This window comes from Musca autumnalis, unplaced genomic scaffold, assembly GCF_047663935.1.
Source record: "Musca autumnalis isolate F117 unplaced genomic scaffold, ASM4766393v1 scaffold_3, whole genome shotgun sequence".
Lineage (NCBI taxonomy): Eukaryota > Metazoa > Arthropoda > Insecta > Diptera > Muscidae > Musca > Musca autumnalis.
In genome coordinates this window covers 261,619,987-261,764,165 of record NW_027411866.1, presented here as the reverse complement: position 1 = coordinate 261,764,165, position 144,179 = coordinate 261,619,987, and the positions used below count along the sequence as shown (strand labels likewise).

General features: G+C 33.7%; 2 protein-coding genes across 13 annotated transcripts; both read left to right on the top strand.

The window, feature by feature from the left end:
• Window positions 1-23,085: 23,085 nt before the first annotated feature.
• Tpst (tyrosylprotein sulfotransferase) lies at window positions 23,086-141,710 on the top strand. Of its 12 annotated transcripts, none has more exons than XM_073978361.1 (10): window positions 23,090-23,572; window positions 57,501-57,807; window positions 61,542-61,766; window positions 74,383-75,221; window positions 78,459-78,589; window positions 116,442-116,682; window positions 116,753-116,932; window positions 130,301-130,437; window positions 133,032-133,230; window positions 138,671-141,710. In XM_073978361.1, exons 4-10 carry the CDS (start codon window positions 75,045-75,047, stop codon window positions 139,175-139,177), a joined length of 1,572 nt encoding a protein of 523 aa, XP_073834462.1. In that variant the 5' UTR covers window positions 23,090-23,572; window positions 57,501-57,807; window positions 61,542-61,766; window positions 74,383-75,044; the 3' UTR covers window positions 139,178-141,710. The 12 variants fall into 12 exon arrangements, with proteins under 12 accessions (XP_073834473.1, XP_073834462.1, XP_073834471.1 ...); XM_073978370.1 differs by having other exon boundaries at window positions 133,032-133,192; window positions 138,671-139,038; XM_073978366.1 differs by lacking the exon at window positions 23,090-23,572 and having other exon boundaries at window positions 57,669-57,807; window positions 74,383-74,454; window positions 75,158-75,221.
• LOC141399488 (uncharacterized) lies at window positions 57,503-57,625 on the top strand. The gene has a single exon (XM_073978373.1). The coding sequence runs from the start codon at window positions 57,503-57,505 to the stop codon at window positions 57,623-57,625; it is 123 nt and encodes a 40-aa protein (XP_073834474.1).
• Window positions 141,711-144,179: the final 2,469 nt, after the last annotated feature.

Here is a 144,179-nt window from a genome sequence, read left to right as displayed (position 1 = left end):
AGGTAAATAAAGCATTGTAGAAACGTATTTGGCACAAATCGTACTGGGGAATAAAACAACGTCTACACGGAGATTAGTTAAATCTAATTCCGTAACAATATGTTAAATAAATACTTCATAGTCTAATTAATAAAAATAACTTCAATAAAAAATTAGTTTTTATGCGATTTTAGGCTAGATTAGGCCTACTTTGAAGTGTGTGCGTTTGTGACATTAGGTTTTAGTTACCGACTATAGACAATAAATAATTTATTTAAGCAACATATTGAAATTAATTGGAATGCAAACAATAACAAAAAACCCTTGATCTTTCAAAAAATTAAGTTTATGTTATAAACACGTAAAAAAGAAATTTTAACTGAATTCCGAATGTTAACAAAATCTTAAAATTATTTAATTTTTAAGAGCAATATGAATCAACATAAAAATTGTGTGTGTAAAAGTGCGTCTTTTGTTATTTAAAATAATATATACGATGAACATAGAACATTTATTTACTAAAATACGATATGCCGACTACAGGAACATGCCATTCTGAAAATTGGGACATGGTGCCGACTACTAGCAAAAAGGCACTATTTTACTAAAATCGCATTTTCTCACATTTTATAAGAAATAATTCATTTTTTTTTTTATTTCATCGAAAAGTAAACAAAATTATGAAGCAAATAAGCTTTAGTTCATGGCAATTGGAAACATTTACTAGAAATGGTGAATGATTGAAGTTAAGGAAATCCTCAAAGTGCCAACTATTGTTGCACTTATCCTATGTATGTTACAAAATATTGCAAACAATAATTTTTTTGGATACAAACAACCAGTCCCAAACATATATATAATTATATTTATATATTTATAAATTTTTCTGCGTTTTAAGCCCATATTGCACTTGATGCTGTTGAGAAAGAATCATAGGCCAAAGCATAGGTTTTCATTTCCCAACATCGGAAAAAATTGGAAATAAATACGGGAAGCTTCTGAGGTTGTCTTTGGGCAGGACCCGGGGGGGTCCACGGGCCTCCCCCGGGCTACGCCGGGGGACACAACAATTCCTGAGCACTAGATTTTCGAAGAATTTCTTTATGTACATGACAAAACAACTGAGTTATAAAGCATTCATTTATACATCGTCATTACTAAAGATGTCAAGAGTTTTAACTGGATCATCACATCTCACCGAAATGTGCATCCATAACCAATAATTTCGAGGAGTTACATATATGACAGACAATTCATCGGTGTCACGCTTAAGTTTTCCATAAGCAATTTTTGATTGTTTGAGATATGCAGTGCTCGACATATCAATGAAAACTTTTTCAGAAAACTAAATATAATAACTTTTGACTAAGTTTATTTACTCCTTAGTCAAATATACCTGTATATTTTTGCATAAAATAAAATTAAATACGAAATACTATTAATTTAAACGAATAGTTATGCTTTATTCAGCATACATACCTAAAAGGCTTCTGCTAAATATCCATTAGTTCAAAGGCCTTGGCAAAACAATGGAAACTTCCATGAGTCTTCTCAAGTATTTATCGTTATTTACCCAACTTTTTCGCATTATCAGAGTTGAATCAGTGGTCCACTCTCTTTCCTATATGTGATTATTTCATGATAAAGGATGACATATGACCGTTGTTTTTGTAAGAAATCCAGAATTCTCTAGTGTCCTTTAAGGTGATATTGGAAAACTTATACAAAAAATTTTAATACTTAACTTTTATGTTGTGGCCTATATAGGACATCATCTCCAAGAAATAATTTTAAAAATAAATAAATGCATAAATTATTATTATTATTTCGTTTATAGAAAGCAATATTCACCTCAAAATTGAGTGGCCGACCCCTGAAACAACTGTGGGCAGGAGTTATTTAAATCCAAAAGTCATATAAAAATGCCAACATGTTTATTTAAATGGCTACTAAATAAACCGTTAAATGTTTTTGAAGCTTAAGATAAGAAAACATTTTGCACGGCGAACAAAAGCAACTTTAAACCAAAAAAATCATTGGTGTCCTAAAAATAGCACATCACATCTTGAGTAAACTTGATATAGGAACATATATCATCATGATCCGTCTGAAAAGAGAAATGTGTTATATTTTCAAATGTATTGTTACGGAATTAGATTTAACTCATCTCCGTGTAGACGTTGTTTTATTCTCCGATACGATTTGTATCAAATAAAACAGGGTTCGTTTTAGATTACATTTCTGCAATGCTTTATTTACTTTATTACACTTATTCGAAACCGACTGTAATTACTAATCACACAGCTTTCCTTCTCTATTAGGCAAGCAGCTTTCTTTAACCGACTTTTCACTTGGATGTGTAAAACACAACTAACTCGCTGTTGCTGAATCCACCTGTATTTATCCAAATCCCTCCTTGTTGCGGAATTCTCCAGAAGACAGATCTGGTAAAATCTCGAATCTGTGCAACAAACACACACTCGCACTAAGCGAACAACAACACTCACATACATGGGCTAAGATCGGTAAGGGGTAGTTTACACTATATGTGAATGTCATATGACATGAAATTTTCCATCGTTATATATTCGCTAATATGTGTAATATTGCAGATTTTCCTTACGCCATTTACTCTGTGCGTCCACACCAACAAAAATGTAATAAAATTACGTTTCCACATTGCCTGCGTGGGTAGATATGGAATGTTTTTATTTCGTGTCATATGACATTTACATATAGTGTAAACTACCCCTAAATGAAAAGAAGTTACTGAATAATTGTTACTGAAAAAGTAAAAAGACACAACTAATAAGGTGTAACGCCAAAAACCGGATCTTCATACCAGTTGTCAAAATGCGTTATTGTGAATAAAATCACATACAAAATGTAAACAAGCAATTCACAATTCAATGAGAATTGAGCCAGTTTACGAGATACTCAATTTTTAAAATGGCAAGAACTATACATTTTTAAACTATTTTTGATCGTAAAAGACAATATGTGGGTAGTATTTGGCCGGATATACACCCTCATATAAAAAAATCAAAAAAATGTTGCAATTTACCCAAAAACAAAATGCAATTGAGTGAACACACAGCATATTGGTTGTAAGAGCGACTCCTACAAAAAAGAGCACACTACAATTTCTCTGTCTATTCTTTTATTTGTCTATGGTTTCCATTTGTCTACGCTCTGTTAATTGTCTGTTAAACACAAGCACCCTCTACCATTTTATGTCTTTGGAGAATGCCAGTCATGCCACCTACCGTAAATAACACACACTAGATTGTCATCAAAGACACATACACACATTTAGCATGTATACACACCATAATTTTGTTTTTTGCAAAACAAACGAATTTTCACAGTACATTTCTTTAGTATATGTGACCGCCACTCGAAAATACGGGGTTTGTCTTTAGTATAGACATAGACTAAATAAACATAGACAAATAATCGCTCTCAATTTTTATTTTCGAATTTTCGAAGATAGACAGATGGCGTTCGGGAGCAGCATTCTCTCATTAAAAAACATTGAGTGAGATTTTTTCAAAGAATTGAGTCATTTTGTGAAATAATGTAGATGGTATTAGTGTATTTTAGATAATTTTATCTTGATTTTGTTACTTCATTTTGAGGGGAAATGCAAAAAAAAAAACTTTTCATAATAAAAAGCAAATGAACTGGAAATTTTAATGTGAATTCGCACTTCAGCACGAATGATACGTGTTAAATGTAAAAAATTGCGTTTTGGTAAATTTTCATCCTGTGTTACAAAATATAAGGAAAAACTTCACAACTTCAAAAATATTAATGACCATTATTATACATATGTATGTTTCCTTTTGTTTTTGGATGGATTTTCAAATGCAAAATAAACACAAACATTAATTACAAGTTAAATCTGAGGACGCCGCCCTAACATTTTAACTTAAAGATAACCCGAAAGCTATAAACCTTTTCGAAGAATTTAAAGTATAACAAAGGGAAGCATGTAATAATTGAGGTAAGACTTTTGATGGATTACATGTAATAAAAATAAATTGTTTTTGATAATTGTTCTGTGGATGATACTTTAGAAGGAGCAGAAAGTAAGAGCTCGAACAAATTCTAAGCTATTGATATTTGAATTACTTTTAACGATTCCGCAACATTTTGAGTTACAATATGGTTTCTAAAGTCATCCACCGGAATGTTAATAGTTGCGATAATTAAGTCGTTTAACTTCTTTTTTAATCGACAAACATCACAATTGTTGGTACTAAACTACTTTCCAAATGTGTGGTAAGAAAAGTGTAATGATTTGAGGATATTATGATATTTTCCCCAAGGTATCGTAACATTGCTTTGAGATGGTAACCCTGTTGGCATAACAAATGTTTTATCTGAGCAAATTGATTCTCCTCTCCTGCCTTATGAGTTAATGAAATAACTCAATTCAAAAACATTTGTGTACAGATCTAACTCAATAGCTTAAGTTTGTAAGTGAGATATCTAAACAATTGGTCTGTCCCAGTACTGTAAGAATCTACTAATTTTTACTCTTTTTCGATATCATAAAGGAAAATTGCTACCGATGTACAAAATAGCTTTTTGCTGGTTCTGGTACATGCATAAAATTACATTGAAAAATGATTTGAAACTAAAAAAAATATTTTTGGAAAAATGTTAAAATTTTCGAGGGTTGGTCAAGGAGTTCGCCATATTCTCATGATTGTGTATGAGCCACATTTTTAGATTAAAAATAAATGGAAACCATGGAAGTAGATTGTTGGTGGAATTATGTATATTAATTTTCTAAACGGTAGTATAAATGAAATGAAATCGCATCATCGAATATTGCAATGAAAAAAGTTTTTAGTATAAAATAGTTTTTAAAACAAACTAATCTATGGTGGCATGAATAAAGGGCATACGAATAAGCTGGACGACATTCATGCTTAAAGCTGGGTACACATTGTCAGTTTTGAATGACAGATTTGTTGTTGCTTGCTATTGTGGCCGTTCATTTTTGTCATTCATCATACAACCACAAACTAATTGCAAATAATTGCAAAAAATCGTCATTCAAAACTGACAATGTGTACTGTACTTAAGTCATCCTAATTAAATCAGTAATTCGACACTGTATGAGTTTGAAACTGACAGTATGTTACTTCAATTTCCGTCGACCTATGACTTTAGCAAAAAGTAATACTCTGATTATTTAGATTTTATTCTAAAAACACGTAAAAAATTGGAAACGACCAGCAAAATCAGACATTCAAACTCATTCCTTTTGAATTTCATAGATTGATGGTCGGCCATTTAGAGTTCTGTAGTGGAATTCTGTAACTAATTTTTCGAGTTACCGACAAATATAGGTAAAATTAAAATGCTTATAATTTCGATAATTAACGAAAATTTTTGGTAAGTTAACAACCAAAATAAAGCTGTTGCTAAATACTACCGATAGCAGCAGTGCTATCAACTTTTATTGATACTTTTCATTTATAATTTTGCGTTTTAATTTTAACGATTTTTGTCGGTAACTCAAAAAATGAGTTACAGAATTCCACTACTGTTCACAACTTTTGACTACAAACATAATACATTTTACATTAATGTGATTTAAGTTTCTTTGTAATTTAAATCACAATAATATTTTTGACATGAATGATTATTTGTTAAATATCTGCCATAAGCATCATCTTTCGTCCTCGGCAGGCAGACCGTCTCTTAACCTCCAGCAATTTCAGGTGGTATGTCATTTACATTTATCAACAACAACACATTTAGATATCCAATTAGCTTGATGAACATGTGAAAATCCTTCAATGTATTCTCACATTCTGCCGTATGGTTTGCTGATCTTTGAAACTTTCCCATTTTATGAATCCTTCTCTGATGACTAGGATTTGAAGCACGACTTCCACTTGTTTTTATGGGTTTAGATTGGATTCGAAATCTCTCTGAACTTTATACCATCTTGGAAAAAAACACTATTCTGAAACATACACAATTCAATTGTTCTTTTGTCATGTTCATTTGGTAATTTCTGTTGTACCAATTTCATGACCGCCAGCGATGGTCACTTGTGTCTGTGTTGAGACAATAGTACTGCATATTTCAATAATAGATTCCAATGAATATAGATTTGGATTTCATTTTGGAGAGCATACTTGTGACATCGCATTCATCCGTTTATGAGATTTGTGTGTATGGAATTTTTGTTAATTTTTCAATGGATTTGCTGCTTCCCACGAATATATTGGAGATTTATGGCCACTGCATTTACTTATTGTCTATTTTCCATCCATCCTCTTACTTTTGTCTTCGCCGAACACCAACAAAAATCAAACTTAAATAACTCAAACACTTGACATAAGGGTATCTTTACACATTAATGGCCCCGGCACATACGGTACGTTGTGCGTCGCGTTACAACAACCACATGAAAACTTTAAGAACAAACTTGGCATCACTTACATTTTTTTCATGTGGTTGTTGTTTCTAACGCGTGACGCAACGCACAACGTACCGTATGTGCCGGGGCCATAAAACTCACTTGAACAGCGTTAAAACCTTTCAAAGATTTATCTGAAGTAGGCGCTTCTCCTACTTTTGGAGTTATTTTACATTCAATTCAAGGCAATTGTGTAGAGAAGTAACTCAATAAGTTCAATTTGCAAATGAGAGTTCAAAACAAGATGGATTTTCAATGCAAAAACATTCACTTTTTGTTTACATTTGAACATGAGGATTTTTTGAGAAAATGAAAAAAACAATTCCTAAAACTTGTCGCTATTTTAATTTATATGCATCCAAAAAATGTATTACAAATTTGTTTATAAAGGAATAAACCAAATAATCAAATCAAACCACTACATATTTTGAAATAAATTTTATACACTTTCCTTGAGAAAAAAAAAAAACATCAACATTTTCGACATACAAAAGCTACTCATCCTCTCAGATATCGAATGAGTGTGAACGGTAAACATTGAGCAACGTTCGTATGCACAGATTTATTTTTGAGTATAGTTGCTGCGTAATATCCATCTGTTGGAAACTTGCCGCATTACACATTAGATGTCTATATATTTATTAGTCTATGGTATAGATTTTGTATATTTTGTTGTTGGAAAATGATAAGTTTCACAGCATTAGGCATTAGTCAACTCATCAACAAATGAAAAATAAAAAATAAAAACTTAAGTTGCGAACATTTTTGCGGTAATTAACGAGGCGGAAATTTTTAATGGAGTGGAGTGCAGTTGGAGTCCATGTCGAAAGCTGAACTAGTGATGGGAAGGCAACATAAAAAACATTTAGGATGATGAAGCAAAATCAGATGCGCTTGGATTAATTGGAGAACGGAGAATGTAAACTCAAATGTGATAGAATTTAATGTAAACTTTTTATACCCTATACCACAATGTGGAAAAGGGTATAATAAGTTTGTTTTCCCAAAAATTCATGTAACGCCGCGAAATATTCGTCGTAGACCCCTCATGTGGTATACCAAACTTCATATCTCGACGAGATAAAGCGATTTAGCGATGTGTGTCCGTCCGTCCGTCCGTCCGTCTGTCCGTCCATTAAAAATTGTAATCAAGCTAGAGGCCGCAATTATGGACCGATTGTCACGAAATTTAGTATGGAGGTCGGGTTTGGACCAGAATAGAACTGATTAGTTTTTGGCGATGATCGTGAAATGTTAAAGGGATGAAATGGACCAAAAACAAAATTTTTGCTCGATTTTGTAGCCGCTCTGTAGGTCGCAATAATAGTCCGATCGGCGCGAAATTTTAAACGTAGTTTTGGTTTGAGATGAAGAAGTAGCGTGCAAGTCAACGGTATGATCGGATAATATTTAGCGGATTAAATTGATCAAAACTTTTGTGTGAAAATTGGTAAAATTTCTAATGCACATCTTATAACAGCTAGCCCGGAAAGCTAGTGCACAGGGATAGTGGTATAGGGTATCACATGGTCGGCCCCGTCCGACTATAGTCTGTTCTTACTTGTTTTAATTTGTGTTTATATATGGCCTGTTCCCGTACTTTATAACGTGGTAAAAGTCATAAAAGTTGTAAAAGTCGTAAACGATTTTCATATAAATTTTGTGTACGGGAACGCAAAATGTGTAAAAGTGGTAAAAATTGTAAAAACTTTTTAGTTCTGGAACAGAGCTATAATTAAGTTCTTTGTATTCTTGTTTTACACAAGTAATAAATGCATTTTATTTATTCTGGGATATTTCGCATCTTTAGATTGATTAAAAACACAATCCGAAAAGTGCCTTTAAATTCAATCCAAAAGACTACATAAAAAGTTGTGATTTGGATCGAAAACGGAGTGCATCCTAGCTATGTGATGTGGAAGCAAAATAGAGTGCATCCTAGCTGCGCGTTCTCTTGTAAAATTCATAAGTGAATTCTTAGGAAAAGATGTACCCCAACGGCAAATGTACTGTACACTTGTACTGATTAAACTGCATCCGCGGATGCAAACTTTTTGCTGGGTATGAATTCACTTATTAATTTTACAAGGGATCGCGCAGCTAGGATGCACTCCATTTTGCTTCCACATTAAAAATTTCCGTTTCGTGAATTACCGCAAAAAATGTTCGCAACTTAAGTTTTTATTTTATAACAAATTCTTAGAAATGAATACACTCCCTCTTATTTTATGATTTCGCCAGCGGCGGGTAGGGATCAACCAACTGTTTTTTTTTTTTTTTTTTTTTTAGATATCTCTACATGGTATAATGATAAAAGGTAGTCGCATCTGTCAAATCCAGGTAAATACAACCCTGTATGACTGTACGGGAGCGTGTCAAATACATAACAACAATAACACTGAATGACATTTCATTACACAAACAAAACTGTTTATTTTTGAAAAGAAGTAAACAATCAAAACAAATCATCATCTTTGTATTTTCGTGCCAGAGATATTAAAGGCGAATTATCAGTCGATTAATCAACATTTTTAATCAAAGAAAACCTCTAAATATTTCCGCTCACACCGAAGTAACAGCGTGAAGGGACATTAATGATTCAACCATCTCGGAATATGAGCAGAAGTCTTCAAAATAAAATATAATTTGATGCAGCCCTCGAGCCCTCGGCGGATACAATTAAGTGCTTCGGATGCTGAAAGTCGAAAGTCTAAAAGGTCTGCAGTTTTAAAGGTTTGAAAATATGCTCCACATTACCCATTTTTTAATGTAATAAGGACAATTTTACTACTTTTTTACAGCAACATACAACTCTAAAACCTAGATTTCGATGACTGTGTTTTCTCGCAAAAACAAGACTTATGAGACGAGTTTAGTTAAAATGTACTATATTCGAAAAAAAGTGTATGAAGAGCATGAGCAGATCTATTCATATTGGATAATTACGCAGTTAAGAACAGTCCTGGACACAAAAACACATAGAGTTCAGAGTCAACATATTAGCTCAATGATAATGGGTAGAATGTACTTTTTATAGAAGTGTCCGAATGGCGTGTCTAAAGATACCGGAGTTGGAGAAGTTTTGAATGGCTGTAGTGCAAAAATTTCTCAAACATAACACTGAGTGATATTTTTACCACAGTTAAATATGCCTGACAGGGGCATCAACCACGACATCCGCTCAAAAAATTGTGGAATATTAATTAGTTCCGTAGTCCTTTTTAAAGTGTTGCTTAACAGTTTTATAAAAATGTTGTGCCTCATCGAAATAATGTGTTTGGACGAAATTCGTTTCAGACAAATTGGAGTTGATTTAGACATGCCCGTCTAGCTCACGGTGCGCACGATAACTCTCGAACGGGTCAAGCGATTTGGTTCAAATGTTGTGTACCGTAATATTTTGCAGAAACTTAGTTTGTGTTTGCGGCCCTAGTTACGACGTACAATTTTTTCGGGGGCAAGTCTATGCTTACTGTGAAATCGGCACAGCTCACAGACACTTTAAATAAATAAGTTTAGTTTAATTGGTTATGTTTCAGGTATTAAAATTCGAATTTATTTATAAAATATTTCATTTCAAAATTGTATGTGTACTAAAATTGAATAAGCAAATTAAAAAAATATATAATATAGAAATGACTTCCAATTGTGAAGTATTGCCTAATAAAAATAACAAATTCATTGATGAAAGAACTAATGTTATGTTCCAATATTGAATGTTTAATTTCAAAAGTCAAATTCATAGCGTATACGTCCAAATAAAATCCACTGTGTTATTAAGTCTAAAGGTACTTGAAGGTGTTAATAAGATCAGTAAAAGTGTTATTTTTTATTTAAAGAATATACTGGTAAAAGCGCAACATTCAAATGAATCAGTATAAAAGGATAATAACGTTTACGAGTATATTTATGCATTTCCACTATATGGGAATAACCATTTTGAATGACAGTATAATATACCCCGCCATATTTTGAAGGGGATCTCCTTCAAGCTGATTAATATCTATCAATCTTCAACTTCGTTTGGAACCTCCAATGGGTATTTTCATCGATGTTCACACTGGCTTCTCCCTGTATCCATTCGGTAGAGTCGTTTTTCACATTGCTAGTATCTCTCAACATTTCAGTATTTCGTGCTAAAATATGAAATATGTACCTCGAGATTTGCAAAGAAAAGATGTGTGTTACGGAATAACTTACCCAAAATGTATTTTCTGAGCCGGTCATTCATACCACCTTTGCTGCGTATAGCATCGAAAAAATTTAAAGACCAATGTTGGTTCTCATCATCATCAATCAAAAGCTCAATGAAATCCACATTTGTTATCAATGTAGCTATACTTAAAATATTAAAAAATCCGCGTTTGTTATTAATTTTTGTGTAACGTGTAAAACTTGGCCATAATAATACAGATAGCATCTTACTTAGTTCCTGTAGAAATGGTAGACACTTCTTCATTGTAATGGAAATCACATTTCTCTTCATTCATCATGTTAATTTCCCTATTGCAAGTATTTGGTATTGATAATAGTGATTCACTTCTTCTTGTGGCCACAAATGGAATTGCGCTCGACAATAAGCGTTTAGAAAAATGTATTATGTCGGAATGCAAAAAGTGGTCTTCGCAAATGAATACTTTTCCATTGAAATTTATTCCACAGGATTTCGACCACGTATCACAAAGTTTTTCACACTTAGGGACAAATGACCCATTTCCGCCACAATTCTTCTTTTTGCACAACACACAAGATCTCATGTTAAAATACAATTGTTTTTTATTCAAAAATTCGAATTCAATTTTTTTATTTTGTATCTGTCGAATATATAAATGTAGGTTTGTATGCGTATGTACAATGTTTACTATGTCAAACTACAATTTGACAATGAACGTACTTCAAATTCAAAATTTGAAAAAAATTTAAATCAGTTGTTAGCATGAAACTACCTTTATTCTTGTACCATGATATCTCTAAAGCAACTGCTTATAAATTGTATCCAACGGAGTGCATTTTTCATAACTCCGTGTGGACTGGTATCGACGGATGTTGTGAAATCATAACTCCACATGCACAATTTCAATTTTTTTGTGCTGGGTTACCATCGTTTGCTGATCTCTAAACAAATATCGAAACTTCAAACAAATATATACCTTGAGCTTACAAATAACAGTACAATTGAGTTCATGTATTGATTGTCAAAAAACTTAGACATGCCTGTGTGACGTAGGCGTCCCGACATCTGCAATATAGGCCTAGGCACATACGGTCCGTTGTAAAGGCATCTGCACATACGGCACGTTGAGTGTCGCGTTACAACAACCACATGAAAACTTCAAGAACAAACTTGCCATTACTTACAATTTTTATGTGGTTTTTTTATGTGCTTGTTTGCCTTCTGTATGTGACTTTATTCACAATAATGCATTTTGACAATTAGTAGTCGTGTTCCTTTACGTGCCAGAGGTTACCAGTTTTTACCACTTTTTACCCGCAAAGTGTTCCCTTACTTTTAAAAGCATACAATTTATATGAGAACAGTTCACCACTTTTACCATTTTCTGCCACAGTTACCACTTTTAAAAGTAAAGGAACAGACCAAGTGTGTACCGTTGTACCTGTATTATTGTGCTATGACAAGAACCATAGACTAATAAATATATAGACATCTAATGTGTAATGCGGCAAGTTTCCAACAGATGGATATTACGCAGCAACTATACTCAAAAATAAATCTGTGCATACGAACGTTGCTCAATGTTTACCGTTCACACTCATTCGATATCTGAGAGGATGAGTAGCTTTTGTATGTCGAAAATGTTGATGTTTTTTTTTTCTCAAGGAAAGTGTATAAAATTTATTTCAAAATATGTAGTGTTTTGATTTGATTATTTGGTTTATTCCTTTATAAACAAATTTGTAATACATTTTTTGGATGCATATAAATTAAAATAGCGACAAGTTTTAGGAATTGTTTTTTTCATTTTCTCAAAAAATCCTCATGTTCAAATGTAAACAAAAAGTGAATGTTTTTGCATTGAAAATCCATCTTGTTTTGAACTCTCATTTGCAAATTGAACTTATTGAGTTACTTCTCTACACAATTGCCTTGAATTGAATGTAAAATAACTCCAAAAGTAGGAGAAGCGCCTACTTCAGATAAATCTTTGAAAGGTTTTAACGCTGTTCAAGTGAGTTTTTTGGCCCCGGCACATACGGTACGTTGTGCGTTGCGTCACGCGTTAGAAACAACAACCACATGAAAAAAATGTAAGTGATGCCAAGTTTGTTCTTAAAGTTTTCATGTGGTTGTTGTAACGCGACGCACAACGTACCGTATGTGCCGGGGCCATTAATGTGTAAAGATACCCTTATGTCAAGTGTTTGAGTTATTTAAGTTTGATTTTTGTTGGTGTTCGGCGAAGACAAAAGTAAGAGGATGGATGGAAAATAGACAATAAGTAAATGCAGTGGCCATAAATCTCCAATATATTCGTGGGAAGCAGCAAATCCATTGAAAAATTAACAAAAATTCCATACACACAAATCTCATAAACGGATGAATGCGATGTCACAAGTATGCTCTCCAAAATGAAATCCAAATCTATATTCATTGGAATCTATTATTGAAATATGCAGTACTATTGTCTCAACACAGACACAAGTGACCATCGCTGGCGGTCATGAAATTGGTACAACAGAAATTACCAAATGAACATGACAAAAGAACAATTGAATTGTGTATGTTTCAGAATAGTGTTTTTTTCCAAGATGGTATAAAGTTCAGAGAGATTTCGAATCCAATCTAAACCCATAAAAACAAGTGGAAGTCGTGCTTCAAATCCTAGTCATCAGAGAAGGATTCATAAAATGGGAAAGTTTCAAAGATCAGCAAACCATACGGCAGAATGTGAGAATACATTGAAGGATTTTCACATGTTCATCAAGCTAATTGGATATCTAAATGTGTTGTTGTTGATAAATGTAAATGACATACCACCTGAAATTGCTGGAGGTTAAGAGACGGTCTGCCTGCCGAGGACGAAAGATGATGCTTATGGCAGATATTTAACAAATAATCATTCATGTCAAAAATATTATTGTGATTTAAATTACAAAGAAACTTAAATCACATTAATGTAAAATGTATTATGTTTGTAGTCAAAAGTTGTGAACAGTAGTGGAATTCTGTAACTCATTTTTTGAGTTACCGACAAAAATCGTTAAAATTAAAACGCAAAATTATAAATGAAAAGTATCAATAAAAGTTGATAGCACTGCTGCTATCGGTAGTATTTAGCAACAGCTTTATTTTGGTTGTTAACTTACCAAAAATTTTCGTTAATTATCGAAATTATAAGCATTTTAATTTTACCTATATTTGTCGGTAACTCGAAAAATTAGTTACAGAATTCCACTACAGAACTCTAAATGGCCGACCATCAATCTATGAAATTCAAAAGGAATGAGTTTGAATGTCTGATTTTGCTGGTCGTTTCCAATTTTTTACGTGTTTTTAGAATAAAATCTAAATAATCAGAGTATTACTTTTTGCTAAAGTCATAGGTCGACGGAAATTGAAGTAACATACTGTCAGTTTCAAACTCATACAGTGTCGAATTACTGATTTAATTAGGATGACTTAAGTACAGTACACATTGTCAGTTTTGAATGACGATTTTTTGCAATTATTTGCAATTATTTTGTGGTTGTATGATGAATGACAAAAATGAACGGCCACAATAGCAAGCAACAACAAATCTGTCATTCAAAACTGACAATGTGTACCCAGCTTTAAGCATGAATGTCGTCCAGCTTATTCGTATGCCCTTTATTCATGCCACCATAGATTAGTTTGTTTTAAAAACTATTTTATACTAAAAACTTTTTTCATTGCAATATTCGATGATGCGATTTCATTTCATTTATACTACCGTTTAGAAAATTAATATACATAATTCCACCAACAATCTACTTCCATGGTTTCCATTTATTTTTAATCTAAAAATGTGGCTCATACACAATCATGAGAATATGGCGAACTCCTTGACCAACCCTCGAAAATTTTAACATTTTTCCAAAAATATTTTTTTTAGTTTCAAATCATTTTTCAATGTAATTTTATGCATGTACCAGAACCAGCAAAAAGCTGCTATTTTGTACATCGGTAGCAATTTTCCTTTATGATATCGAAAAAGAGTAAAAATTAGTAGATTCTTACAGTACTGGGACAGACCAATTGTTTAGATATCTCACTTACAAACTTAAGCTATTGAGTTAGATCTGTACACAAATGTTTTTGAATTGAGTTATTTCATTAACTCATAAGGCAGGAGAGGAGAATCAATTTGCTCAGATAAAACATTTGTTATGCCAACAGGGTTACCATCTCAAAGCAATGTTACGATACCTTGGGGAAAATATCATAATATCCTCAAATCATTACACTTTTCTTACCACACATTTGGAAAGTAGTTTAGTACCAACAATTGTGATGTTTGTCGATTAAAAAAGAAGTTAAACGACTTAATTATCGCAACTATTAACATTCCGGTGGATGACTTTAGAAACCATATTGTAACTCAAAATGTTGCGGAATCGTTAAAAGTAATTCAAATATCAATAGCTTAGAATTTGTTCGAGCTCTTACTTTCTGCTCCTTCTAAAGTATCATCCACAGAACAATTATCAAAAACAATTTATTTTTATTACATGTAATCCATCAAAAGTCTTACCTCAATTATTACATGCTTCCCTTTGTTATACTTTAAATTCTTCGAAAAGGTTTATAGCTTTCGGGTTATCTTTAAGTTAAAATGTTAGGGCGGCGTCCTCAGATTTAACTTGTAATTAATGTTTGTGTTTATTTTGCATTTGAAAATCCATCCAAAAACAAAAGGAAACATACATATGTATAATAATGGTCATTAATATTTTTGAAGTTGTGAAGTTTTTCCTTATATTTTGTAACACAGGATGAAAATTTACCAAAACGCAATTTTTTACATTTAACACGTATCATTCGTGCTGAAGTGCGAATTCACATTAAAATTTCCAGTTCATTTGCTTTTTATTATGAAAAGTTTTTTTTTTGCATTTCCCCTCAAAATGAAGTAACAAAATCAAGATAAAATTATCTAAAATACACTAATACCATCTACATTATTTCACAAAATGACTCAATTCTTTGAAAAAATCTCACTCAATGTTTTTTAATGAGAGAATGCTGCTCCCGAACGCCATCTGTCTATCTTCGAAAATTCGAAAATAAAAATTGAGAGCGATTATTTGTCTATGTTTATTTAGTCTATGATACGGGGTTTGTCTTTAGTATAGATTTTGTATATTTTGTTGTTGGAAAATGATAAGTTTCACAGCATTGGGCATTAGTCAACTCATTAACAAAAATGAACATATTTGTGGCCCTTTCCTGAACCAAAAATTTACTAAAATTTACAAACTAGAGTGATTTCATTGCAAAAATTTCATGAAATTATGCGTTCTTAGATTGAGTTCCCCACTACGACAACTTTACGATTTACGGACGCATAATTTCATACATTTTTAACAATGAAATCACTATAGTGTGGACCGGGACTAATTTGAATCTACAAATTTCAAAGAGATATAGCTCTGTTCCACAACCTTCAAGATTATACTAATAATTTGACTATTTTGTCTAAGTCATAAAGGCAAAATGATTATCGTAGTAAAATTTATAGATTTTAAAGCTTATGTGAAATTTCAATTCTTTACACATTTTTATATGTATGTATGTCCCCAGCAAAAAATTTTGGTAGTTGTGCATGTGGAGTTATGATTTCATTACATCCTTCGATTCAGTCCACACGGAGTTATAAAAAATGCACTCCGTTGTATACATTTTATAAGCATTTGATTAAAGATCCCTACAAACAAGCCAGTTTAATAATCCCTACCCGCCGCTGGCAAAACAAAAAGGAGTGTATAAATTTCTAAGAATTTGTTATAAAATAAAGAAATAAAACTTAAATTTGCGAGCTTTTTGCGGTAATTCACGAGACGGAAATTTTTAATGGAGTGGAGTTGGAGTCCATGTCGAAAGCTGAACTAGTGATGGGAAGGCAACATAAAAAACCTTTAGGATGATGAAGCAAATTCAGATGCCCTTAGATTAAATGGAGAACGGAGGAAATAAGCTCAATTGCGATTGAATCATGGTGGAATACCCAGCAAAAAAATTGGAAGTTGTGCAATTGGAGTTATGATTTCACAACATCTTTCGATGTAGTCCAACAGAGTTATGAAAAATGCACTCCGTTCGATACATTTTATAAGCAGTTGCTTTAGAGATCCTTACAAAACAAAAACAGTTGGTTAATCCTTACCCGTCGCTGCCGACATAATTTCTTCAAAAGAGAAACAAGTGTGAATATATTTCGAAGAATTTGTTAAAAAAAATACAAACTAGAGTTGCGAACATTTTTGTGGTAATTTACGAGAGAAATTTTTAATGGAGTGGAGTTGGAGTCGAAAGCTGAACTAGTGATGGGAAAGCAACATAAAAAACCTTTAGGATGACGAAGCAAAATCTGTTCCGTTTGGATTAAATCATGGCACAATAATACAGGTACAACGGCACAAACAGCTGATTATCAGATTAGTTGTCAAAATGCATTATTGTGAATAAAATTACATACAAAAGGTAAACAAGCAATTCACAGTAATGCGTTATTTTGACGTTTGGTGGTGTAAATGGCCCGATTATTGTTATCGATGTAACACCTTCTTATTCCGCCATGGATTAAATGGAGAAAGGAGGAAGTACACTCAATTGTGATTGAATTTAATGGAAACCTTTTTTAAGTTGTGCTTATATAATAAAGTTCTTTGTATTATTGTTTTACACAAATCATAAATGCATTTTATTTGTTCTGGGATATTTTGCAATGGCTTGCATTTTGCATCTTTAGATTGATTCCCAGCAAAAAGTTTGCATCGATCCAAATCACAGCTTTTGATGTAGTGTTTTGGATTGAATTTAAAGGCACTTTCCGGTTTGCATTTTTAGTCAGTCTAAAGATGCAATAAGAATGCAAGCCATTGCGAAATTTCCCAGAATAAATAAAATGCATTTATTATTTGTGTAAAACAATAATACAAAGATTTTTATTATATAAGCACAACTTAAAAAAAAATTCCATTAAATTCCATCACATTTGAGCTTACTTTCGCCGTTCTCCAATTAATCCAAGCGCATCTGATTTTGCTTCATCATCCTAAAGGTTTTTTATGTTGCCTTCCCATCACTAGTTCAGCTTTCGACATGGACTCCAACTGCACTCCACTAAAAATTTCCGTCTCGTGAACTACCGCAAAAATGTTGTCAACTTACGTTTTTATTTTATAACAAATTTTTGGAAATTTATACACTTCCTCTTATTTTATGATTTCGCCAGTGGCGGGTAGGGATCAACCAACTGTTTTTGTTTTTTGTAGAGATCTCTAAAGCAACTGCTTATGGGTATTTACACGATATGTTTTTTACATATGAGTTGTCATTTCTCCTATACAAAATGTATATGCGAAGTGACAACTCATATGTAAAAAGCATATCGTGTAAAGTACCCATTATAAATTGTATCCAACGGAGTGCATTTTTTAATAACTCCGTGTGGACTGGTATCGAAGGATATTGTGAAATCATAACTCCACATGCACAACTTCCAAAATTTTTTGCTGGGTTACCATCGTTTGCTGATCTCTAAACAAATATCGAAACTTCAAACAAATATTAACCTTGAGCTTACAAATAACAGTACAATTGAGTTCATGTATTGATTGTTTAAAAACTTAAGCCCTCGGCACCTAGGGTCCGTTTAGTGACACGTTGGGACACGCGTTGTCCCAAAACAGTTAAATTATGTTTAACTTTAATGCGTCAACCATATTGTTGTTTTTCAAAAAACTTGGCTTCACTAAAATTTTATTCATGTGGTTGTTGTACGGCAACGCTCAACGCGCTGTATGTGCCAAGCGCTTTAGACATGCCTGTGTGACGTAGGCGTCCCGACATCTGCAATATAGGCCTAGGCACATACGGTCCGTTGTAAAGGCCTCTGCACATACGGCGCGTTGAGTGTCGAGTTACAACAACCACATGAATACTTCAAGAACAAACTTGGCATCACTTACACTTTTTTCATGTGGTTGTTGTAATTAAAGCGTGACGCGACGCACAACGGACCGTATGCACCGGGGCCATAAGTCGCCTCACGCGTCGAATACAAGAACCATGGTGGAATAAGAAGGTGTTACATCAAATCATATCAAACATCAAAATTGTTCACAATAACGCATTGCTGTGAATTGCTTGTTTACCTTCTGTATGTGACTTTATTCACAATAATGCATTTTGACAATTAGTGTGATAGCCAGCTGTTTTTTCCCGTTGTACCTGTATTATTTCCATGTCAAGAACCACATAAAAATGTGTAAGTGATGCCAAGTTTGTTCTTGAAGTTTTCATGTTGTTGTTGTTGTAACGCGGCGCTACACGGACCGTATGTATGTATTTGGCCCTTAAAGCTAAAAACAGATACAACGTTTGATTAAAGTTTTGCGTTGGGCGTCGAGAAAAAAACAACAACAACAACAGGGCGACGACGATACCAAAGTCCAGCGTTTATCTGTTTGTCGGCATATATTTCAAATGAATTTGAATTTTTCGGCATCATGCCCAACAGTGCAAAAACGGCCAAAACGACACAAAACTTTACCCAAACGTTGTATCTGTTTACAGCTTAACAGTAGCAAAATTATGACTGAAAATCATCGAATTCTTTTTGTTTTATGATCACATACATATTTTGTTATTGTTCATGTTCTTTTGTTTTCGACACATTTCAACTAATATCTCACTTATTTTTACAAAATGTCGAAAATTTATTACAAGACAAGTTGCCTTAAAATACAACCCTGATTGTGACGTAAAGTCTATTTTGAACGACAATTCTTCAACCTGTCAAAATGTTTGTTTACGTTTTCATACAATTTATTCACAATAACAAAAAATTAACAAATTGAAATAACCACCTGCTAGTTTCACGCACCTTATTTTCATTAGCTTTGTTCCAGAACTAAAAAGTTTTTACCATTTTACCACTTTATACATTTCACCCCAAACCGTTCCCGTACACAAAAAAGTTGTAAAATGTTCACTTCTCTTTAAACAAACATGGCGCTGAATGGCGCTTTGTTTAAAAATCTTTCACAAAACAAATTTGGCCGATTAAAAAATAATAACATGGTTGCCGGCGTCTGATTGGCTGATACGCCGACTGTGACATTTGTACCACTTTTTTACGTTTTTTTTATTTTTCCGTTCCTGAGCATAGCTAATATGGTCCAAACTCTTGCTGGACCTGGGGCTCAATTCTGTTTCTATGAAAATCCAGAATCCAGTGGCTGGTTTCTTGTTCTATGAAAATTTGAAACGAAAAATATTTCCTTTATAATTTGTTTCATTTGACATTTTTTTCCTTTATAAAAGTTTTCATCTCACATTTTCATAGAAACACAATTGAGCCCCTGTTTGGTTGGTTTACGTGGTGGCATATGCTCTGTTCCAGAACCTCCAAGAAGCTACTATTTTTTACTACGATAACAATTTTTTCCTTTATGTTATCGAAAAAAAAATAATTAAAAATAGTAGATTCTTGCAGTACGTGAACTATGGTCTGTTCACTTTATAGCCTCAATTATGCAATGTTCATACCAGCATTTGAATCACGTCGTTCGTTCTCGTAATTACGTACACGAATTAACCCGTTCATACGACATGATTCATATTTTCATATTTTTTGTTTACAGATTTTAAAGAAAGTTTCAGCCAAAAGACGAGTAATATTAATTGATATGAACTGAAAAAATATTTGTCCTTCTTACAGATATCTATTCAATATTAAATTATATTATTTTCATTCATGTTTTCTATTTTTTCCCAAAATTTGGGTGTTTTTAGTATATTTTCAAAATTTTTATATTTTAAAAATTAACGAGAGAGAGACCTGCTAAAATAACTTTTTGGTATACAGACTTTCCGGCAGGCATTTGATTTTTGTTTCTACATTTGTAAGCGAACTTTAATCGATGGACAAGAAATGCAACTGCAATGAATGTATACTATATATACTATATATACTATACTGAATGTATACTAGTTGTTAATCCGTTTACTTTTCATTCATATTTTGCAGTTTTTTCCCAAAAGGTTTGGATTTTTAATACATTTTTAATTTCTTATTTTTCCTGTCATAATTATTTTATTTCGATTAATTTTCTCATTTGCTAGAGATGGGACACATTTTATCGTCGTTCTGAGAGTAATTTAAATTGAACAAAGTTGTTCGTTCTCAAAATTTTGTATGGGAAATGAAGTAATTATATCGTAACTTGGCTTCGAACAACGAATATAGAGCGAATTAGCCTTAGTATGAACAAGGCATTAGTATACGTGGTAGAACAAACCAGGTAAATTAATGCTATGTTTACATTTACGAAATCCACTCGATTTCAACTGTCAATTCCATTGCTCAAACGTCAAATGAAATCCAATCGATTTCAGATGAGATTTCATTTGACGTATACATAAAGGAATTGACAGATGAAATCGAGTGGATTTCGTAAATGTAAACATAGATAAGTACTACAACAAATACAACTCAACAACAACCACATAGGAATTTGTTTTTGTTTGTAACGTTAGTGTCAAATATAAATGTAAACAAAATAAGGAAATGTCTATAAATTATTGGAATTTAAAAAACTAACATTTTTTTAGATTTGGAAAACATGAATGAAAACTCGTTAGATTTTCAATTTTAATGTTTCCATATCATTCCAGTAAATTCATTATTTCTCGCAGAAGGTATAATTCTTACAAATATGTTTGAGGTCGCTGGAAATTCATTAAAAAAGGAGAAGCGATCTATACCGACAAATATCTGACGGAAAGTTTTTAGACTCAAAGAAAATTCAATACCAAAGTTCAGCCATTTTGGTGGAATATTGAATTCACAATCTTCAAAATACCGAAAATCGGGGGGTACCGCTCTATGGGGGCTATATCAAAACGCATGGTAGAACAAATACAAGGTAAAGTTAATACTACAACAAATACAACTCGAACAACAACCACAAATGAATTTGTTTTTGTTCGGAACGTTAGTGTCAAATATAAATGTAAACAAAATAAGGAAATGTCTATAAATTATTGGAATTTATAAAACTAATAATTTTTCACATTTGATTGAATATTTTGAAAAACATAAATGAAAACTCGTTAGATTTTCAGTTTGAATGTTTCCATATCATTCCACTAAATGCACAATATCACGCAGGAAGTAGAATTCTTGCAAAAATGTTTGGGGTCGCTCGTAATTCATTGAAAAAAGAGAAGCTGTTTCAATCTTTTGTTTTTGAAAACAAGAAGCACATGTTTATTAGGGCTTTATTATTTTCAAGTTTAACAAAATACCACACATATTGACAAATGTTGTACCGCCTCTATAAGTGGTGTTTTAGTGTGCGACATGTCGTTCGGACCTGGAGGAGGTTACATGTCAATGATATGAAGGAGTCTTTATGGGAAATTGTTTTTATTTCAGATGAATAATTTTTTTCTTCAAAAAATATATGTCCCTAATATACATAAAACATAGAAATAAATATATAAAATGTCGTATGGAATTTGACACTAACACTACAGCCCAGTTCAGTCAGCTGGGTATTGCTGCTACCTTTTCTTGTTCTACCATGATCAAAACGTGGACCGATATAGCCCATTTTCAATACCAACCATCCTGCAAGTAATAAAAACTTCTGCACCAAATATTGGCTCTCTATCTTTAAAATTGCGAGCTCTATCTTGATTTCAACAGACAGACGGACGGACAGACCGACATGGTTAAATCGACATAGCATTTTATGCTGATCAATAATAATAATATATTTTATGGGGTCTCCGACGAATATTTCGGCGTGTTACAAACGGAATGACAAATTTAATTATACCCTCCATATGGTGGAGGGTATAATAATATTTTTAATGCCTCCAAATTGGTTTATTTTGCGTTTTCAAATCTATACAATAGTAAAAGAAAACATATAATAATGGCCCTTAATGTTGTTCTGTTGTGTTTTGTATGAGAATTTAATTTACAATAACTTAATTTAGTAGTTCAAGTTCGATCAGCTGGTATTTTCTTTATTTCAAACAAAATAACTCTTTCAACTTTCTTTTTTTTAAACAAGAATTGTTGCTCTATTATATTAAAAATTAGAAGTTCTGATAGAAAGGCTGTGTATTCTATAAGAAGACCACATGAGAAGACTTCACCTCATGGTCTTCTATAAGAAGTAGAAACTCCTGCAGTTTACAGGAGCAGTTTACAACTTTCGCCGGTTTTACCAATTTCAAAAGTAAAGGAACAGACCAATTGTATCACCATGATTCACAATAGTAACAAACATTGTGAATGGGTCATGGAATAATTGTGAATTAGAAAACAAAAGTTGCCAGGATTGTTTTTTTTTTCTTGATTCCTCGATTCCTCATTTATCGGTCTCTTTCCGTGACCTCCTATTCATTTAATTCAGCAAGAGATGACAGCAAAATAATGATAAAACAGTCTTTAGCTAAATTTTGATGAGATTGGACGTGCGAGTTTCATGAACCGCGAGTTAACGAAGAAAGTGGAAAAGAAGAGAACTGTTTTTGTTTTTTGCCGACGTATCAAATATTTTTATATTTCTACGTCTAATAAATTGTGCTGTTGATGAAAACATGAAAGCAACAACAACGGGTTAAATAAACGCAAATTTTCTGAAAATTACCAAATATAATTAATTATAAACTACGGATTCGTGGTTATCGACACAATTCAAGCAGCAACATGTGAATGAATTTTTTAGTGCTCTACGACAATAAAACAAGTCATCAAAAGCATTTTAAAGAAAGAGTGCAAAACAAGATAGAGAAGAAAACAAAAAATACATAAATAAAATCAGAAGTGAAAAGAAAGAAAATGCACGCCAACCGCCAACCACAACAAAATAATAAAGAGGAAAAATAATAGAAAAACAGCTGTTTATGTGTGATAAAACGTCAAGGTAAAAATGGAAACAAAAATTGAATACTCGGATTATTTATTGTATTACAAAAGTGAACGTGCTAAAATCGTATTGTTTGTTTGCGATTGGGTTGCGGAAAATTGGGGATAAATCTAGGACAAGCCCCTTTCAACTGAACGCTGTACTGTAATTGTTCCTTCATTAACTTAAACTTTGCTCGACAGCGGTGCAAAACGAAGTTATTTGTGATATGAGAACACATCTTATCAAAGTCCGCTGTCATCTTCCCGTGAAGTGGGGGTCCTACCAAACAGTGGTCTATGTGATGTCCACAGTGATTTTCAGTTCTTAATTCCTCAAAGCGTCAGCATCATAGCAGAAGGGAAGTCCATACGTCGCGAGATATGGGTCTTGACATTTTACAATTCTGACGTGGATATTGCCCACGTATCGGTTTAAAGTTTATAGAAAGTATTTTTGGGCACGCGACCTATTTTTACACATATTTATAGGAGAATGTATTAAATTCCAAGCCGGCTAATTAGGAAACTTCCAATTTAAAAGAAAGTTTTGATCGCGTAGCCCACTTTTGCACCGGAACAAGTGTCGTTTAGGGGCACCTCTGGGATCGGTCCGAAATTTTTACCATAGGTAGCCCTTGGGACCCTGATTCCAACGATATATCCGGGGGAAGTCCATACTTCCCGAGATATGGGTCTTGACATTTCGGAAATTTCGTACTTTCACACCTTTAGGTTGTTTAGGGGCACCTATCGGATCGGGCTGAAATTTTTACAGTAGATAGCCCTTGGCATCCTGAATACAACGATATATAATTTTCCGGGGGGAAGTCCATACTTCCCGAGATATGGGTCTTGACATTTCGGAAATTTCGTACTTTCACACCTTTAGGTTGTTTAGGGGCACCTCTCGGATCGGGCTGAAATTTTTACAGTAGATAGCCCTTGGCATCCTGAATACAACGATACATAATTTTCCGGGGGGAAGTCCATACTTCCCGAGATATGGGTCTTGACTTTTTTACTTTTATCACCATTATTTTTAAAACCTATGCAATATGGGACTCGTTTTAAAGCTCACGAAGAGTACTTTCCAATGCCGCCTTTTCTTTCTCCTATGAACCGGGTCAAAAGTGTGCTACGCGATCAAAACTCTCTTTTAAATTGAAAGTGTTCTTAAGTAGCCGGCCTTCGGCCGGGGATTTAAGACTTTCTCCTATGGACAGGGTCAAAAGTGGGCTACGCGATCAAAACTCTCTTTTAAATTGAAAGTGTTCTTAAGTAGCCGGCCTTCGGCCGGGGATTTAAGACTTTCTCCTATGGACAGGGTCAAAAGTGGGCTACGCAATCAAAACGCGTGCATAAAAGTACTCTCCATAAGCTTTAAAACGATGCCCATATTGCCCACGTTAGAATTGTAAAATGTCAAGACCCATATCTCGGGAAGTATGGACTTCCCCCCGGAAAATTATATATCGTTGTATTCAGGATGCCTAGGGCTATCTACTGTAAAAATTTCAGCCCGATCCGAGAGGTGCCCCTAAACAACCTAAAGGTGTGAAAGTACGAAATTTCCGAAATGTCAAGACCCCCGGAAAATTATATATCGTTGTATTCAGGATGCCAAGGGCTATCTACTGTAAAAACTTCAGCCCGATCCGAGAGGTGCCCCTAAACGACATTTAAGCCAAACAAACTGTTGATCGCGTAGCCCACTTTTGCACCTGTCCATAGGAGAAAGTTTTAAATCCACGGACGAAGGCCGGCTACCTAAGAACATTTTTTTATTATGTTGACGTATAATAATTTAATAAATCATTATTAGAAAATCTAATTTCCATTATTAATTATTGACGGCATTGGAAAGTGTTCTTCCCATTTTGCATAGGTTTTAGAAATAATGGTGATACAAGTAAAAAAGTCAAGACCCATATCTCGGGAAGTATGAACTTCCCCCGGAAAGCTATATATCGTTCTGTTCAGGGTTCCTAGGGCTACCTATGGTAAACATTTTAGACCGATCCGAGAGGTGCCCCTAAACGACACTCCCCCGGGATCTTGATGATATACACTGATGTGGAAATAATAGAGCCACAGTCGTCACAATGCATTTAAACCATTTTAAAGCAATTCCGCGCAGTGTGTTATAAAATTCAATCAACATTTGTCCAATTTGGGGTTCGATGTTGTATTGGGCAGGGCAGTGATATGATGGGGCCTATAAGGAGGTCAAAAATAATAGTGTCAACCTAAGTAAACAAAATATTTCTTAAGAAAATTGTAATTTGACTAATAAACTCTAAGAAGAGAAGTTAGTTTTCCTTCCTAGCATTATTTTCCAGAAAAAATTCCGCACCCCTTATTACAATTTAGACCCTGAAGGGGATGATACATGGGTTAATATGGCAAGCATTATTAGTAGTTAAAAAATAATGGGTTATTTTTTGTTAATTTCTAACGAAAATATACTTAATACATATGATGAGTAACATAAAGTAATGAGTATTGGTGGTACAGGGAGTGAGTGTCGATTAAAAAACGGAGGTTGTGATTTCGACGCTCAGGATGACTTCCAAAAAGTAACAACACATTGCAGTTTTTAGATTTCGTCAAAATATTTCAGTTGCACACTAATGCATTGTTCATCGCAAATGCAACCGAGAATGTTTTTTTATGCATCCAAAATGCGCAACTTTGACATTTGAAATAAATAACTTAGCAGCACTTAAGTATTTCGGCGTTATGAAATGCAATACTTTAAACATGTACAGAGCAACTGACGTGTCAGCCTCAGTGTCGGAAATCAAACAAAGTTTAGGTAGGGCAAAATTTCCTGTCAGCCGGAAAGTACCAATAGTCGGCCATTTTTGTAATCAAACCCAAATAATTTCAGATGGGAAATGGTAAATACCCATATCATCAGCATAATCAAGTAACATGTGGCTGTTGGTATAGATTGTGCCACTTCTTTTAATTGTTTCAGACATGGCTTGGAATACCTTTGAACCTAGCGGGCTGTCGAAGGCTGCTTTATAATCGACAAAAAGGTGGTAGGTGTCGATCTGCATCTCTTGGGTCTTCTCCAGGATTTACCGCAGGGTCAATGGCGCACTTGCCAGGTCTAAAGCCAGTGCCGACCAAGAAGAGGGAAGGCAAAAATGTGAATGTGTTAAAAACGTTGACAACTTATGATAGTGTGTTAGTAAGTTTATATGCACGCAAGCTACAACACAAAAACAAATCAAAACATTTGCTCTCTCTTCAACGCTCTGTGCGTTCGGGTCGTGTGTGTGTGAATTGCCGTAACCAGCGACAAATGGATATTCGACAATGGTCTAAATCCACATTGGTTTAGCTCAATTGACCATAGGCTTTAGTCGTTCGCACAATATGCCTGACACGATCTTGTAGGCAATAGGGAGTAGACTTATGTCCCTATAGTTAGAGCATATACAGTCTTATCTCCTTTCTTGTGGATGGGAGACAGGATACTCAGGTTCCAATCGTCGGGTACTCGTTCTTCCTGCCAGATGGTGCTAACTAGCTGATGAATACACCTTATCAGCGTGTCGCCTCAGGTTTTGAAGAGCTCGGCTGGTAAGCCATCGGCTCCTGCTGCCTTATTATTCTTCAGCCGATTTATTGCTGTCTTCACCTCATCTTGGCTGGGCAGTATAATTCAATACTATCTTCTGGGATTGGATCTGTGGTATCTTCGTCGTCTTCGCTGCTATTGGATACCAACAGTTTTGAAAAATGTTCTTTCCATATCCTGAGTACACTATCTGTATCAGTTACCAAATTACCTTGCTGGTCTCTACAGGAGGATGTGCCTGTACCAAAGCCATCAGTTTGATGCCTGACTCTTTGGTAGAATTTTCGGACTTCATTCTTCTCTCTCTCTCTTTCCTCCCGACGGTTGCTACGGATTGTAAAGTAGCCCCATACGCCGCATTTTGCTCTTCGGTAGCATCACGACACTCCTGATCATACCATGCATTCCTTGGTGGAGGTCTCTGGTACCCAAGTATGGATTTTGCGGATGTTTGCATGGAGTGGGCAATAATTTGCCATTGCGCTGATATGTTATCGGGATGAGGAGTGCTTCGATTAAGCAATTGGGTCAGTTGAGTGGAATATGCTGTGGATATTTGTTGTGATTGTCAACTTCCGTGTTGTGTCTCTTCGCAATTTGCCTGCTACATTTAATCTGGTACATTTATTCAAGGTAGTGGTCCGAGTCTATATTTGCACCTCGAAACGGTCGTACATCCAGCACGCTCGATGCTTGTCTTCTATCTATCACAACGTGATCAATTTGATTTCTTATTCTTTGGTCTGGCGACAGCCAGGTGCCCTTATAAATATCGAGATGCTTAAATCTGGTACTGCTAACCACCATGTTTTTTGCAGCTGCAAAGTCTATCAGCCTCATACCATTGTCAAATGTTTCACTTTGGAGACTGAATTTACCGACTGTTGGGCCAAAGATATTTTCCTTTCCAATTTTGGTATTAAAAACGCCTAGAATAATTTTTAATCTTTGGTCTTCATGATTCATTACCAACTTCCTCCTAAAACAAGATAAAAAACCTATTAAACTCCAAAAATAGATCAGAAATTGACACTTCAAATTAACATGCTTAATAATTCACAAGGTTATAAAAATGCATCCATAGATAGCGTACTGAATCATCAGCCTAGGACTAAGTAAAAGAACAGATAAATTAAAAATTGGTGAATAACACCAAGGCACAAATTATAGCGGCACGCAGGAAATCACGTAGATATATGAACATTCAAATTTCCCGCCATAACATTGGTAGCATATTTACAAAAGATATCATGGAGACGTCAGACAAATGCACCGCAACTAAAAGAATTAAGGTTTCGGTACATAAGAAGCTAAGGAAGGTATCGCTTTGTGCACTTTATCCCAATCAATCAGGATTGGCATAATCTTGTAAATCAATCCAGTTTAGCCGTACTTTTTCGTAAAAAAGCACAACATTTTAGGATCTTTCCTATTTCTCATAAACTACATACCTTACATGGGAATAATCAAAACAGCCATGCTTCATGCTGTGTATGGAAATTCATATCGGCAATTTTACACGCAATCAATTTCCTACATCTTGTTTGTATTTATTTCGTTTATACACATCAACACGTTCAATTTAAGTACCATCATTGACAGGCAACAACAACAAAGCCAACTAAACCAAAGTCAAACATTCAAATTTAAAGTAAAGCACAATGTGAATGTGAGAGCGACTGACTGATAAAGACATATTTTGCAAACGAGACGAGGAAAAAATGAAAACGAAATCGAAAATGTAAAATGCAAACTCAACAAGTTGAATGATTTCAGATTTTTAGATTTCTTTGCATTTACAATCATATTTGAAGTAAACAAAGTTATCTGTGGTTGCCCCTTTTGTCTAACCCTGTGGTTTATTTCTGCTTCTCAAAGAGTCAGCCGGTATTCAATGAATTGAAAACGACACACAAACCTGTATGTATAAGTACAAATATATTTATATGTATATCATTTGTATGTACTCTTGGTATTGTATATTTGTATCTAGGTAAAGTGTTGGCGGCTATGTACACCCAACTCATTCCGTAAATGTGTACAAAAAGTAGTGCACTTTGTGCCATAACATCATAAGTATGCAGAAGACGTTTCATTCAAGCATTTCTTTTAAAGAAGATACACCTCAACGCCACCACTTTAAGCTTTTTCTTTCATTTTGTTTGTAACTATTTGAAATAGTATGTGGGCCAGATCGTGAAGCTTGTGAAGTGAAAAGTGTGATTGGATGGTTGCACTCATTTTTTGTAGAGATGAAGTTCACAACATTTTATCTAATTGATTTTTCCTTTAAAAAGTATGAGCCTGCCATGAGAAAAAAAAACAAGTTGGGAATTTAATTATAGTTTGCATAAGGGGTCAGATATACATACAGTTTGACAAGTAATTGTTTTCAAACTAAGAAAACGAACACTTTTCATGCATTAACTATTAAAAATGACAAATAGTTGTGATAAAAATGTCGGGTTTTTTGCAAAAATTTGTTGGTCGACTTATTTAAGACCAAAATGAACGGATAAATAAAAAATTAACCCGTTTAGTTCAACAATAATAACCAAAAGAATAATTAACATGTAATGCAAGGTGCCAAGAAAATGTTTTCAAAATGTAATTGAGGTTCCAAAATACCCCATGTTTTCGGTAAATACTTAAAAATCATGACATTTTATGTAATTTATTCTTAACAAGGATTAGTTGGTAACAAGTATCAACAATATTAGGCATGGAATATCCTCACTAAGAGGGTTACCATATGGACCAAGGGGGTACCAGATCGTATTACATGTAAACGATGTCCTATAGGTATCAAACCGGGAATATCTGAAAACCAAGACATTTTATGAGTATTTTTAGTTCACCAGGATGGACTTCCATCAATTACAATAAATATTGCCTACAGAATAGCTCGATCAGGAGGCTTGCCAGATCGACTAAAAAAGTACCAGGTCTTATTAACAGTGAAAGGGACCAACTAGGCCCACAACCACAGCCTACAAGTGGTTCATTCAACTCAAAATTTATTAAGAGATAAGAATATTTCATGAAACAGTCGAAAACAGCACATTTGGAGACTAATATTCCTTAGAAATTTGTGGGGTACAGATTTCTACAATTTTCGCAAATGCTTACTATGACCTACTGGAGACATTTCGTGTACTGTGTAGTAATACTGTGACAAAAATTTCTATGTAACGGGGAAATAATGCTACAGTGTTACCATGGTATACCATCAAAGCCAAAAAACGTACGAGAATTCCTCAATCTGGCTGTTAACAGATAAAATTGGATGTCTATAGCAAGCTCAGTATAATTAAGCAATATCTTCCATATGCATTTCTAACCGATTTTTGTACTTCTTGGTTATATTTTGGTTTGTTTTAGTGAATATACTTATCCCTAAATTAAATTTCAGTTAAATAAACCACTTTTAAGATCTAACTGTGGGCCTAGGAGGTCCAGTTTACTGTTATTAAGACCTGGTAAATTTTTAGTCGATCTGGCAACCCTCCTGATCGAGTTCTGCTGTAGGTAATATTCATTGTAATTGATGTCATACCATCTTGGTAAACCAAAATATTCATAAAACGTCTTAGTTTTAGATATTCTAGGCTTGAGACCTATAGGACATTGTTTACATGCAATATGATCTGATACCCCCTTGGTCCATATGGTAACCCTCTTAGTGGGGATATCTCATGCCTAATATTGCTGATACTTGTTTGAAACTAATCCTTGTTAAGAATGAAATTCATAAAATGTCATGATTTTTAAGCATTTACCGAAAACATGGGGTATTTTGGAACCTTAATTACATTTTGAAAACATTTTCTTGGCACCTCGCATTACATGTTAATTATTCTTTTTGTTATTATTGTTGAACTAAGCGGGTTAATTTTTTATTTATCCATTCAATTTGGTCTTAAGTAAGTCGACCAACTAATTTTTGAAAGAAACCCGGCATTTTTATCACAACTATTTGTAATTTTTGAGTTATTAATGCATGAAAAGTGTTCGTTTTCTCAGTTTGAAAACAATTACTTGTCAAACTGTATGTACATATCCCAACCAATATAATTTAATGAATTATTTATTTCATAATAAGCGATTTTAAGCTGTATGACCGATAACAATAAAATTGCAAAAATAACTACCCCAGGCTACGATATAACTAAAAAGGTGGTATCTAAAACAAATAATACAAAATTATTTATTATAGTTTTTGTATGTTTTTTGGTGCGATAGACAAATATTAGATAATATACCCACCACCACACAAAATCGTTTTTGATTGTTTCTCATTAGCTTTGCAGACTTTTTGAACGGCAATTCTTGTTCTGTTTAAGAGAGTGCAATTTTTAAGGTTTTTATATCCTCAGCTAACGAGGGTATGTGTATACACAGTGCCTCATGGTAGTGGTTTAGTGGTTTTTGCCCTGTCCGTCCAAAATGTTTATCTCATTTCCCGCAAAAAAGAATGTTTATATGAGACAACTCCATTCACTGAAGTTTAAAATATTCGTTAAAGTCCACATGAATAAAACATTCCCCCAGAAACTTTTTGGTACAGGTTCAAAGACTTCCCAGCAAAATTTGAAAGAAGGGGTTCTTTGCGATGACGTGATTTCATGTCATCTTTTGCATTGGTTCAAAGGAAGTCGTGAAAGATCCGATCTTTTCATTAGGATTTGAACCAATGCAAAGGAAGTCGTGAAAGATCCGATCTTTTCATCAGCATTTGTACCCATTCCATCGATCCAATAGAGATGCTGTTTGTGTTTTTATTTACACACCTGTTTATTTTCACTTTGGTATGTTCCAGTACTGCAAAAATCTACTAATTTTTACTATTTTTTCCGATAATATAAAGGAAAAATTGTTATCGTAGTAAAAATACGTAGATTCTTGCAGTTTCTGGAACAGACCAAATTTGTTAGAACTGTCGTCGTGATGTTGTCTTACATTTCCTGCATATCAAACAACTAAAACTTCTAAACAATTGGTATTATATGAAGTCCCAACCATCGAGCTAAAAATAGAATCGGACTGCACACATTGCTATTTGAAAAGTTCCCTTGTCTGTTCTAAATCTGACATAGAATGAAATCAATCAAATCACGCTTCTTGGAATTTGAAAAAAAGGTCCGAAACGAAAAGGAACAAGAATCTGAAAATAAAGAAGAAACTACTTTTGGAAAGAAACAATTAAAAATAAATTATTTAGGTATAAATGGTATTTTCCATAAAAAGTCTCTCCTCCCCGTTCGTTACATTTTGTTCTTAGAGATCCCTAAAGCAAGCCGGGTTGTAGATCCCTACATATTTCCGTCACTAAACAAAAGAGTATAAATTACCAAAATGTTGTTATAAAATAACAAAATTATAAAATAAAAGCAATTTACGAAATAAAAATACTTAAAGGAGTGCATTTGGAGTCCATGTCGAAATCTGAACTGGTGATGGGAAGATAATTGAAAAAACCTTTTGTAAGATGAAAGAATATCAGTTGCGGAGAACGGAGGAAGTAATCTTTTGCGTTGCAGCGGTGGTGATTACATTGCAATTTTGGATGTAAACTTTTGAAAAACTAAACTGATAAATTAATTGTAGCTATTTCATGAATTCGTTTGAATTAATAAAGAGTTTTGTTTTTCATGAAAACCATATTTCAATACAGCATTTCCATTTTCCAAACAAGACATGAAAATTTCATGCCAAGGGGTTGGTGAAAATGACATGTAAAAGCATGGGTGAAAATGACGTGTCAAAGCATTGGTGAAAATGACATGTCAACGCATTGGTTAAAATGACATGCTTAGGATCCAGAAAAGAACGTCATCTTTTGGGGTCCACGCTCATATAAAATTCATCGATGAAGATGCTAAAAAGATGACATGCTAGATCACTTGCACCCATGATTGAATGTCATCTTTGGCATCGAACATTTTGCTGGGTTAGTATAGCCCCCATAGAACGGTACCTCCCAATTTCCAGTATTTTGAAAAGTTGTGCTCTAAATATTCCACCAAAATGTCTGAAGTTTGGTATTTGGTCTTCATTTCAGGTACTAAACCTTCCATATGAAATTTGTCGGTATAGGTACCCGCCTCTATATAGCCCCCATAGAAGGATACCACGCGATTTTCGGTATTTTGAAGGTCTTAACCTCATTATCACACCGAAGTAGCTGAAATTTGGTACTTCGTCTTCGTTGGGGGAGCAAAACTTTCCCCAGAAAATTGTCGGTATAGATATACGCCTTCACACAGCCCCCATAGGACGGTACCTCCCGATTTTCGGTATTTTGAAGGTTGTGGCCACAATAATTCACCCAAATTACTGAAATTTGGTATTTGTTCTTCATTTGGGCTATTAAACGTTGCGAATGAAATTGGTGGGTATAGGTCCACGCCTTCATATAGCACCATAAAACGTACCTGCGATTTTCCGTATTTTGAAGGTTTAGCCTTATTATCATACCGAAATGGCACGTCTTCACTAGCCCCCGATTTCGATATTTTTAACCCAGCTTAAAGCCTTTCTGACTGAAACTCTCTGTAGCCAAAATAGTACCGTATCTCTTGATTGAACCTCCTCCCGAATTTCGGTATTTGGAAGGTTATCCACATTGTTTTACCGAATTTGGGGTTTCAGCACCTTCCGGGGTCTAAATTGTAATAAGCGGTGCGGAATTTAAACTGGAAAATAATGCTAGGAAGGATAACTAACTTCTCTTATAAGATTTTATTTGTCAAATTAAAATTTTCTTAAAAAATATTCTTGTTAACTTAGGTTGACTCTGTTGTTTTTCACACCTCCTTATAGGCCCGATCATATAATTGTCCTGCCCAATACAACATCGAACCCCAAATTGGACAAATGTTGATTGAATTTTATTTATGGGATACTATTTTATTATAAAAATGCAAAATCCGCCATAACGCACTGCTCGGAAGGGTTTTAGAAACGTTTAAATACATTGTGACGATTGTGGCTCTATTATTTCGCACACCAGTGTATTTGATGCAACAAACACGGTATGTATGTCCAATTTCATTGAAATTTGGAATGTGAGATGAAATGTGGTTTAGACATATATTTGCAAAATTATTTTGAAATCGGTTCAGATGTCGATACTGCTCCCATATATATTTTCGGTCGATTTCATGTATTTGATGCACCAAAACACTATGTATGTCAAATTTCAATGAAATTCGGAATGTGTGACGGAATTTGATGTGGAAATAAGTATGCCAAATTATATTGAAATCGGTTCAGATTTGGATATAGCTTCCATATATATTTTCTACCGATTCCTTGTACTTGATGCATTAAACACGCTATGTATGTATCTCCAATTTCAATGAAATTCGGAATGTGTGACGGAATTTGGTTTACAAATAAGTTTGCCAAATTATATTGAAATCAATTCAGATTTGGTTACAGCTCCTGAGCATATTTTCGACCGATTTCATGTATTTGATGCAATAAACACACTACGTATGTTCAATTTCAATGAAATTTGGAATGTGTGACGGAATTCGTTGTATTCGCTGTATAATACCCTAGACAGACGGCAGAGTTAATTTGCATTAAAAATGTCCTAATTTGAATTAATTTTTCACCCTGACAGACGATAGTTTCTGCATTTATGAAACAGCTGTTTGTGTTGTTTGTTTGTACCCAGCAGACCATTTCATAAAGTTTTACAAAAGTTAGCCAAAATATGCGAAACAAATACTCTATCTACCATTGACCCTTTCACCACGATAATGTAAAAATAAATTTAATTTATTCGCGATATTTTTGAGTCCTTTTAATATTTAAAAATGTCGCAAAACTCTTAAAGGAACATTTGAGGAAGATATTATTTTCGATAGAATTGTATGGTGGGTAATGAAAATTTTTGTGAAAATAAAAATTTTAAAAACAGATTTGTTAGAAGGCGTTAAAAACGATTAGCTGCTATTCTACTCGCGAAAGACCGCTATTTATTTTGAAGAAACGCGAATATTGCTGATTTGCTTTTCTTTTTTATTTCATTTTCAACAGCATTGCCATATTGAAATTGCTAAATTCAGTTTAAATTTCCTTTGATTTTGTGCATTAAGAATGTGGATAATGCACGAATTAATTTGAATTAAGGCAGTTAATGCAAATTAACGCTGCCATCTATCTAGGGTATAATAATAAAATATTGAATTTCTGATTCGTTATTTACTGAGCGATTTTGATGTCAGTAAAAATTATCATTACAGTTCGCGTGTACTTATAGTCAGAAAGGAATTAACCAAGACTACATATCGTCACCAGAAATGCCCGAAGGAGTAACCCACATGAAAAACGAAATTCGATTGTTGATGGAATCTGATACATTAAGTTAAAATGCATGCTCTGGCGAAATTTCAAGCTTCTATGTATACAAATAACGAACCTATTCAAGAAATGACATTTCGGAAAATGGGACAAAATTGCAGATGCTGTTGTAATGAAGGATCCAAAAAACAAGTGTTATGGTTTCATTGCAAGTCTTATTCGTACATGATTCATAAACCCCAAAATATTCGCCCGCATAAGATTGATATTTTATAAAACAGTTTTTCATTTTATAACCAGCCCAATCATGAATGAAAATTCCGTGCGGAATTTCTCTCTTTTCCCTTCTTTGCTATCACAAACAAAAAATCCGCACGGAAAATAATTCCGATGGAGAAAAAGTAGGTATCATGAACGCTCTCAAACATGTGTTTTCCTCCAAAAAAATCTCCCTTGCAAAACTGAAGGGAGTTTACAAAAAATCTTAGTATTTCCCACAAACTTTGTACAAAACATGCAAAATAAACACTTTTGTTGGGTTTTTATACTAAAATCTTCAATTCGCTATGGAAATTTATTAAAAAATTAACATATTTCACAAAATAACATTAGTTTGCAAACTCGGTCACTCTCAACTTTATCAACGAAGGATGGCAGAATTTTGCACATACAAAACACCGCTTCGATATTGTTGAAAAACACTGGATAAATGCATATTTGCAATTATTTTTACTTCAAAATTCATATTTTTTCAATTTTTGCCATCTTTTTATTAAAAACACTAGTTTTTTATACATTCATGATAGTAGCAGTTCGATAGCACAATGCACTGTTTCCTTGGAATTTTACAATCTTATTTGATGATTTTCATAACAAGTAACATCTTCTGAATTTCTTTGATGTGTAAAAGCGTAATTTATTTGGGCTTAACTGGAGTTTAGCCGCTCAGCTCCGATTTTGATGAAATTTTTTTTACAAGTAGATTTCACTTCCCTGATCACGAATGTACACATAATTTTTTTGGGAAGTATATACTTCCCGAGATATGGGCATTTGAAGTTCCAAAAATTCCCTTGTAAAAAGCCACTTAATGAGAGAAAATTTTTAAAAAAAAAAATTGGGATGAGCGTCTAAACTCCAGTTGCTCCTTTATTTGATTAAATTTGTTTATTTTGTCTAAAAACACAAACACTTGACATTTTCTCTTTGTTTTCACAACAATTAGGGCACACAAGGTATGAAAACGACCCTTCAGTGCTGCCAAATTCAATGATTATTTTTCCCCAGCTATTCATGATAGGAGGAATGTTCTCTCGAGAAAAAACTATTCCGCGAGAACTGCATTCCGCAAGTATATTCAAACGTTTTTGCTTCTCCTGATTTGTGGGTTACGTCTTCGGGGATTTATGGTGACGATATGCTAAATACCACATATCCGACACGCTTCTTAAGAGAGATGAGTGAAAAAAAAACAGTTACCTATATTTTACTTATGACATATATAAATCATTATTGGAGTAAAAATGAACAATACAAGTGAAGTTATCGCACTTGGAAAATATTACCCCCATGAGTAAAATAAATTCAAACATTGTATTAGTTTTATTTTAATTCTATTTTTTAAAGGGGAGATCTACATCTGTCGAAATTGTGTAAGAGTTATGACATTTGTAAATGTGACCTACGTAGGAGTACATATAGTCGGAAAGGATTTAGGAGGAGCGCTACCTCCTGCACCATACAAAAATACGGGTAGAAAACCCCTCCATCCTATATGTATGCATTGAAATATTTAAGAAATGATAGCATTTAAAGTTAAAGCTCCTACGGCCTTTTGTTCTTAGGAAGTCAGTTTTAAAACATTGTCGCCTACATCGAACTTGGATTTTTCAATCGCAGACTATTCTTATAGAATATGTTTGGTTGATGTCCGGATGTGCTTACAAACTTCCAGTCAAAAATCCTCCTCAACAATACCTCTAATAAGTCTGCACCAAGGAAATAAAAAAATGTTAAATCACCTGTCGTATGTTAGTCCTGAATTGTTTGATCTGACAGTGCAAAACACCGTAAAGAGCCAAATGACAACAAACATTTTAACAAAGCAAGCAAAAGATGGAAATTTCTCCACAAAAATTCAACCCAACATAACAAAAAAAAAAAAAAAACAAATGCCCAAATTCCTATAAAAGGTTATACCGGGCGTTCAAGAGACATTAACTTTACAATACATTCTCGAAGTAGTCAGCTGAACCCAGATAGCTCCAAAACCACATGATGTCAGACCCTTGAATAAATTTAAATACGAACCCAGCAAAATTTGAAGGAAGGGGTTCCATGCGATGACGTGATTTCATGACATCTTTTGCATTGGTTCAAACGAAGTCGTGAAAGATCGGATCTTTTCATTAGCATTTGAACCAATGCAAAGGAAGTCGTGAAAGATCGGATATTTTCATCAGCATTTGAACCCATGCAAAGGAAGTCGTGAAAGATCCGATATTTTCATCAGCATTTGAACCCATTCCATCGATCCAATAGAGATGAATTTTGTATTTTTATTTATACACACTTTTCTAAATATATAAGATTAATTATTTACAATAGGCTTGATGTTGTCGGTGACTCGAAATCACAACCAACGTTGTTAAAACTCTCGTCGTAATGATAATGTCATTGCAAAGGGTTGGTGAAAATGACATGCCAAAGCATTGGTGGAAATGACATGCCAAAGCATTGGTGAAAATGACATGTCAAAGCATTGGTTAAAATGACATTCTTAGGATCCGAAAAAGAACGTCATCTTTTGGGGTCCACGTTCATATAAAATTCATCGATGAAGATGCTAAAAAGATGACATGCCAGATCACTTGCACCCATGATTGAATGGCATCTTTGGCATCGAACATTTTGCTGGGAATAAAATGCAAAAGACATTTGTTTTCATTCCAAAAATTGATAAAAAAAGGAAGAAAGTGGGTTTTTTTACAATATACTCCATTTTCGCCCTAAGTCGTACCTAGTCACGTTTTTCGGGACGTAGGCTTTATTATATCGAATTCGGCAATACTTACCCAGCAAAATGTTCGATGCCAAAGATGCCATTCAATCATGGGTGAAAGTGATCTGGCATGTCATCTTTTTAGCATCTTCATCGATGAATTTTATATGAGCGTGGACCCCAAAAGATGCTATTCATTTTTGGATCCAAAGCATGTCATTTACACCAATGCTTTGACATGTCATTTTCACCAATGCTTTGGCATTTCATTTCCACCAATGCTTTGGCATGTCATTTTCACCAACCCTTTGCAATGACATTATTATTACGACGAGAGTTTTAACAACGTTGGTTGTGATTTCAGTCTCCGACAACATCAAGCCTATTGTAAATAATTAATCTTATATATTTAGAAATTGTGTATAAATAAAAACACAAAATTCATCTCTATTGGATCGATGGAATGGTTTCAAATTCTGATAAAAATATCGGATCTTTCACGACTTCCTTTGCATGGGTTCAAATGCCGATGAAAAGATCGAATCTTTCACGACTTCCTTTGCATTGGTTCAAATGCTAATGAAAAGGTCGGATCTTTCACGACTTTGTTTGAGCCAATGCAAAAGATGTCATGAAATCACGTCATCGCATGGAACCCCTTCCTTCAAATTTTGCTGGGTACTTATCTTCCCAGCAAAATTTGAAAGAAGGGGTTCTTTGCGATGACGTGATTTCATGTCATCTTTTGCATTGGTTCAAAGGAAGTCGTGAAAGATCCGATCTTTTCATTAGGATTTGAACCAATGCAAAGGAAGTCGTGAAATATCCGATCTTTTCATCAGCATTTGTACCCATTCCATCGATCCAATAGAGATGCTGTTTGTGTTTTTATTTACACACCTGTTTATTTTCACTTTGGTATGTTCCAGTACTGCAAAAATCTACTAATTTTTACTATTTTTTCCGATAATATAAAGGAAAAATTGTTATCGTAGTAAAAATAAGTAGATTCTTGCAGTTTCTGGAACAGACCAAATTTGTTAGAACTGTCGTCGTGATGTTGTCTTACATTTCCTGCATATCAAACAACTAAAACTTCTAAACAATTGGTATTATATGAAGTCCCAACCATCGAGCTAAAAATAGAATCGGACTGCACACATTGCTATTTGAAAAGTTCCCTTGTCTGTTCTAAATCTGACATAGAATGAAATCAATCAAATCACGCTTCTTGGAATTTGAAAAAAAGGTCCGAAACGAAAAGGAACAAGAATCTGAAAATAAAGAAGAAACTACTTTTGGAAAGAAACAATTAAAAATAAATTATTTAGGTATAAATGGTATTTTCCATAAAAAGTCTCTCCTCCCCGTTCGTTACATTTTGTTCTTAGAGATCCCTAAAGCAAGCCGGGTTGTAGATCCCTACATATTTCCGTCACTAAACAAAAGAGTATAAATTACCAAAATGTTGTTATAAAATAACAAAATTATAAAATAAAAGCAATTTACGAAATAAAAATACTTAAAGGAGTGCATTTGGAGTCCATGTCGAAATCTGAACTGGTGATGGGAAGATAATTGAAAAAACCTTTTGTAAGATGAAAGAATATCAGTTGCGGAGAACGGAGGAAGTAATCTTTTGCGTTGCAGCGGTGGTGATTACATTGCAATTTTGGATGTAAACTTTTGAAAAACTAAACTGATAAATTAATTGTAGCTATTTCATGAATTCGTTTGAATTAATAAAGAGTTTTGTTTTTCATGAAAACCATATTTCAATACAGCATTTCCATTTTCCAAACAAGACATGAAAATTTCATGCCAAGGGGTTGGTGAAAATGACATGTAAAAGCATGGGTGAAAATGACGTGTCAAAGCATTGGTGAAAATGACATGTCAACGCATTGGTTAAAATGACATGCTTAGGATCCAGAAAAGAACGTCATCTTTTGGGGTCCACGCTCATATAAAATTCATCGATGAAGATGCTAAAAAGATGACATGCTAGATCACTTGCACCCATGATTGAATGTCATCTTTGGCATCGAACATTTTGCTGGGTTGTTCTTGAGCATAAAATTAACAGAATGACCTTTAATTTAATGCAGCTTTAACCCTTCCACAGATATGGGTATTTTATCAAATTTTATATTTTTGCATAGCTTAATAACACTGTGAACACAAATTTTGGGGCAGAGATAATTCCTTTTGGAGATGAAAGCCCTTGGTGAGTATATTAAGAACCCAGAAGGACAGATCCGCCGTGAGTCGAACTTCCGCGTCATGGCGTGATCAAGTTTTTGCTAGAGACCCTGTAAGCCATCAGCAATTAGCGTTATATCTTTGTTCTCTGTTGATTTAGCTCATTTTTGAGATGACATGCCAGTCGAATCGAATGAGGATTATTTTCGTAGAGCACGTCAACCTTTTAACTTGCTTCCTTCAATGTCCTTTTCGTCCTTTATTTTAAGGGCCGCTATAAAAGTACCACAAGATTACGTTTTTCAGCTTCGAAATGTTCTGCAAAAACGTAGCTCAGAAAATTTTAGGTGCGGCTCTCATTGACAACTAATCGATTTTTCATAGTCATTTTTGACATTTACCCCTGTTTGCTCAGAAAAAAATTGTTTTTTGGTTTTTGGATGTTCTGTAACGAATATACAAAAAACAAAATATAGTCTTTTTATACCCTCAGCCTTTAGGCTAAAGAGGGTATTTACACTTTGATACGACCAAAAATGTGCCTCATCGAAATAATGGTTTTAGACCCCAAGTATGTTTGTACGATATCCGTTTCAGACAATTTTGAGTAGATATAGCAATGTCCGTCCGTCTGTCTGTCTGTCTGGCAGGCTGTTGCGCACGATAACTCTCGAACGGATCAATCGCTTCGGTTCAAATTTTGGGTATCGAAATATTTTGTCCAGATTCGATTTAAGTTCGAAGGTGGGCCATATAGGTCCACTCCTTCAGGTACCTCCCCACAAATGTTCAAAAATTGTCGCAAAACTAGTGCGCACTATAACTCTCGAAGGGAATAACCGATTTGGTCCATACTTTGCACATCGTGTAATTTCTAATTTCTACTTAGATGAGGTTCCAATATGGACTCAATCGGTCCACTCCTTCGGGTACCTCCCACACAAAATTTCGGAAAAGTGCAGTTTAGGACCTGGTCTCGAATCGCTTTGATTTTTGTTAACGCAAGTTGTATTCACTGTCCTCTATACGACGCTGTAAGTTTCATTAGGGGCAAGTCCATACTTCCTGAGAAAATAGCCTGGAAGTTACAAAAAAACCCTATGACGCCGTGTGTAATGGTTAGAGCGCAAGATAACTCTCGAACGGATCTGCCGATTCGTTCCAAAATTTGGCTTTCGTAATATTTTGTCCAAACATAGTTCAAGTTCATAGATGGATTATATCGGTCCACTCCTTCCTGTACCCCCCCCCACAAAAGTTCGAAAATGTTCGGAAAATTTGAGCGTACGATAACCCTTGAAGGGAGTAACCGATTTGGTCCATACTTAGCACATTATGAAATTTCTACCACACTTAGATGAGGTTCCAATATGGACTCAATCGGTAAACTCCTTCGAGTACCTCCCACACAAAATTTCGGAAAAGTTCAGTTTAGGACCTGCTCTCGAATCGCCTTGATTTTTGTTGTAACATCTTGTATTCACTGTCCCCTATACGAAGGTACAAGTTTCCTCAGGGGCAAGTCCATACTTCCTGAAAAAATAGCCTGAAAATTGAAAAACAAGCCCTATGACACCATGTTTATGGGTGGAAGCGCAAGATAATTCTCGAACGGAAATACCGATTCGTGCCAAAATTTGGCCTTCGTAATATTGTTTCCAAACTTACTTTAAGTTCGTAAATAAGCCATATCGGTCCTATCCTTCAGGTACCTACCCCACAAAAGTTCAAAAATATTCGGAAAAATTGTGCGCACGATAACTCTTGGTGGGATTGACCGATTTGGTCCATACTTTACACATTCTGATAATATCTACCAGATATAGATCAGGTTCGAATATGGACTATATTTGTCCACTCCATCCTGTACCTCCCACACAAATTTTTGGGTAAGTTCACTTTAAGACCTGCTATTGAATCACTTTGATTTTTGTTGAAGCAACTTACATTCGCTGCCTCGATTACGATGGTAAAAGTTGTTTCAAGGGCAAGTCCATACTTCTTGAAGGGTGTAAAACCCCCTATGGCACCCCCATGGTCTATGTCGGCCCATTCCTTTAAGTACCTTTTCCGCAAAATGTTTGAACTTTAATCCTAATCAACATTTTTGTCGGTTCATACGACTAAAATTTTGAAAACCCCTAAATACATAAGTTTTTTGTGAAAAAAGTGTTTCAATTTGCAGAGGCTGAGGGTATATCTCTGTCGGCAAAGCCGACTGATACTTTTTTACTTGTTCTAAACAAAAACAGGGTAAATGCACAAAACGACCACGAAAACGCGATAAAATCGATTAGTTGTCAAAGAGAGCCGTTTGGCTTACAGGGTCTCTAGCAAAAACTTCATTACGCCATAACGCGAAAGTTCGACTCAAGGCGGTTCTGTCCTTCGGGGTTCTTAATATACTCACTAAGGCCTTTCTTCCCCAAGAGGAATTTTCCGTGCCCAGACTTCAACCTCCATTTTGTTGCGCAGTGTAATAAGAAAATGGTTACAATATAATATTTTTATACCCTACACCACACTGTCGTAAGAGTTCCCAATTAAATAGTAATCTGCTAAAAAATAAAACAACAATCTTAATTTAAAACACTTTGAAGATTGTTCTAACTTTAATTGACAATTTTACGATTTTTAAGACGGTTTTCGGCCAAAAACTGTTTGCATATTTTTTGCATATTCTGCATATTTTTTTAATATTTTGCAAATTTTTTGGCATTTTTTTTTTGCTTATTATTTGCATATATTTTGCATGTTTTTGATATGGCCCCAAATATCGAAAAAATTACCCTTAAAACGCCTAGATCCAAAATTTGAGTCCAATCGGATAAGAAATAAAAAAAACGTGAAAAAATCCGATGTCTAGTAATTGCTTAACTGACTCTCTCTTAATTTTATATATTAAACGAAGCCTCACTTTCACCATGTAATGTCGATTGTCCAACATGCCAAAGACAAATCCAAAGGAGTAAATTGTCCTAAATTTATGAATGATATAATAGCATATTTACCGACAACTGCGACCACCTCCACCCACTTACCTTTTGCACAAATTAAAATTGTTTGTACTTTCGTTAATCGGTGCTTTGTTGTGGTTAGCGTGCGGTACTCGTATTAATAACACTTGCTGTGTAATTTTGTAGTAATAAAACTGCTGAGCATATTGCTGCTTCAATTAAAAACGACGCTTCGTAAACGATTTGGGCCATATTTAAAAAGTCCAGTAATGAAGATGTAAATGAAAGCGTCGTCTAATGTTCAACGATAAAAATTCATTTAAATAAAATTTCTAAAACGTTGAATTTTATTGTTCCATTCATTCATTGTTCATGATTATGCATAAAATGTTTTTTTTTTTTTTCGTGTTATGAGGAAAATTCCATGGAAAAGTCGAAGAAAAAATTTCATATATTTACTCGTACATAGACGTTTTTCCTCTTCCTAGACGCTATTCGAGTGTGTCATGATTAATGAACGTAAACAATTTGGCTTTACCGCTACTGATTATTATTCGTTTTAGATGCAAATTTGAAGAGCGAGAAACATATTCTTTTGCTACGAACTTCTTTCCTTTTTAGTAGTCCACCTTATCCAAAGCTGGCGTTCTTCCCCATCATGTGCTGTTCAAGTGTGTCATCACATTTTGTTGGCCATGCTACGCCAGAAGATAGGAACAATGGATGGGTGGGATCTGTTATGATGCTTTCAACGGAGTTCATTGACTGCGCATAAACAACCAGAATAAGAGCATGGCAGCAGCTACACATTAGCTTCGATGGTAGCACAACGCTAATAGAAAATAAACATTTGAAGACGAGATGCATTGTTGTTGGATTTTAGCAACAAATGTCATGTCAATGGCCGAGAAAAAAAAAACCGTTGAATAATTTGATAAATCTAGACCTAATTCGGTTAAGTGTGTTAATTAATGCATGAATGGTATATATATAGTGGGTTTTGGATCAATGCCGAACAGCATGATGTTGATGATTTAGTCCATTGTTTACATTCAAAGTTTGTGTGTTTTGCCTAAATAGCTGCCGGCAATGCTGTGAGCCACTCATTATGTTGCACATGTTAATTTCTTGAAATAGAAACAAAAAAAATTATTTCGTGGTCTATTTTACTTACATATGTACGTACATATGTTAGGTATTGTTTTACACATGCTCTTCTTGCACGCTCTTTTTGTTTACATTAATGTGGTGTCAGAAGTTCAAATAACATTACAAAGTTTTTAGGTGTGATTTTTGGGCGTGTTCTGTCATTCAGTATCAAAACAGAGTCCAAATCGGAGTAAACAATAACAAGTTCATAAAGTGAACCTTTTCCAACAAAACCGAATTTTTTTTTTAAGAAATTCGAATTTTTTTTAGAAAGTATTAGCTTTATTATTGTATTTGGATCCGTTGTGGCCCTGGGGGCTAGGTAAAAAATGTTCTTAATAAAATAAAAATAATAATAAAAAATAAATATCCCAAGGAAAATAAATAAATATTCATGGAAAAAATCATGTTTTTTACACCGTGGTTTTTTATATAGTGCTTCTACATTAATTAATTTGCTATAGAATTTCTTAAATAAATTAGAGACTTTTTTAAATTGCACGTATAGAATCTAAATATAGAATTACACTGTGTGTAATTTTTGTGTCATGGAAAATTAACAATATTCTGACACCGCAGCGTAATGGAAGATGGAAAATAAGAAGACACGTGTCTCGGCGTTTTTCCCTGTTACTTCGAATTTCGCGGTTATGGACCCCCAAAAACCTGAGGCCTTGATGTCAAAAAGGACCATTTTGCCAGGCTCATATCTTCTAAACCGCAAAGAATTTTGGTTTACTCGTGGATGCAAAGTTGTAGCTCTCATCTTAAACAATAATAATTGTGAAGACATAAAATCCATTCAACCTTATCTTCAAGGTCAAAATCGTTAAGGTCAAGTTTCCGTTATAATTTTTTCTCAGATATCAAACCGATCAAAATTGAATCAAACAACTACAAAATGTACCTTAGATCTCAATTAACAACTTTCTAGAACATACGAACCCTGTAGAAATGGTTCTTAAAGGTCAAAATAGCAAAACAAATGCAATTTTTATTTTCTTTTTTCGGTTTCTGCTCCATAGAAATTAAAGCATTCAAAATTCAAGAAAACATTCTACCACAATAATGTAGCGAATATATCAGTATACAACTTTGTGGAACATCAGAGCCCACTACGAACTGTTCTTTAAGGTCAAAATAGCAAAAAACTTTAGAAAATATTCGATTTTTATACTTTTTTTCTCCGATTCTGGTCCATAGATACCGAACCGTTATTATTCTTTAAGATGAGAGCTACAACTTTGCCTCCACGAGTAAACCAAAATTCTTAGCGGTTTAGAAGATATGAGGCTGACAAAATGGTCCTTTTTGACATCAAGGCCTCAGGTCTTTGGGTGCCCGTAACCGCGAAATTCGAAGTAACAGGGAAAAACGCCGAGACACGTGTCTTCTTATTTTTCGTCTTCTGTTACGCTGAGGTGTCAGAATGTGGTTAATTTTTTGTCGTGTCGCACAGTGTTAGTGGCATTATGTTGAAAACTAAGTGTGATCTATTCGAAATTTAGACTAAATTCAACTCAAATATTTCTATTTTCATACATATTTTATTCTTTATCCACTCTAATATGCATTGTATCAAAGTACATTAATCTGTAATGTAATATATTGAAAAATGTATCGATTGACTTAACAGGAATTCTACTTTCGAAACGCTAAGGGAAATAAATAAGAAATGTCAAATAAAATATAAAAATGCTAATGACTTACATCTCGATTTAATCCATTATATTCTTTTTTTTCCAATATTTGCCGAAGTCCTAATGCAAATCATGAATTATATATTAATGGTTAGATACAATATTGTTATCTCATATAATGTGAATTATTGACTGACAACTTTTAATGTAATAAATATGGAATGATAAAATGTATTGAATAAATCATAAGAAACATTTATAAAATAAATATTTATGCCACTTTTATTACTTACAAAGAATTTGAGATCAAAGTGACATTTGCCAAAAAATTAAGGAATAGTAGACAAGGAATTGTCAATATTATAGGAATTTTTGTGATTCAGGCAGTTGTCCATTTTCATATTAAATATTGTAAACGAAATCATTGTAAATATACAAGCATACTCTTTCGAAATGCAAAAACGACATAACTTTGGTTTTTTTATTTCTATGTTTTTCATACATATCGACCAAACAAATGTATACAATAAAACTATAGATATGATATTTTTACTTAGAATACGTGTTTATGAATATAAAAATTTCCATATTTCCCGAAATATTTTTAGAGCATTAATTTTTTCAGTTAATGACGTTCTCTGTTATGTTTATAACCTTTGCCCATTATGTGAATTTGAGATATAATATCATTATTGTTATATTGAAACTCTGTGTTTAATAATATTCCAATAGAAATTCTATTTAACCTTTTTTAGCATTAAAATATATTGGACGGAATGTAGAGTACCACAAATTGAATGCCACCAAATTGTTACCACCGGTTGCTAAAACGCCAAATTTTTGTGACGTTTTGGATTTTCTTATAGTAATATTTTTTAGATGTGCATTAGGGATATAACTTTTTGCATTTTTTTGCAAATATCAAAAATACCACCACATAGCCGTGTAGAGCATGAAAAAATATTACGAAATAAGGTGTAATTTTTTCTCTTGTGGCTCGACGTTGTCTGTTAGCAATTTTGCATGTTTATGGATGTATATTTCCCACCCCGTTTTCGATATTTCTATATATTAATTATTATACTATATAATTTGATCGATGCGTTCTTGCCGTGATAATCCACGTCGAAAGTTGTGATAATTGGGAAATTGATTTTTTCATGTCACTAAAAAGATCTCAATACGTGGTCGTCCGTAAACAGTTTTGATTTATGTGGTCACATAACTTAGCTATAGCCTAAATTTACAAGACTAACCAAGGCCTACAGAAGGTCGGTCATTCAGAGTACTGTTAACAGCATTTGACAACAAACATAATAGATTGTTCATTATTGTGAGTTGATTTCCTTTGTATTTTATGTCACAATAATGTATTTCACAGCAAACTAAATAGTCAGGGCTAACTAGTTTGGGGTGAGTGTCCGACTTTATAGACTGTGAGACTAGCACTATTGTAAATCTTTATATTACACTGGAAAAATAATCATATTCTGACACCGCAGCGTGATAGAAGACGAAAAACAAGTAAAAAAGTATCAGTGGGCTTTGCCAACAGAGATATACCCTCAGCCTGTGTGGATTGAAACACTTTTTTTCCCAAAAAACGTATGTATTTAGGGTGGGATTTTCAAAATTTTGGTCCTATGAACTCCCAAAGAATCCTCGAACAGACCTTAACCACACACAAATGTTGAACATTTGAACATAAATCAAGTTTGGACCAAATCGATTGCTACGTTTATGAGATATCACACAGTTTTAGCGAATATTCGAACTATTGTGGGGGAGGTACCAGAAGAAGTGGATCTATAAGCACCACCTTCGAATTTCCTTTAATATTTGAAGAAATATGACAATATCCAAAGTGTGGGCGAACCCAGTATTCGGTTCGAGCTCTCCAGCCACTACAATTGGTGCCATAAGGGTTTTTACAACTTTCGGTCTGTTTTCTCAAGAAGTATGGACTTGCCCCTGAAAAAAAAACATTTACCGTCGTCCTTGAGGCTGCGAATGCAAGTTGTTTCAACAAAAACCAAAGTAATTTGAGAGCAGGTATTAAAGTGAACTTTTTCGAAATTTTGTGTGGGAGGTACCCGAAGAAGTGGACAAATATAGTCCATATTCGAACCTGATCTATATCTGGTAGATACATTTGGATGTGTAAAGTATGTACCAAATCGGTCACACCCTTCCAGAGTTTTCGTGCGCAAAATTTTTCCCAACATTTCTTAACTTTTGTGGTGTAGGTACCTGAAGGAGTGGACCGATATGCCTTATCTTCGAACTTTAACTAAGTTTGGACAAAATATTACAAAGGCCATATTTTGGACCTAATCGACAGATTCGTTCGAGAGTTATCTTGCGCTCCAAACACTACACACGGTGTCAAAGGGGGTTTTTGCACCTTTCAGGCTATTTTCTCAGGAAGTATGAACTTGCCCCTGATGAAACTTGTAACGTCGTACGGGGGCAGTGAATACATGTTGTTACAATAAAAATCAAAGCGATTCGAAAGCCCGTTGCGGAACCTCATCTAAGTCGGGTAGAAATTTCACGATGTGCAAAGTATGGACCAAATCGGTTACTCCCTTCAAGAGTTATAGTGTGCATAAATTTTCCGAACATTTTCGAACTTTTGTGGGGGAGGTACCGGATGGAGTGGACCGATATAACCCATCTTCGAACTTAAACTAAGTTTGGACAAAATATTAGAAAAGCCAAATTTGGACCAAATCGGTTAATCCGTTCGAGAGTTATCGTGCGTTCCAGCCAGCCAGACAGACGGACTGACATGGCTAAATCAACTCAAAATTGTCTGAAACACATTTCGTCCAAACATACTTGGGGTCTAAAACCATTATTTCTATGAGGCACATTTAGCCCGTATGAAAGTGTATATACCCTCGTTAGCATAAATGCTGGGGGTATAATAAGAAGACACGAGTCCCGGCGTTTTGTCCTGTTACTTCGAAATTCGCGGTTATGGGTCCCCAAATTCCTGAGGCTTTGATGTCAAAAGGGATCATTTTGTCGTGGATGCAAAGTTGTAGCTCCCGGCTTAAAAAATAATAATTGTGAACACATAAACTCCATTCAAACTCATCTTCAAGGTCAAAATCGTTCAGGTCAAATTTCCTTTATAATTTCTTCTCGGATTTTGGTCTACAAAAATGTAACTTCGATCTGAATGAACAACTTTCTAGAACATACGAACTCTGTAAACAGGGTTCTTTAAGGTCAAAACAGCAAAACAAATGAGATGTTTATCATTTTTTTTCGGTTTCAGCTCCATAAAAACTAAACCGTTCAAAATTCAAGAAAACAATTAACCACTATAATGTAGCGAATATTTCAGTAAACTACTTTCTGGAACAAAATAGCAAAAAACTTTAGAAAATTTTAGATTTTTATACTTTTTTCTCCGAGTATGGTCAATAGATACCGAACCGTTCAAAATTCCAGAACACAAACAACTACAAAAATGTACCTATGATCTCAGTAAACAACTTTCTAGAGCATATGAACCCTCTAGGTTCCGTCCTTTTCAGGTCAAATTTCCTTGAATTTTGACAGTTTGTTATTTCCAGACATGAACAGGAGTAAACGTAAACCATAATATGAATAGTGAATTTTGAACTTGAAGGACGGTTCCTAGAAGGTTCACGTGTTATTACTTACTTACTTAGCTGGCCTTTTACAGAACATTTGTTCCATAAGCCGAACTAAGAAAAAATCTCCAATCCTCTCTGTTTGCTGCTGTATTTTCCCAATCTGGGATATGTAGCTTTGTGATATCTCGTTTCACTTGTTCGCTCCAACGAAGCTTTGGCCTTCCAGATCTGCGAGAACCTCCATGCGGCCCGTATTTATACGCCTTTTTAGCGGGTTCATCATCACTCATTCTTATAACATGGCCTAGCCATCGCAATCGTTGTATCTCGATTCGTTCAACTATATTGATGTCATTGTATAGTTGTATAGTTCACGTGTTATAGAAAGTGATTTACTGAGATCTTAGGTAAATTTAGTTTGCTTTAGTTTTTATCGAGCAGAAACCGAAAAAGATGACAAAAATCGCATTTGTTTTGCTGTTGACCTTATAGAACCATGTCTACAGAGTTCGTATGTTCTAGAAAGTTATTTATTCAGATTTAAGGTACATTTTTTGTCGTTGATTGTTTGATTCAATTTGTTATCGGTTTGATATCTGTAGACCAAAATCCGAGAAGAAATTATAACGAAAATTTGGCCTGGACGATCTTGACCTTGAAGATGAAACGCCGTTAGTCTTTAACTACTGCAAAGCTATATATTTCAAAAAGTCACAGTTGCGCATTTTTGACACAATTAAAAAGCAAACACGTATAATTTTTATTTATGATGCATTCAGTTACATTTTCAAGGAACAATGTATAAGTGAGCAGCTGCAATATTTTGACACATTTATCAAGTTGCAACGTGTTAATACGTTTCGGAAGTACATATCTTCATATCACACACAGTTCTACTTTATTAGGTATATCACCTGCAATTTTTATTTTTTTGTGTCCTAGTTATCAAAATAAGACTTCAAATCCTCATTGCTCTTCCCATCCAATCTTTAATTATTATATTTTCTAGTCGCTTAAACGATATTTGTTTAACAAATATTTATATTATTCATTCTTGCTTTCAATTTATTCCACAAATATAACATTTGTCATTAATTATCATAAATTTGAACTGCCGTCAATTCGAATAAATAGAAATTGAGAAAATGTCTGTTAAATATACCACTGCCAATGTTTAACAATTTTGTATTGTTTTGTGTCAGAATATCTTTCGTTGTCATTAATTGTGTTTAGCATTTTTTAATACAAATGTTAATTTTAGCTTTGTTTTTTGTGTTATTGTTATTTTATGTTTATTTCATTTGTTCGTTCTATGCAAATGTTGGATGTTTTTCCCACAGCTATTATGAAATGATGTGTCAGGTGTGACATAACCGAGTAGGTGGAATACAGATAGGTGGTTTCCTTAATTACAGAATTTGTTATTATTTATTTATTACGAATGACTGTGAAAATTCGTTTGAATTAAATTCGTCTCCATCGGTTTACATTCTAAGAATTTTCATTTCATGAACAATTTGAAAATACAGTTTAATGTTTGTCTTTTACAATGTATTTATTTACAAAAAAGAATATAAATACATACCATGAAGTGGGAAAATGTGTTTTCATCCGTTTTAAGTTTACTTGTATTCCCTCCATTGTAATGATTTTGAATGAGTGATACCACCTTACGTATCTGTTTACGTAGTGGGTGTTAGAAAACAACACTTGTTTTAACAAATTACATAAATGTGTTAATTCGAAACATTGCGGCATGGTTAATTTTCCACAATTTTTTATTGTATGAAAACTTGTTTCAGTGGTTTTAAAAAGCGACATCAGCTATACATACATCACTATCAAGGTAAAGTTTAAGTATGTTGCTGGGTTCTTGACTTGAATGAGACACTTGCCATATATAAATTTTTTCTAAGAGATAAATTTGAATTTTTTTAATGGAATAATTCTCTACTTGAATGAATAATTCTCTACATTGAGTCGTTTTAAAAACCATAAATATTTATTCAAACCATAAATAGTAATTCTACGTCCCAAGCAGCTACTTTATAGAGAATGTACTTTTATTTGTTATTATTGGTACCATGGATTTTTTCGTAAATGAATAAACTTGTTGTTGCGTCTCTGGTGTGATAATTCATTATCATATTGAACCTTTCTTTAATGCATTAAAACATAACATTAGCTACCGTTTTGCGCAAAGCATAACAACAAACTTTTAAATTGCTTTTGCATGAATCGATGAAGCCCTTTTGCCTGTTAGATTCACATCCAAGCCCAAATGAGCATCTGCTTTATAGCTTACAGTTAGTTACCCAATGCAGCAGCAGGTTTTATTAAAACGATGGTTGGTCGAAACAACTAAAATCAACCTCAGAGGCCACTGATGCGGTTATCACTGCAATTACTTGTGAGCTCTCTAATTAAACATTTCTTCCGTAAGACAAAGTGGAAAATAGTTTTTTTTGTCTTGCTTTTGGCCAAACTCTGGTGATGCCCCGGTACTGTTGATAGCACAAAGACAATTGCTATTACTCCTAACAAAAGGTATGCGGACTGCACTCTGGCAAAAGGCACTGATTACATACAGCCAGCACAGTTCAAAGTCGTTTAAAAAACAAACATACTTACCCACACTTTTACTCTGCAGCAACTCACAGAGACGAGCCGACAAATTGTGTTAAATTACAAGTGTTGCTGTTGCTGCAATACAAACCCATATATTCTTGCACTGACAAAGTTGCCACCGTGCTGGAACAGCTCTATATATGGGTTCATTCTGCGACTGTGTTTTTCAAGTATGAATTGTGTCAATATTCGGACGGCATATTTGAAGAGCCTCAACAAGAGGCCTTCAATAAATCTTTGTCAAAGTCAGTAATCGCTGCTTTAGGCAAAACACATTTATTCAGTTTACATTGTGCGGTAGTCCGATTCTGGAGCATGCTAAAGCATGCTCTGTGAATTCTAAAGAACTTATATGTATAATTAGGACATTCAACTTGTGCAAAATTACAGCCAATTTAATTCGAACGTGACTTAAAATTCACGAAATACATACTTGAAACCGGGAGGTGCAGTTGAATGGGGGGCGTCACCGAAAATTGGACCTACTTTTGACGAGGTGGGCAAATATATCCCAAAAGCCCTATATATCCACACTACAATTAGTTTGGTTGAAACGTAAAACGTCTTAAAAATATGCAACATACCTACGGTGACCAATAGTTGATGAAAAGTTGCAGACCAAAAAAGAAAACGGGCTTTTTGTAACACTTTAACAAAAAATTCAACTAATTTTAATTCTTCTTTTACTAAAAACTTACCTTCTAAAGTTTCAGTTGCGCAGTGTGTTAAGGGTTTCATCCCGAAATCTAACTGATCTTTACTCCATAAATTAGAGTGCAAGCCTATTGATATACACATTACACTGTGCAACATTTTGGAGCCAATCGCGTGCAAACAACTTCTGTCCAGAATTTTATGAAAGTAGAGGACCAATAGGCAAATACCATATTTGGGTTTTGTTTTCTTAGATCGGGTTCGGTTTTTATGGCCTCATATAAACATGGTTAAAGATCGAATGTTTAAAACAAATCGGGGCTGTATCTCTGAAACCAATACGAATCTTGTCTTGACATCTGCAGCAAACTTGTAGATAAGAGCAAGAAGAAAATATTTGGAGGAATAGTGAATTCGAAAAACTGCATTTATTGCCTAAAATTTTATAATATATCTAAAAATGCTATAATTTGTGTATATTTCGCAGCGTATCTCCCAAAATGTTAAATTCTTCTTAATGTAACCTTTTGGGAAAATATTCTCTGGAATGTAATACACAACTCTTCAGAACATTATGTTGTTGTAAAATGCCTCTATCGCCTTGTTCATAGCAAATTTTTCAACAACAATTTGGTAAATATTTCTATAATTCATTGGAATCCCCAACATGAGAATAAACAGCCTGTGTGAACATTGTTTGAAATAAGTTTTATAAAATGTATGTTATGAAATACCCCTTAAACAAGGTGAAATAACCATTTTAGAGTTTCAGAATGTTCTGAAGAATAGATGGTCACATTATTTGGAAAATTTTTAGAATGGTTACTTGTTTCTACTCCCAACAGTTTAGTTGTTACTGACCAGAATTTCAGAAATTATGTACACTTTTCTATATTTTAACGAGTTTCATGCGCTAGATGCAGCTTTTCCTAGTTCATCTGTTTGACACATAATTTCTACTACTTTAGGGCTCAATATTTCTGAAGACTGCAAAGCAAAATTCTTATTAGTTTCGGAGATAAAGGTCCGATCACTGGAAAAAAGGCTCATTTTAGGTCGGTTTAGATGAGGCCGTAAAATCTAAACCCGATCTAAGAACACAAAACCCAATTATGGTTTTTGTAGTCTCAATATGTACTTTCAGAAAATGCCCATAAGAAGTTGTTTGCATTTCCAGTGTTGCACAGTGTTATTCAACTGCTGATAAAAGTAATAACAAAATTGAATTATTCTACGACGAAGTGGGGAAGGAACAAGTTCCTGTTATAACAGGTATAGGTGAAAGGAACGAAAGATGCGACAGACTGGTTCAGCTCAGTCAAGAACATAAAATGAGCATAACTAATACAATGTTCTGTCTCCCCCCAAGAAGGCTGTACATTTGCAAATAGTCCCAAAATCGAAGAGGACACATTGTACGCCATTTATTTTAATTAACTCGAGGTATAGGTCGTCGGTTTAAAAACCTTAACCTATCCAGGAGCTGACGTTTCATCAGACCACAATCTCCTGATGATAAAGTTGCGAACAAAGATTGCTGTAATGAAGAAAATAACATTTCGATGAAAATTCGACGTAGCAAAACTCAACGATGCAGCTTTCAAAACAAGCATACAAAACCGGATAAATCAAGAACTGAACGTATTCAATAGAGAAAATATTGAAAGCATATGGTACGATGGTTAGGATCAAACTCAAACCCATAGCAGAAAATACTCTCGGATATTTTAAACGATCTAAAGAACAAGGTATGGATAAAACAAGATATATTAAATTTAATGGACCAAAGAAGAAGATGGGAGCTCAATGGGGAAATTCAAGCATCCATACTCATTGCAAACACTGAATATTTAAAACACCGATGTCTGGAGATTGAAAGATTATAAAAACTACAGGACGATTTCAACCTCCATCGAAAACTAAATAAAATTGCCGGTGCATACCGAAAGACGTCATCAAATGCATTGTATAATAAAAGCAATAAACCCGTATTTGATATTGATGGAAAGAAAATTTTATGGAGAGATAATGTAAAATATGTTTTTACGGGCGACAACAGGTCAATCTTTGAGCATGATAACCTGATAGAAATTCTTAACCCAACACTAAAAAATCGTAGCGTACCGCAGTCGGTACAATAAAATATCGTAGAGTACCACTGGTCGGTTCACTAAAAAAATAACGTACCTGTAATGTACCACACAAGTGTTTTATTTATGAGGAAATATGAATTGTTATATGCTTTGTTGGCAAAGAAGGCAAGTATAATAAATAAAATTCAATATTATATAAATTACTTCATGGCTGAAAACAACCTTTCCACGCTTACTTGGGTTGATGGAATTGCCAGCACAATATTAGCAATACCACTACTAATGTTTTTTTGAAAATCCCAATACTCCATAACATTTCCATTTAGAGATAACCAAGGTTGTCGCTCATAAATAGAGAATTCGGATTCTAAATTTGTAAGATTTGATATTTTTGATATTAAAAAAAAACAATGTTGTGCATTGACTACAAGGACTCTAATGAGCCCATAATAAAAAATTTCTCAAAGCGAGTAAATACGTACCATAATAATATGGGTTTTAAACCGAATGCTATAATATTGGTGGTTCACTTAAATCTTCTTATAGAATTAATTACAAATATTTATTGATTGGAAATTTTATTCTCAAAAACATCAAACATATAATTTTTCCTCACAATGCACACAACACACATGTACGGTACATTACTGGTACGTTATGTTTTAGTGAACTGACCAGTTGTACACTACGATAACTCTACTGTACCGCAGTCGGTTCACTAAAATATCGTAGCATACCGCAGTCGGTACACTAAAAATCGTAGTGTACCGCAGTCGGTACAGTAAGATTTTCGTTGCGCCCCGGTACAGTATCACTAAAATATTTTTTAGTGTTTGTGTACGGGTACGGTACATTTTCGTAGTGTACCTATCCACCTTGGTACGGTACAGAACGGTACGCTACGATACCATAGTGTTTATTTTCGAACACTGAAAAATAATGACTTTTACCGTCTATTTATAAGTAGTTACTGCATAACTGAATAAAGACATTAATTCAGTATTAGGTTTTTCCTGGGTAAATGCATTTCCCATGTATTCCCATGTATCATATTCAGAAATTTGATAAAAAACTGTTCCTAACTATTCCATGACAGATTATATTGATTTTGTCTGCATGACTGTTTCATTTAATCTTCATATCCTTTTTGCCATTCTTTAGGTAACGAAAGCAGATAAACTGTGATTGACCATTATTGTAATGATGCCGTAAGCCTTAGGACATAAACATCAATATTTTACATAGTTTATTCTTAAATAGTCACATTTATGTTAATACGTTATTAAATATATTTATCCTTTGGTCAACACTGAAAGTCTAATAATCACTAATTAGTTGCTCTGACTTAAGGGCCTCATAGCGCCCATATACGTAATTACAACCGTTAATGTGGGGGACAGAAAGTAAAACACCATTTACACACACTCCCCCTTCTGCCTATGATGTGCCTCCGCAAGTCCTAGGACATATACATACATATGTTCCTCGAAGTGGATATAACCACATAAGTGTATACTGATGGGGACCCCTCTTGAGAAGGATGAATTTGTACGAAAAAATGTTCTCACTAATTGCTTTTACATTTTGGCAATTTAGCAGGAGAGCAAGTTGTGTGCTTTTTCTTCGTTCCTTCTCAATTAAAATCAGGGTTTGTGCACTCATAGAAGTTTTGATTCTGATTCAGTATGAATATTGTTATTATGAATATGCTGGTTGGCATTTCAGCTACATGGTAGTAGCAGTGCTCCCTTCCTCCCGCTCTCACATCGTTTTACACACCTTTATTTGCTTATGTTTAATTCTGTTCATTGTATGTGTGTGTGTGTTTGTATGTATTCCTCTTTGTGTCTAGCCATGCATGGCTGCTGGATAGTTGGCTGCTTGGCTCAGCTGCTATCCTACTAGCGTGCCGACAAGCAACAAGAAAAAAGGTATTAGAAGTTTTAATCCTAATCTGAAAATTTGTATAAAACACTCATCTTCCGCATTTCAAGTTTCAAAGTTGCAGATCCGAAAATCTCTTTACAATGAGTTGCTCACCTGTAATTTCCGTTTCCGTTAATGTTTTGTTTTCTCCTTTTTCTTCTTTTTGCTCTCGTTACAGTTATGACGGACGTTATAACCGAAAGTTGGTTGTATTACGTGTTAGTGGTCCTGATGTTGATACCGGTTTATATGTTGTTTACTCTCTTGAAGTTTTTCGGTTGGAAATTGTTTGTTAACAATTAATCTCTATCAGAGGCATCGCCGCACATACACCCACCTACCCACTCACACACAAAGCCAGACCTATTGATTTCCAACGACCCAGATCCGTAAGTGGTGCGTTGTATATATGCATGTATTTGTGTGCGTGTATTTCGTTAGTTTGTTCTGTGCCATTGGAGAAAGGACATTAATCCGGATACAAAGTAAGTCTAATTAATTTTCTCTTTTATTTAATACTCCGCAGTAGCAAAAACATAAAAAAAACAAACAAACAAAAACAAAGCAATGACAAGCAATACTCCCACCCATGTTAACACCTATTGTGACTGACAGTGTCGATTCATGGCCTTGTAGCGGGATAATGTGTATGAAATAATTAAAACAGAATGATAGCATGGATTATTTGTTTGAAAAAGTGAGTTTCATAACATTCTGTTGCTTACAACTTTTAACGATAGCAATTCCTCAGGCACTTACGAAGTATTAGTTAGAGATGATTAGAAGATTGCAAATGTGTTTATAGAAAATGTAGTAAAAACTAAAACAAAAAATCGAAAATCTGCGTCTCATAAACATCCCCGAGCTAACACTTTGCACCTATTGATGCAACCTGAATATTTGTATCTCATGATATGGGGCTCCTTCCACATATCATTTACATACAGTTAGAGACAAAAGTTTACATACACCCCATAAATCTCGGGTTTTGGGGTAAGTAATGATTTTTATGAAATTCCAAGTATACAGTTTTATTTCTTCTCACTAATAAACAATATTTAAAACAGGCAAAGTATATCCCATAATACAAATAACGGTAAATTTTACAAAAATCAAAAAAAATTATAGGGACAAAACTTTACATACACCCCAAGGAAATATGTGTATTATCGTACAATTTATGGAATAAGTAGCAAAATTGGGTGTCTGAGATATATTTTTTGAAAAAAAAAAAAATATTAGGAGGCGTTTTTTATTTGGGATGGCTACTTCTATTTTCCTTTTCAAAATAGTCATGCTTAATCCCATAGTCGTTGTTTTAATATTTCATTAAAACAACTTTAATTTATTAGTGGGAAAAATTGGCGGTCTCACAATTAGGAGGGTTGGCGTTTTTTATTTGGGATGGCGGCTTCTATTTTGCTTTTCAAAATAGTCAGGCTTAATCCCATAGTCGTTGTTTTAATATTTCATTAAAACAAACTTTAATTTATTAGTGGGAAAAGCAAAATAGGAGTTGTCATCCCAAATAAAAAACGCTAAACCTCCTAATTGTGAGACCGGGCACCGTCGAGAAAGTGTTGGTTTATTTGCTGTATTAGGCAAATACCAACAAATTAGTTATGTGATGATTAGTTTTAGAATCAACGAACGCATAGCAGTGGGAAAGATTTGGTTTTCTGTATGCCAGAAATGTATACTGTGAACAACGTCGTTTTCGTATTATGATCATTACCGTCACTATAGGGGCGAAAAGTTTCGGATAATTGTACGTTTCTGATTCAATTGATGTCCAAGGATTGTATCAGACCATATGTAATTTGCACCAAGAATTCCGCGGAATCTATTAACTTCCTGAGAAATCTGAGAAAAAAACCCTGCATTAATCCACGTCCAGGAAAGTATATTATGCACAAGAACAAAATCAAAGCTTTCTAGCGTCTCAAGATTTACAATTTGACACTAATTTTGTGCTTTTTATAAAGTAAAATACCGAAAAACGCAAAGAATAAGCCAAGGGTCAGTTTTAACCATATATACAAGAAGTCTGACCTGAAATAACGGCATTTCACTCCCAAAAATTAATTCTTTTTCTCTTAAATATATCTCAGACACCCAGAGACATTCGCCAAATAATAAAATGTATTAATTTTGCTGCTGATTCCATAAATTGTACGGCAATACACATATTTCTTTAGGGTGTGTGTGTAAACTTTTGTCCCTATCATTTTTTGTAAAATGTACCGTTATTTGTATTATGGTATATACTTTTGTTGTATTAAATATTGTTTATTAGTAAGAAGAAATAAAACTGTGGACTTGGAATTTCATAAAAATCATCACTTACACTAGAAGCCAAGGGGTGTATGTAAACTTTTGTCCCTAACTGTATATTCTCTGAAATTTTCAGGAAAACAGGATCACAATTGTGTTATATACTAAATTTCAACGCGATACTAACATACATATTTAAAAAATTGGGCCTCCGCCTCACATTGGTTCAGAATCTTTTCCTGCTCAAAATTCTAAACTTTTCGACAGCTAGAGATATTTGAATAATTTGCCCGTTGCTTAAATTATATCAAGATCGGCACAGTGGTTCCAGATAAATTTGGAGTGAAATTCAAATGTTCAAATGTATATAGGGCTACTTGGGTATACTTTACTACTTCACCAAAAACAGGTCCGAATGTAGCCCGATACAAAGGTACCACCTTTCTCTTGAATTTATAGGCTAAAAGAGCATACTCTCAGGTATCTTTCTGCGAATACAAAACCGCGTGTCTTACCTAGTCCACCAAAATTTGAACCTCGCTATAATGTCGACATTTTGCAAAATAAAATAGCTCATCTTATGTAAACGCTAAGGTAATTTATTATACCGTTTGTTAAATTAACAATCCTACCTACCTAAAAAAAAAACAATGAATCCAATGAGAAATAGCTATTTCTTTCTCCAGAAATTAGCAAACAATTTTTAAAATAGCAAAAAAAAGAAAATGATTTTCTTTAGGGACACGCCAAACACACTGCCTTCAATATGTTGACATAATTTTTCGGTTCCTTTAGTCCCAATAGAAATAAGTGATGATAAAATAGTCGGCTTTTGTCCAGAAAGACCGAATTAGGAATGGTTTTAGACCCGAAGTATGCCTAGACGAAACGAGTTTCAGATAATTTGGAGTCGATTTAGCCCTGTCCGTCCGACTGTCTGCCTGGCTGGTGCGCACGATAACTCACCACTTTGTACTATTTTGTCCGAACATAGTTTAAATTCGAAGATTGGCCATATTGTTGTACTCACCCACAAAATTTAAACAAATTTAAAAGTTAAACTCCCGAAAGGATCAGTCGAATTGGTCCAAACTTTACACATTGTATTATTCCTTCCAGATATAGATCGGCTTCGAATATGGACTACATCGGACCCCCCACACCAGGTACCTCCCACACAAAATTCGGAGAAAGTGTAGTTTAAGAGCGCCTTGTCCTTGTGGCCCTCTTTACGATAGTACAATTTTTTGGGGGTAAATCCCAAACCGCACCAACTAAAAGGCAAATCCCCAAGGTAACTCTCGCAGGGACTTTTTGATTGATCTAAACTTTGCATATCGTATTATTTCATCATGTAACACTTTGGAATATGGATTATGTCGTTCCTGTCCTACGGGTATCTCCCACATAAAATTTGGAAAAAGTGCAGTTTGAGGACTCGTCTCGGATCTATTTAAAATTTTTTGTAGAAGGTTGTTTTCACGGTCCCTATTACAACGGTACAATTTTTTTCCGGAGTAAGTCTATACTTTCTGAGATAATGGCCCAAAAGCATATAAAAAACCCTGCCGTCCCATACTAAAATGGCTAGTGTGCAAGATCCCAGCAAAAAGTTTGCCTCCACAGATGCATATCTTCACCATAAATGCCAAAAGTCGTAACTACCCAGCAAAAAAAAGTCATTACCAAATAATGACTTTATTCAGTAAATATTTGCAGTTGTAACTACTTACTAATTGACCGTAAAAGTCATTATTTTTTACATGGGGATGTCATAGGAAGGAAGTACTTCCTTAAATGTGTTTTTTAAGTACATATTTAAGCACTTACCAGTAGTCAAAAAAAGCTAAAAAGCATATGTTCTATTTTTAGAGCAATTGAGGTGAAAATATATTCAAATTCAACACTCCACATTTTTTTTGTTTTTTCTTTTTCTTTTATTCAGCTCCCTGCTGGTGTCGAACACACGAACTTCTGATTTGTAGCCAAACACACTACATACTAGGCCACCCATACAAATAGTAAAGGTGGTTTAAAAACATCCATGTACATCAACATTTCTTCGTAATTTTGTCAACAAAAACTCCCATGCCGACGGTGAGCTTTGAACACACAAACCTATGATTTGTAGTCGGACACACTAGCTCTGTGCCACCGTACTTATTAGTTTGTAAGTAAGTAGTAAGTAAGGATGTAACTAGTTAACTGTTATATATGTACTGTCTGATAATGCGGAGGGTAATGAGTACTCATTACCTGGTAATGCAGAAAGTAATGACATGTGCCTACCAAATTTTTGCTGGGTAACAAAATAATAACTTTACACGAGCAAACAATTTTATAAAATGAAAAACTGTTTTATGGAATATAAATCTTATTAAGGCTAAAACTAATTTTCACTTTTTGAGATACGACTTCAGGCATTTACGGTGACGATATGTACAAGTGATTTGGAATGACATCAAATTATGCATTTTCACTCATGATTTTTACAAGAGCATGACTATTGAAAGATGCACTCAATTAGCACTGCATTTTAAGTAACCCTTTGGCATTGCATTTTAGCCAATCCTTTAGAATAGAATAGAATGCAGTCCAATTTGCATCCAAAGCACGTGTTTTAATGCAGTACCATCACCAGTTTAGATTTCGACATGTACTCCAACACACTCCATTAGAAAATTTTCTTCTCGTGAGTTACCGTAAAAATGCCCGAACATTGAGTTGTATTTGTTATTTTATATAAAAATTTTAGAAATTGATGCACTCTTTTTTATTTTGCTGGGATAACTCTCAAAAATTTAATCTTTTTTCAAAAATTTCTTTCAAACTTAGTTTAACGTAATTTAATGTTTCGATTTTTCTATGAATCAGAAGTTTGCTTACTAAAAATCTTAGGTATATTCCAATGTATTGGTATAGCCCCGCACCACCTTAGTTTACCTACAGATTCCAAGTACATTGAAGCAAACTCGTGATACAAAATCAATATATTTTTGGCCAGAGGGTGAGGGTACATATCCGTCTGACTGATACTAGTTTACTTGTTTAAATATTCGTTTAGTACTTTTCGGGCACATGAGATTTCGAAACGCCCCATTTGATGGGTTATATTAAGTTTAGTGCCACCTATGGGCTTTCTTATGCTGTTGGGTCCCAGCCTTGGCCTTCTTTTTAATATTAAATTTATAATGAATTTAACCTCCCCCTCCCAAAAATTGGCTACTCTTTAAGACACTATTTTTTTCTAGTGTTGAAAAAAGTTCTTCTTTTTTCAATCTTTGTGACATTTTTTTTCCCAAAACTTTGTATGTTTTCAAACAGACCCGAAATTAAATTATTTGCGACTAAAGTTTCTCTCATTAGCCCGTAAAATAATGGCCAATATTTTCATTTGTGACCTTTTGCTTAATATATGCCAGGCTGTTTGATTTAAGGATGATATTAAAAAAGTTTTTTGTCTCAAATTTCCATTGGCCAGAAGAAATGTAAATAAGGGCCTTTTTGGTCGTTTTATTTTATGATGAGGTCATAGAGCATAATTTTTTACGGCAGTTTTAATGAAAAAGAGAAGGAGGAGACAATTCTATAAAAACATTCCTAAATAAACAAATTATTAGAAATTCGAAAAATGTTTATTCGATGTCAAATGGTGTCAACTATATCTTTACTGTGAGTGTATATAAGTAGTCTTCTAATCTTTACGATTGTTTAAGGCAAATGACCTGCATTTTTTATTATTCTTTGTTAAGTACTCCATCATAGAAAGGCGAATAATGTTTTTGTTTCTGATAACTATAAATCGGTTTAATTTATTTTCTAGCAAACCTAATAAAATTCGAAACAATTTAAATATTTCATTTCTAAATATTTATGGTAGCTATTCCGTCCATCTCAACCCTTTGTTCGCATCAAGTGACAACTTTAATTGTATGCCACATTACTTCAGGGCTTAAGAAAGGAATCGAGTAGAAATGCCAAAAATTGATTCAAATGGAAAATTTTGTTCGGAATTTGTTGCTGTGTTCGTTCTTCTGTTATAGTTGTGAGAACAATTCGTCGAACACAATTTGTTCAACTTGCTGCTGGCGGCCGTTCGGCAGTGGAAGCTTCAAATATTAATAAACAAAGAATAGACACGACTGCTGCTTCAATTCAAATGCAAATTCTGTTCGACGCAATTCACAACAACAAAAACAACAAATATGCAAATATTTCAAAACTGTCCGCCTGTTATTTTGTCTGTCTTTCTATACCAACAGATTTTCTGTCACTCTGCTGCTGCAATCATCATCATTTGAATCACAGTTGTCACCCCCCTTTCGATGAATTTAAATTATTATAATTGACGTTTTCCCTTTTCGTCCTGATGCTATCGCCATCCACCTTGCGAAATTTAATGAAATTGGATTCAAGAGGAACCAAAACATTTTAATATTATGCAAAATAAAGAAAGGATTCGATTTCCATCAACCAGAAAGGAAACTGAAATTGTCGATTGTGTTGTTTTACGGTGAACTAGATGACAATGCCACAATAATATTGACAATCAACCAAATAAATACTTACAATGGAATATAGTTTTTCTTTTTTGCTTTAGTCATTCTCCATATACAGCTCCCCCTCCCAAGCGTTATTTGGGTTATCTTTGTTTACTATCGATAAATTTGGACATAAATAAATGTATGCTTTTTTAGATGGGGGAAAATAAGGTGATTTTTATGCGTGTCTGACCTTCTCGGCCTTATATTAACCTATCTGGGCAAGCCTTGATAATATCCCGAAAAGGGTGCGGAAAACGGCCACCACATGTAATAGTTGGAAGTTGATGATTGGGATCATGCAATCCAATTTGGGCTACCAGTAAATTATCGAAATACATGTTTGACTTTGCAATATTGGCAAAGAAAGGGTCGGTCGGCTGAAATGGGAATGTGATTATAGATAATACTTTTTATCTTTAATCGAGTTGAAGCGGAAAATGCTATTCGAATTGGGTCAATACGAAATTAAAATTTAATATCTGAAGTCGACTTCTCATTTCATGTATGAGTGGATTGTCTAAACATTTCGTGGATTTATTATATCATTAAAATATAAACCCAATTGTGACTATACCATTGTAAATGGTATATACTATTTTATAACTCCATATATGTGTGTTATAAATCCACTCAAATAACGTAGGAATTGAACCATAAAACTAAATGCTTCAGCAACGGCCATTAACATTTTACCAATCAAAGTTAAATTTAAAAGATATGAGTGACCGCAATCAATGTTCGTTTGTCATGCTTTGCTGCTCCTCCTAACAAGGGTGATGGGGATTGGCTCCAGTACTGTATGTTTCATTTTAGTATTTTTTGTTTTGAAATTGCTTCCTAGATCCCAAATGGAGGATACACATCTGCGCAAAAATACATGTATGCACATACATACACAAAGCTTGTATCACACCAGCCTATTGGTGCAAATGCCAATTGGGAAGCATGCCACTTTTGACACTTTATTTCGGGGCAAAATCGCATGATTGTCTGTCTGCCTTTTATAGACTCGTATCGTTACAGACATCCATTCATTAGATTTGTTTAATTGCATCATCACATCTGAATAAGTCTCCAGACACACATAACTTGCTAGGGAATACCAAACGATAGCTTCAAATGTCTTTCTTTGTTGAGCTTGAAATCACGCAATGTGTTTGATATTGCTGCTACTATGTTTTGCTTTTGACATTCAGATCAAATCTCATTTCCAATAATTCGTACCAACGCATTGAGCTATCTGTGAGAATACACACCAATGTTGTTCACATTAGCTGATGAGACATGTTGTTGTGAAATGTAACACAAGCCAATTTGTCCTCAGTCGTACAGAATCCTTTGAACATTTCCCCTCTTGTGGCATTTCTTAAATGGTGTTTGCAGGAAACATTAATTTCTTCAGAGGATTAGGGAAAATAATGATGATGATGTGAACGATTTTCACAGAGATGCAAAAACTTTGCAAAGCTGAAAGATGGTATGGAAGTGATATTTTTGTTCATGTGTTTGAAACATGCAGGGAATGTAGTTTTGGAAAACATAAAGAGTTGTCGTGTCTTAGATATTACTGTACAAAATGTTTGCGGTAATCATGTGCAAACAACTTTATAAAGCTAGAGTGTGGGGATTTTTTTTAAATAAATACATCCCTACATGATGACTTTTTCGTATTCAGTTATCATAGTTAAATATTTCTCGCATTCTAGTCAGCAAAGTTGCTAGAGACAATCTTAATTCAAACATTTTCAAAAGTGTGAAATTGGTACTAGGAGCTTGCTACTGCAACTGGAGATTTAATTTTTTTGGTGACTTATACCCTAGACAGACGGCAGCGTAAATTTGCATTAAGATCTGCATTTAATTTTACCCTGACAGACGACAGTTTCTGCATTTACGAAACAGCTGATTGCTGGTAAACAACTGTTTTGTTGTTGTTTTCCTTGAAATGTTGTGTTTTCCTTGTTCTCAGAATATGCTCTCTCTCTCTCTCTTACACATGGCAGAACTACCAGGTAGTGGTATCACACCAGCTGATCGAATATGAAAAGTCAAATCCCTTTATAAAAAAAATATTTTTGTTGTAATTTCCCCAACAACATAAAGAAAGTTTTGACATAACATATTCAAAATTTTACGATGCCACTACCTGGGTAATTGTGTCATGCTCTTACATGAATATGGGTTCTGTTCTATAGTATTGCCATATTGAAATACCTAAATTCAGTATAAATTCAGCCCAATCATGAATGGCAATTCCGTGCGGAATTTCTCTCTTTTCCCTTCTTTGCTATCACAAACAAAAATCCGCACGGAAAAAAAATTCCGATGGAGAAAAAGTAGGTATCATGAGCGCTCTCAAACATGTGTTTTCCTCCAAAAAAATCTCCCTTGCAAAACTGAAGGGAATTTACAAAAGATCTTAGTATTTCCCACAAACTTTGTACAAAACATGCAAAATAAACACTTTTGTTGGAATTTTATACTAAAATCTTTTACTTGTGGTTGGAAATTTATTAAAAATTGAACAAATTTTACAAAATAACATCACTTTGCAAACTCAGTCACTCCCCACTTTTTGTACCGATCAACGATGGGATGAGAGAATTTTGGACATACAAAATTGTTGCACAACAATTATTGAAAAAACACTGGATAGAAGCATATTTTAAATTATTTTTATTTCAGAATTCGTATTTTTTCAATTTTTCCCATTATTTAATTAAAAACACTCGTTTCTAACACATTCATGATAGTGGCAGTTCCATAGCACAAGGGAGTCAATTGCACTGTCTTCTTAGAAACATCTTTCTGAATGTCTTTGATGTATAAAAGTGTAATTTATTTGATTAAATTTGTTGATTTTGTCTAAAAACACAAATAATTTAAATCATGGTATAAGTAAAGAGGTAGATTTAAATGAAAAAAATCTATAGAACCCTTGTTTTTCTTGAATTCCTAAAACTTCAAAATAAAAGCAACAATTGGGTTTGTTTACAATGCATTTTTTGAGCATTTTATAAAAACGCGAAAAATGAATGAAGAAAACTGATTTTTCAATGCAAATCTCACGAATTTCTTCCATACAAATGGTCTAAAAACTATTTTAAAAATCATTGAATTCGATTGTTTTTAAAATTGTTTGGCATATTATCCAAACACCACACACACATAGTCCCAATTTACATTGGGCGAGTTTACTTGCGGCAATTGCCATTTTGTAGGAGAGAGAGGTGAGGCATATGGTAACCCTTTGCCTCTCAGCACCCTCTCTCACCTACAAACTGACAATTGCCGCAAGTAAACTCGCCCAATGTAAATTGGGACTTACACAGTTTGTTTATATTGTTTTGAAGTTTTAGGCATACTCGAATGAAAAAAATTTAAATTGACATAAAGCTTTGGCTAACCTTTCTTATTAAACCATGATTTAAATTTTCTCTTTGTTTTCACAACAATTAGGGCACACAAAGTATGAAAAAGACCCTTCAGTGCTGCCAAATTCAATGATTATTTTTCTCACATTATTCATGATAGGAGGAATGTTCTCTCGAGAAAAATCTATTCCTTGAGAGTTGTATTCCGGAAGAATATTCATGATTGGGCTTATTCTGTTTGATTTTGTGCATTAAGAATGTGGATAATGCAAGAATTAATTTGAATTAAGGCAGTTAATGCAAATTAACGCTGCCGTCTGTCTAGGTTATTATGTATATCGAAATTTAGTCCAGAAACATTTTGTCTTTGTGTCTTTGACATAATTTTTCTCAAATACAGTTTTGTGGGACAATTTTGCATAAACTCACATGTGTTTTTCAGTTTTACATATTTCAGGAATTTAAAAAATATAAGATTTTTGATGTATTCTAGGACCCTATAGTAAAATTTTATTTATTTGACCTTTGGAATTTATTTTAAGAATTTGGAAAAAACGTATCCTCTACTCATGCGCAAAGGTATTTTCCCTTTGGTAGTTTTCTTGGCGCATGAATGGAGCAAAAGTTCTTACCAAGTTCCTAATATAAAACGGACAAATATACAAACCTGATGACGATCATCAACGATGGTCGAAATATTGGAAAAATATAATATAAAATAAAAAACCAAACTACAATTTGTTTTTATACCCTCCACCATCCCAGCAAAATGTTCGATGCCAATAATGCTATTCAAGAATGGGGGCAAGTGAAATGGAATGTCATATTTTTAGCATCTTCACTCATTCTTTTTACAAGAGCGTGACCCCCAAAAGATTCGATTCATTTTCAGATCTTTGCCATTGTCATCTTTGCTAAGTCGGTGGAATGACATCTTCAACAATTCTTTGGCATGGCATCTATACCAATCCATTGGCATGTCATCTTAACCGATTGCCTAGAATAGCATTTTCACCCATCTTTAGCATGTCATTTTCACCAACACTTTGGCATGAAACTTACACTTCTTGTTCGGGAAATGAAAAATGCTGTATTGAAATATGATTTTCATGATTTTTTATTAATTCATAGGAATTTGTGAAATAACTATTAATTAGCTATCATCAAAAAGTTTACATCAATAATTGCAGTTTGTTGTTGTTGTAACAGTTGTTTATATGTTTCTATGTCAGTTGTACTAAGAATGTGGCTATTTCGATGGTTTGTAACCACAAAGCTACTTCCTTAAGTTTTTTAGTAGGTTTGGTAGGGCAGTTGAAAAGGTGCATTGTGTCGTGTGGGCATTGTGTTGCATGATAGGCAGATGTTTTGCACGGTATCATCAGTGTCAGGCATCAGGCAATATCACCCCACCTTGAACAACTCCCTGTTTCACTCTGCGGGTCTTGGACTTCTTGATCCTAAATTCTACGTACGACTGGCGTCCACACATATAATTTATTTTTCAACGTTTCAAACTTGGTCGGAGCGTAGGCTGTTCGATGACCTCAAATTGCGTGGAGTTCTTGACAGTATCAAAGGGTTTTGATAAATCAAGCGCCACTATCTCTGTTCTATCGCACGACTTTCTCTGATTGAGTCCACGACTAATATGTGTGGAGATGACGTGCAGCGCAGTTGTTGTGCTGCTTACGGATCCCATGCTATTGATCGGTAATTGGACAGTTATTTCTAATGCTGGTGAGGACTAAAGCCCCAAGGGTCTTTGCTACGGGCGACAAAAGCGAAATCGGTCTGTACAATTCACATTTGCTAATATCCTTGCAAGGCTTCAGTACCTGGGAAATTTGCCAGACTTCGGGAACGATGTGGGTGCTAGCGACATGTTGAGAACTTTAGTGAGATACTCGACTTCCGGTCGTCCAGCTGTTGCAGTTTTAGCATCTTACAAAAGGTTTTTTACTTCCCATCACCAGTGCAGATTTCGATATGGACTCCAACTGCAAATTACTATTTCGTGAATTTTACTTTACAACACTTGGAAATGTTTTTTGTTTTGTAGGGATCTACAAATCGATTTGCTTATAAGGTTCTGTAGAGCAGTGTTTTCTAGACCAGGTAAGGAAACTTTTGTAATACTAAAGAGTGCAGTCCGACTCTATTTTTAGCTCAATGAATGGGATTTCATAGCATAATAAATCTTATATAGCTTTAAACGTAATTAGATAAATAAAAGAAAATATACATGTGTATAAAAAAGCACAAAATTCATCTCTATTGGATCGATGGAATGGGTTCAAATGCTGATCAAAAGATCGGATTTATCACGACTTCCTTTGAATGGGTTCAAATGCTGATGAAAAGATAGGATCTTTCACGACTTCATTTGAACCAATGCAAAAGATCCAGTGAAATCATGGCATCTCATGGAACCACTTCCATAAAATTTTGCTGGGATAGGATGGGGGTATATTAAGTTTGTCATTCCGTTTGTAACTATTCGAAACAATCATTGTAGACCCCACAAAGTATATATATTCTTGATAAGCGTGCAATTCTACATCGATATAGCCATGTCCGTCCGTCTGCCCGTCTGTGGAAATCACTCCAGCGTCCGAACGGATTGACGTAGGTGGATGAAATATGGGGAAAATCTATTATTTGTACGTAGGATATTTGGTATTGAAAGCGGGCTATGTAGGTCCACGCTGTCGTATAGCCCCATACAAAATGACGCGTGACGCGTCGTTAATTTTGATATAGCCCCCCATAGGACGATATCTCCCGATTGTCGGTATTTTGAAGGGTTTGGCCTCATTATCACACCGAGATGGCTGAAATTTGGTATTTAGTGTTCGTTGGGGGTATAAAACTTTCCCCCAGAAATTTGTAGGTATAGGTCCACGCCATCATATAGCCCCCATAGAACGGTACCTTCCGATTTTCGGTATTTTGAAGGTTGTGGGCACATTAATCCACCGAAATGGCTGAAATTTGTGGTGGAGGGTATAAAGTGCTTTTCCTACTTGTTTATTTTCCAAATACCTCTAGAATACTGAAGAAAACAGACCAACGTAATTAATTTTTTCTTTTCCTCTTTGCTTGCCACGTTGGTTAACAACAACAAAACCCGAAACACACGTGTTTTACGCATACACATCACAAAACTTATGCGTCTCCTATTACATCATACACACAGCTCTTTATTATAAACCAGCATTTCGCAGCGGCGGCAGCCCTGTTGTTACTCTCTTTGACAAACATCCTCTCTCCACCCATGAAAAATATGTTGGTACCCAAACATATAAAATTGAGATATGTTACAAAATGTTGCAAACATATATTTGTTTGGACCCAAACATATTATGTTTAGATCCAACATATACATATTTGTTTACAGTCAGTCCCAAACAAATATTTGTTTGGATCCAAACATATTTCTAACATATATTTTTCTGTGTGTAGTTTGTGGGTAGATATGCTAAAATTGTTTTAAAAATTCGTTAGAAAAATCTACGAAAGTTCCAAAAGTAGCATCTTAGCCCAAAAATATGTTTGGAAGTTCGTCCTGAATATCTGAGTATTTTGACAAAAATTCGTTATAGTCGGATTCGACAAATCGTTGGGCTTTAGAAGTTATAAACATTTAAAATTTAAGTTAAAAATAGAAATAAAATAGAAAACCACTACAAACTTAAAACAAATTACTCATTTCAAATAATTCTCTTGTAGATTACATAAGTCGACGTAGTAGAGTGGATTGTGTATGTATTGCATTGCTTTTTCTATCTTCTCCTTTTTTTCTAACAAATTTTCGTCCTAATAAGGGAATTTATACAGACATGAAATGTTGTTTGTTGTGAGTGTACAAGTTTACAACAGTTTAATGGGCATTTAAGTTGCAACATTTTTGCGACCATAGGTAAATAAACTCTCGGTGTGTGCGTGTGTGTGCAACATACCAACAAAAGTAGCAACTACCACCCAAGCAAACTTCATGAACTTCAATCAGACTGACTGGTGGCAAACAACACCAGCTATCCTCACACAAACACACGAAAAGAAGAATGAGAAACATGTGTCCATTCAAGCGAAACTTTACTCAGAATAGTTCTAACTTTTCATATAGTTAACTACAAGTATGTAAGCCACCGCATGCCAAACCGACTGTCAGTTCGTCAGCCGGAGCCGGGTGGACGGTGGGTCGATGTTTTGGGTAGTCAAACATTTCTACACCACCCATTTTTTTGTTCGGCCCCTTCCCCATAAACCTATCGACTAGTATCTTCTATTCATGCATGCACATGCACTCCATGGTAACCGATATGAAATCAATAGTCTTGTTTTGTTTACCGTTATATCCGATTCAATGAACTTTCACAATGATTTGATTTTGAACAAAATTGCTATTTTTCTATTTGGCCTATTTGAATGGTGCCGCAGAAAGCTTTTTTTTGTTCACCGCCACGACATCACACAACTACGAAATTCTGAAATGAGTGGCCCGCGCTATATTGGGTTGGGTATTAAATGCATCGGAGTTTGTCTTTTCAAATGGAAACGATTATCGAATCTGCGTCAAATGCAATGATTTTCAATTACACTGAACAACAAAATTGATTTTTTTTTAAATTACAAGAAACCCCGCACAGATTATGAAAGAGGACCGAAAAAGGAAGACACGTGTATCGGCGTTTTGAAAGTTTACGTCGGGAAGTAACGTAAATAGGCGTGGCAAGTTCCGCCCATTTCTACAGGTTTTGAAATATTCGACATCAGATTCCTTGGAATCCTTGCATTTTATGTATAAAGTGTACCTTAAGTGTAAACTTTCAAAACGCCGATACACGTGTCTTCTTTTTTTCGGTCCTCTTTCATAATCTGGGCGAATTATCTTGTAATTATTTTTTGTGTTGTACAGTGTTATTTGAAGGCCTATGAAAATAATTGCCTTTTGGCTTTTATTTAAACAAATGGGCGATGGGATCGATATCTTTAGATAAGCAAGGTTGCAAAATATAATACAGAATTTTAATAAATGTATTTTTTTGGTCAGATCAAGGTTACCATCTAAGGTTTATCATGCAAAAACGTTATTTTAACTTTTCAAGTAATTTACTTTGCCTTTATGAACAACAATAAGAAGCGTGACTCCAGGGGATTTGTGTTTATTAAAAAAGTGGAGTAATAAAACTGAAACAATTCTGAACACACACACGGATTGAATGATTTTGCACAAAGGTTGGTGGTAATTCATATACTCGTAATTCGTATTATCGCATGACAATCTATCTTCAAATTCAATACATCAACACAATTGAAATGTTAATTTATATTTAGTATGACCGTGTTATTATTTATACTCCTTTGTTTCAATTTTGGAAAATTTGTGTGTTTGGAGCAAATAAAGCCGCTGCCGTAGAGATTTATCAACTGTCTTGGATTTGAGTAGGGATCAACAAATGCTGTTAAAATTTAACGAATGGAATGCCTATTGGTAACCCCCTATTAGCTACTTAATAAGCATACCCCCACTAAGAGAGTTACCACATGGATCAAGTGACTACCAGGTCATATAGGTCTCACACCGGGAATATCTGAAAACTAGGTTAGGGGATGTGTAGCCACTTGCGTGACTACCTTGACAGTCCAAAATTATACCGAGTTACTTAGCTTCGGGGGAGAGATGTAGTTGCAATCCATCCGAATCTATAGGAAGGCCAACATTTTTGACCGAATCGGCTGATCCGTCCACTACACATGGTGCCATAGGGATTTTTTACCCCTTTCGGGCCATTTTTTCAGGAAGTATGCACTTGCCCCTGAAAACAACTGTACTGCCCTAATGGGTGCAGGTTCCGAAATTGTGTGTGGGAGGTACCCGAAGGAGTGGCCCGATAGACTCCATATTGGAACCTCATCTATGTCTGGTAGACATTTTACAATAAGCAAAGTATGGATTCATTCGGTTACTCCCTTCAAGAGTTATCGTGGGCACAATTTTTTCGAACATTTTTTAACTTTTGTGGGGGAAGTATCTGAAGGAGTGGACCGATATGGCCATGTTCGAACTTAAACTATGTTTGGACAAAATATTATAAAGGCCAAATTTTGGACAAAATCAGTTCACCCGTTCGAGAGTTATCGTGCGCTCGAGTCAGTCAGACAGACAGACGGACGGAGATTGCTAAATTAACTCCAATTTGTCTGAAACGGATTTCGTCCAAACATACTTGGAGTCTAAAACCATTATTTCGATGAGGCACATTTTTGGTCGTGTCAAAGAGTATAAAATAAAAATCTTATCATGATCTGACTGAAAAGAGAACTGTGTTTTATCAAATGGATTTATGTTTATACTCCTTTATAAATTACATACAAAATATGCAGTGTTTAGGACGCCTTAATTTTTTCCATAATCATCTTAAAGGATACTAGAAAATGAGGGTTTCTTGAAAAACATGTCATCCATGTAGCAAGATTCACACAAAGTAGAGAGAATGGACCAACTCTGATTATATTCTGTATTAAGAATGCAAAAAACGTTGAAAAAATAGCATTTAACCGTAAATACTTGAGTAGACTTTTAGAAGCTTCTTTTGTTTTGTCAAGGTTTTACAGGTAAGGTATATTTTGCAAATGAATTTTTCGATATAATTTGATGTGTATAGCACACAAATTTGATATGCAGAATGGTGTATTTTGAAGCTAAGTACTTTCATTATTGGAAGTAAAGTAATCGTTCTATTTTTTACATATTCACAATGGTGTATGGTGTCATATAGTGGGCTCCGCCCGACTTTGTGCCTTTCCATACTCGTTTATTTGTTATGTGAACTACTAATTTTTTTTATTATTTTTTTTTCAGATTCCCTGCCTCATATTGAAATACAACTCATTAGAGCCGTTTTGAAATCCAGGCATCATTATTATTGGGCTTGTAAGAAATTCTTCTCATAATTTCTACCAAGAGAATTTACGCCACAATCATTACCTAAATCCCAAAAGGAACAAATCAAAACATTTCCATTCGATTTGTAAATTAGTAGAGCTGTGTGAGTCTCCCTCCATTCCCCAAATGAATTGATGGCATTAGTGAATGATGTATAGCATGCTGTGGCAGACTTCTCGTTAATGAAAATAATTTATTGACATTACGATTCTAACGTATGATAATAACGTCAAAGAAAAGGGTATAATCATCATTAAGCCATCCAACCATCCAATACGCCCGCAAATTTACTTAAATCATTGAAATTTATTGCGTTTGTAACAACATTCTGGCCGCATACTTTCGTCTTTCATATGATCCATGTCGTTGTCACCACTGATGCTGTTGCTACCATTTCAACCGATATTGCTGTTGTTACTATTATAGCTAAATGTACAGAGCCTAGTTATAGTTGATAGTTGTAGCTCATAGTCTTAACGCCATCCGGGTCACTTTAATACGAGTGTAGTTTTGATTTGTGGTTTGCGTTGAAATAAGCGCCAGCCACTCGCACACCCACACACACACAAATAATAATCATGCGCCTGCCTTATCGCAATAAGAAGACCACACTATGGGTCATGCTTGGAATTATTGTTGTCACAATGTTTCTATTCAAATTTACGGAATTACGTCCCATCTGTTTCTTCAGAGATGAAGCAGTACCTGGCTCTGGTCTATCAGGGCAATCATCGGCCATGATGAGAGGAGATGCGGTAAGTATTACTTTTTTTTTCAATATTATTTATTTACAGTTTATTTATTGGTGTATTGTGCGTACAAACAAGGATTTTTATATATATGAATGCATATAGAAAATTATTTTTTAAATTCTTCTTAGGAGGTGTATTACAAATAAGAATGTCCTGTTTGCTTATTTGATGTCATCAATGGCACCGCGATTATGAAATAGGCCTAATCACGTCTTTCAAAAGTCCTATAAGTTAGGAAGAAACGTTATTTCATTTTTTTAAAAACGACAATGGCCCAAGACTCTTAAAAAGTCGGGCTTATCTTTTTAGCGTACCGCTGGGCTATGATAATCACGAAATAAGCTAATAGGACATTGGGTGCACAAATAATATGCTAAATAGCTTAATTTAAATAAAAGTGGTATATTTTTATTTTTATGCGCAAACTTTACAAGTTTTTTTCATATCTACGAATATCCTATAACGAATATTTACAATGTTCCACAAGGTTTCTAAGGTGCATACTTTTGCGATGTTAATGCGATTTCTTATTTCTGAATTCTGTCGTCGTACCCAAATACAAATATGTATTTCTGGTTTTCAATCAGTCATAGTACACGGTGCGCCTTAACTAATTTTAAATAGAAGGTGCTTACACCTGGGAAGTTTTTGCAGGTTCTGAAACTACAATGCTCAAAGATGAGAAATATCAAGAAACAAAAAAAAATCGCCGGAGGGATTTTCAAATAAATCGCAATTTAAGTTCACATTTTTAGAGGTTCTTTAGGTTTTCACGATTTTGCTTAGAAACCGCGAGTCCTATTTAAATGGGCCTAAGGAAAATGTTGTAGCTGTGAAAATTCTTCACAAGATTGACCTTTATGATATTTTCGTAGGTTTTACCGTTTTTGAGATATAGAAGTTCAAATTGAGACAATGCACTGACTGTATCGTCTCGTTATAAAACAATATCATTCCCAGTGCGCCTTAACTAACTTTTGATGAAAACCGCTTACACATGGAAAGATTTCGCGGATTCTGAAACAGCAATGTTCATAGATAAGAAAAATAAAAAAAGCAAAAAAATCGCCGGAGGGATTTTTTTTTTTTAAATAAATCGCGATCAAAATTAACAATTTAAGGGTTTTTTAGGTTTTCACGATTTTGCTTCGAACCCGCAAGTCGTATCGAAATGAGTCTAAAGAAAATGTTGTAGCTGTGGAAATTCTCTACAAGATTGACCTTTAGGTTTTTTCATAGGTTTTACCATTTTACCAATGGGACTAAAGAAAATGTTGAAGCTGTTAAAATTCTCTACAAGACTGGATGATTTATTTTTTTTCCTAGGTTGTACCATTTTCAAGATATTTAAGTTTAATCTGGGAAATTGCAGTAATGACATTGTTTTATAAGGAGGCGATACAGTCAGTGCATTGTCCAAATTGGACTTCTATATCTCAAAAACGGTAACACCTACAAAAATATCATAAAGGTCAATCTTGTGGAGAATTGTCACAGCTACAACATTTTCTTTAGGCCTATTTACATTGGCCTCGCGGTTTCCAAGCAAAATCGTGATAACCTAAAGAACCCCTAAAAATGTGAACTTAAATCGCGATTTATTTAAAAATCCCTCCGGCGATGTTTTTTGTTTCTTGATATTTCTCATCTATGAGCATTGTAGTTTCAGAATCTTCAAAAACTTCCCAGGTGTAAGCACCTTCCATTTACATTTCGTTAAGGCACGCCGTGAGTGTTTTTTATCCTTAATAAATGTTGTTTGCAATGCATAATTTTTCCAATCTTCTGTGTTAAAGTGTGATCTCCTATCTATCTAGGTCTATGATCTTTTACATGTCTTATGTAGAACCGTTGTATCCCTCATTTAATTGTGTGTCCTTAATTTCGTTCTAGTCAAATATATGCAATAGAAAGTACACTCTTCACACCATAATATATCATCTTTGATTTAGCTGCAATTCACTATAATGCAAACACTAATTTGTATCAAGAAGATGATGAAGATGAAGTTTCACAAAATCATCACATGACACTTTTTGATTAAATTTGTCCCTTGGGCTTCTTCTCGTTCTCCAAGTGGATGGTGGATGGCTCCCACAAAGCAATTTGACAAAACATCAAATTAAAACACACAATGAATTGTATGTGTGTGTATGGCTCTTTCTTGGCTTTGTCGCTGCCCAATGGTCGCATTATAGTTGTACTGCTTCTTCTGTTGGAAGAGGATCATCCGTCTAAGGTTACCTTTGCTGCTGCTTGCTGACCTTTATACTCGACTCGACTGAGACGCATCACTAAACATTACCCAACTTAAGTAGTCGAGTAGTGTTAGTATCCATTGGAATAAAGTGGTGCTTGGGGAGTAGCAAACAAACAGAATGAAAAAAAATAAATCTGAAAATACCAAAGATTATTACGGCAGCCAGTCTTACGAAGTCATCTACTAAGACTGACTGTGTGTATAGGAGGGAGTTTAAGTATGTTTGTAGAGAGAATAAAAAACCGTATTTTTTCATTTTGAAAATTCATAGAGAATCAAGAGTGCGTTATGTGGTGAACTAGTGGCAGACTGAGATTCAATTTGTTGCACATAGAGTTTAACAGGGAAGGAAGATGACACTAAAGTACTTGTGTTAACGTATCTTTGCTTTAACTTTTCTTTTTGTTTGTCTAGCACTCACTGCTGCTGCTAGTCGGTCACCTTGTCATGACACCGTTTTGTTTCCTAATGTCAAAAATCTTTTAATATTTTCACTTGAAATTTGAATTCTAGCTGAGCAAGAAGGTAAAGATGTGAAATGGTAGAACATCAAAAGTTAGGGCACAAATGGAACAAATATCTCCTCAGTAAATTTTAATTAAATTTTGATTCCGTCCGAAGTCTCGTTTTATCGTTGAAAAATTTTTGATTATTTGTTTAAGTTTCGTAAGTAATAGAAAAACAACACATTTCTTCAATTTCTATAAAGTCATTAAAGTTGTATGAAGGCAGAGTCTTATATAGGAGCCACGCATTAATAGGGAATTGTTTCTGGAAAAATTAACATATTCTTAAGAAAAGCGAGTCATTGCAAACTAGACATTGTAACATTCGGTTATCATATCAAATGTGAACAAACTAGGGTATTTTGTATATGTATAAACTTAAAAAAATATATGAATTCTATTCTACTCTATTCTTCGTATGTGTATATACATATATATCTATGACATTTCTTAATTTTTTTCTTTCTTTTGCAGAAATATGTCGAAGGTGATAGCCAAAAAGTCTATTCGTACAGCAGAGAGATGCCATTAATATTCATTGGTGGCGTTCCCAGATCGGGGACAACGTTAATGAGAGCTATGCTTGATGCACATCCTGATGTCAGGTAAGTGACAATTTGACTATCATCTGAATGATGTGCATAACGAACTAATTCGCCCTTTCCTATTCAATACAAATATGATTGCATCTGTTATCGATTAATAATTTAATTACTGTCCTTACATCTTCATCAGTGTTTACAAATCGAATAAAAACTGTTGAAATTTAATCCCTTAAAGAATTCATCATATTTTCAAAACGAGGAAAAAAAATCAACTTGATATTTTGTGTTGTTGTGCTTTCCGGCCGTTTCGTTTTTTCTGTTCCTGCTTATAACTTATGGCAAATAGAAAAAAATAGACACATGTTTATACGTACATACGATATGGGTGTTTTATTCTCCAACTGTATTTTTGTTTGTATTCACTAATGGACGGACACATTATCCACCCATATACCGATGATGATGAATGACTCCATATGTTGGCAAATTTGCTTTTAAGTATTATTTGAAAGAATGGCAGACATGTAACTCGAATTTCGTGTATCTCAGGGGACACTGACAACAACAACAGCAACAAAAAACCGTGCATACTAAACAGTATTTATGAAACAATTTTTGTTCTGTAGTACTATTAGACAACAAGGAAACGCCAAAAAAACAACATGAAATCCTAAAACAAGTCACAAAATCGCTGATATTTCAAAAAAAAACATGTCCCCCTTTCCCCTCGCGCTGTGTGGTGACAGCTATACATGCAAGCACCACACAAATTTGAATATTCGCGCAAGAAAGCCCTTGATAATATTCCCCAAAAGATTATTTCTGAATGTGGTGTGGACGTGGATATTCGCATGCACATACATACATACATACACAAAAATACAACAAGTTTCATTTTACATACCTTCATGTACAGTGTCTCAAGAAAGGTTGAAGACCAGAATCATGAGTTGAACATCAAAATAAGAATTTGGGCAAATATATTTTTTACTGTTTCCACGACATTTAATGACGTGTCCAAGCAAGTAAACAAATATAATAGAAATAACTCGAAAATGCATAGGAGATCTAATGGTAACGTTCATACCGAAACAATTACAGTTCGTCAAGTAAATATTTTAAAATTTATATAACTATGCAGATTTTTGTTATTTTCCGAATACGACAAAAAATTAAAAAAGTGTTGCACTGTCGCACTTATTAAAAGCAGCATAAACCAAAGTGTCAAATACCTATTCTCTAAACGAAATATAAGTTGCACAACACAACTTGTTTTTGCTAAATAAAAATACATACTTTGTTAATTTTATTGTTTGTAAAGAAGGACTACTGGGAAATTAAATATTATTGATTATCTACACAAAAGTACTAGGTAACATTGAGGGTAATCCATGGACTGTAGTATTCAAACCAGTAGTTTTCGAAAATAAAATGTTTGAAAACAGAGCCACTTATCGAAGAGAGTTAGTTGCCTATGGACTAATATTATAAGGTAAATCCGACACCAAAGTTTGTTTGGTACGAAAACCTTGCCAATATATACTGATGGATTATATAGGATAGTATGAGAGTAGGTATGGATTTTATTCACTAAGAGGTCTTTTTTCAAATTGTGGATATAAGCAAGCCATCACTTTCACTTAACAGTTTTAACATAAAAAACTCAAACGAGCAGATTTTCAGCGAATTGCGATCAAAATCAAAATACATATGTTAATGGCATTTTATTTTTATTAAGACACTGAATGTAAATACAGTAAATGTATTGGTTTTCATTTTTGTATGGCAAAATTTTATCTGCAGAAAACATTAAAACAGACAATGATTCACAGACACATTCAAACACCAAATATGTTCATCTGACAAAACAAAATCGAAATATGCCGCGACGGATTTTATTTTATTTTCGAAGGCCCTCAAAGGTATGTCAGATGCCTGTGTGGTGGGATGGATGGTGGGCATGTACAGGATTGTGCTCTTAAATTCCATTCGTATACCATTGTGGCATACCAAGTCATATTCAGGACTTGAATTCTGAAGGCATTTTTCATTTCACATTTATTTTTTACATGTATTTGTTTTGCTGTTTACACTGGCGAATCGACATTCTGACAGCCTTATGGCAACACCCTCGAATTGCATCCTCATGTCTTACATGTGAGAGCAGTGTGTGTGTGTGAGTGTATTTGTGTTAAGTGAATTGAAGTGAGTGTTGTTTTGTGATACCCTCTGCAGTAATACTGCTGCTTTTATTAATATTCGTCCTTGATTCCTCTTTTGACAATCCCAACTGATATACAGAATCAAAGTATGTAAACCATAGTATAACACACATATGTGTACGTTAAATTAAAGTATTAGCAAATCGTATTAATGATTTTTTAAAGAATTTCATTACAGCTGATCTTCAAATTTAGGACTAAAGAAACGGTTTTTATACCCTCAGCATTTATGCTAACGAGGTATATGTATACACTTTCATACGGGCAAAGTTTCGTATAAGTTCAGTTTAGGACCTGCTCTCGAATCGCTTTGATTTGTGTTGTAAAAACTTGTATTCGCTGCCCCCATACGACGGTACAAGTTTCATCAGGGGTAAGTCCATACTTCCTGAGAAAATAGTCTAAAATATGCAAAAAAAACCCTATGGCACCGGGTGTAGTGGTTGGAGCGCAAGATAACTCTCGAAGCGATCTGTCGATTGGGTCCAAAATTTGGCCTTCGTACTATTTTGTTCAAACTTAGTCGAAGATAAGTCCTATCTGCTTACTCCTTCAGGTACCTCCCCCACGAAAGTTCAAAAATGTTCGGAAAAATTGTGCGCACGATAACTCATGAAGGGAGTGACCGATTTGGTTCATACTTTAAAGTTGTGCCAAAGAAACAAAAGTTGAACATTTGTGTCTAAGTGCAGTTTAGGGTCTGTTCAAAGATCCTTTGGAAATTTAAGAATAATGAGCATATGAGCATAGTACACACTGACCAACAAAATCGAGGTCTATTTCATTATTATCAACGTTTAGATGAATAATTACTTTCCTAATCTTTAAATAATAATACTTTACGTATTGTATTTCAAATATTTTTGGCTAAACGAATGCCATATACAAATGCTATATACAGTGCAGTCCAAAACATTGCAACGGCAATTCTGTATTCAGATTATACAGTTATTGCCAGTTACATATGTATGTATATTGAAATCTGATTCGTCTATCGAATCCTACAAAAATGTATGAAAATTTGATCGAATATGAATATTGGAGCTATATATAATCCGATTTTCACATTTTTTTTAGGTTTTTCATCGATTGGACCATAATTGCAGTCTTTAGATAGAGATTTAGAGTTTTTGGATAAAATGAAAAAAAATAATAGGGGATAAGGTTTCCGGAATTTTTTTTTGGTTCGTTCCAATGTATATCTCTTAATGTTTTAAGTCTGTCGTTTAATTCAGTTGATCTGGTGTCCAGGCACCAGTTGCATATGTTTTGACCATTAAATTTTAAGGCGTTTTATATATTTTACAATTTTTTCATAATTCTTGTTGGATATCGTGTCAAAATTTTTTATTTTCTTATACGTGAAGAATTGAACTATAAATAATTGCAAAAAATACCTAAATTGTCTTTCAAAAAAATATTTTACAGAAAATTTTCAAAAACGTGCAATTTTCTTACAAATGTATTGGCCACCACTGTATTAGTGAATTAGTTTGCAACATGCAAAAGGAAACGAAATGGACCCTTACTTAATTTTGGTGATCTGCATTGATTCACTTTCTATGTAGTTTTAGGCATGTCTGTCTCTCCGTCCGTCTGGCCATGAATTTTTGTAAACAGAGTACAGATCGCATTTATTGTCCGATTCGCCTAAACATTGGAGAATATCATTTTTTGACCTTATGGCTATCATATACATATATTTTTTTCCCGATTTTATGTATTTGGTGCACCAATTTTGATGAAATTTGGAATGTGTGTCCGAATTTGGTATAAATAAAAGTTTGTCAAATTATATTAAAATCTGTTCGTATTTGGATATTGCTCCCATATACACTAGCGGTCATCTGAATAGGTTTGAATTTTTTTCTTTTTATATGTTAAGGTGCCACCGTGGTGCAATGGTATGCACGCCCGCCTTGCACGCAGAAGGTCGGGGGTTCGATTCCCCGGCCAGGCAACATCAAACATTTTTCAACGGTGGCAAAATACCCCTCAGTAATGTTGGCGACATTTCCTGAGTATTTCAGCCTTGAAAAACTTCTCCACAAGTGGTGTCTTAAGACACGCCGTTCGGACTCGGCGATAAACAGTAGGTCCCATATCATTGAGCTAAATATGAATCGGGGTGCACTCATTGATATGAGAGAAGTCTCCCTTGTCCCGTATGGGATGTTGTGGAACAATGTGTGTGTGTGTGTATATGTTAAGGTATCTTTTGATGTGTTCGTATTGCAGATCCATACTATTTACTTTTTGAGAGTCCTATACTATGCCAACATTCCCAAGAAAAAACTTGACGGTGTTGCCATATTTTCGGAAAATATCCCAATTATAATAAAAAATGTACAAAAAAGTGTCCAATTTTTGCGATCATCAGAATAGGTTTGAATCAAATAAAATTGAAAAATTGTACTACCCATGCAAATATTACGCAGTTTTTTGGTTTAGTTTAGTAAAATGGAACATTCTGATAAATCCTACAACAAATTTAACCCGCTTTATTTGGAACGCGGGTTCAATTCTCAACATGGAAAAGTTACCAAGAACTTTCAGATAAAATCATGAAATATTCAAACAAAAACGTTTTATAAACTTGCTTTAAATGACTTTTTGATTTCGTTAGATCTCTTCTGAGCTTCGAAAATTGTCTGAAAGCAAATACCAAGTGTAGCCATATTATTAGGATCGATAAATTAGAAAGGTCATTGAAAATAGTTGGTATTTTAGCTCAAGTTTAATTTAATTTTTTAACTATCCTTGCAGTACAAATTTAAGTATTATAATGCTTACAAATCCACCATAGTTGACCACATGTATCATAAATGTTCGAAAATTGGTCTGGAAGAATGTCTCTTCGATGACAATAAAGTAGAAAATTGTAAATTAAATTTAAGTCAAAGGGACATGATATCGCCGACTTTTATAGTGCTGTAATACCTATATAGTCAGGTCAAAAAGTTTTTTTCTGTTCACAAGTCATAAAACAAACACGAATAAGTACAAAAGAATGGACTACTGAGGTTATACAGCACTTTGAGCTAAATTTGAATTACAATTTTCTACTTTATTGTCGTCGAAAAAACATTCTTCCAGAGCAATTTTCGAACATTTATGATACATGTGGTCAACTATGGTGGATTTGTGAGCATGATAATACTTAAATTTGTACTGCAAGGATAGTTAAAAAATGAAACTTGAGCTAAAATACCAACTATTTTCAATGACCTTTATAATTTATCTATCCTAATAATATGGCTACACTTGGTATTTGCTTTCAGACAATTTTCGAAGCTGAGAAGAGATCTAACGAAATTAAAAAGTCATTTAAAGCAAGTTTTTAAAACGTTTTTGTTTGAATATTTCTTGATTTTATCTGAAAGTTCTTGGTAACTTTTCCGTGTTGAGAATTGAACCCGCGTTCCAAATATAGCGGGTCAAATTTGTTGTAGGATTTATCAGAATGTTCCATTTTACTAAATTAGACCAAAAAACCGCGCAATATTTGCATGGGTAGTACAATTTTTCAATTATATTTGATTCAAACCTATTCTGATGATCGCAAAAATTGGACACTTTTTTGTACATATTTTATTATATGTAATTGGGATATTTTCCGAAAATAATGCAACACCGTCAAGTTTTTTCTTGGGAATGTTGGCCTAGTATAGGACTCTCATAAAGTAAATAGTATGGATCTGCAATACGAACACATCAGAAGATACCTTAACATATAAAATGAAAAAAATCAAACCTATTCAGATGACCACTAGTGTATACTGAATAATCTCGATAATCGGGACACCACATGTTTCGGCCGTGTCCAAATTTGTGACTGGTCATATCGCACTAATCATTGGGTGTTCTTCGTTTTGCTTATTTTTTTTTCGTCTTGGTTGGGTTTAAAAATGATAATGTATACAAATAATAATGTTTAAAAATAAATAATGTATGCGTGCAATTCAGATCGATATTATAACATTACGTATTTTTAGTGCATTAAACTAAAAACAATATCAATATTTAAGCGACATTTCAAGCATTTTTCCACAAAAGCTTTTTGGCCACAGAGAGCAAAAATTCCCAATTTATGTCTGAATAAAGGACTAAAAACTATAAAATATATTAAAATCTAATATGTAGGTATACACAACGTATACTTCTAATTATACATAGTTATATTCCAGAACCTGCAAAATCATACTTACTATACACTAAATGGTACTCTAGTACTTTTTCCCATTTTGTGCTAAAAACGTACCCTTATTCCAAAAACTAGAACAAATTGTGATTTTCTCTTAACAAAAATGGCGATGATAACCTCCAGCTCCTTCGTTTTTCTGCTAGACAATTTTTACCGAGTAGAAACTATCACTATATTTGGATACGTTGATTTTGACATTTCTGATTGAGTTTTTTGAAATTGTTGTAATTTTTCCATTACCGTACATTTTGAACAAATTTGTATAGGAAAGCAACTTTATATTATTATAGGAAGGCTGGTTTTTATGAAATTTTCTCCTTGTGAAACTGATTTTGTTTATGTCTATATTTCAGTCTAATTAGTCCAGATTCATTTCTGTGAAGGAATATGTCTGGAGAGTCTAATGATATGACCCCAAAATATCGAAAAATTGACCCTCAAATTTGAGTCCAATCGGATAAGAAATAAAAAATATGCTAAAATCCGATGTCCACTGATTAGTAAGATTTCAATATTTACACAATGATATTTTCGACTACCTCAATAACAACATTTTCTAATCGATTGCAGTACAAAAAAAAAAAAAAAAACTACAATAGATAATTTGTTTTCTTTGGTAATTATTGATAGAATGAAATGTATGTATTAGGCCGGGGCGATTTGAAAACCTTAATGGGCCCTTCGCGTTTCTGATTCCTGGGGTTGAACTGAGCAAAAAAGTCTACTGGACCATATATCTACCGTGAAAATCGAGCCTCCTGATTTTGACTTTAAGTTTTTTATTGACGTTTTTTGGATATTTTGGCATATAACAGCCAAACCATTGAGATTTTCGATCCAACACAAAGACAAACATTGTAGCCAAGACAGTAATTGAAAACTCTCTAATACATCGCAAAAGCATTGGAACGCTCCTTCAGACAGTTTTGGCCTTAAGAATGTGCAAACTTTTCGGAAAATGTCGATAAATGACATTGTGCTACAAAATTTGACCCGAAAAATATTCAAGTGTTCTGATGCAAAATTATATCGTGTTGGGATCCATGGACAACGACAATGCCTTTATTTCGTTTGGGTCACTTCGTTTTATTTTTTATAACGGTAAAAGTAGTGAAAATATGGGTTTCTTACATTTTCAAATTTAAACGGGCATATCTTATTTTTTCCACGACGGATTTCTTTTGATCCTTCTTCCTTTTAAAGGGGTGAATAATGTCTTTTGAATAAGCTATTATTGTTTTAAATCGGTTAACAAATGGCTAAGTTATAGTGGTTTATGACTGAAAAACCCCACAAAAAACCTATAAAGGAATTTCTCATAATTTTCAAAATTAATATTGAACAAAACAAAAAAACATTATATTTTGAAAATTATGAGAAATTCCTTTATAGGTTTTTTGTGGGGTTTTTCAGTCATAAACCACTATAACTTAGCCATTTGTTAACCGATTTAAAACAATAATAGCTTATTCAAAACACATTATTCACCCCTTTAAAAGGAAGAAGGATCAAAAGAAATCCGTCGTGGAAAAAATAAGATATGCCCGTTTAAATTTGAAAATGTAAGAAACCCAGATTTTCACTACTTTTACCGTTATAAAAAAATAAAGCGAAGTGACCCAAACGAAATAAAGTCATTGTCGTTGTCCATGGATCCCAACACGATATAATTTTGCATCAGAACACTTGAATATTTTTCGGGTCAAATTTTGTAGCACAATGTCATTTATCGACATTTTCCGAAAAGTTTGCACATTCTTAAGGCCAAAACTGTCTGAAGGAGCGTTCCAATGCTTTTGCGATGTATTAGAGAGTTTTCAATTACTGTCTTGGCTACAATGTTTGTCTTTGTGTTGGATCGAAAATCTCAATGGTTTGGCTGTTATATGCCAAAATATCCAAAAAACGTCAATAAAAAACTTAAAGTCAAAATCGGGAGGCTCGATTTTCACGGTAGATATATGGTCCAGTAGACTTTTTTGCTCAGTTCAACCCCAGGAATCAGAAACGCGAAGGGCTCATTAAGGTTTTTTTCCTTCCACACAAATCGCCCCACCCTAGTATGTATGTATGTTGTTTGATTTCCATCGCTACGATTTTCTCTTTAACACCTGTATGTAAATCGATATTCGCGACTATTGCAATCATTGGCTTTATATTTCAATTTGATATCTTTATTAGTGGTACAATCGTTGTATTATTCATCATATCAACTCTTACATGTCTATCCATTATTCAAATTTGATTCCATTTTCCATATGATTTTTATTACCTCAAAAAATGTTCATTCAGTCATAGCCAATATCGAATATCATAACTCCACATCGACCGAGTGGCATGAATTTCCAAAATACCAAATGAAAAAAGCAATGCTTTTGGTTTTAATGAAAGGGACATTCATATTTGTTGTAATTTTCATAGAAAACTGCATATGTCGAAAATTACAATAATATAAAATAATATAAACTTTAGCAGATTTGTGTTTCTTTTGTACAGCCGATGAGTTTTCACTGAAACGTGTACAGCGAAAATTAATTATGAAGAGATTTTTTGTGAGTGAACTCATATTTGTAAATTTTCAACCAATTCATTATAGAGAAGTTTGACTGAAGTATTTTTATAAATGTTTTGTCCTTTATTTAATTTATCGATATGGAAAATGTATAAGCAAAATAGTTCTCGTTAGTAACATGGGGCGTCTACTGGTTGCTTCTATCCGCTTCGATTTTCTACAGTTGGATTTGCTTTTCTACAGGGATATCAATCCCTTGTTAGCAGGGCTATTCTATTAGTTGCCGTTATTTGTGTGTTTCGGATGCATGAAGTCTTGTCACACTGTTGTGGATTACTTGGTCACCCTATATTTAATAAATAACATAGTAAAATTAATACCACAATCTAATTTAAGTTTAATACGTATTTGCCTACTTATGTCGCCCGATAAAGAATATTTGTAAAATAATTCGAACAAAAAATCTCCAGTACCTCCGATTTCTTGTTTTTTTTCTTTCCAATTTTGAATATCATCCTTTTTCGATGTACATATTGATCTTTCGAAGATGTTTTTACTTACAGTTTAAAAGTATACATATATGCCACAACCTCACTTCCAATGAAATTACCTCTGAGGTCTTGATTTTTCAAATAACCCACCAATTTTGTGGATTTGTACCTTTTTCCTCAAAACTGTGGAAGCCACTTTCGACGTTATCATCTTCATCATTTCAATCGGAATCTTACCGAATTCTTTTAACCATTTTTCGCTGTTAATTTCCTATGAAAATCGATTTGATTGTGAATAAAAAATTCTATACAACTTTTAAAAATTGACAAAACAGAGGCGTACAATGGACCCTCAAAGTTGTGCATATACAATCTTCGCCAAAAACTGTCCAAATAAGTGTCAAGGTATACTCCAAACGCGAAGCTCGATAGAAATTTGTGGAAAAATTGACTTTCTTGAAAATATTATTTTGCAAATTTTTCGCGATTTTTTAGGTTTATCCTTTTGTGCCATGAGATCATTCCGAATTGGTGCGAATTGTCAAAATCTGTTCACCCGTTCTTGAGTTATAAGCGTAGAAACTAACATCATCCTTTTTATATACATATGTGTATAGATTTAATTGGAATAAATGTTATTTTAGACATTATTAGGCAAAAGTTTTATTTCTTGGCATTTTTTAATACTTAAGTGTAATAAACGTTATTTTAGTCGCTAATAGGCGACGCAACAGGAACTCATTTCTGAGAAAAAAGGTCAAAAAACCACAACCCTAATGTACGTAGGTACATAAATGTATTTATGTACATACGTACGTTTCAAATGAAAAACAACAACAACTACACCATTTTCAACTGTAATTCAGAAAATACCAGTTGTAATTCAGACATTTTATTTGAAATTCAGATGTTTTATTTGTAATTCAGACATTATATTTGGAATTCAGATATTCCATTTGAAATTCAGAAATTGTATTTGAAATTCGGAACTCGTCAATTTAAATTCAGAAATTCCATTTTAAATTCAGATAATACATTTAAATTTCAGAAAATTTCAATTGAAATTCATAAATTCCATTTGAAATTCAGATTTTCCACTTTAAATTCAGAGAATATCAATTGATATTCGGAGTTTCCAGTTTAAATTCAGAAAATATCAGTTGAAATTCAGAATATCCATTTTAAATTCCGAACACGTCAATTGAAATTCAGATATTCCATTTGAAATTCAGAATATTTCAATTGAAATTCAGAAAATTTCATTTACAATTCAGAATATTAATAACAAATTAAAATTAACTTCACATAATTCCTAAAAACATTGTGTCCATAGGATTTTCAGCCTTCGAATGTATGAAGAGCCAAAACCACGTGGTGGTAAAAAACCACATCATATCAGGAGCAGAAGTCGATGAAATAATGGAATGGGTTGAAGATAACCCGTGTATAACCCTAAAATCAATAAAGGAAAAAAATATTCAATACCTTTCAAAAGATAGTCGCGATTTCTACAATTTCGAAACCGATTTCTACAATGGACGAAACCAATTTTAACCTTTTTTGCAAAAGGAGCCACGGATGGTCTCGCACTGGTACTAGGGCAGTGCAAATTCTCCCAACATCCAGAGGACCAAATGTTCATCTCATTGGAGCAATAGGCGCGTGCGGCATAATAAAAATCGATCGACGCCGTGGAGCATTCAGAGGAAACGATGCAAAAGAGTGGGTCCAGTCGGTTTTGTCCAGGTGGGTGGAAATGGGGAACCAATTGTCGGAACTCGTTCTTGTTGTGGCTAACGCTCCATGGCACAATAGATTGGAGGAAATATTTTTGCAATCCCCCGCGTCTCTTTTACGATTAGCGCCTTATTCTCCTCAATTAAACCTAATCGAAATTACATGGCGTAAATATAAACATATGTTAAAGGGAATTTGGCCATTCCAACCGTGACACCACCAAACATCGGTCAGCAGAGGTTGCAATATTTGGAATCTGTAATAGACGAAGCTTTGTTAACTATTAGTGTCGGTGACTGCAGTCGAGCCATTCAACACTCTTCAACACTCCACGAAGAAGCACTATCTCTGGAAGATATACCGGTGGGACGATAGATTATTTTACATTTGTTTTTAACTGTTAACACTATGTATTTACATAGAATATTGATTATATGCGTTGTATTGTCATTACTATGTATGCGTCCTTAATTTTCCGCCATTTTATTTACAATCCTATCATCACTTTAGTCGTTCGCTGTTTTTCTTGTTAATGTAAATAAAACTCAATACATTATTAAAAATATGTTTAATAGATTATTTTCTGAATTTCAATTGAATATTTCTGAATTTCAATTGATGTACTCTGAATTTCAAATGGAATTTCTGAATTTCAATTGACGTGTTCTGAATTTAAAATGGAATATCTGACTTTTAAATGGAATTCCTGAATTTCAAATGGAAATTCCGAATATCAATAGAAAAATTCTGAATATCAAATGGAAATTCCGAATTTCAAATGGAATATCTGAATATCAATTGCAATATTCTGAATTTCAAATGGAATTTCTGAATTTCAAATGGAAAATCTGAAATTCAAATGAAGTATTCTGAATTTGAAGCGGAATATCTGAATTACAAATATAATGTCTGAATTACAAATAAAACATCTGAATTTCAAATAAAATGTCTGAATTACAACTGGTGTTTTCTGAATTACAGTTGAAAATGGTGTAGAAAGCAAAAAAAATAGAAAAAAAAAACATTTGAAGTAAGGCATTACTGAGTGTCAGATATAACGACGCGTTTTTCATATTTCGCCTTTGTTTTTCTGTTGTATGTGATTGTGCGTTTTGTTTTTTTTTTTTTTTTGTTTTTGATTCGGTTTTGCCACAATTACTAATAACGAGTAGTTGAACTTTTACGCGCGCACCCTAAAAGTATGCAACGTTTGTTCAACGTAGTTTTGTAACACACAAACATTCCGTTTCCGGCAAAAATCTTCACACGTTGACTGTTTGTGTTTGTCGTAATGTGTGGCTGTGGCTGACGATGAATGAAAAGTCATGTTTGTATATAGATGTGTGAACGCGAGTGTGAGCGTTGGTATGTGTTTGGCGACGTAAAACCGCTCTTTAAATGCATGCCATGACTTCATTATGTTTCCCTCTCTTTTAATTAAGACGCTCGTTTGTTGGTTTGTTGAAAGCCATGTACAACGAAATGGGTATTAAATGAAAAACATCAAAATAAGAGGAGGGGGAGGGGAAGCAAGGGAAAAAACAAAACACCGCACCAAACATTTTTTGTAACGTACTTCCATTTCTCACTCGCATTCATATTCGCATTACTGCCGCAAGCATTTCAATCTTTTGAGACCCTACATCGCCCAGTATCAACATGGACACGGACACCATCAACACCCAAAATGCCACGAACTAACCAACCAGAAGAGGGGCAAACGTATTTGACTATGTATGCATATGTGTTTGTGTGTGTGAGGATTTATGTATGAGTGCACAAAATCCATAGAACAATACACTTTCTCTAAAACAGTGTTGTTGGATTTTATTTTATTTTATGTATTTATATTTTGTTATTGTAGTTGTTGGTTTATATTTCGACGTGGTGGTTTTGGGCAACGAAGTGAGAAGGGGTATTCCATACAAACTCTGGGCACTTGGCCAAAATTAAAGAGCTGATAAACAAACACATAAACAGGCGTCATGTAACAAAATGTGTTTGTTACACACATACAAACGCACGTGTATTGGCAGTATGTTATCTGTTTCAGTTTTATCAACAGTCAACAAACAGCCATTGAGAAGTTGTGTTGCCAACCAACCAGCCAGCCAACAACCAACATTGCCATCACAATCGTCATTACCAGCGTCATCAATGATCGTTAAGGACACTAATGAATGGCGAACCCAGACAACAGTAACACAAATACTCCCACACACACTGAATCCATGTACTGCGGTGTTATGAGTTTTAACCAAAAAAATAAAAAGTTGTGCGTATCTACATACACATGTACATGTGAGACTAATTAAATCACTGTCGCATCCTGGTCATCATTTATTAGACATCTGTATAACCACGAAAACTCACACAGAGGCACAAACTCATCGTTATTTTGGTATTTACTGATGAGTGTGGTCATTTCATTTATTTATATTGCTAATTATATTTATGTTTGAGAATTAGTAGATTTATAGTTTTTTTTTTTTATTTATTCGTTGGTGTCATACTTAAGTGTTCCATACTCCATATCCTGTGTACTCGTAGACCGTGACCGATGTTTTCTAATAGGTACTTTGTTACCAAAAATGTAAGATGGAAACTTGAAATATTTAACTATCGGCCTTATTCTGAACGAAAATTCCCCGTGAATTTTTTCGCTTTCCCCTTTCGCCTTATTCTGGACAACATTTCACAGTGAAATTTTTCGCATTCCGTTTTCACATTATTCCAAACGATGTTCGAAAGCGGAAAAATTTCCAGTCATTTGAAAAAAAAAAATAGGAAATAGAAAATAGGAAAATTTTAGAGAAGTAAAGTGTAATAAAATAATAATCTGTGCATTTTTTATATATTTTAATAAATTTAGTGATATAAAAGTAAGTTACACTGTGCAACATTTTCAAGGTAATTTTGTGCAAACAATTTCATATGCGGTTTTTATGAAAGTACAGACGCAATAGACAAAACCCCTCTTTGGGTTTTGTTTTCTTAGATCGTGTTCCGATTTTATGGCCCTAGCTAAACATGGCTAAATATTGACTTTTTAAAGAAAATCGGGGCTCTATCTTTGAAACCAATACGAATATTTCCATGACATCCGCAGCAAACTTGTAGATAAAAACAAGAAGAATGTATTTGGACACATAATGAACACGAATAACCTCATTTATTGCCTCAAATTTTATAATATATCTAAAATTTCCGTGATTTGTATATATTTCGCAGCGTATTTCCAAAACAGTCACATTTTTCTTAATGTTATCTTTGGGAAAATTATTCACTGGAATATAATACACAACTCTTCAGAACATATCATTGTTGTTAAATGCCTCTATCGCGTTGTTTGTAGCATATTATTCAACGACAATTTGATAAATATATCAACAATACATTGAAATTTCAAATATGAGAATAAACTGCCTTTGTGAACGTTGTTTGAAATATTTTTTGTAGAAAGTATGATATGAAATACCGCCTAAACAACATGAAATAAGTGTTTTACAGTTTCAGAATGTTCTGAAGAATTGCAAAGGACATTATTTGGAAAGTTTTTGCGAAAGGCTACTTGGTTCAACTCTCAATAGTGTGGCAGTTACTGACCATAATTCCAGAAATTATGTAATCTTTCCTATATTTTATCAATTTTGATACCCTATATGCGGCTTTTCGTAGTTCGTATGTCAGACATATAAGTTCTACTAATTTAGGACTACAATATTGCTGAAGACCGCAAAGCAAAATTCTTATTAGTTTCTGAGATAATGAACGAATCAATTAAAAAAAGGGTCGTTTTAGCCCTGTATAGATGAGGCCATAAAATCCAATCCCGATCTAAAAACACGAAACCCAACTAGGGGTATTGTAGTCTTAATATGTACTTTCTGAAAATGCCCACTAGAAGTTGTTTGCACTTTCAGTGTTGCACAGTGTTATTCAAAAAAATTTAAAACTTCGGTCAATACTTTGCATAAACTAGATTGGCCTATTGAAACGTCTGAATCCTTTCCAACGCATTTTTGGTAACTTCCTTCAGCAAAAAAGCGCAACGCCGCACTTAGCTTAATGACGGGGGATATAGGGGGATGTTGGAAGTTAAGGTTTTCAATTGGTATCTAAATGCTGGTTTATTTACTCTATAATAGTTTTGAAATCTGGAAAGCAATTAGGATAAACAATATTCGTAGTTTTTTATTAATATACTTACAAACATTCCGGCATCTCCAGGGGATTGCTCGCATCTCGAAGAGTTCTTCTAATAATTCGTTGTTTCTTTTTTGCTTCTTTGACAATGTTTATAGTTTCTGCCATCATCCAAAAAGCAATATTAGCCATTTTATTCTGTTTATTGACAACCCTTTAAACAAATTTATAGCACCAAAATAAACAATTGCAACAAAGCGTATATGTTAGAATAATAAACAGTTGTTCCACATGCAGTATTATATGTTGCCACATATTAAAACATTCGTTTATTTTGTTTTAATTACAAAGAATTCTACAATGAATTGCTGTTATTTCACATTTCTATTGGTAGAAAGGTTTTAAAATAATAAAAAACAAGGTTTTTTTTTTGAAAATAAGCATTAAATAAAGTTTTGCAAAGCGTTATAAGATTTAATTACAATGTGTGTTACCCACAATATAACTTAAATTAAAATACATAAGTCAGCATTTCATTTCCATGTTTTGCTTTTTCTTCTTCCATTAGAATAAGGCGAGTAAGTGACAGCGAAAAATTGTTCACTAGTGAAACTCTTCTAAAATAATTCATTTGTGCATTGTTTTTGTCCACTGAAGTTTAGTCGAATGAGTTATATATCGGAATATAAAGTTTTTTACTGTTAATCCGTGTAAAATTAACAAAAAAAATATGTATTTTCCTTTCCCGGATAATGGAGGTTTACGAATAATCGAGGTTAGACTGTAACTACTTGGATCCTATTTTGCAAACAGCTAGCCCGATATCAGTACTATATTTCTGTGCAAGATCAAGCATGATTTGAAGTGTTTTAGTGCTTCATAAACATGAATTATACCAAACTCGTAGTAAACGAGCTGTAACTCGATGAGTTTTTGAGATATCAACATGAAAATTTGACACAAGATAAAGTAGAAGAACAATTGAGGTGAAATTTGTTTTCAATTTCAGCACACTTGATACTTTTATTTTATTTTGCTCTCTGCTGGATATAAACATGCGAACTTCTGATTAAGGGTTATGGTGCACATGCACCAACCCTTTTATATATTGTTAACAAAAAACTCGCGTGCCCACGGTAAGCGTTGAACACAATCCCTAGGATTTGTAGTCGGACAAATACGCTCTGTGCCATCGCACTCATAACTTAGGAAGTGAAATGAGTAGTTTTGCCTTGTTACATTACTTTGTAATTGATTACATAATGACTAACGGATGCGAATTGCTGGGTAGGATTTTCGAGGTCCATAAAATAGGAATTTCTAATCTCTTTCCACTGAGCAATTTCTTTAGCTTAAAAAATGCAAATGGTCACTGTGAGCGTAATCGCGTTAGCCATATTTCGGAACAGAATTCTGTGAAAATTTGGCTCTGGGCCTCTCACAAATGGTACTAGATGGTGCTGTACTACATATAACTATGTGGGAAGATGAAAAAATAAGGGACACATTGATTTTAAAAATTTTCCCGGGAAATCCCGAATTCCCGTGAATGCCGATTTTATGAATCCCGATTCCCGGGAAAACGAATCTAAACATTTTTGGTGAATACTATTTACATGTCTTTCACTTACTCAAAGAGTGTCATATTTAAAAAAAAAAAACGAGTTTTAAGGGGTTATCACTAGTTGTCCAGACCAAAAAAAAATCATGATTTTTTTTTAAAGAAACTACCAATATTTTTTAATTAGTTCTTTCTTTCATCTGAAAGAGTACATCATATATTACTTTTGAAATTTTTGTTGTTGAAAAATATTTCAAATATTTCTTTTTTGTAAAAGCGTTTTGCGGAACGATCTTTGTACTTCAAAATAAGCCAATAATTTTGTTCGTTTTTTAAGTGATAAAGTGATAAGTAAGTACTTCTGATAAAATAATAAAAAAGAAAAGGGCAACCCAGTTCGAAATTTCCTCGGCCTTCATTATTTTTTTATTTTTATTATGTCAGAAATGAAGCAGGAAAGCAAGGCAATCAGGCAGAGCAGCTTAACCCCTTAAGTTGCTGATCGAAATTCGAATTCCCAACTTAACTATATTATTACACGTAAAATAAAATAAACACTTCGACCATCATTCACTTTAAGTAAGCGCACACTACCAGTCGCTAGAGCAAATATTTGCCTAATGTGGCGCTATCTTTAGAATTATATTACACTGTGCAACATTTTTGAGCCAATCGCGTGCAAACAACTTCTGTCCAGAATTTTATGAAAGTAGAGGACCAATAGGCAAAAACCATATTTGGGTTTTGTTTTCTTAGATCGGGTTCGGTTTTTATGGCCTCATCTAAACATGGTTAAAGATCGAATTTTTAAAACAAATCGGGGTGTATCTCTGAAACCAATACGAATCTTGTTTTGACATCTGCAGCAAACTTGTAGATAACAGCAAGAAGAAAATATTTGGAGGAATAGTGAACTCGAAAAACTGCATTTATTACCTCAAATTTTATAATATATCTAAAAATTCTATAATTTGTGTATATTTCGCAGCGTATCTCCAAAAATGTTAAGTTCTTCTTAATGTTACCTTTTGGGAAAAAATTCTCTGGAATGTAATACACAACTCTTCAGAACATTATATTGTTGTAAAATGCCTCTATCGCTTTGTTTATAGCAAATTTTTCAACAACAATTTGGTAAATATTTTAATAATTCATTGAAATCCCCAACATGGGAATAAACAGCCTGTGTGAACATTGTTTGAAATAAGTTTTGTAAAAGGTATGTTATGAAATACCCCTTAAACAACGTGAAATAATCATTTTAGACTTTCAGAATGTTCTGAAGAATTGATGGTCACATTATTTGGAAAATTTTTAGAATGGTTACTTGTTTCAACTCCCAACAGTTTAGTCGTTACTGACCAGTATTTCAAAAATTAAGTAAACTTTTCTATATTTTAACGAGTTTGATGCGCTAGATGCACCTTTTCCTTGTTCATCTGTTTGACACATATGTTCTACTACTTTAGGGCTACAATATTGCTGAAGACTGCAAAGCAAAATTATTATTAGTTTCGGAGATAAAGGTCCGAACACTGGAAAAAAGGCTCAATTTAGGTCGGTTTAGATGAGGCCATAAAATTTAAACCCGATCTAAGAACACAAAACCCAATTAAGGTTTTTGTAATATCAATATGTACTTTCAGAAAATGCCAATTAGAAGTTGTTTGCATTTCCAGTGTTGCACAGTGTTATCGATAGATCTGCAATTCATTAGTATTCATGGGTTGTAGACATATACGAACAAATGGAGTTTTTCTCAAAACATCTAAATGTTACAAAAATACATACACAACACTTAAGCATGACGCAAAACGTGTGTATAAAGGATTTCATTTAAACATTCAATTTCCAACTTTAAATCTAATAATATATACATGTGTATATCAAAGTTAATTATGAATATTTATAAATGATGATATAGGACAAATAATCAAACGGCTTGGCCAGGACGTGGAGTATCACTATATCAATCAAATTCGACACGATTTTAAGCAAACCTGCAAATATATTCTAACTATAAACAGTCATAATAACCCAATCCTACAACAATTTAGAATATTCAAAATATGATTAGCGGTCATAGACTTCAGGTTCTAGTTCAGTTATTAAAATGATTGGTTGCGGTATGAGAAATAAAATCCAAATTTTGAAACCACAGTTAGTTATGTTCCTTGTTGAGGGTATGTACATTGTTTTTACTGAAATAAAATGATTAAATTTAAACAAATATTTACGTATGTGCAATTCTTTCATACAAATTGGTAAAATATTTATTGTTAAGAAAATGAATGCTGACTGTATCTGTACTGTACAAAAAAGGACATTATTTTAGTCGATTGTATCTGATCGAAATAAAATCGTGGCACACGCAGAGAAAAAAATATGTTTGATCCAACAATATTCCAAGAGCAAAATATGTATTGTTAACATATTGTTGGATTCCTCATGTAGTATTGTAAATCCAAAAATAGTTTGTGTCAACTGAACAATATTTCTCTCTTTTCTTCAAAAATTTGTTTCTCTTCTCTCGCTATTCGATGCCGTGTTGAAAAAACAATTTTGGTGAGTTGTGGTGTGTTTGTATGACATGCTGCCTTTACCTTTGTTTTTGTGTGTATGTACTTGTGAGACTCATGTTTTTATTTGTTTCTGTTTTGTTTCATTCTTCTTTTCTTTTCATGTTTGTTATGGTGTTTAATTTTTCCTTATGTTGTGGTGGGTTCTTGTGGCTTTTTGTTTGTCTTTGTTGTCAGCCAATGCAGCAAACCATGTATTGTGTTCATCAATGATTGCAATATTATACGCGACATTTATATCCAAGTTATGCGAAAAGTGTATATGAGATGTATATGCACTCAAATCAAAAATTTCTGGGCTGGTTTTCTGTATTGACAATACTTTTTGTAAACAAAATTAGATTATGATAGTTCCTACAATCGGTATTGTTAACGATTTTAACAATATTGCGGAAATTCGAAAGTTGTTTTTGTTTTCAATGTTTGGAACAAAAGATGGTATTTTTGGATTTGGATTACAATGTTTGAACAAAACAAATACATTTTTGGAACCAAAACATATATTTTTGTTCCAACAAAAGCGACAAATATTTTTTCTCTGCGTGCACCCAACAAAAAACCATCATGACCCGCTCGTTTCGAACCAATTTAATCAATTGGCCATGATGAAAGGTCGTCCTTTCAATTGAAAAACAAAAAAATCCTCACAATGAGATATACGCTTATGTGTGTGGATGGGTGGGTGCAGTTAACTTTTTCAATGATGAAACAAACGAAATGAAATGATATTTAGAGTCATCAGGGAGACGCTTTGCGCTGTTCATTTTAAGTTTATTATGGCAAATTCCCGAAATTGTGTTCATGACTGCGACTTAACAATGCAAGGGATTCCCGTTTTTCTGCTCTGTAGATGTTAAAACATCCATGGCATTTTTGCTTTTTGTCTCAACAATGCGAATCCACCAATAAAGAACTCTAATCCAACACCAGCACACAAACGATGCCAACGGGCATAAAAATCAAAATGTAATAGGCCAAAGCGTAGAAAAACTGAGCAGTGTTTTATTTTTTGTAGTAATCGCATGCATTGCTTGGCTTAAATTGATTGTTACTACCCCAAAGGCAGTGACAACGATTATCTCTCTTTGCTCTGTCGCTCTCTCTCTGCTTTCTTCCAATAAACCAGTGGAGGTGGTGGATACTACGTCGCTGGTAACAATACTGCAGTCAGCTCTAACGATGACATTTTAATGGGATAAAAATTATGGACGTTGTGCTGCAGTATTCCATGGGAACTGGGCTGAAAGAGAACCAGGGCCCTATTTAAATTCCAATGTCACATCGTTGGGTGAAAAACGGAAACCACATTCAAAAAGTTAAGAATACCAGCAATACGAATACAAAGTTTCTTATTGTAGAAAATTGAGATATGAGCGGCATTTTATCGGAATTGTTTGGTGGTCCTGTTCTTAACGGAGCCCCACACATGTCTCTCCATGTGATAGCCCATGTAGAACATTTGAGCAAAATGGAAAGCCCATTTGAAATGTGTGTCATATCACAGAGTTCGTAAAACCATTGCACGGTATTTGTGTTCCAAGCATTCCATGCATTGTCCTTTTGTTGCGACTGAAGCAAAGGAAATAAAAATGACCAAACGATGCCCACTATTGCGAAGTTTACATATATCGCCCTGCAGTCATGTCTATTCGATATGGGGCTATTTTCTGCTGGTTTAATATCACCAACACACAAGTGAAACTCTTCCAGAAACCAAACTGCAGAAACAAAAAAGCAACACAATGACAATTAATGCTTAAACGCTCTTCAGATGATTTTACAAGTGCCCACCCAGCAATTGCCAGCTGTGGTGGAATTGACCCTATGGTGGCTGGATGCAATTTGATAGGAATAATCCGCCAGGGAATTAATCAAAGTGAATTGTCTGTTTAATGTTCCGAAACAGCATTGCAAAAAAAAAACAAAACACGACAGCATACATGTTAGCCATCACATAGCTCCCACCTTTGCTAATGTTTCATGTACGCCTTTGGATGTTAAATATTCGGTGTTGCACTCGTATAATCTCATCTTACTGCTTTGGTGATACTGATGACTTTGTTTGCACCTCCTCACCCTCCTCTCATAGCAATATACATATGTATGTAGTTATGCCTGTGCACAAACCTACACCACCAAAGCTAGTACACTACATGTCAAAGCCAAGAAATAGAAAAGAAGAGCTCTTGCTTAGACCACAAAGCACATGCCAGCCATTCATGGCACAATATTTTACTTTGTAATGGAGGCTCAAAGGAAGTCATATTATCATCAACTGCTGCTATTGCTGGCGCTCACTCTGTCCCAGAAATCTAACAACAATTCCATAGAAATGAGTCAAGAACAAAAATGCTCTCACACATATCCAGTACGTACATACAAAAGGAAAAAATAGAGTATGTCAGGGTGTCCTGTAGCTATTTCACTAGTTTATAAATTTATTAAGAATCTACCAGATTTGTTGGCACGTGTACCACATAAAGTTTTAAATTCGATATTGTTGTTTGCTATATTTATAAATTGATCATTTTTGAGTTCGGCAAGCAGTCACGTCTTTATAAATATTGGAGCATCTTTTTTTGGATAGGAAATAATTTAATCATCGTTTGATTTGAAATTTGCAACTTTTAAACACTGAGGCCTAGAAGATAATGTGAACGGAGGAAGGATTCACTAAGCACGTAAATGCGCCGAAATTGCATTTTGGTAAAAGGAAGAAAAATGGAAATAAAACACGATCGTTTTAGTTTCTGTATTAAAGGTTTACAAAGGTTTTCCAAGCTATTCTATATTTCGCAATCCATTATATTTCATTCCACCAAGTACCGTTGCTCTCTACTTCTTTCATCAGACTTATTTTCCAAGTAGTCTTTGGCCGACCCTCCCTTCTGTGCCCCTAGGGATTCCATTCTGGGGCTTGGCGGATATCTCATCCTGTACTTTCCGCAATGTATGACCAATCCATTGTCATTTCCTCCTCTTTATGAATCGGTTCTATATCGCATTTTTTATATACTTACTTATAACAGTTGACCCCCAGATTTTGAAAATAGATCGTAAGCATATAATTGTGAAGCTGTGCAATTTGTTGTTTAACCCACTTAGCGCCGAGAATTTTGTTTGCGAGAAAACTTAAAATTTTATATGAAAATGATATTTTTGAGACATTCTAAGTGTTGAAGCGAGTTCAACAGCTAGTTTAAGATTACACATGAATTACTGAATTACTACTTTGAATTACTATTTTTAATTACTATCTAAGTACTTATTAACGATCTGGTAGCCTTTTCTCAATAAAGCTTTTACTCAATTTAAAAGGCTACCATTTCACTTGCTGAATTCCATTCGTTTCTCTTAAAGGGCTGTTTACACCATCTATCAATGTCATATGAGCTGTCATTTCTTTCACCCATTCGACATTCTCTATGTTTGTCAGAATTGACGTCATCCATACAACTTTCAATTTGTGCGTTTATACCTACAAGTGTTATTTTCGTATGACATAACCTATAAATATAAAAACAGCTGTTTTTGTCATTGTTTACATTTATTGATGAGTTGCAAATTTGCGCAAATTTTAATTTTGGTTAAAGGAAAATGAATATCTAGCATGTTTGTTGTGGTAGAATAGGTTTTTGGTGTTATAGAGGCATTTATGTTTTTGCCACAAAGCAATCATTTCCAAGACTGCTTCTTTCGACCAATCGATCTGAAAATTACATTATAAACACTCTTTGTTTACTTTTCTAAATATTTAAATATACATAACTTTCCATTTTCTTTTTTAAAAGATTTTGTTTTTCTTTTTTTTTTTTTTTGAGAATGCCAGAAAACAGCTGATAAATTTATGTTTACATACAAGAATGCCGTATCAAATAGAGCGCTCCCTAAATGAAAAATTTACATATGAGTTGCCAAATCATTTTGATAGATGAAAATTTTCATAGTGGTCACACTATGTGTACAACATTCGCAGGTAGAAAATTTGACATCTCACACGACATTGATAGATGGTGTAAACAACCCTTAAGTTAAAAAGAAGAAAATGCCTACAATGGCTCTAGCATTACTTTCTTAACTTATGGGTACTTTACACGATATGTGTTTTACATATGGGTTGTCACTTTTTATATACAAAATGTATACGCAAAGTGACAACCCATATGTAAAATACATATCGTGTAAAGTACCCATTACTTGTACTTTAACCGCCTTACTAAGCAGAACACACACAATTACAAATAAAGAATTCCCTTGTGCTCAGCCGCATTACATTAGAAGAAATCTACCGTCTTATCATTTTCCGCAATTACAACCTGAGGGGGTTGACACCGCAGACATCGTTCTAACCCGCTAATACAGTCCACTACTGGTCAACACCCCCGGTCTTGTACATGGTCCTTCGAGCCGGATATACGACATACTCTACACTGGTCCTACTTTACAAAATGATTTCTGCTTAGTAAGGCGGTTAAAGTACAAGTAAGTTAAGAAAGTAATGCTAGAGCCATTGTAGGCATTTTCTTCTTTTTAACTTAAGAGAAACGAATGGAATTCAGCAAGTGAAATGTTAGCCTTTTAAATTGAGTAAAAGCTTTATTGAGAAAAGGCTACCAGATCGTTAATAAGTACTTAGATAGTAATTAAAAATAGTAATTCAAAGTAGTAATTCAGTAATTCATGTGTAATCTTAAACTAGCAGTTGAACTCGCTTCAACACTAAGCATTTTTAAGAAATATTTTTTTTCTCTTAAACGTTTAGTTTTCCTGCAATCGGGTATTCTTTTAAAAGTGCCGAAAACTTTGAAGGGGAATGCAGGTGTATTCTTACATGCCAATCCATTGGTTTTTGATTGAGAAAATACTCTTACTACATTCCTAACAAATCGCTGATTTTAGATGAATGTAACATTTATGATTAAATTTTTATCGCATTTTTCAATTTTTCCTCAAAATTCGAAAATTACGAAAAACTCGATTTTTTTTGAATTGCTTGCGTTTGAGGCCAATTGCGTGGAAATGCATAGGCCAAATAAAGCTTTATAAGCTTGGAATGATAGATAACAGGCAATACTATAACAAAAGGCCGCAAAAATTTGCGAAAATGTCCGAGTTTTACGTCAAATTTTGAAGATTTGAATATACATATATTGATTTAAGAATTCGTTGCTATAACGGTTGAGTTCCAGATGTTACGCATTTAAAACAATGCACTGTTTGCTTTACCAATTCTAAATTCAATGTCAGTCTATGCAGTGCATAGACTGGCTTTGAGTGTGATTGTGTATGATCGAACACTCATAACAAAAAACTAATTCAATTCAATCAGACCGTCGGCTGTAAATTGTTTATTCGAGTCGCTCACACAAACAAAAAAAATGTTGTGACCATACTTGAGTTGAATGAAGTTGGATGTTCACGTTCGAGTGGCTCGCTTGATTGCTTTGTTTACGAACTCATATTTGATTGCTACAAACGATACGATCAGCCACAGCGAATGTTATTATTTTGATTTTTCCTTGTGAAGTGAGTAATTTGATCGCACTCAAACTCAGAATATTTATTCTGATTGAAATCACAACAGACGAAAATAGTACGTGTGTGTGTTAAAAAATGTTACAGTGGATAATTGTATGAATTACGGATATTTTCGATTTAAATTTAAAAGATTTAAAATGTGTATGTAGGAAACAAAAAATTAATAAATTAGTAGAAATTAAATATATACATATATATAAAAAAAACAAAATCGTTTATTTCATTTGGTTTTGAGACAACAGTTGTTCTTATAAAAGTACAACAAACAAACATTAATTTCAATAAAGTATATGATTTAAAAAATTATGATTTAATAAATTAATTAGTTCAAAATTAATTTCGTATGTTTTATATAAGTATGTATATGATACTATATACATACATACTACAGCAAATGCTATTTAAAGTAAATATTTTATAAATATTATAAAGATATCAGGAAATTCATTTGATAAGTTCAAATTTCCTATTAATTTTGCATTTCATGCAATGGGATTTTATAAACAAAAAACGAACTACTATTTACTAAAATGTTAAAGAAACACTGAGTTGAGCGAACACGTGAACAATCATTGAGCCAGAGCAAACTCGATTGAAAACGAGAATCATATTTATGAACGTTTACCAACGAGTCATATGTTCGATCATCCCTTGTTACTGAACAAAACACACAACCACAAACGCTCATTTTGTGTGTGCGGATAAAACTCATCAAACCTGATTGTTTTGTTTCAGCCTATTTAAAAACAATCATTCTATGCAGCTCAAACGCAACAACGCTATGAACAAAAATCGAGTAAATGAACGAGTGTGATGAATTTTTTTGTGATCGAAGTCATTCTCTGCTATGCACTTCCCAGATAGCAGAATTTATTTTCGAACTCTACTTGTTCGTTGCCGATAACAAAGTGATTGCCGTTCGTTTGCTAATGATTTTTTCTTTGTCGTGTGAATTTTTAAACCGCCTTTCGCAGAATGAGCAACTAAGTTGTCGAATGTACACTGCATATCTGAATGTCTGGTGGAATGTAGACAAATCGTCGGTGTCATGCTTAAGTGTTTCATACGCTATTTTTGACATTTTGAGATAAATATATCTTAAAAGGTTTTGAACCATGCTCTTTCAAATTTTCGGTTTTTCATCCCAATTTGTTCCATATCTGCCTTGCTACACCGAAAAAATTGTCCATAAAGCCTGGCGTATGGAACGAAACAACTTTGAACTTTTTAGTTCCATATCCATGTCGTTTGGCGTATGGAACAAAAAGGGACAAAAATGAATTGTTCCGCAACAAAAATGATGGCGTTTGGAACTAAAAATTGCCCAATTTTGTCAAGTTACGAATAATGTGGCGTATACTCGTAGAACAAATTGTTTAAAAGGGCTAGGTTTAAATACTGAAAAATACTAGTTTTTAAATCTTAATATTTTAGTATTGTACTGTTATAGGCAGGGTTTCGGAGTCGAGTTATTTTTTGTTCGACTCCGACTCTGGAGTCGACTTCTTTCACGACTCCAGACTCCAGAGTCGACTCCGAGGGCAATTTTCAATACTATTCAAAAAGATTAAAAATGTACAAGTTTCCAATATTTTCCTATATGTTAACTTTTTCATAAGATATTCCTAGAGAAAACATTCGTTCTAATATAATACTCAACTACAATACTTGCATATAAATTCTGAAATCTCATTGAAATGAAAACTTAATAAAACCGAAGTTATGTTCCACTGGCAGTCTTCCCCGTGAGAAAATCTTTAAGCTTTTAACATTGTCAGCTTGACGGGGCTATAAAAACGTTGGCATATATATAAGATACAATATGTGAAATTCAAACAATTCGGCTTGATAAGAAATCTGAGATGAATTTAAAATATATAACTTAAAAATCTGTACTGAATTCAACAGACATACTGATATGGCAAAATAGACATAGAAATTGATTATGGTGTTGCTTAAATGATAGTAAATATCCTCTCATCCTCTAACTGAGTACAATATAGTTTTTGCCTACATATTTTCATAGTTTTCTTATAATATGAATAAACGGTCCAACAAAATTATTTGTTGGCATATTTTTAATATAAGAATAAAATAAACCGAATATGTAGGAACAACATTTTGCCCGGAGTCGGAGTCGAGTTATTTTTTCGACTCAGACTCCGACTCCAGCAAAATTTCTCGACTCCGACTCCGGCTCCGACTCCGAAACCCTGGTTATAGGAAACTGAATTTATTTTCGCCTAATTTTACCGCTTCTTTCTAATACAAAACATGTAAGATAAATTAAATTTCAGAAAATGAATTAAAATACAATTTCACAGCCACAAAAGAACGATTGCTTGATTTTGTTATTGTTTGGATTTTTCGAACGAATTTATTGCCTTGTTAACATTATCACTTAATGTGAAACTTATAGTTTAAACCCAGTCCAAAAAAGCAATTCCTGAATTTTTTTTTTCCAAGAAAACTACGAATCTTTTTTAGGAGATCCCATTAAATAAATGTTACATATAAAAATTATATCTTATCATTCTCATACAACTGTTTTATTTAAGCCCTGCATTTCCGGTTCACAGTAGCACTTCACGTAAAGGAGGTGGAACACAAATGACAAAAGGGTGGTATGGTAAAATGTGACATAACGTGTTCCATGTGAAGCAAACTGCCAAAAACACGGAAAAAAGAACCCATGCAATTATAAAAAATGGCCATAACTACTGGACTATAAGAGATATCCGGCTAAAATCAACTTCTGATATATTCTTTGAGATTAGTTAATTCGAATTGTGCTATTAAAATATTAGATTTTTGCACCACTTTTAGACTGTATAGACTCAAACATTAACTTGAGATTTTCTCGAATCAGGCTAATGGCGTCAGGCTAAGCATGACACCGACGAAATGTCGTCCACGTAGTCCAGATCCTCAAGGTGACTGCTTAAAGTCCATTTAATACCACGACGATTATCTGCAATTGTTTCCTTCATCACATTGTCAATTACAAGAAGAAAGAGTAATGGCGATTTGATGGGCGGTCATGTGGTTTATGTTTGCCTGCTAGCCGTTTTGTTATTTCATAAACCGCTTTAGTGTCGTTCCTATTGGCTGCTTCGTTTGCTTGTTCGTCAGTGTATGCTCTTTGTCTCTTCTACAAGCCGATCTCATTTCCTTGATTTTTTGAGTATAACATTTACAGTTCAATTCTCTTTTCCGTCCATTCTTTATTATTCTTTGATATTTTAAGATTTCTTCTTTTCTATAAAAAGCATTTGCTGGTGCACATGTAAGCGTTTAAACAACCCTTAACGTTCGTACGTAGTGTGTTCCGCTACAAATCAGAAGTTCGCATGGTCAAATCCAGCAGAGAGCAAAATAAAATAAAAATATGAGTGTGTTGAAATTGAAAACAAGTTCCATCTCAACTGTTCTAAAATAGAACATATCGTCTGATACGCACGAAAAGGTCGGAAGTCCTCTTTTTTTTTGGAAATAGCGTTTTTGTTACAAAATAATAGTACAAGTCAAAAAACGTCGTATGATACAAAGAAAATGGTAGAAAAAGGTCGTATGTCCACAAAACGTACACGTTTCAATACAAAAATGTCGTAAGTCTACAGGAAAATGTACAGTATGCAAAGTTCATATTCGTACACCCCTAAAAAATGAATAAAATCGTTATTAATTCCATATTTTATGTGTAAATATGAAATAATTGATAGGAACTATCATAACGAAGAAAGATTTAAGAATAAAAAAACAAATTTTTAATTTATTCCGTCATTTAGGTATAGATGGCGCCTGTGTGGGTGGCAAAGTCCGTATTCGTACACCTATAAGCACTATATATTTGGAGTTTTTAAGAAATTTCAAAGCAAAATACCGCACATTTTTATTCTTTTCTTCTTTTGGAATGCCTCTACTATAAAAATATGTAAAAACAACGGTAATTTTATTAAAAATTTTGCATGAATAAATAGTCGGACGAATATTTGATATACTTAAGAAAAATGTGCTAGATATGATTAACTACTGCAAATTATTCCAGAATTTTGGACGAAAATAGCTAACAGCAGTCCTTCTGTAACAATATTCGAGGTCCAATATGAAAATAAATGTCGTCAGCGTTTGGAATTGCAAAGAAACGTAATTCGGGCTTTTGAAAAGTAAACACATTTTTTGTTTTTACTTGGTGAAAATCGCAAGTTTCGGTTTATATTTGACATTAAATGTATTGAAGTTTTAGAATATGGTTTTGAAAATCATTTTATGTCAAGACATACCGGCAATTACGAGGAATAATACATTTTTAAGGAAGAAAATTTCCCCGAAAATAAAGCTTATCTTCAAAAGGTTACCCCACTTTCGTTCCTGGACAATTTACTTCATTCTTTTGACATTTTTGTACTCATTTTGCATCCTTCGGTAAAGAAATATAATTTTCAAGAAGTAAAAACCATTATTTTTGCAATTTGGCAGCCATAACCCTCGTTCATAGTTAGCGTACAATTTCAGTCGTACGCAGACAGTATGAAAACTTGTACAGTTTCATTTTTCTTCATAATTTCTCACAGTTTTCGACATAAAATTATTTTCGAACCCGTATTCTAAAACTTCAATACACTTTATGTCAAATATAAAACGAAACTTACGATTTTTACCTAGTAAAAATCAAAAATGTGTTTACTTCACCTAAACCTGGTTTACGTTCCTCTGCATTTCCAAACGCTGACAACATTTATTTTCATATTAGACTTCAAATATTGTTACAGAAGGACTGTAATTAGCTATTTTCGTCCAAAATTCTGGAATAAATTGCAAGTAGTTAAACATATCTAGCACATTTTTCTTAAGTATTTTAAATATTCGTCTGTCTTTTTATTCATGCAAAATTTTTATAAAATTACCGTTATTTTTACATAATTCTATAGCAGAGGCATTCCAAAAGAAGAAAAGAACAGAAATTTGCGGTATTTTGCTTTGAAAATCCTTAAAAACTCCAAATATATAGTGCTTATAGGTGTACGAATACGAACTTTGCCACCCTCACAGGCGCCATCTATACCTAAATGACGGAATAAATTAAAAATTTGTTTTGTTAATTTTAAATCTTTCTTCGCTATAGTAACCTTCATCAATTGTATCATATTTGCATATAAAATATGGAATTAATAACGATTTTACTCATTTTTGAAGTTTGTACGAATATGAACTTTGCATACTGTATACTTTAAAAGAATACTACACCTAATGTAGTTTAGATATAATGTTTAACGTCATCCATGGTTGGTGTACATTGCAAAGAATTAGCCTACACCTTTAATGATAATCGGGTGATATAAGGCGGAGCCAATGGTCCAAACTTTTGAAAAAAAAACTGATAATTTCTATTCAATAATTTAATTATTTATTTTGCAACGAAAATGTATATTTGACACCTATTTTGCTTTATAAGCGCACTCCTTTTCATTGATGGCAATTGTGATGATGTATGTGTTCAAATACCTCGCATATTGCAAAATTGGTAAAAAATTCAATTTTTTTATTTTTTGTCGTATATCTTACTTGAAATTATATGTGGTCCTTATACATATGTATATAATAGGTCCTTTGAGCATTGCAAAATAAAAAGGTTGATGTTTTCGCTGATTATATAGGCATTTGCAAGGCAGTCCGTTATAGTCCCGAGCAATATGATCATACATTTGTATGTATTTGAATCATACATTTTTTAAAGTTTTAGAAACGTGGTCGATGATGCAAAAGTGTGATTTTAAATACATGCCAAATTGTTTGAACTGAACTTTTCGGATCTGTGGAAAAGTTCACCTCAAAAATTAATAATGGAATAACTACATTGGAGATCTAACCAACATATATGTAGGATGGAATTGGTTTGGTTACCAAAAGTTCGAATGAAACACTTTAGTTAATGTTAAATTCAATAGTTCACAGTTTATTTATTATTTATTTTAGGTTCATTGATTAATATTAAGTGAAACAAAACATATTTACATATTTACACAAAGTTAATATTTCACAAACTTCAAGTTCATACTTTTAACTTCTTCAATTTTAAATTCAAATAATTATTGTAACTTCTAAAACTTTTAAGTGTTTAACTTCTAATACTTCGCTGAGGAGAACAACTACAGCGTAAGTGATTTTCTTCTAGGCGACTTCACTGAGGAGAGCAACTGCAGTGAATGTCCTTTTCTTAGTTTGTCGCTAGTCATTTAACTTTTTGTGAAGTTCGCTTTCCTCAATGAGCTGTGTTCACTAATTTGTTTCTTCTGTTGCGCTGTGTTCAGTGTGTGTCTTTAATTAAGTCGTGTGTCGTACGTCTGCTGTGTTCACTTAGTACATTTAGCAAGAAAGTGGGGCGCGCAATTGTAGTGGCTGCGTTACCCATTCCTACATATATATTTGACAATTCCGTTATTTAACCGATACAAAAAGTTCTTTTCCATATATTCTAAAGCAACTTTGCCGAAATATGTCAGGCATTAATTAAAATATATTTAACTTGGCTATTTTTAACACCATATGATCATTTTCACCCGCCAAGTAGATATAATCTTAGTAGTTATTTTGTCTTTTGTGCAATAATCTGTTTAAGTTTTAAAGTCAAATTTCAGTCATCAATCATTTTCTCGAACTTTCATCTCAAGAAAAAAACCTGAGTGTATTTGACTAAAAAAATATTCTTGAGCAAGAAATATATTCTAGAAAGAAGTTGTTTAAAATTCGTTGTTTTAAGTAATTTTAATCTTCGAAGATATTGTTTAAAGATTTTTATACGGCAAGAAGTAGAAAAGTCCTGGAATCAACCCAATATAGACAATGTTGTTCATATTGTACATTTATATGTATGTATTTGTGTACATGTCATCTGCATAAAAGATGGTTTATATATTTTATAAAACTGGATATCTTAGAAAAACAGAAAGAAAAACACACTAAGCAGTGTGGTATTAAAAGTGGCGGAAGTATGAGAGGAGGGAGTGTAAATTCAAAACAAACATAAACCGTTAATAGCGTCACAAAAAGAGTTACGGCTTTAGAAATGAATGTGAATATCATTTGGGTTAGCATTTGTATTTTTATTAGAGTGGCCCTCCGTAATCAAAGGCCGAAAATATATTACATAGTTTTAATTCAGAATAATTTGCCGTTGAAAAGTCTTAAAAATTGATGTCATAAATATCTCAAATCAGCCAAAAGTTGGAGGATATCGATCCATATACAGTTGGGACAACAATAATAGCACCACCATGAACATTTTATGGTAACATAAACAGAAATCAGATATCAAAATTATCTGTTACTTTTAAATTCTTTATGGTCGTTGGTTTTAAAAAAATGCATACACATGAAAATATGACTGCCTTAAAAACACTTTCATAAGAGCGATGCTATAATTTTATTCGCACTTATAAATGTATATACTAAAAGCTATAAACCATAGTTTCGTATGCACAAACTTTCTGAGATATTAGTTATCTCTTTTATTTTTAAGTATTTTTAATTTTGTTTAGTTTCACATCAATTCAATTCAATTTTCTTCAAAGTACATAAAATGGGGAAGGATTTAAAAAAAATAACAGCAAAAAAGTCAATGCTAAAACAAAAGTGTGTAAATCTGGATTGTAAATCTAATAAAAGCGAATGATGAATGAATGCTCTTGTATGAAATGTCATTTTGTTACATACCCAAATATTTACATACTTATATAGAGATATTTTGTAGTTATTTACAGTTAAGTACATGTGTATATAAATATATATGTATGTACATATGCAAATAAGAGTGTGTATAAGCACATGCATATACAAAATCCAATAAAAGTGTCATTCTAGGTTCTAAAGTTGAATAAATACCATGGCGTTAGGAAATATGATGTCTGTGTATGAATGTGACTGCCGTAACATGTGATGAATAAACATATGTGTATGTATGAATGGATATAAACCAGCTGGTAAAAAGGAGTTTTTCAGTGTATAATCACTTTGGTTACTATTGTGGGGTATTTGTATATATGGGCAATATTATTGAAAATTTAACATCGTTGAAGCCAAGGTTTACCCGTTTATAACTCGCGAATAGTGGTTGTATATTGTACAATTTACATGCTTTTGGATAAAATGAGATGTTTTTAGACTTGGCAAAAAATATTGGCCTTCAAAGTTGATTTGCGTGGAAGCTGTGGCTATATTTATGTTAAAAAATGGGTAAAAATGGGTTGAAGCCAACGTGTTTTTTTTTTGTTTTCTCTCGATTTGTGATTAAACCACACTTTTCACGATTTTCCCGTTAAAGTAAAAGTAGAAGGCAACTAAATAAGGATCATCTCACTAGTGTATAACTTCTCAAAATTTGATCTGCGTCTACCATTAAATGATGCTGACATTTTGAAGCCAGATTTTAAGTGTTTTTTGAAATTTTCTTATAATTTCGTTCCGCAAACAGGTTTTTCAAAAAATCATATATAGGAATGAAGAACTCACGATTCTGATTTATTTGATATATGTGTCGTGAATGTAGCCTACACAGCTTCAGAGAAATCTGTATCCAAATACGAAAATTTTGTGCGAACAAATTTTTAAAAATCATATATTTCGGGTCTAATTTGTACAATTGGCATTCGATTTACTCGTGCATGATTGCAAATTTTGGATTTTGACGTTGCGGATCTAATAAATCATTATTCGTTAAAATCCATCTAGTAAAACGCGAGATAGGAGAAATTCCAAGGTAGGAAATTCACCTAATATTGTTTTTGAAAATATCGCGCATTTCATCGCGTATTCTGTCGGCCGCTTGCACTACTATGAAAAAACTAGTGCAGCATCTTCCTTTTTGCGGAAACAGAGATTTAAAAACTTCACTGATAAGGGAACTACATTCATTTTATCCCAAAAATAGTGTGTGATGCTACATCCACGGTTCTTGACTGATTACCTTGAAATAGGTATACATCGATGCAGATTTTCATGTTGACACTAAAACCGGATGCGGAACGAAATTGTATGAACTTTGCGCAAATTAGCGATGTTTTATAGGTTTTTTAATGCTAAGATGCAGCCGATGCTACACCTTAGCTTCCAAATTATATTTCGAAAAATATATACAAATTAAAAGATATGGTCTTGCTGTACATGAAATTCACATGCGGACAAAACGATTTTGATAATTACGCGATTTACACATATTTTAATAATGCATATAAGTTAAAGCGGTTTATTTGAAATCTATTTCCGTCGAAGAAGTCTAATGATTTATTTCAACAACCCGATAACTTTGCTCAATGGGAAACCTTCTATGTAAATGTAGATAAAGCAAAATCCGCCCATTTTCTTTGGAGTTTCAAGAAAAATAAAAGAAGTACTCCTATAGAATTTTTCCAATATTTTCTACTCTAGAATGCATGTGAAAATTATTATTCCAAACCAAAATTTGTTTTTTGTATCACAAATATGTGCTTATTTTGGCTATAATATCCTAACTACTATCCCGATGATTATAAGTTTGGTCTCATTTGATTCCCCGTGAAGTCTTTCTTTAAAACTGTTACTTTTTTCTAATTGTTGGCGGGTAAATGGACCTATATTTACAAACAATTCGGATTACATTTAAAATTTTGTCAATTTTTTGTAAATTCCGCGAATGCTGAGTAACATTTTACAAATATTATGCAATCTACTTAATGACGTCACTTCGTGATAACTTTTTAGTGCCAATTGTGCTCAATAAAATAATTAGCGTTTTTATAATAATTTTTTCTTAAAAGCAGAAGTAAAACCGCGATAACATTTGTCCGCAACAACCAAAAATTTGCTCGCGAGCGGATTTGTACTGGGGAATTTTTTCTTAACCTATGTACCAAAAATCGTTAATGTAGCGCGAAAAGAAAAAATTCAATTTTCTGGAAATGGAATATGAAATAATTGGCAGTTTTGCCCATATGTAGGTAAATATGTATGTACCCAGTTGTTCGGGTAACTAGGGAATAACTAGCAATTTTGCTGGCTACTGGTAAACACCACTAGTTACCACCTAATCTACTCGCAATGTTATAGACTGGTGAATTTAACATAGGGATGTCATAGGAAAGGGTCTATTGTCTCCTCACTGCATTACCAGTAGACACCCAATTCGACAGTCGTGTGAAGGCAATTGTCTCTTCATTGCATTACCAGTAAGCAGTCAATTCGATAGTCTTCGGAAAGCCAGTTATCCCTTTATTGCATTACAAGTAACCAGTCAATTCGGTAGTCCGAAATTATAGCCAAAAACACTAGTAAGTTGAAGTCAGATAATTGGGTAAATCCATACATATATGTATGCATTAGCCACAATTTATTTTATTGCATGGTGTGCAAAAATGTTACAAATGACAATATAATCTTGTATACTTATGAATATGACTGGAACTAGTGCGTTACTACTTGATACAGCGACTTATGTTTGTTTGGTCCTTGGAATGTTTTCTCGTGTGTCCTTCAGATCATTCAAAAGTTCCTGAAATAAAATGTATACAAGTTTAATGAAATGACGTGATAACGTATTCCGTCAAGATAGATATCAATACTTACCAGAGATATATTATAAACATTCTTCTTAAATTGTTCATCCTTTCTATGATTTAGCTCGTAACACGTTCCTTTTGTGGCATCTTAAATTTTTGCACAACAAACGCATCAAAATACGTTTTTAATTATGAATAAATAGTATGACAGAACATTGATAGAAAGAAGGCTTCAAAAATACTTCACATCTGCAAAAATCCGAATAAATATATGTTACTTTTGTCTAGCACCAGCGAAGCGATCATAGCATATTGGTTGGATGTGTGGGACTTCGTGAGGCATAATCATATTAATGCAACTTCCCCTGTCTCAATTAAATAAATTAATTCAAAATGCGACTAATATGACCTTCAGATAAATCAAAAATCGTATGTAGACACAATCACCTGTGATATTCAATTGTATTGGATATTTGTTGTCACCTGTGTAGAAATTTCGTAACAAATTCAATTTTTTAATTTTATTAACAATGACAATACTAACCATTTTTGGACGAATTTTGTAGAAAATTTTAAATTTTTTGAATCGTATGTATGTCAGTTGTATTCAGTCTCAATTCATTATAGCATGCAACAGTATCACATGTTATTCCAATATGAATGTAGACATTTTGTAGGGCACTCTTGCATATGTATGTAGGTATATTTTCAATATGTTTATATGTATATCTTAGAACTTCGTTCTTTTGATAACTGTGTATAGGTGTAAGTAACATCAGCAGCAGGAAAATCCAAACAGGCCATTACAACACATTGAGCTCTGCAGCTGAGCTTCTTTTTGAATTAAAGAGATTTCTTATTGTGTTATTTGTTGTTGTTTTTTTTCTTGGCTTCCTTTACTAACGACAATGTTCGTATGTTTTTTTATATACCGCCATCAACCAAGTCTTTCGCCTGCTCTAAGAATGAAGGAGTGAATAGACTTATTTTGCATTAGGCATTACTACGTATTTGTTTGCCACGGGTAAGGTATTTGCTCTGTGTAATGATTGTGTGAGTGTGGAGGGATTAGAAGACCAAGCGAGAAGAATTTGCGGGGGCCGGAAATACCTTATTTCTATTTGAGCTGCTGTTGTACTGCCACAACTGAGCCTTGTTCATTTTTGTGTTTATTTGCTGTCTTTCGCGCTTCTGTCTTCAGCATCAACATCCTGCCTTTTATACGCTGTACTGCAGTCGAGTAGAAAACGTCTGTTCCACGGCCATATTCCCACGCGGATGCTTGTTTAAGGTCTATTGTTCCCAAGATAGAAAATTCTTTCTGCGAAATAATTCAACAATGAAAGCAAACGTTAGGAGCCAATGTTTACCGTTTTGTGAAGATATTGTTGGTGCACGTTTAATTCCCAACCTGCCTTTCCTCTTTAGCTCAGCTATGGCATTCGTGGTATTAGGAGAGAGAGCAGCCAATATGTTGATGCTGTGTGCTTCGCTTGATTTCATTTTCCAATAATTCCTTTTGTCGAGTGTGCGGTTTGGCATTAACTGTTAGTTTAAAAAAAAAATAAAATAAAAGTTGAAAATAATTTCAAACTTTGGTTAGCAAGAATTTAATCCAGTCTATAGGCAAAAGGGGCATAAAGATGTGAAAACTTTCTAGCCAATAAATATACAAAGTTTATTCCTTGGATGGGTTATTTATAAGCATATTATAGTGTTGTCTTATTAGTTAAAAGTCTCAGTGTTTAACAATTTTTTAAATACGTTATAATAGTTTTAAACAATGCTGAATGTTCTGTGTTCCACATAATTGTATTGTATTCATAAATGTATTCAAAACAATCATATGGAGAGGATATAATTAATATGACTGAAAATCTCTCAGTGTGCAATTACAATTTAAAATATTATATAATAATTTAAACTGTTATATAATAAAAAAAATTATTAAATAAAAAAGCCTTGCAGTTATAAAATGTTCCTTCCCCGAATTTATTTACTATTTTTTTAGATTTATTTTATATATACATACGAGAGGATCTAGAAAAGCGCCCGTCCTAATAATGGAAACGGGAATATTTATCATGAATTTACACCATGAATCATGATTTATACACCTTTTTATGCGCTCAAACCAATTATTGAAGCACTTTTTCTATTCCGATTGAGACACCTCTAAAACGCTTTCGAACGCTTTTATAGCATCTTTTGCAAAGGAAAAAAGTTTTATTCACATTTGTTACATATGTATGTATTGCAAAAACACATGTGAAATAAACTTGATTCAAATAATTAGTTAGTACATAGTTGCGTATGATAAACATATCATCCTGCTAATAATTACGTATACGTCACCCTAAACATTTGTAACTAAAATTTGATTTTCTTTTCAGATGTGGCCAAGAAACCAGAGTAATACCAAGAATTCTTCAACTTCGTTCCCACTGGCTCAAGTCAGAAAAAGAATCATTACGTCTGGTGGAAGCCGGTATCACCAAAGAAGTTATGAACAGTGCGATTGCTCAATTCTGTCTAGAAATCATAGCAAAACATGGCGATCCAGCACCAAGACTTTGCAACAAGGATCCACTAACCTTAAAAATGGGCACATATGTGATAGAGCTATTTCCAAATGTAAGTTTCAAATAATAATAGTCGTACTCCAATACAATTCACAAACGTGTACTTTTTGTTTTATTTTTAGGCAAAATTCTTATTTATGGTACGCGACGGCAGGGCCACGGTCCATTCGATTATATCGCGGAAAGTAACGATAACTGGTTTCGATTTAACCAGCTATCGCCAGTGCATGCAGAAATGGAATCATGCTATCGAAGTTATGCACGACCAATGCAAAGAAATTGGCAAAGATCGTTGTATGATGGTAAGTTCAGTAGCATTGCTTCGCACCGTTTATTTATTTATTTTTTCGCATTAACAATTACATAAGTTAGCGAGAAAGAAAGAAGTTTTTTATTCAAGTAATTTATTTTTAAATGTACATCAATGTTGCTGGAAGTTGTGGTAATTTATTTGTTTCTCAGTTGGTGTCATCAGCAAACTGATGCATTGTTTCGAAAGTAAATAAGTTACAGTACGATTGAATTTAAAATATGCGTTGTAAAATACATGCTTCAATGGTGTTGACTACCTATACACACTGAGCAAAAAGTTTAAATCTTGTGCTACGGTAAAAAGCAGGGATTCGGAGTCGAGCCATTTTTAGTTCGACTTCGACTCTGGAGTCGACTTTTTTCACGACTCCAGACTCCGGAGTCGACTCCAGGGGTAATTTTCAATACCACTCAAAATTAATAATATATGTACACGTTTATGTAATTTTTTTTCCTATATGTTGGCTTTTTCATAAGATATTCCTTCAGAGAACATTCGTTCTAATATAATACTCAACTACAAAACTTGCATATAATTTCTGAGCTTATCACATTGAAAGGAAAACTTAATAAAACCGAAGTTAAGTTCGACTGGCAACCTTACCCGTGAGAAAATCTTTAAGCTTTGAACGTTGTAAGCATGAAGGTACTATAAAAACCTTGACCTATATAAGCAACAATATGTGAAATTAAAACAATTCGGCTTGATAAGAATTCCGTGACGAATTTAAAATGTATAACTTGAAACTCTATGCTAAAATCATCAGACATACTGACATAAAAATTAATTATGGTGGAGCTCAAATGATAGTAAATATCATCTTTCTCTTCCTCTAACTGAGTATAATATAGTTTTTGCCTACAAGTTTTTATTTATTATATGTATAAACGAGCAAACAACATTTGTGTTCGAATATTTTTCATATAAGAATAAAATAAACCGTGTGCTAATAAATGCAGAAAAAAATTTGCCCGGAGTCGAGTTATTTTTTTCGACTCAGACTCCGACTCCGGCAAAATTGCTCGACTCCGAATCATAGGCTTCGACTCCGGCTCCGATACACTGGTAAAAATAATGGCACCTTGGGATACATTCATGTTTATTTATATACAGCTGTGTTCAAAATAATAGGAGTGCTCATTCACACCAAGGGAATGGTCGAATAAACATTGTTAAACTTACCCATTTTGGTTTATTTTGAATTTGTTTAACATTGTTGACATCCCAACAGTTAATTCATCAGCAGAAATGTGGCAATCTGTTTTAAATTATTTACTGTTTACACCAACATTATAAATCGCCTTCAAATGTGTTGTTCAAAAAAATAGGAGTGCGGAAGAAAAAGGACAATAAAAACATTTTTAGTTGAGTTTAAGATCAAAATTGTCTATATTTTAGTTGACAGTAGTGAATCCAATAGATTTTATGAGATTTGATGACTGTTTGAAAACAAAAGTTCTTTTGGAGGTAGCCTAAAAACAGGTGATTGTCCTTGCAGCCATTTTTTCCATAAATTGAGCACTTATTGGGTAACTCAATGGATTTTGTAGACATAACTTTTGTGATTAGAGTTTTTTGATGCTCTAGCTGTTATCTCGAACAATATATAATGATCGGTATGCCGGAAATTCGCGTATTTTGATCCTTGAGCCAAGTTAAAGCCGGTTTCCATTAACTCTTTACGTAAGGATTGGTTAAAAAAGCGTATCTATAAGGCATTAATTTCTCGATCAAATGATATTTTGAGGTCCTTAGCATCTTAACTGCACGCAGAATTCATTATATGGTTCATTTTTGAATAATTGGATGATTGGCACATATGAGACATTTTTCAAAACGCTTTGTTGAGAAGGAGACTTTAAAGACAAACTTTTGAAGTTGGCCTAAGATTATTTTTATTAGGTTTTGCATCGTATAATAAACAATTTTCTAATGAAACTAACCTAAATTAAGTATTTTTGAGTGAAAAACGTAAGTTTATATTGAAAAATATATTACGGCGTATACCAACCATAGTGCAATCCCAGCATGCCTATCACTAAATGGTTCAAAGTACATTTTAACCGTTCACATTTTAAACATTTTTTTTAATAGAAGCGAAATTGATTGCATACACAAGGTTAGCATCCTAAGGACTTCCAAATATTATTTGGTTGGGGAAAACAATTCCTTATAGATACGCTTTTTTGGCCGATCCTTACCTTAAGGACTAATGTAAACTGTCTTAAACTTGGCTCAAGGATCAAAATACACAAATTTATGGGATACCAATCATTATATATTGTTAGAGATAACATCCATAGCATCAAACAAATCTAATCGTTAAACCTTTTGCCTACAAAATCCATTGAGTTGCCCAATAAGTGCTCAATTTATGGAAAAAATTTCTGCAAGGACAATCGCCTGTTTTTTGGCTGCCTCCAAAGGACTTTTGTTTTCAAACAGCAATCAAATCTCACAAAATCTATTGGATTTACTACTGTTAACTAAAATATTGACAATTTTGATCCTAAACTCAACTAAAACTATTTTTATCGTACTTTTTATTCCCCACTCCTATTTTTTTGAACAAAAACATTAAACACGATTTATAATGTTGGTGTAAACAGTAAATAATTTAACACAGATTGTCACATTTCTGCTGATGAATTAACTGTTGGGATGTCAACAATGTTAAACAAATTCAAAATAAACCAAAATGGGTAAGTTTAACCATATTTTTTGACAATTATCTTTTTTTGTATAGGCGCTCCTATTATTTTGAACGCAACTGTATGTATGTATATGACTAGGAAATCACTAGTAAACCGTTAAACATTTGTATAGCTTACGCGGTGAAGATATGGACATGAAAACAGCTTTAAACCAAAAAACCATTGATATTCTAAAAATATCACGTCTTGAGTAAAATTGTGTAAGGCTTCTTTGTCTGAGGTTACATTTGAAGACCAGGTCTAATTCTTCGACCTGTATAATTATACCCTACACCACTATGTGGGGAGGGTATTATAAGTTTTGGCCAAAAAGTTTGTAACGCATCGAAATAATGGTCGTAGACCCATACTTATATAAACCAAAATGAATGTTTCGACGAGCTGAGTCGATCTGGCTATGTCGGATCTTCACAAAATTTTGGATGTTGATGGGGGTCCCGGAGGGGAAGAAGCCTATCGATTTTGGTGATGGTCGGATAATATTTAGGTGTCGGAATGGGCAAAAAACGTTTTTTCCAAAGCGAATATCTCAGCTTCTATATGGGGTTTACCAAAAGCAAAACCTGACAATGAATGTGGAAAATATCATCTTTCTAATGATGTAAAGTAGGTTCTCGTAGGTGATCAAACGAAGATATTACAATAGTAGCAAATAAAACCCAAATTTTCATTTTTGCGATTTTAATTATAATGACGAATATCACAGCTTTGGTTGGGGACTTTCCAACAGCTATGAAAGTAGAATATCCCATCTTTACAGTGATGCAAACTAGGTCGGCGTAGGTGACCTACTAACGGAGATATCGCAATAGTCGGTAATACATACCATTTTTCCATTTTTCCATTTTTTTTTTTTTTTTTTTTTTTTTTTTTTTTGAAATCACACTACACGTCGGAATTTTGATAGGATCATCACGAAATTTTCTCACAGAGATAGAAGACTATTGATGTTGGTGATGTCGATAGTAGTCAAATATAAAATTAAATTTTAATTATTTTTGTTCAGTTCACCTTAAGTCATTTGGTATAAGTCAGATAGGTGAAAACTTTCGTATCTCCCTAAAAGAAATGTTTTCGAGTGAAAAGATTATGCATAGAGGTAGTGGTGTAGGGTATCACATAGTCGGCACCGTACCGACTATAACTTTTTCTCACTTGTTTTTATTATACTTTCAGCTTCCAAAAGTGTCAAAAGGTTTATTTACTGACAGTCCAAATAAAAATTTGACGTTTTGAAAACAAACAATTCTTGTCCAAAGATGCCTTACGGGTCTGTCATTCTAATTGAGATGGATTTCTACTCTGTACCCCAAACATCGTAACAATGCACAGTGGTTCCGCCCGTGGACAAAAATCGAAACATTGATGGCGACAAATTTCACTGCGATTGAAATAAATATTCTCTAAACATATCAAATTTTTAACATCCAGCCTTATTTTTGTAAATTTACAGCGGTTATACGCCAAGTTAAGTCGAAGAAGTTGTGATTTGTATGTGAGGCCTTAAAAACGAAAAATACATCCGCAAAGCATTTGTAGGTTATGAGTAAAATTATAAAAAATTGGAGAGATAAATATGTAATTTCCAAAATGAAATTTATAGGTGATGGCATTTGTAATGTTTTTACGAAAAAACCAATTCATAATTCTTTTTCCAACTTCATTAAAAATAAATTCTCAATAAATGACTTTTTCTGCTATTTTTAATATAATTACAATTAATGTATGCAGGGAAAAGTCCTAAGTTTACGATTCAAAAAAGTCCAGCTGCCCCCCTCTGCCACCCGCTGAGTTATTCCTCTTATACCACGCCCGTAAAATCGTCAAAATCCCGAAAATCAGGAAGAACATTTATATGGGAGCTATACCTAAACTTAGACCCATACTGAAAATTGTTGACAAGGAGGTACTTTGCTCACTCAGAACTCAAAATGCAAAATTACAGCCAAATCGTTTGGAAAATATGGGTAAAATCGTCAAAATTTCGAAAATCGGGAGGTATGTTTATATGGGGGCTATACGTAAACGTAGACCAATATTGACCACTCAGATATTTGGTTCACTCAGAGCTCAAAATGCCAAATTACAGCCAAATCATTTGGAAAATTTCGCTAAAATTTTCAAAATACCGAAAATCTGAGGGTACATTTATATCGCGGCTATACCTAAACGTGGACCTATATTGAATATGTTTTGCAAGGAGGTAGTTTATTCACTCAGAACTCAAAATGCAAAATAACATACAAATCGGTTGGTTAATTTGGCCAAAATCGTCAAAATACCACAAATCGGCCGGTACCTTTCTATGGGAGCTATACCCAAATATGGACCTACGTCCACTAAAAATGGTTTTCTATCTTTTTGGCTTGTTATAAACCTACGTTTAAAATTTGGAGACGGTAGCTCGATTAGAACTATTTTTGGCACTCTTTTCCATACAAGTGGGACCACTGTGCAATGTATGAAATTACTATTTTTTAATGTTGTGTAAAACCAATTTTTTACAATATTATCTTAAAGGATACTAGATAATTAGGCTAAATCGGCTCCTAATCGTCTAAAACTCTGATTTGTATTTAACAAATGTGGGTTTAAAACCATTATTTCGTTTTCTGCTCAGAATATACATTTTTTAATTACACAGCCCCAACGTGTATGTATACAGGCAATCTACTCACTGTTGAATCTTTTTAGATAACATGCCGAAGTAATATAACTGTAACAAGTTAAAAGGGCATTTTTATTCGACCGTTCATAATAAATATTTATATGTACGATTGTATACACATGTATACCAAATAGTACGTAATTTCATTTTAAAATTAGAAGCCAACCGAACGAGTATATATTAGGGTTATGACTTTTTTACAAACTCATATGCCTGTATCATATTTTGATGAGCATTTTCTTAAGATTAGATAAATTTTCAATTATAAGATGGTATGTATATAACCGAAAGCCAGGATTTAAAATGCAAAAGCAACGAAAATGTGCAGCTTTGCCTGCTAAAATTTCTTGGAAATATGTTTAGCAACAATGAACAACGGCAACATGTAGTAACACATTTCACAAAAATATTGATAGCAAAGCTAATGCGATTCGATATTCCTGTTATAATAAAACAGCACCGCACAAGCATACTCATATTTTGCAGCACACAACAGAAAAGAGAATAAGCAACATAGTTCCGACTGCTTAGTCACGTTTTCAGCAAACAATAGTTTTTGCGATCAGGGTTGCCTATTGTAAGGCATTAAAATTCACGTGCCCAACTAGACCAAAAATTATGAAATTAAAAAATGTTGTGTAGCATTACGTAAAGCTATTTTAAAAGGGTTTTAGTTGATTTCATATGAAATATTGATACAAAGTATATAATTTCAATTAAGAGAGTTTACAATATTTTAGATATAACTTTAAAATTTGGAACAGAGTATAATAAATTAGTCTGTGGATGTTTAGAATTGAAATTAACCATATCAGAACATGTTCAGTATAGTCCCCATACACAAATTCCCCCTGGTATTTTGAAGATTTTAACCAAATTCTCCAACGCAATTGACGCAATAACTAAAAAATCTTTCAAATGAACATTACCCATATAGGTTTACGTTTTAATGTATCCCAGAATTTTTAACCACAGTAGGTCTTATTTATCATTTTCGATTCTATTTCAAAGATTTTCAGTATTTCTTCTTCTTTAAAGTACATATCCATATATCCCACATTAACTTCAGTCCCATTAAAAAAGTTTTGTCTTACTTTTGCCTTATTAAGTTATCAATTGGACACATTTTTACCACGAGGACTGATTCTGACAAGAAGATCTATCTAAAAACCTATTAATGACATTTGTATACCATAAATTAATTGAAATCAATAACTCCAAAAAAGAATAAATCGAATCCGCGAGTGCAGATTGGGCTTGTACCGAACTATTGTTAGAAAATAATATTCTTTTATGTCATAAAAACACCAAAACTTTACTATTTTACCAGAAGTGATAGAGTTCATGCAAGCCAACTAAAAAATTCAGAAAATTATATTTATGGTCTGTTCCAGTACTGCAAGAATCTACTCATTTTTAGTAGCAAAAATGTGTAGATTCCTGAAGGTTCTGGAACAGGCATTTAGAAAAAAGAGAAAACATTTTTATCAGGAGTCGGGCGATACCAACTACGACTCATAGACTCCGAATTCTACTCGCAGTACTGTTTGAGACTACGAAATCCACATTCTGTCTCGGCAAAATTTAAGCTAAGTCCTGACAAAATAGGTTAAGTCGAAAAACTCCATCGGTAGTGCGATTGTCTAACACATTTTTTGAGTTATCGACAAAAATCGGTAAAATTTAAACCCAAAATTATATATGAAAAGTTCAATAAAAGTTCAATGAAAACAGTCTTACTATCGGTATAACTTTACATTGCTTTTTATCCGTCGCTAACTTACCTAAAAAATCGGTAATTACCGAAATTATAAGTATTTTAATTTTACCGACAATTGTCGGTAACTCAAAAACTCTACTGATATCCCAATGGTTGTTGTTCCGCCTTATTTCTATCTTAATTGTACGATTAGATGTATATGAACTCGATGACATTTAAAACTTTCCAAGGAATATGACTTCTGTCGGCACAGCGGAGGTAAACTTATGAAAATTCATAACTTTTGTTTTCTCGAAAACAACTAAAAAATATCAGTCGGGTTTGCCGACAGCCTGTGTAAGTTGAGACTTTTATATATACACAGATCGAATACGGGCTTCATAACCAAAATCTTTGTCCTATAAATTGTGTAATCAGAGAGTTTCAGAATTCTGTGGCTTTTTTTGGACGCATAAACTTTCCGACAAAAATATCGAAACATTTGGGTATAAAACTTCAAGATTGTGGGTGTTGCGACTAAATTCTTATGCTGAGCCCATAAGTTTGACTTCGATAAGAGCGCAAAAGTTTTGCACTTTTGTGGTGAAGATACCTGAAAGAATGGTCCATTTTGGAAGTGGACCTAATTTTGGAAGTCATTCCTTTTGATAGTTATGGTGTCAAGCCATTATTTTAGTTGATCATGGTAAGATTTAGAGCTTTTGAATCGTTATGTCAGGAAGCATGGACTTACCACGAAAAATAGAATATCGCTGTAACCAAGACCGCAAGCAGTATCATTGGTCAAAATGTCCAAAGGATTCTCGAACAGCCCATAAATTGCACTTATGTTGAAATTTTTCTCGAAACTCGATTTTTTGAAATGTGGCACTCTTTGAGTAACTGAGCGATATGTACGTCCAGAAGTATTTTTAGGATGTTCAATTTCGTTTACGGTTGTTTTCAGCTACAACTTTGTTAATGGTAGGAAAAAAATTCTGGTGGGTATGCTACTTATAGCAGATATTAGCACTTTATAACGCACAACAATACATTTTTCTCCATTAAATAAATAATAAAAAAATTAAGGTAGTAAAACAATTTTCTAATTGGTTTTAGAGATATACTCCACGGAAAACACTTGATATATCGTACATTTTGTCCAGTAAACATGGCAGTTCATGCACTTCCAATCCGCACAATAATAAACTCGTCATTTTTTGAATACAGAATGAGTTTAAAGCCTCAAGACCTTTATATTCATTATAGAGTTAAAGAGTATTCAAACAAAAAAAGTTTTAAATATTTCGTAGACAACTTGTTCATACAGTACATTTTTAGTACATAGCCTTCAGAACAATCTAACTTTACTTTTCAAAATTCCAAAAATAAAAATTATTTTAGAGAAAAAACGTAATAATTTGTTAAAGTAGCTCAAAAAATTGTAGACGACCAAATCATTTCGGGGGGGGGGGGGATATTTTACGAAATGTTGCGAACATATATTTGTTTGAATACAAACAAATTATGTTTGGATCCAAACATATATTTGTTTGCAACCAGTCCTAAACAAATACTTGTTTGGACCCAAACATATTTCTAACATATATTTTTCTGCGTGTGTGTTCAAAATAATAGGAGTGCCCATACACACCGAGGGAATGGTCAAATAAACATGGTTACATTTCTCCACTTTGGCCTATTTTGTATTTGTTTAACATTGTTAACATCCCAACTGTTAATTCATTAACAGAAATGTAGCAATTTGTTTTAAATTATTTGCTGTTTACCAGCTTTATAAATCGTTTTCAAATTTTTGGTTCAAATAAATAGGAGTGTGGAGGAAAAAGGACAATAAAAATATTTTTAGTTTAGGTTTTTCGATATTTGTCGAAGAAAAAAATGAACAAAAGAATAACAAAATAATCAGAATAATAAAAGCGAACACTGACAAAACAAAACAAAACTGTGAAATAAAAGAAGAAAAGTGAATTTTTATGTTTCTTTTTGACATTGCTACCAGATCTACTATTTTTTCGTTCTTTTTCTTTTCTATTAAAACTGGTCATGAGAGAGCAATTTTGACAGTTTTCTCTTTTACCACGTTCACCATTAAAAAAAGTAAAGAAACAAAGCTAACTTTATTTCATATATCATATCAATTAAAAGTGTTTGTGAGTAACCTTATTTAATATTTAAATGAATAACATTATAACCGGATTTAACAAACCCACTGGGTTTCAAATGTCAATTCCATTGATTATATTTCAAATAAATCCTCATAAAGAAGGTTAACCCTGCAAAAGACCATAATATAAACATGGCCTTGTTTTAGTCATTAATAGGCAAATGTTAATTCACTCTTACAATAGGAAATATTTTTTTGAAAAAATGGCAGAAATGTCGTAACCCTAAACTATATACATATAGCTGTTTCACAACACACATACAACCCCATGTGTTTGTGTGCGTAGGTTTGTCCGGCGAGTTGCTCTACTATTGATCCGCTTCACTTGCTGTGTGCATCTGGCACCAGACGGTCTGCTATCCTGCCTGGAACATTTTTGTAAAAATGTTTTAATAGTAACTGTCATGTCGTTTATGTTTATCCCCTCACTTTCAAACCATTTTGTTGCATAGTTTGCGTCGACGGCTCCTTCTCTCCAATGTAATATTTTGATTGGAAATTAAATGCAGCACATTTTTAAAGCGATTAATTTCTTTTGTGGAGAAATTGTTAACAATGTGGGCTTAATTTCCTATCACAATACCATGGCCTGGCATTAGAGTTTGCTTTAAATGAACAGTAAAATATTGAACTTTTTAGACATTGTTTTGTGCATGAACAGGTTTGTAGTAAATTAAAAATGTATGTCCTGACATCTGTAGATGAAATTACTGTAGTTAGTAGTAGAATGGCTGTTTTAGGCTATCTTTGTAAATTTCAAAAACAAAAAGTAGCAAATTACTCATCATCAATTATTCTATATTTTGGGACATAATTATAATTTTAATAAAAACATTATAAAAATAATAAATCATAAAGTGGTGCCATTCGTCTGTACAAATGGCAAAATTCAAATCTTCTTTTGTACATATAAAAGAGTTCAGTAATGATGACTGACAGACTGATAATCAACGCCCAGGATAAACGGCTATAGCTAAAATCTTGAAATTTCGGGTGAGGGTCACTCTCTGTCCAAAGGGGTCAGATAAGGCTGGGTTTATGGAAATTCGAACTAGAACGGTACGAAAAGTACTAAAAGGTACTAAATATGGTACCATTTATATTTGGCGAACCGGTAGAGCTAGAATTCAGTAATTTGGAATGAGAGTCACAGATAGAATGAAGGATAAATGTACCAAACGGTGTTTAGAAACTCGAACTATAAGTGTACGAAAAGTACTCAAATGTACTAAATTTGGTACCATTGGGTATTATGTGAACGGATAAAGCTAAAAGCTTGAAATTTGGAATGAAAATCAAGGTTTAGAAGTAGGGTTGATATAAGGAGGTGGTTTTGGATATGTGTGCTCATGTGTACGAAAAGTACTAAATTTGGTACAGTTGGGATTTGGTTGATTAGATATTGCTGGAAACCTGAAATTTGGAATTAGGGTTACTGTTGAAGTGTAGGATTGAAATATGGGGAGTGGTTTTGGAAATTCGTACTTATGTGTACGAAAAGTACTAAATGGTACTAAATTTGGTATAGTTGGGATTTGGGTGATTGGATAGAGCTGGAAACCTGAAATTTGGAATTAGGGTTACTGTTGGAGTGTAGGATTGAGGAAGTTTTGAAAATTCGTACTTATGGGACGAAAATACTAAATGGTACTAAATTTGGTACAATTTGGATTTGGGTGAACGAATAGAGCTGGAATCATGAAATTTGGAATTAATATTATTGTCGAAGTCTATAATTCAGGTAGTTTTGGAAAATCGTACTTACGGGTACGAAAAGTACTAAATGGTACTAAGTTTGGTACAAATTGAGGAAGTTTTGGAAATTAGTACAAATGGGTACGAAAAGTACTAAATGGTACTAAATTTAGTACAATTTGGAATTGGGTGAACGGATAGCACAGCAATCCTGAAATTTGAAATTATGATTACTATAGGCCTGTAGGATTAAGGAAGTTTTGAAAGTTCGCACGAAAGTACTAAATTTGGTACAATTTGAATTTGGTTGAACGGATAGATCTCGAATCCTGAAATTTGGATTTAAGATTACTGTTAAAGTGAAGGATTGAGGTTGTTTTGAAGAATCGTACTTATGGGTACGAAGAGTACTAAATGGTACTAAGCTTGGTACAATTTTGTATTGGACGAACGGATACAGGTGGAGATTTGGAATTAAGATTGTTGTTATTATTTTGCTTTAATGTCAGTGTATGGTTGAGATATGTGGTTGTCGAAATACGTACCATAAGTATACGAAAATTAATAAGTAGTACACAATTTGTTTGTTGGGTGTAGAGACCGAGCTGGAATCTGCATTTTTGGAGTTAGGGTGAGTATTGGTGTGTAACGTTGGTATATGGACGTGTTTTAAGAAATGCTTACCATAAATTTACTAAAAGTACTAAAGCGGTCGAAATGTTGTATCGGGTGTAGGAACAGCGCTGTAATTCAGAAATTTGTTCTTAGAGTCGCTGTTGGTATGTGGGTTTATGATATGGAAATGGCTTTCAAAATGCATAATATGAAAAGTACTAAATGGTGCAGAATGTGGTATAATTTGTTATTGTGAAGAGGGGTTAGCAGGAATTTTTGTAATTTTAGGAGGAGGTTTCGGAAATTCGTACTTATATATGTATTTATATGTAAAGTACTACAATTGGGTTTGATGGAACTGATAGAGTCGGAAATGAGAATCGCGGTTGGTATATTTGATTTAAGGTTATATCCAGGTGTACGAAAAGTACTAAATTTGGTAAAATTTTTTATTGCATGAACGATGATATAAGGCGTTTTTTTGACATGCGTACAAATTCTGAAATTTGGTACGGCTGTTTCTTGAACTAATGTGGTACGAGCATTACTTAAATAAAAATATATATTGATTGAAATTGGAATTAGTACAACAATAGTACAACAGATTAAATATTGTTGATTTGTTTTTTTTTTTATATATCTATTCGGCATACGAAGTAGCGAGCACTCTGCTAGTGTTGATATATAAGAATTATTTTAATCCTCCTTATATGAGGTTTCAGTTGAAGAAACTATTTCCATAAACAAATTTTAAATGTATATGATTTAGAATTTTTAAAGTTTCAATCCAATTTGAACAATTATTAAACCCATGAAACACTACAGGGTGGGTGTATGGCGGGTGCCACATGTTTAATTAAATTTCAATTATGAAAGGAGATGAAACACAAAACCATCAAACCACAGCATCATTTTCAATTTTCATAAAATTCACACATAAATCATTTGAAATATTAGAAGATAAAAATTCAAGTAAGCCTGCCGGCACATCATTTTCGGCCATATCCGCTGTTGCTGCTGCAGATGATAAATTTCTTACAAAGCATCCGTGATTTATGAAGAACGATAAGCTGTACTTCTGTACAGCCTCTCATTGTAAATGATTACGATGGCTTAGTTTAGAGAACAGTTAGGCCATTACATTCCATTGGTCGTGATGCTGTCGCTACTTTACTGCCTGGCTAATATAATAAATGCGTTGTTGTGGTAGTGATAGTCAGAGTACGGCTATCATATTCATTGAAATGTGAACCTTTTGCGGATTTATGGAACAATGACACCATAAGCTTTATATTAATGAGTCGAATAAATTGATTTTGTATTGTTTCGGATTGCCATGGAAAATAAATTGATTTTAGTTTGCAGTTGATGTAAAAAGTATTTAATTGTAGAGTTTTGAAAAAAAAGTAATAATAACCATTATGGTAAAACAAATGTTTAGTCGGCAATTTTATTACATTTAGCTATATTTCATATAATAGCATTAACTAAAATGTAAATATGTATATAAATAAACGTTTTCTTTGTGTATCTACACGATAACTATCAACATTAGCGGATATATTAATTTTGACGGGAATACATTTATATTTTAGGATTTAACTATTTTATGACCAGCATATTATATCTACGTTGCCACGTAAACGCTAAGGTATACGTTTAAGGATTGTTCATTCGATTTCATAGATTTGTATATGGTGATTCCGTTTGTAACTGATAATAAGTGACGGGACTTTGGGCACATGTTATTCATTTCTATTTTTTATTTCTCTTTGCAGGTTTACTATGAGCAACTGGTATTGCATCCTGAGGAATGGATGCGAAAAATATTGGAATTTCTTGATGTTCCTTGGAATGACTCTGTATTACATCACGAGGAGTTTATCAATAAACCAAATGGTGTGCCACTCTCCAAGTAAGCAACAAAATAATAAATACAAAATGCATCCAAGTCTAAACATATTTTTTTATAACAACGACGTAGTCAAAAATTCATATCGGCCTTAGAAGCCAATATTTTAGGCCCTATTCCACCACCTGGCTACGTCGGTGGTTTGTGACAAAGAGAGTCTTCTTGCATATCAATGAGTGCAGACCGTTTCCAGCTCAAGTACTTATATAGTAGTTTTTCATAGAAGAAATGCTAAGATAATGTGGGGATGTGCCGACGCCCAAAAAAATATGTTCTGATCAGGGATCGAACATTAGGCCTTCAGCGGAAATCTTTTCCTTGATGTTTTATGGAATTTGCTTGTGTGTTTCTATCTCACATTGCCATCTTATATCAAATCCAAAATTGTTCTCCCAATTTGAGTAATAATTACGTCATTAGGACCAAACCCAGCTAAATAAATTAGAAGTAGTGCCATGTAAATTCGTTTTATTTATTTTGGGATAGTTTACAATGGTATACATTTTTATTGAATCTTTGAACAAAATAAAAACACATTCTGAAGAGCGCCTTTAAATTCAATCCAAAGCACTGCATGAAGACACGTGCTTTGGATGCAAATTGGTCTGCACCCTATTATACCCTAAAGGGTTAGTTAACATGCGATTCCAAACGGTTAGTTAAAATACAGTGCTAAAAGAGTGCATCTTTTGGTAGCCACGCATTTGTAAAAATCGTGAGTGACAATGCATAATTTGATGTCATTCCAAATCACTTGTGCATTTTTGGAGGCAAACTTTTTGCTGGGTAATTGTTTATCATATAGTATGACAAATATACATATGTCATATAGTTTGTGATATCCATAGTGTAGGCGAGATCCTGATCCCGAAGTTTACTGTCATTTACATATTTCGATTAGTCGGGTTGATTTTCAAGGACCTCGGCTAAATCATGGATGATGCAAGTAGGTATGATATAAAAATAGTTTTACCGGACTATAACACTGTGCAACATTTTTAAGGTGATCTCGTGCAAACAATTCGAACTGAGGATTTTTTGAAAGTACAGACCCAAACGACAAGAAACCCTAGTTGGGTTTTGTTGTGTCAGATCCAGCTCGGATTTTATGGCCCCATCTAAACATGGTTAAATATTGAGTTTTTAAAGAAATTTGGGGCTATATCTCTGAAACCAATGCGAATCTTCATCTGACCTCTGAAGAAAATTTGTAGATAAGGACAAGAATAAAATATTTGGAGAAATACTGAACTCAAAAAACTACTTTTATTGCCTCAAATTTCAAAATATATGCAAAAATTCCACAATTTTTATATATTTCGCACCGTATCTCCAAAACCGTTAATTTTTTCTGAATATTTTCTTTTGGAAAAATATTCCCTGGAATGTAATACACAACTCTTCAGAACATGTCATTGTTGTAAAATGCCTCTATGCCGCTGTTTTCAGTATATTTTTAAAGGACGATTTAATAAAAATGTCAATAATGTAGTGAAATCCGAAATGCGAGAATAAACTGTTGGTGTGAACTGTGTTTGAAATACGTGTTGTAAAAGATATGATGCAAAATACCGCTGAAACAACATGAAGTAAGCATTTTAGAGTTTCAGAATGTTCTAAAGAATTGTTGAGAACTTTATTTGGAAGATTTTTGCAAAAGGTTACTTGGTTCAACTCCCAATAGTTTAGCCGATACTGACCAGAATTTCAGCAATTATATAAAATTTTCTATATTTTATAGATTTTGATGCCTAGATGGATTTTTTCTTATGTGGTTTGTTCTAAAGATAAGTTCTACTAGTTTAGGGCTACAATATTGCTAAAGACAGCAAGGCCAAATTCCTATTGGTTTCTGAGATAAAGGTCTGATAAATGCAAAAAAGTGTGGATTTAGCCCGGTTTAGATGAGGCCATAAAATCCGAATTGGATCTGACAGGACAAAACCCTACTAGGGTATTTGTAGTCTAAATATGTACTTTCAAAATATGTATACTAGAAGTTGTTTGCATTTTCAGTGTTGCATAGTGTAACCGTAGACATTTCTTTTTAATTTTATGTTCATTTTTTGATAGTGTACTTGTATATATCCTACTTGTTCTTATATTATAATCCTCCTCCTACAGTACACATATTTAATGATTCCTTTTTTAATTTTCTTAGTCCTCCTCAAGGCAATGCTGTTTTTTCTATGTCACCTTATTTTCAAAAGCCCGTCTGTCTGTCCATTTATTTTTATGTCATCTTGCATTTGCAAATTCCCAGTATTTTAATATCATTAACTAACTTCCGCCATAATTTACAATTATGGCTTTTGCTTTAGTATGTGTGCAAGCAGCAAGAAGTATCGGTGTCAAATGCAACCAGAAGACAACGGCTGGTTTATTTTGCGCAGTGGTATGGGAGGGTGGCCCAAGAAAAGAACATTGGGTATGCGTATAGAATACAAACTTTTTTCTTCCAGGTAGCTAGCATAGTGTCTTCCAGCCAAATGGCTAACGAAGCAATTAACTTTTTGTCTCCCATTTTTCTTGTCTATTATTTTGATGTTGTTGCTCTTGTTTTAAACACGCTTCTGTATTTTCTTGTGTCTTTGCAGAGTGGAACGTTCATCGGACCAAGTGATTAAGCCAGTAAACCTAGAAGCTCTATCGAAGTGGGTGGGCAACATACCAGAAGATGTGGTACGAGATATGGCGGACATAGCACCTATGCTCTCTGTTTTGGGCTATGATCCCTTTGCAAATCCGCCGGATTATGGTAAGCCAGACGCCTGGGTGGCAGATAATACATCGAAGGTATGTGTGTGGCTTATATAAATGCCGTTGCTCTTCTTGTTGTTGGTTCCTCGTTTATTCCGTTTGTTTGGTTGTTAACGTGCGCTTGTTTTGTGATTTGCTCCATTTAGTTAAGTTCCTGAGTTTGTTTTATGTTCAATTCTGTTCGGTTCGGTCTGAACTGTGTTTTCTCAATTCCCCATTGTGTTGTATTGTTTGAGCTGTCTGTTGTATAGTCCCCCGCTTCCTTCTAGTTACCACCAAGCATTTTCATTTATGAATGTTCATGTTTCGTTTTTCTTTTCGTTTTTGTTGTTATTGCTGTTGTATTTATTGTACGTGTTGTGTGCCATCCATCCATCCATCCATTTCTTTTATTTTCGTATTATATTCCATTATGTTTCATTTAATTTTAACTTTCCTTTTCTTAGACATTTTTATTATTGTTGGTGTTTTTTGTTCTTTCTTTGTTTGTCTCCGTTTTCATCGTCGTCGTCGTCGTTGTGAAGAAATAAATAAAAAAGTTTTTCCTAACAAATGTTGACATTGTAATGCTTCTGCTCCTACTGCTCTTCCTGCTGATTTTGTTGTTGAACGTAACAACATTAGGTAGTTTAAAGTAATCTTCATTCCTTTGCTTGCTGCTCTTACTTCACCTCACCACAGCACATTCAGCTGAATCCGCTGGTTGGTTAACTAAGCTCGGTGTACTGCAGTTCTCGGTTTCTCCAGTAAATGATAGTCAATTAAGTTCCTTTATGTTAGCTTTCAGCATCCTAATGACTTTTGAAATGTTCCAAAATTTATGAACGTGTAGAAATCTGAATCCCCTTTTCACTTCGGCGAACAGCAAATGATGGTACTGCATAAAGTAATCATGACTTGGAATATTTAAGACGGGTGGGTAATGTAAATACAATTTGAAGGCAAATTTTTGTCAATCAACCTTGATGCTGATTACCACACCTATCACCGACTATAACATTTAATTGAAAGAAAGCAATTTGGATTCATTTGTATTTCGCATCAATTATGAGACCATAAACGTGATTTCTTAGAGAAAAGGAATGGTTTTGTCATTAAGAGGGACCGGTTATATGTAACTCAAACTGAAAATCTTTCTAATCCTGAATAATAAAGCGGTATTCGTAATTTTACCTGTCGTAAATGGCAAATTTGGGATATAAATAATTACCAATTTGTCGCGATATGGTTTCAATGATTCTCAACTTAAACATATGTACATGTCCTCGCTACATACTCTCGACATCAATTAGATAATGAAAATTCATCCATTTATTTTACGGTTTTATATTAAATTGTTAACAAAATGTTCATTATTGTGCTTAACGCAAATCAAATTAACATAAATGACTGAGTTTTTGTCGTTACATTCATGTGTATGCATGGAAATACAGGAATATAATACACACATCCGCAAATATTCACTGACATCACCACATATCCGTACAAACAATGCTCCCATGACCTGTTAATTCGTTGTGCGTTAATGCATAATTAAACATTGTAATATAAATACATAATTTTAATTAATACAAACAAATGCCATTACCAGAAGCATTACAGAGGTGGGGGTTAGGGCAATGAAATTAAATCAATAATGCCTGCAGGTTTGCTACTAAATGGCTCATGGCCCACTGCTTCTTGTAACAATAAACAAATATAAAGTGTGGTTGCCTGCCTGTGGTGTTGTCAATTGGTGTGAATTGGGAAATCACGAAGTGGTGTAAACATCAGCGCTTACACACCCCTTTCCGATAATTATAATATGCTTTGATTAGAAGAATACAAATTCTAACATTTGAAATATGCTTTAAGTGTTTTTCGAGTATTTCAGTGAATATTTGAAAAGGAACTGCTCGACAGAAAATTTATAGTATAGGAAATAGAGAAAGACAGGAACTAAAGGCCTTCATAAAGGCTTTCCATCCCCAAAAGGAATTTTCCACACTCATACGTTGATCTCCATACTTTCGCGCAGTGATATTTATACCCTCAGCCTTTAGGCTAAAGAGGGTATATGTATACACTTTGATACGACCAAAATTGTGCATCATCGAAATAATGGTATTATACCGCAAGTTTGTTTGGACGAAATTCGTTTCAGAAAATTTGGAGTCGATTTAGCCATGTCCGTGTGCACGATAACTCTCGAACGGATCACTTACACTTGTAATATTTTGCCCAAACTTAATTTAAGATCGAAGATTAGCCATATCTGTCCACTCTTTCGGGTACTCCCTCCTGGTCCAAACTTGGCACATCATATTGTTCCTTCCAGATATAGATCGAGTTCGAATATGGGCTACATCGGTGCACTTCTTCGGTAAAAGTGAAGTTTAAGTGTTCCTCTCGGATCGATTTGATTTTTTTCAGCAAGTTGTCCCTGCAGCCCCTTTGCAACGGTACAAATGTTTTCGGGCGCAAGTTCATACTCCGGAGATACTGGCCTAAAACGTCCAAGAAACTCGGACGGCACCAACTAAAATAGAAAATCAGAAAGATAACTCTAGCGGGAGTTTCTGGTTGGTCCAATCGTTGCACATCGTAACAGTTCATCCATTCATGTATCAGGTTGGAATATGGACTATAGCGTCCTTAGAGTACCTCCCATACAAATTTTGGGAAAAGTGCAGTTTGAGGACTCGACTCGGATCTATTTTAAATTATTTGCAGAAGGTTGTTTTCGTGGTCCCATTACAACGGTACATTTTTTCATGTCCATGCTTCCTGAGATAATGACTCAAAAGCTCCAAAACCCTGATTGCTCGTATTCAAATGGAATATTTTCAAACATTTCTTCCAAAATTAGTTTAACGTAATTTAATATTTGAATCCGAAGTTTGTTTACTAAATATTTTAAGTATATCCCAGATAGCATTTGGAAGACTGTTTTTTCAAAAATCACATTGAGGAGTCTTTTTAGAGTCCTTTTGGTGATCAAAAACTGATTAAGTCGCTTGTATGATCAGAAAGGGATTCGAAAGTGACTCCCTGTAGTGATTAAAAAGAGTTCAATTTAAAATACAACAATAAATGTGTAGCAATCACAAATTAGTCATTGAAGTGTTTAAAATGTGACAATTTTTTTTATTTATTGTCACATTTTGATCATCTGGAAGATTGAAAAGTGCTTAATCAAAAAAGGGTCATGCAGGTGTTTGGAAAGTGATTATAATTATGTATCTTCTGATCACATTTTGAACAGTTAGGTGATTAAAAACTGATTGCTTTGTTTTATTTTTATTTGATTGTAAATAAAAAAATAAAATTCTCATATACACTTTCTATAAAACTTTATGTAAGGTATAATATTAAGTGTATAGACAAACACAACACATGTTCAGGTTTTGCCAAGTGAAATGAAGAAGCAGTATACAAATCACCGCGCAACATAAAGGATAATTAAAAGAAATAACAAAGCAGAAAAGACAACAAAACAAAGGGAAGAAACAAAAAACAAAAGAGAATAAAAAGAATTTTTTTATAAATTTATTTCGTCTAATAAAAAGACTCACAAATGACTCCCTAAAGACTCATAAACGATTATGAACATGATTATAAAATGACTCGAAAATAATGCAGAGGAAGACTCATTTGTGATTTGTTTAGAAGAGTCGCCTGAGGTTACATTTTCCTCGCGACAAAGGAGTCATTTATGATCAGAAAATGAGCTCATATTCCAGCTTTTTAATCGTGCAGTCGGATCAAAAAAGACTCGAATTTGATTATAATTTTCAAAAAATGCTGGCTGGGATGTCATTTAGTACATATATGTATTTTGAAACAAACTCGTGATACAAAATTAATACATTTTATATATGACATAGACAAGAAAGAATGAATGAAAAAGTCACTGAGGGACGGACGAACTTTTCTAAAAAAAGATTCCTCATTATATTTTGCATGAGATGTTGTCTGTTTATTTTTACTTTGATTTGTATATTTATTGGGCTAGTTCGGTCAGGTGCTTCATGCGGTAATAAAACTAATATTATTGGTATTTCGTGTTGACTTTATCTTCATGGCTTTTGTATCCTCTCTCGAATTCGTACACTGTCGAAAGTATATTATTCTTTTAATCTCATTTCCTTGTTTATTGAGTATTTTTATAACCTCAAAATCGGCATTATGCCCTCTCCCCACTGCTTCGAGTGTTGTCTGAGGGCTTCTTAATACAGTAGAACTTCGGTAATTCGTAATCCAAGGGACCGGCCATTTTCCACGAATTATCGAGGATTTCGAATTAGCGGGGTTAACATGAGAGGGAAATGGCTTCAAGGGACCGAGGTACGAATTATCGCGATGCTACTGTATATTGTGTGAGGGCTTTCAGACCCAAGCGGAATTTTCTACTACCCAGAATCTTTATTTTATCTTCACATTGCTACATATGTAAATATGTATGAACACCTTTATTCCCTTTTGAAGTTTGTTCAAATACATTATTTTACTACAAAGCAAATACGCAATTGTTAAATATTCATACTGTAATGTCACCAAGGACATCTAAGTACTCATGTGTGTATGTATGTACTTAGATAAAGCACAATTGTTTGTTCATCTTCTTGGTGATATTATTTATTATTCATTTGAAACTACTTCCTCTTGTACTCTATTCCGACCAGAAATTTAAACCTTTTTTTTTAAACAATATACTGAGAGGTGACGGAATAAAAAACTCTTTCCCTCTTTGGGGAAGCGCATTTGATTGTAAAAGTGATCAAAAATTAATTGAAATTTTTTTCCAACTACCATTAAAAAATCAACAAAAACACAAATGGAATTCGAAAAGGTGATATAAATGAATGAAATTCCCAGTTATGCCTTTAAGCAAAAAACTTCCACAATAAGCGATGATAATTAATTACGGTAATGCATTTTTCATTGATCGAATTGTAAGTGTCATTTTGTGAAATTAAACGTGGACGTCTCGACATTCACAAAGACCAACTGGCTGAAACCCCGAATGAATTAATTTTCTCTGTCGTTTAACAAATATTTGTTGACCTCATGTTCGCCCAATTCGCCCATTATCTCTTGAACGCTTGAGGAGAAACGTCATTTATATGAGCTACACACACACACCTTCCTTAATTTATTTATTATTATCAGTTTTCAATTTTCTTATATTTATTATTGTTTGTTTGTATATACATAAGTATTTATATTTGTATAATTATATATGTACATGCATATCTGTGTATATCAATATTTATTGGCCACGGGCCAATGCTTTGATTTCGGGTCATACCGCCATTCATTTTCAAGTTAATTTCAATTAATGACTTCTTTATCCTTTTCATTTCTTTTGGAATACTTTTAATTGGCACTGGACATGCCATTGGCGTGGACACAAACGATAAAACAAACACATAACGACACAAACTACAACAACTTAAAATCAATGAATGCATGGACATGCTTTTGGACTCAACAGCTAAAAGCCAATCGAAGGCTATGGGAAAATAAAGCCAAGGAAGTGTTGAAAATGTCACCCCATCAACAACAACAGAATGCCAATGCCGAAGAGGAAGAGGATAATATCAATGAGACATTTGCTCCAGGAAATTCCAACATAATCAGTAGTAACAACAACAATCAATTCAAGCATAACAATAAGGACACCAATAACCATAATAACAACGATGGCGATGACGACGATGGCATATCGATGTTGCAGCTACAGCAAAAACTAGAACAAAAACACCATCAACCTTACCCCATGGATGGAATTAACTTGCAATACCAAGATGATATCAATGGGGACATCGTCAACAGCAACAACAATAACAACCACGACAAAAACAATAATGATAATATGTTGCAACATCAGGACGAGCAGCACTTTAACAACGAGTTAAGAGCTCCTCTGAACGATATGCATCGGAAGAAGAAACAGTTGGATGCAGCGACTATAAGACATGTGAACAAAGAAAAGAAATAATAAAAATGAAGAAACAAATAGAAAACAACTGAATCTGGCATTCAAAATGTCATAATGCTTGAAAGAGCAATGATGAGACAGACCACCACAAAACAATTCCTACACCACCAACACAACCACCATTGTCACCACCTAACACTGCTACAACGGCAACTACATGAAGACGACCACCAACCAACATTGACTTTTTACCGATATGTTTAATGAACCAAACCATTGTCATTCTCATCATCAGCTATCGATCACTGCACAGAAAAGAAAGAATCCATCAGCATTTACAGCACTAACTTCCACAAAGAGTTATTGAGCAAACACCCACACTTATACAAGGCCAGATTAGCATACACTTACAAATAAATGCTTAAAACAGATTGGATAGAGAGAAAGGAATCACGAGAACACCTGCATTACGCTGGAGCCCACGATTGAAACTAGCTCACACACAATTTGTATAGCATTGTTGTACACTTTTCTACATCAGATACTACACAGGAATGGAGCCGGAAATGCAAAAGGGAAACGGACGCACTATCGTCAGTAGCAGCAGCTGCAAAATGTAGACAAAGCAACAAGCATGAACGGAACTATACCATTTATATTGGAATGATTAAACAATCTACATCAACTACGTTTGCGCTGTGCGATATGTGAACTTTAAGTACCAAAGAATGATTTCCTCTCCTTGCGGGTGTGTGTGTGAGTGTCCAAACTCTTTTGCCGAAAAAAACACGGTATATCTACGCAGCTATCATCATCAATACAGATAATCAATAGTGTACAGAGTTACACAGCAGATGTGTTTTTCAACGAACACCACTGATATAACAGTTGTATTTAAACAATATCGGTAAAGCAGATAAAACAAAATAGAAACCAAACCAAATAAAATGTATTATAGCATTGAATCAATACAGTTAACACACATACACATCTGTACACCACTTACTTTTTATCCACATCCAAATACACAATGTCCTTAAAATGTTATTGCAATTGCCTAAAGGGTGACCTGTACAAAAACCTATGTACACATCCTGTACATACATAGCTACATAGATATAATGTAATAGACTTGTCCTGCTGTTTCCCTTTTTATTCAGGACAAACTGTTTCGCAACAAATATAGCGGTTTAGATTCTTTAATACGCAGAAGATAATTTCTCAATAGTTTAACACTATTTTGTAAAATGTTTTTAGATTGGGTTTAAGGATACGTGTAAGTCATGAGTGAATGAAATTTAATCCATTATATTGTGGAGTAACATGTACAGTTTCTGTTAGTCATGAAATGCTAATAAATATTCCTGTAGATTTCTAAATAATTGTGTCTGTAATAATATCACATATTATCTTCAATTGTATTGAATGATATGATGTATTGAAAATCAACTATTTATTTTTTCGGTAATCTTTTATGTAATCGCCAAGACATGGTCATTAAGAGGATGTTATATGAGCTAAGTGAATAATAACAACGTTTTTGTACCATCCTCTATTTTTCCATTCTGACTATGCTCCTCGTTACAATTTGTTTTTAAGACGATAAACACACCTCTGCAGATTCCGGTTTTTTTTTCTAGTTCTATTAACAAAACACTATTTTATACAATGATAAAAAATTTGTCTTATTTGATTCATATTTATTGTAATTATTAAAGGCGAAATGCATTTTGCATGTTTTTTATTTCATCAATGGTATAATTAATCAAATACTTTAGGTTTCTCAATCGTTAATACCAATACATATTTTCAAATCAGCAAGCAAGTCTCATTACTAGTACTTCGTAATACATACATACAGCTATACAAAAGTACGTTGTGTTATATTCCATGGAATTTAATTCAAAATGTAATTAACTTTAATTTTTAGATTATCTTCGTTTGTAATTTTTATATAATGTACAGTTAGTTAGTGATTTTAAATAGTTAGCCATACTAAATGTTAATTTGTTTTTGTTGTTTTCGTTTGTATTCTGTACATAGGAAATCTTCAATATGATAAAAATAATTTATATACAAATTCAAAACATAAATAAATGAAAAAAAAAACATAATTACTAGAAACAGATATTTGCAAAGCAAATTTTTGAAGAAAGTATATAAGATGTTACCCAAACAAACATATATACATTTAATTTATATATTAAAACATATTCATTCATATATTAATCATTATTATGTAATGAAAAACTAAACAATTGAAGAAGATAAGAACACCTCTAAAGAGCTTTTAATAATATTTTAACATTTTTTATTTACACGTATATATAGAAACTACGTATACAATTTATTTAAACAAAAGAAAATAAAGCGAAACACAAATCCTCCTCCTGAATAATTGATTAAAATAAAACAATGACGAAGAAGAATAAAACAACTAAATAAATAAAATAGAATATGTAAACACACGCGTACAACAACCCATCTGTACAGTGTATAGTTAGGTAAATTTATTTTACAAAATAATGTGACTGATTGTGTATAAATAAATATATATAAAAATAAATAAATAAACATGAAAACAGAAAATAAATTGTTGTCAACTCTAAAATAGCTGTATGTCGCGGGTACGAGGTTCGCATGATGCGCCATGATGCTTAAAAGCTCATTTCAGTTGCAATTGCAAATTTTAATACTGTTTTTTCGATTGCTTTCGAATTTGTGTCATAATTACAGCCTTAAGATGCAAATTCGAAACGATCAAGTATTCTTTATTCACAAATAATTTTTAGAAAATCTGATCTGTTAATTTCTATTTAGTCAATTTGTGTTTGCCAACATTTGTCACCCTGTGTTACTGCTGCCTGCTATCCTCGTATCCATGTACATATGACAAATAACAATCGCTATTTAAACAAAAACCTGCTGACAAAAATTTCCAGCCATGATACACATCATACCAAAGCAGTCATGCAGAAAAAAACCCGACTACATGCAGATATGTATTAATTCGTTACTTTTTGTTAACGTTATTTCCAATAGTTTTGCGTACATCTGTGTAAACCGATTTTCACAAAAAAGAATTTAATGATAAAAATACAAAAAAACACTGTAAAAAAAAAAAGACATTAAATTTTAATTTTGTATTACGTACATACCTATTTCCTACATATTTTGCAAATTAGGAGTTTTCATCTGTTTTTAATTAATGCGAATCTCTAATCAACTACAAAACTTACAGTGGTTCCAAAATCAAAAATTAAATTCACGGAATTATTCGCTCCCAATTTATGAAGTGCTTATGGCAAGGATCTGTCATCGATAATGTTTTGTTTTATTGATACCCGGATGAGAACACAATCGCTCCTAATCATTAGACACATTGCGTAGTTATTAGCAATGCTATTCCGCACCTTTGCATGTTACTTTCTTGGCTTGTGTTTACATTATCAACATCCTTTAAGGATTGTGTTTTGTATAGGCTGAAACAGCATTGCTTTTGAGATTTTAGAATAATGCAATAATGTTGAAGATAGTACAGTCAAAGTTGAAAAATTACTCCCGGAATTCCCGCTTCGATCTGTTTTGGCCCGTGTCGGGTTATAGAAGAACTCTGGGCAATGTATATGCTCCGTTTAAATAATATAAACCAATTCTTTTTACAAAAAATTTACCTTTTTGCAACAGATTTCTTTAGTGTTGTCTTAGGCGTATTATATATTCTTACTAGCAAATGCCCGTATGCGGAAAGGGAATTAAATATAAATGAACAATATTTAATATGGAAAGATAGAATGTCCATCCTACCATTTCACAACAATAGCACACATTCAAAATTCAAGGTCCTAGATTCAGCGGTTTCGCCGAGAACCCAAGTAGGTCCGTAAAATTGTTTTCAATATCTCCATATCAACTTTGGGTATTTCAAAAATTTAATAATCCTATATTGTCCTTTTTTAAATTTGGACCTTGAATTCTTAGATACCTAAATAAAGGTAAATTTTTTTAGACATTTTAAATCAGGCGTTTCTGTTCCCCACTAAGAACAATAAATTGTCGCATAGGCCAACGTTTTCGAGTTCCCATACAAAAACGTTAAAAAACTTTTTGCTGAAAAGATACTTCACATTTGACTACTTGATTTCAATACATTATTTAGAAAGCGCAATTGGTAAACATAAACTGAATGAATTAATATATATTTTTCAAACTCCGGACTTTATCTCAAATTTTAGAGTGATCACACTCCAAATTTCCGTTCACCTAAACCCAAAATGTACTAAATTTAGTACTTTTCGACCTTTGGTTCATCTTTGTTACTCTTCATCAGTGACCCTCATTTTAAATTGCATGATTCCAGCTCTATCCGTTCACCCAAATCCAAATTGTACGAAATTTAGTACCATTTAGTACTTTTCGTACACTAATAGTTCAAATTAACAAAAACCATTTTTTTTTGTCTTCATCAGCGACCCTCATTCCAAGTTTCAGGATTCCAGCTCTATCCGTTACCCAAATACAAATTGTACTAAATTAAGTACCATTTAGTATTTTTCGATCTTTGGTCCATCTATGTAACACTTCGTCAGTGGCCCTCATTCCAACTTTCAGGATTCCAGCTCTATCCGTTTACCCAAATCCAAATTATACGGAATTTAGTACTTTTTGTACACTTACAATTGGAATTTATAAAAACCCTTTGGTACATCTTTGTTTGTCTTCATCAGTGAGCCTCTTCCAAATTTCAGGATTGCAGTTCTATCTGTTCCCCAAATCCAAATCGTATTAAATTTAGTATCATTTAGTACTTTTCGTACACTTATAGTTCGAAATTCCAAAAACCCTATGGTACATCTTTGTTATTCTTCATCATTTCAGGATTCCAGCTCTATCCATTCATCCAAAACCAAATTGTACTAAATTTAGTACTTTTCGACCCTTGCTCCATCTTTGTTACTCTTCGTCAGTGACCTCATTTCCAGCTCTGTCCGTTCAACCAAATCCAAATTGTACTAAATTTAGTACCATTTAGTACTTTTCGACCTTTGGTCCACCTCAATCT

Excerpts from the sequence above, each read along its gene's own strand:
- Tpst (XM_073978363.1), top strand. The coding sequence starts at position 75,045 with ATGCGCCTGCCTTATCGCAATAAGAAGACCACACTATGGGTCATGCTT. Across the intron at positions 75,222-78,458 it reads CCATGATGAGAGGAGATGCG|AAATATGTCGAAGGTGATAG; the intron begins GTAAGTATTACT and ends TTTCTTTTGCAG. Across the intron at positions 116,683-116,752 it reads TGATAGAGCTATTTCCAAAT|GCAAAATTCTTATTTATGGT; the intron begins GTAAGTTTCAAA and ends TTTTATTTTTAG.
- LOC141399488 (XM_073978373.1), top strand. The coding sequence starts at position 57,503 with ATGACGGACGTTATAACCGAAAGTTGGTTGTATTACGTGTTAGTGGTC.